Source organism: Lepidothrix coronata, unplaced genomic scaffold (assembly GCF_001604755.1).
Source record: "Lepidothrix coronata isolate B3197 unplaced genomic scaffold, Lepidothrix_coronata-1.0 Scaffold104, whole genome shotgun sequence".
Classification (NCBI taxonomy): domain Eukaryota; kingdom Metazoa; phylum Chordata; class Aves; order Passeriformes; family Pipridae; genus Lepidothrix; species Lepidothrix coronata.
In genome coordinates this window covers 1,308,144-1,452,322 of record NW_016690284.1, presented here as the reverse complement: position 1 = coordinate 1,452,322, position 144,179 = coordinate 1,308,144, and the positions used below count along the sequence as shown (strand labels likewise).

The 144,179-nt window shown below is 40.8% G+C and overlaps 2 protein-coding genes across 6 annotated transcripts in view; one reads left to right on the top strand and one right to left on the bottom strand.

Moving 5' to 3' along the window:
- Positions 1–29,196: 29,196 nt before the first annotated feature.
- On the top strand, positions 29,197–88,881 carry LOC108501591 (leukemia inhibitory factor receptor-like). Of its 5 annotated transcripts, XM_017823646.1 has the most exons (22): positions 29,272–29,296; positions 29,783–30,038; positions 37,636–37,742; positions 50,663–50,817; positions 51,524–51,644; positions 53,992–54,143; positions 55,877–56,040; positions 56,832–57,006; positions 57,279–57,548; positions 59,628–59,757; positions 61,602–61,765; positions 63,009–63,154; positions 65,722–65,887; positions 66,041–66,111; positions 66,555–66,768; positions 74,866–75,045; positions 76,645–76,746; positions 78,319–78,486; positions 79,136–79,297; positions 80,211–80,304; positions 80,839–80,917; positions 81,575–88,881. In XM_017823646.1, the coding sequence occupies exons 4-22, from the start codon at positions 50,736–50,738 to the stop codon at positions 82,211–82,213; spliced, it is 3,279 nt and encodes a 1,092-aa protein (XP_017679135.1). In that variant the 5' UTR covers positions 29,272–29,296; positions 29,783–30,038; positions 37,636–37,742; positions 50,663–50,735; the 3' UTR covers positions 82,214–88,881. The 5 variants fall into 5 exon arrangements, with proteins under 5 accessions (XP_017679137.1, XP_017679135.1, XP_017679134.1 ...); XM_017823648.1 differs by lacking the exon at positions 29,783–30,038 and having other exon boundaries at positions 29,197–29,296; XM_017823645.1 differs by lacking the exons at positions 29,272–29,296; positions 29,783–30,038 and adding an exon at positions 29,587–29,714.
- Positions 88,882–94,327: 5,446 nt separating this feature from the next.
- The window catches only part of EGFLAM (EGF like, fibronectin type III and laminin G domains), a 73,224-nt gene continuing 23,372 nt past the window's right edge, over positions 94,328–144,179 (bottom strand). Inside the window, exons 5-23 of the mRNA XM_017823687.1 lie at positions 143,171–143,288; positions 142,782–142,917; positions 136,139–136,305; positions 127,463–127,578; positions 126,882–127,218; positions 124,305–124,405; positions 122,989–123,089; positions 121,773–121,917; positions 119,744–119,933; positions 115,950–116,075; positions 114,973–115,216; positions 110,606–110,717; positions 108,937–109,053; positions 105,284–105,464; positions 100,725–100,803; positions 99,737–99,880; positions 97,056–97,139; positions 95,902–96,005; positions 94,328–95,365 (exon numbers count right to left, since the gene is read on the bottom strand). Coding sequence (XP_017679176.1) covers positions 95,211–95,365; positions 95,902–96,005; positions 97,056–97,139; positions 99,737–99,880; positions 100,725–100,803; positions 105,284–105,464; positions 108,937–109,053; positions 110,606–110,717; positions 114,973–115,216; positions 115,950–116,075; positions 119,744–119,933; positions 121,773–121,917; positions 122,989–123,089; positions 124,305–124,405; positions 126,882–127,218; positions 127,463–127,578; positions 136,139–136,305; positions 142,782–142,917; positions 143,171–143,288 — 2,757 coding nt within the window. The 3' untranslated portion in view covers positions 94,328–95,210. The remainder of the gene's footprint in view (positions 95,366–95,901; positions 96,006–97,055; positions 97,140–99,736; positions 99,881–100,724; positions 100,804–105,283; positions 105,465–108,936; positions 109,054–110,605; positions 110,718–114,972; positions 115,217–115,949; positions 116,076–119,743; positions 119,934–121,772; positions 121,918–122,988; positions 123,090–124,304; positions 124,406–126,881; positions 127,219–127,462; positions 127,579–136,138; positions 136,306–142,781; positions 142,918–143,170; positions 143,289–144,179) is intronic.

Genomic DNA, 144,179 nt, shown 5'->3' with positions numbered 1-144,179 from the left:
GCTGTAAGACTCGGGTTTCTCAAAAACACTTGTCTTCACAAAAGGGGTGAAACCATTAAACTTGAGGGATGCCCAAGTAGTCTTCATTCCCATTCACACTGGTGGGGGTATGGAGATCCTATCCTCTGCCTCAGTGTTCCCTGGATTCATTACTTAAAAACCCTAGATCTGAAGGTAAACTTTGACCTACATGAGATTGCTCCAACAAATGATGGTTTGTTGCCAGCTTTTTAATTTCCTTTCCCCCTTGCAAGGGTGTTGTGATGCATAATTTGAGTTTGAAAATTACTCTGTCAGGAAAGTACTCTGACAAGCAATATGTTGTGCACTGCAGAGTTTGGGTTTAGGCCAAAGAGACAGAAAAGAAGCAGGAAGAAGGCCATATTATATTTGCTCCTCTGTATTTCTGAATCCATGCAGAATGCAGCTGGATGGGCTCAGAAATCTCCATATGTTGGAGAACCTGGGAATAGGGTTCACTGGTGCTTGTGAAACTGTATTGTAAATTTTTCTCATGCCATTGACTCTTGTAGGTCCAACACATTTAGTGCCTGCAAACAACAGCGAAGTTGAAGCTGAATAACGCAAATTTAAGAGATGCCTCTAGGTATCAAGAGTGGCTAAGACCTAGCACCCTCACCTGTATAGATATATGTGGCTGAAATGAGTGGATTAATTTCCAAAGCATAGGAAATGGTAGTTAGTTCACTACGAATCACTGTTACCGTACAGCGGAGGAAATACGAACGTTTGTGTAAGGAGAATACACAGCAAACACAGTGTCCACAGCAAACAGCCCCTGACTCACTCTATGGTTATTAGCTAACTTCTTTAACCTAAAATTTCCTCTTAGTAAAGGGAGAACGTTGGAAGTTTGGAGTTTGTACATTCTTGCATCGTTTATCAGGACTTATAAGGAGGTGTGCTTAAATTCCCTATGGAGCATGGACATCCAAGGACTGGCTGCTTTTTGATGCTAATTCAAACACTTGGTTCTGCTTTGACTTTGTCCCTAGCCAGTCCCACTAACTGACCGTGAGGAGAGAGCTGCTGCTAGCAGTTGAACCTTCTGCTTTTGCTAGCAGGCATGAAGTTGGAGGGCTTGGGCAAAAGAGGGAAGCCTGATTTGTTGCCTTTTTTCTCAGCTTTGAAGAACCCGTGCTACGATTTGTAGCACATATGGTTCCTTTATAAAGAAAAATCTTCTTTGGCAGCAAATCAGAGGGGAAAGGGCTTATACATGGGGACTAACACATACAGACATGTATGTTATCTCAGAATTAAATTGTGTGTGTGTGTGTATGGATGTGCATGTGTGTGACTATGTACACATAGAAAAGCAAGAGTGTGACATGCCTACACCAGGAAAAGCTGAGAGGAATTCATAGCTATCTATAATACANCACAGCTGAGCTAGTCACTCCACACTTCCTTACTGTCAGTGGTGAGAAATAAGCACTTAGCAGAGCACAATTCATCTTATCGTCTGAAATAAATCACCTTTTTAAAAGGCTGTTTCTCTCCATTATCTGTAAATAAGCATAGGGCAACATCTTCAGCTGCAGAGTTCTATGTTGCAGAGGTGTAACATGAAGTGAGATTAATCCCACCTTTCCTGTCTGAGCTCTCCAGAGTATTCCACATGCAGTTTACCGTATTATATGTTGCTTACAGTGCTCTTTGTGTGACCCGACTGCTCACTTGGCAAAGCTAATGAGTAAACCTGATCTGAATCCAGCTGAGAATTATAACAGATTTTTCCAGACATTTTTTCCAGTATTTATTATAGTGGCTTGTGCTTTCTTAAATACAGTCTTCAGTCTAAGAAAACTTCAGGTTATGGAGGGTTCTTTTTAAATTGTTTGTTTATTGAATTAGATTATAATGTGATTACACAAACAGTACTGTTGGGACAATAAAGAGGACTCTGCACCATGCCATGGGACAAGAGGCAGGAATCTCTTAAGCCATTAGTTCTGCTAAAATTTGTGTTAAGAGAGAAAGCGTGAAGGACTGGTTTGGCAGATAGTTGTTACAAGGTGAATGAATTTACCTCATCTGTAAAATGGCCAGAGTGGATACCTGACTCCTGCATACACAGCTGGATAGAATGTTAGAGGGCACTCACTAGGAGGAATTAAATAAACTGTGTATTGTAAATGTTCACACTTCAGTAGCATCTACATTAATCCTAGTTTTGCACGACATAATGGTTGCCCATGGCAGCGTGGGCTTGGAACTAGATGGCCTTTTAAGGTCTTTTCCAATCTAAAGCATTCTGTGGTTCTGTGATTCTATAAGGTGATCTCTGAGACGCTTAGGACAGTTCAGGTTCAAATTATGCAGAGAAAATGTCAGATGACACCAGCCTGGTTATACATGCTTTGTTTATTCATACATAGAGATAATGATATAAGTGAAACACAGGGATTTCCTAAGGTGTACCCAGATTCACTGTACCTAGCTTCAGATGCTGGGATGTTCAAGTCAAAAGTGTAACTGTTTTAGCTCACTGCGGAGTTAGTGGAGAAAGAGAAAGGGCACTTGCAGAGACTGACTCAGATTTGGATTTAAATTGCTCTCCATAGATACCTCTCTCCCCTGATGATAGAAGGATCTGAAAATAATTAAGCACCTCATGTAGGTGCTCCGGTTAAAAGGATGAACATAAGTGCTACTTCCGTTAGCATCTTATCAGTCACTGTATGGCATTCATAGGGTCCACAGCAAGTCCATAATCAGATCTGCATTTAGTATGTCAAAGGAAGAGCATATTTTTCCCTGGTTACTCAAGCACAAGTTGTCAGTTGCTGTGTTTGCTGATAATCTCAAAATCTCGTGCCTGAGAGTGCTGACAGAGGCATACGTGGTGCAGATCTTGGACTGTACTAGAGAGAACAGTACTTACAAACAGTTCATTAACTCCACTTGCATTAGGTACTTACACAGCGGATGTTTACTGGCTGTCTTGGCTGGAGTTGTAATAGCAAGTGGTTGCTAAGAGGCAGGAATGGATTAATCCTAAACAGAGAGGAAGGCGAGAGAATCAGCTTTTGAAAGGACAAGAAGGATGACCTCCAGAAACCACGGGCCTGTCAGTCGCACTTCAGAACCTGGTAAAGTTATGGAGAAGATTATTCTAGGAGGTATTGAAAAGCACCTGAAGGACAACACAGTCACCAGTCACAGCCAGCACAGCTTCATGAGACGAAAGTCTTGCTTTTGGAGAGCACTACTGTCTGCAGTGCTGGAGAGTAAACCACTGAATCAGAGACTGGAAGGCACTTTAACCATCCCTTCCACTACTGAAATTAACTAAGAGGGAATTCTAGAAACTCTACCTCTCTCACCCAATTTGTGACGGAAAGTAGGATTTCAATGACACCATAGAGTGCTCTTTGCTATTGCTGAAAATAAAAAGCCCTGTGCAAGAGCTGGTAGAACCACTAAGGTGATTAAGGGATTAGAGCATCTCCCCTATTAGGACAGGATGATAGAGCTGGGGCTGTTCAGCATGGAGAAAGGAAGGGTCAGGGAGGGATGTATATTCCCATCAATGTGTATAAATACCTGAAGGGAGGCTGTAAAGAAGGCGGAGCCAGGCTCTTTCCAGGGGTACCTAGTGACAGGACGAGAGGCAATGGGCACAAACTGAAACATAGGAGTCTCCTGCTCAACATCAGGAATTATTTCACTGCTTTACTGTGAGGTTGGCTGAGCACAGGAACAGGTGCCCCAGAGAGGTGGTGGAGTTTTTAGCCTTGGAGACACTAACAGTCTGCATGGTCCATGTAATTCTACATGGTCAAACTGGTGACCTGCTTGAGCAGAGGAGTTGGACCACATGACCAGGTCATTTCCAACCTCAGCCATTCTGAGATTCCATATATGTTGGCCTGGAGAGCAGCTGTCGGTCTGTGGTTGTCAAAGCTCAGGGAAAGGAAGCTGCCCCTGCATATATGAGAGGATGTTACTGGGGAAGATATCACCTCCATCTTATCTTTGGGTGTCACTGTCCTTGCAAGCAGTTGCAGAATTAACACAGAATGGCAGCAGTAATATTTGCAGGAGGATTTTGGGTCTGTGGACCAAGCTGAGCCATATGCTTCCTACGCCAAAAGCATAGCCGAGAAAAATCGTTTCATTGTTCTTGATACTTGTTTGCACACCAGGGAATCGGCTTACTTTGGCTTCTTTCCATCTCTGGGACCCAGCTGCCAGCAACCTGGTTTGGATCTAGCTGACCTACTGTTTATTTTTTTATTTTAAATATCATAGACCCAGCAGATTAAAAAAAAGGAAAGGAGAATGCTAATTTCACTACAAGGATGAATGAGGGTTAAGTAAATTTTCTTTTGTATGTGGTGTGTTCATACCATGTGTGTTTGATAAACATCTGGCCTATATCCCCTTACAAAGTCATAAAGAGAAATCCCGTGCATGTAAGTGCCTCCTCTTTCTCAGAAGTGGCAGCCTGTGACCCAGGACACATAGCAGTAAGAAGTCCTGCTGGCTTTTGCAAGGAACATTAGATCCTTTCCATAGCCTTTCCCTTGCAAATTCATCAGACAAATAATGAGCCATAATTCTGCTTACGTGATAGGAAAGAATAGCTTTCATGAAACTTTCAATTAAATTGATGTTCTATTTGTTTAGACTTGACAGGGAAATTACCTAGGGATAAATCACTTTGGGGTTCCTGTTATGAGGGTGTAAGAGTTTTCTTACTGAGCAGAAGCAGAGTAAATGTGGTGGAACATCTCAGATGTCTAACTCTGCAAGTGGTGGACCCAAATGATCCTGGCACAGCATACTTCTGCTTTCACAGTCAGTTGCTCTCAGAAGTTACAGTTTTCATTCTCCTCAATCATAACTACATCCTTTGCTATAATAGGATCTTTTCAGCATGATACACATGTGGCTTCCCAAATTGTATTCAAAGACCTTCCCAAGAGTTGTGGTAGGGTTCCCTAATATGGAACATGTGTTTGAAGAGTGGGCAGAAAATGAAAAACTTATGTGGTCCAGAGTCCTCTGTTTTCATACCTTATCCTGTTTATACATATACATATATATATATATATATATATATATATATATATATAAAGTGTGCCAAATCTGGTCTCTCTGTATGAACTGACCACTATATAGTTACTACGATTTTTATAGGATAAATACTTCCTGTTGATATTTTAAAGAATACAAAGACAGGCTTAAAATAATGTACCAGCCCAACAAGTTCTTTAAATAGCACAGGAAATATTATGAACTCTGAGTCCGCCAGCAACAGCACAGGAAAAGGAGAGACAGAGATCAGATAAGACTTTGGTAACAGGAATGGTAGTGGGATAATTTATTCCTCCAGACCTTATCACATGCTTGACTCTGATACAGGTAGACTATCACTAATAAAGAAGGTATTCTACCATGATGTGTTAGACTCTCTTAATTATGGAGCTGTTTCTGTGGCAACAGATAGAAACCATGTTTACCTTGGTTTTGATGGCTTGTATATTTTTAATGGTATGCTTCCAGAGAAATAAGGAGAAAATGAACAGTGACTTGTAGAAAAGAGCAAAGTGGGAAAATTGTTTGTCCTGCTGTCTTGCTTGAACACACTAACTGCTGGACAGAAAACCTCTTGCTATCAGCTGCCATGCTGGGGTACAGTTCTACAGCTAGAATAGTATTCCACATTGGAGCGTCAGGGTGGGGGGAAGGAAGGGATGGAGGAAGGGGTGGGGGTGAAGGAGGTGGTGGAGAGGTGAGAAGGGAGGGGGAACCTTAGTCTTATTGTTGGTACTTTGCTGCTATTAGCAGTTACTGCAGAGTTCGTCTCTCTCTCCTTTGTCTGCTGATTTATGTGGGTATGCTGCACAGAATTAGTTGATAATCTCATTATAGTTAATCCTGTTTACTACTACAAAGGAGACTGGCAGAGCTCTCTTGTTTTCTTATTTCTCTTTTCCTTTAGTTATTTCAGAGATACTCTCTAGAAAGCATGGACTTTCAGAGTGAATGCTTATCCAGTTTACTGGCCTTAACTCCAGACTCATCAAATTCAGTAAATTCTGCCCTATCCCTTTCGGTAAATATTTTCTTTGAGTTGAATATCATATAAATATTCACTATAGCTCTTCTTATGTTCAGTTCACATAATTGCACTATTCTGAAGCAATTCAAGATTCTCAAATGATATTTTGGGTTTGCATTATCTTTTATGCCTTTAAAAAGTGATCTCACAAGGTTTCTTTATGGGCACTGAAGTAAAGAAGACTAAAAGCTGAAATTGCCTACACATATTTCAGTACTTGAATACTAAGGTGCTTAATAAGGTAAATTCATTTAGTTCAGGATATTTCTAAAGTGTAGGAAATGACAACTATATTTTTGGTGACTAGAAGCTCTTAATGAGGTTACTAAAAGCATGACATACAAGCATTAGAAGCATGGACACAGTAAACATAAATCTAAACAGCCATGGTAAAGCAAGATCAGAACCATAACTACATCTACCTATTTACCTTTTTAAGTGCTAAATGTAGTCAACAATTGACTTGAAGATTTGCACAGATGGGCTTCATATTTTTTTTTTACCTATTTAGTGCTAGTGAAAATTCCTAAGGAAAATGAAGACTTTATCCTCATTTCTATAGCCTAGACAGTGAATAAACCCAATTCCTGAGTTTGTTTTATTCAGATAATCCTATTCTGAAGTGATGACTTTTAAAAGTACTTCAGTTTTCACTATTTAGCATAATAGGTTTTGAAGGTAAAGAAGGCTCACAAAATTTCATAATGATTACATTTATAAAGTTTCAAAGCTGTATTACAGTTAGTTATACTGTAATTCCTCATCATTAGTTGTCATAGAATTTCTGTGCTAAATGGGGCAAGAGTTGTAGGAGAAAGTAATGTCACATTTTGATTCAGCTTGGAAAAAGCAGATAAGCTTTCTGGGAATGAAACAAGAATAGTTCCACTCAAAAATCTTACCTTAAAAATGTTGGACAAAGAAATATGTAATAAGACTATTTGCAGTTTAAATACTACATGTGTCTTAGTTAGTTATATATTGTACATGAGAAAACAATTTCAGCATAATTACACACAAACTGCAGTTCCAGTAGCTTTCAGCATCCGGTATCTCAAGACTGCCTACCCAGAACTGCCACACAAGGCAATAAGCATTGCTCATCATTATTTTTCACTCAGCAACAACAATGTTGAGTCTTTGATCAGGATCCACTAAACAGATAATCTCCACCAGGAGAGTTCTCAGTCAAAACAGGAATGATCATAGAATTGTGACAATGCAGAATCTCACTGGCAGGGAGGAGGAAAAAAATCTCAACACAGCCTCTGAAGTCTCAGCACTTAAATTTATGAGAACAATGAACCCTATATATTGGGGTCTGGATTTCAGTACCATGATACCAATAGGAGCTTTCGAGTCAGTTGCTATGTAACTGTCTAGCTGCTTAAAATCGCTGTACTTGACTTCCTGCCTTTAAAATTTCTGAAATTTCTACCATTAGGCCTCTCCATTGGGCTTCACTCAGAAGTCAGACAACAAGAGGAGGTCCCTGTAAATGGAAGAACTGGTTTTACATCCCTGGTCCAAATCATTTAAAGAAGAAAGAATTTAAATGGAGTCCTGCCTTCCCCCAGCTGAGCTCTCCAGTCACAGCCCTCTGAAGTAGATATTTTAGACTGCTCAAGTTTTTCTTCTCATAAAATGCTGAAATATCTGTTTGGAGGAGGGACAGGAATCATAGAACTTCAAAATTTTGTCCTTAACATCAAGAGACAGAAGTAGTTCTCTCTTTCTTGCCCAAAGAGTATTTCAAAATTTTGTATGGAGAGGGTAACTTCTACAGGAGAAATGGAGTACAATTGCCCCATTTGACATAGGAAAAATCTCCTCTCATATTTGAAACAGAAGAGATCCCTGGTCACAGTCTGAGTGCTTTAATTAACAGGCTATTAAGTTACTAATGGAGACTTTTATTTTTTCATGACAACAGCTGATCTGGACACAAATGGATCCAGATGTGATGCTGATTTACAGAAATTGGAGGTACAGACACACAGACTCCCCCATCATGTAATAGGGAACACATCCCACTAAATGGTGCCAGTGTGGGGAAGAGGGAGGCTGTGACCAATGCTGTCAATACTCTTACTCCAAGCTCCAAGTTCCAAGCTCCAATACTCCTGACCCTCTGTCAAGTACTGGACCTCCAGTTCTTGGTTTGTCACATGCAAAAGATGTTGGTTGTTTAACCAAAGCCTGTTATTCTGTTTGGTTGAGGAAGGAATTACACATTTACAATGATGAGCATTGTAGTAGTATTCATCATCAGTGATATTCTCAAAAATTTACAGCTGTGGAAGCATGTAAAACAGAGCCAAGACCTAATTTCCATGCTAGTGTCTTGCTCTTTTTCTCTACTTGCCTGTTGCCCTATAGAAATGATTCTTAAACTACAGAGGCCAGATTTGCAATCAAGTATATCCTGTGGTTCTATTACAGTATAATAATTTCCAATAAGAATCCATTAGAAATGCACCTATTAAAATGGCATAGGAAGCATCCCGAGTACTTACCCGTTTCAGAATTTTCCTCAGTTTCACTTTTTTCTCTCCTTTAAACTCTGAAAGCTTTTATATAGCAGAATGTGAGTAAAGTATGTTTTCTGTGTACTTCAGGATGTTGGCATGTCAGGTAAAGTGTTTTTGAGACAGCTGCTCTTCCTTCTGCTGCCCTCTTGCTAATACCAGCCTGTATACCCCATCTCTGTTTGCTTTTACCTGTAGCAGTCTTGCCAAACTCTTCACAGTTGGGCAGTTCAGGATTTGAGCCAAGGAAACACTTGAATATCCTCTGCAGTTCAAGCCTGGGAGACAAACAAATGGAGAAGCTCTTCATGTGCAACTTTGGGGTGTAACTTGGTTCAGGCTACTGAGTGCTCTGTAGCAGAACTTTGTAAAGTCTTCTATATTGCAGAGAACCATTATCAGTTTTGAGATAATGACTCAACAGAGCATTTCAGAATAAAGCTATCGTTTAACTCTATTCTTAAATCCATCTGTGTTCAACAGAGAAGCTAAATAGCCACTGTAGTTAAAATTTGCTTATATAATTTGCTGAATCAGTCCTTTACAAGCAGCCTGATTTGACTTCACATTGCTTCACTTCCTACTCCATTGTAGCTATGATCCTGGCATCTCAATAGCAGGAAAATATGGCTGTACTCTAGTAATACAAACAAGGAAATTTGAGATGAAAACATTCTTAGGAGAAATTCTAAGTCACGGTTTCCTTTTATAAGTTAAATTAGACCTACAGTGGCAATATTACCATGCAGATATGCATAGTCAGACAGATATACAGAAAGATACCCAGAGAAAGGGCATTCATGCTCTTTTTGCTTAACAGGCCACATAGGGATTTTTTTGCTTTACAGGAATTCCCACAGACTTCTAGACGTGACATTGTTGAGAGCATGCTGTCTCTTGCCTAAACAATTTCAATTGATTTTACTAAGAAAAAGGAATATTGGAGTTACATCTGCTGTAAAAGACAATGTGCCTCTTTCTTATTCTGACATAATAAGTGCTGACAGAAAAGAGCATGAAAATGTATCTTCTGTGAGATGTCTCAAGGTCTCTGACAGATGCATTCAGTACTGTGTTTGGGCTGTAATTTTCAAGGAGAACAAGGACATAGGTGCTCAAATTCTCTGTGAATTATGGCCTTTGTTCTTTAGGTACCTTTGAAGCTTAGATTTACTGTTCCATTCTGAGCTGCAAGAAATATCCTCTGCTGCACAGTAATCCTAACCAGGCATACAAGGAACATTGTTCCCAGGGTAGGAGTGCTCCAAACTCTGGTGCATCAAATATGGAATGACATGCATGGGATTTCTTGTTAATGAAGTTTATGAAATCCATGCTTGTTTACTCAAATAAGACAATCGACAGTTTAATTGAAATAAACTTCATGGTGAGTGGTGCCATGGCCATGAAAAGAGAGACATCATTCGGAGGTGGTCCTTAAAGGATCTACCAAATGGAGGGAAAGATGTCCACGACTTCTTAGGAAGGAATGTCACTGTTTTTCCTAGCAATAAGGGTCAAAAAAAGGAATAAAGTCAAGGAGAATGAGATTATGCCTCTCCATATCTGAACTGATATATTATCAATTCACTAATACAATATTCTCAACTTTTATAGCTTTGAAGGAAAAACCAAGAAAACTAACTGTATTTCAAACCAGTGGAGCATCCAGAACATTAGGAATGTAAAAATGTGTTCCCATCAAAGAAATACCTAACAACTTGTAAGATTAATTCTGCACTGATTGTGGTAATAGTCTTCAAGATTATTGCAAAGTGTGGTGCCAAATTATGGTGGATGGCCCCAGTATGAAAGTAGCAAAGGAAGATGTGGAAGACAGTGAGAGGATCTAATGTTAATTGTGTAACAATTAACAATAACATAAGATTAATTGGTTTTGTTACAGTTGACTGGTATAGAAATGTTCTTAATAAAAATGTTCTCAAGCATATCCATTTATCTACCAAGCTGTTGCTAGTAATCAAATTGTGCATTTGGTTTCAAGAGGCAAGCCAAAGATCGGAAGCATAAGAGTTGATCAGAGAGTGATACCATAAAAGTGACAAGAAAAATCAGTAGACAAGTTACAGATATAACACAGCATCCTGGAGGTATCTGTAAGACAAACTGGAGTAGATAGGAATCAAAAATGGTCTTCAGGAGATATGACGGTAGACTGAATCAAAGGAGGTAACTTAGGAGAATTCTAAGTGTAAGGGCAAAGGAGCATTGAAAGATCTCATAGGAAAATAACTGGAGACAGGCATGCAACAATGAGAATACAACTCCCAGGCTGGTCCAAAAGGAGTAAGAGGAAAATTCATATAATATGGGAGTATTTTATGAGAGCTACAACACATGGAGACAAGAAGATCAACTGTAAGTATGATAGCAAGAATGCAGTTAGGGACAGAGGGAGGAAGGGAGGTCTTTAATGACTTTCTTACTATAGAGATGTTACAGATAGCTGAGCTGTTTGAGGAAGATAAACATAAGAGATTTAAAAGGGAGTTTGAACTGTCAGCAAGAACAAAGATCAAAATTTGGGGAATTTTAGAACTGCATTACTGAAACTAGAGAGATGATGGAAAAGACTGTGTGGGATAGTGGGATAGGATAGCTTAAAGACTATGCAAACTGACTTTTTTAGACTGCAAATAGTTTTTATCCAGCATTTTTTAATAAGTTTTGAAATAAATAATAATAAGTATCACAAAACTTCCTGCTCATTATGTTTTATAAGTTCCCATTTTTGACATTGTATATACCCATCCCTTACACAGAAGATAGAACAGCTGGGTAGCAATGTGGTTTCTGGAAAACAGGAATGGGAGCACACAGAAAGACTGACTTTGTTATGTTTTCTTAAGATGTCCTGGGTGTCACAGCACAGCTATAAAATTTTCTGGAGAAGGGAAAATTGGGTGATCTTCACCAGTTCCCTCTGATGCTACTAGTAATTTTAGTGCTTGTAGAAGAAAGAAAATAACATACAAATGATAATTGGACACTTAAGGAAGTAAAAAGAAAAATGAGACTTAAGATAAATCAAGATAAATCCAACTATTGTCTTTAATCTGAAAAGAGTATTTTAGACAAGCTTCTCTGCAGCTGATAACTGTAGATACCAAAACATTGGTAGCTGAAGTACCTCAGAGCACTGACAATCAGAATTTCAGTGAGAACACTGATATTAAAACCAGTCTGAAGAGGTAAATGTATTAGGAACATGTGTTTCTTCTTTAAAATCAGAAGACCAGAGTTCAGGATATACCAGACAATTTTTAATGTATTTTGTTTTACACAGAAGTGACACTTGGTCATTTACCAAAAGGACAAACAAACTAAATAACTTCAAAAATAAAATACTGTTCAGGGATGTGCGGGTAAGATTTAATTATGAATGATAGGGGGGGTCAATAAAAAACATGAATAGCAAATTAGTCTCCATAGCTTCTGTGGTCAAAGTGTGTGGTTAGAATGACACAAGACAGTCCAAGAAGCATCTGGGTAAAGTCCTTCCACTGCTGTTTGAGGCTGGTCAATCAAAAGGAAGCAAAGTGGAAACACTAAGTTGAAACTATGTTCTTAATACACATGACCAGCTACACGAAAAACATGAACAAACAGAAGGAGTTTGGGGCAAATTAAGAAGTCATGAGTCATTATGTTTTCTAAAGCCATGAAGCGGATAAGGAAGCAAGTATGTGAGAATGAAGTGGACCACCAGCAGAGCCTCGCGCCTTGCAGGCGTACCCACATGCAATAAGAGACAGGCGTGTAACAGACGAGTACATTGCGATTATGGTCTGCCAAATGGTGAGCAAACCAAACTGTAAGCCATATCACCATTTACATCATTCCTGAGTTTACTCATCTAGGTCTCAAAATAAACAAAAGAGGAGCCTTATCTTTTAAGCGGTTCTACTTCAGCTTAAACAGAAGTTTGAACATATTCCATGAGTCCAAAGAGATGTGGGGAATGTCCGGCTGCCGCTAATGCCGGTGCCTCTGAGGCAAAAGTGAGCTGGGCTGTAGGTGCTTATCATCCACACTGTACTGCTGGGCTGGCCACACACACGGTATTGAAAGTAACAACAAAAACTGAGATGTATCTCACTGCTCATTTGTAAAACGCTGCAGAACCTGCGTGAGGAGCTCATCTGCCCGGAATTATCAAGCAGCCTGTGGGTTTCAAGACAGATTTAACCGCCATTATGAAGGAAAAAATCTTTCCCACTTATTTTCTGGAGACTCTATCTTTTTGCCTAAGCACTTGAGAATACACATACTGCTGCCCTGAAATACACAGCAGAGAATAATAATGATCCTGGTTCCTGCATTTAAAACATTATCCCTGGAGCCAAATGATACCTCAGTAGCAATATGAACTATTACAAAAGAAGTTACATTGAAGTTTTCCTAATACAATCATGCCACATTCCTGAAATTGGGACAAATGGGAATTTTTTTCATTGAAGAGCATGAGTAAGTTTTGGATGCTCATGCTTAAGGATGCTTCCCAATGTATCTAAAGCAGGAATGTATAAACTGTCCTTGTCCACTCCAACACAGCTAATCACTATGGATTACCAAACCCTTTATTCTGTATTATTTCATGGAACCACTGAAGAAAGTGTCACCTTGGAAATCTAGAGAAGGGTATTTCCCTCCTCTAAATGATTTTATAAAAGAATTATTTTTAACTTAGCTTTCTGCTAAGTTCTATCTACAATTGAAAACATAAGCAAAAGATACACTAATGCCTTCTGGAAAGAGTTGGAGGCACAGAGGGAAGAGAAATTATTTTACAAATATCTTTCAGATTTCAAGACAGAATGCATCTAATGTGACTATAAAAGCTGAAATGAAGTTAAATCCCTATTTTAAGAATACAAAACCAACTTGGGCTGAGTCACCAGGGACAAAAAAGTAACCACAAAGTTTGCGCACAGTCTATACAGTGAGCTTGACATGATTTCCAAAACCTTTAATTTCTGTTGGTTAGGGCAACTAAGCACATCCTTTAAACAAAATGCTGTGTTTTTGCAAAGTTTATGCTTTGCAAAAATGAAAAAGTCACTGAAGACATTAACTCTTCAGTGCTGTACAAATGTGGGAAGGATGTTTACTGCTGAAAAGCTTGCACACAGATCACCTTGGAAATAAGTGTCTGAACTATGGACCTGGGCTGCAAAGTACCCTTTGAAGAGAAGGAATATTTCACAGAACAGTTGCTTTTATAGTTTAGAGCTTCTATTTTGGTTGTATTTCAAGATACAAAATGATGGAGTAGATATTATTTCATTTATTTAATAAAAATTAGTTGCCTCATTTTTACCAGACAACCCTGAGCCCTAGTGGGAGCCATGGCCACAGACTGTTATCATCAATGAATCACTAAAATTTCTCTTTGTGCAACTTTTGTCACCTACTGCGAACACATCACACTTACTATGCAGGTACTTATCCAAATTAATATATCTATATTAGTGAAGAAAGATTTCTGGCCTCGGAGTCCAAGCAGTTTATCTAAAGCTTACTGGATTCAAAGGGAGCTTTTCCATGATGAAGATTTGAACAAAGTCTTTGGAATTAACATGAAATCCTGAAGAGAATTGTTGCTGTTCTTAAAGACATATTTTATTGGTGTCAGTCTGGTGTCAATGCCTTCTGTGGAAGCAGACTGATGAGAAAGCCATCATTACATAAAATATTTTCTGAGTTACTCTGCATAAAAAGAAGAAAACAAAAAATCTACTATAATAGCCTTCTAAAAAGAATAAATTACACTTAAGTGGGTTTTGCTTTACGTGTGATGATATGAACTTGTTTGTCAGAATGATAGCAATGAAAATGAATAAAAAGTGTAATAAAAAATCTGGTGCCTGTAAACATCAGTGGAAATTCTCATCAGATTCTCACCTAATTGCCTGAGCCATCAGTGTGTTATCCCTTCTCTTTACAAGGGGAATGAAAACCTTTTCCAGATATTGCAGGGAAGCCTGTATAAATTTTTCTGCACAACTCAACAAGACAGTGCGAACTGAAAGTTATATTTCAGCATTTTTTAGTTGGGATTATTCAGAGTATACATTATATTTCCAGTGCCATAGTTACTTCAAAGTGTAAGTACAGCTCTCTCTTGTGCAGACTGAAAAGAAAATAGTGATGTAAAATGTTCTACACATTTGGCAGGGAACTGTATATACATGAGGCAGGTAATTCCTGAAACATTGTGCATGACACAAGCAATAGATGTCTTTTTTTTTTTTACCCCTTCTGTGAAAGCCAAGTCACTCTGTAGAAAGATTTCAGGTCTTATCAAGCAGGAAAAAGACAGCAGTAATTGAAGCACTTTCATAGACTAATGGAAACCTGGTTTCTGGTCATGCTTAGAGGGCTATTTATGTGGAACAGTAACTGAATTCAGTGCATGCACAGTCCTTGGAGCAGGGGTTAGTATTCAGATCTCCCCTGCTCTTGATTAGTACTCAACTTAAAACATTTAAAATGTCATTCTCATAATCTCCCTTTTTTTTAGTAGGGATCTGGAGAAATCCGTGTTTTTCTTGTTTTGTGTTGGCTATCTTTAGGTATCTTTTGCAATGAGAACACTGACCTAAGGCAGTTCCTTGCACTCAGTGCTCAGAGAATTAGTTATGAAAGCCAAATGTTCAAGGGTGAGGCAATGTGTGACTTTGAAGTGCCTAAGAAAGAAGCAGATATTGGAAGCTGGACTTTCCAAAATCTCGTTCAAAGTCTGTTCTAGCCTCAGTTCTGTTTATCTGTCAGTAGGCACGGGAAAATAGCTCACGGCATCTGGAACAGAGTAATTTCCTGCGAGCTAATATTCAAAACTGTAAACCTACATTCATACAATGTTACTACATGATGACTCTCTTACTTACAAAGTACTGTCTGTTAAGGATAAGACTGACAGAAAATTATACAGATGCTGTTTAGAGTGCAGGAGGAAATACGCTGAAATAAGTCATTATTTGGCCATTATCTATGTAATGCAGAGGCCAACAATGTTGAAAACAGATTATTTCTCCCTGTGTATATAGAGGAAGAAAAGGTTACTCGAGGTTTTCTATGCATTTGGCTCAAAGATGCTGCAATATGAGAACATGAGATTTGTTAGGGAAATCCTATGTGACTCCTCTACAGCATCTAACCAAGTAAACAAGAAGTGAGCTGGAACTTTCTGTACAAGGACTTTTACTGGAATCATTTGGAAGCTTTTGAATATACTCAGGCTTCCTCAGAAGCTTCCCTCTTGTATTAGATGTACCGCTGTAGGCATCATCAAACAAATGAACTTTGAGCAACTTGAGATTTTGGACTTCAGAAAAGGTTTTTCATCCCCTCATGAGTTCAAGATCATGTTTGCATTGTAATTTCTTTGTGAGTTGATAGATTTTGCAAAATGTGCTCTACACTTCTATTTTTAAGAGTAAAGAAATATCATAAACATCATTTAATAAATCTTTGATCATAAAAAATCTTGCTGATACTCTTCATGTATGATATGAGTGTCTTTAAAAGGCTTCTTTTTGCTTATCTCCACATGTGGCTTTTCAGGCACTCAAACTAACATCTGTTTGTGTTACTAAATCTAAAATGACTCAAACCTTCCTATCGTATTCTAAGCCTTCATCTATGAAGATCACCAGTGCATTTCTATACTTGACTCCAATGAAAAGCACATGGGCTCACTGAATGCTGAATGCTCAAGTCTGTCACAATAAAGTTATGTTTCTCAGGATAAGTCAGCGGTAATATGTTCTTAAAAATTCACAAGCAGAAGACATAAAGAAAAGGATTACTGCTGAAAAAATAAAAAAGGTGACCAAAGCACATCAGCTCATTCTTATAAATGATTTTTAGCCTGCATTTTGCACTGAAATTTCCAGAAGTTCATCAAGATCTGCACAGTTTCTGTAACAGAATAGGGACATTAAATTATGTTTTTAGAGTAATTAAAAATACACGTTCCTTGTTCCCATATGAGAGGGATTGTATGCAGAACTTGGTGACAGGTGCGTTTGGGTGGTTTTGCTCCTCTTTTGTTCTCTCTCTGTTTCTTCTCACTTAGTTTTCTCATGCAACCATTTCCACATTACGATCCTCAGAGGGAGGATCTTAACCCAGAACTACTGGTTTTTGCCTGCAGAAACAAATATCAGCAGCGGGTACCCACCACCTTTAAAATTTATCTCCTTGTCTTTACAGTGATTATGCCTGTTTGGCTATGCTCAGTGACAAAAACATGCCAGAATTTGGTAACCACTGGGTTTGTAAATCTCTGGCCATTGTCCTCAGAGTAATCTTCCACCTTTACACTTAACCACTAGAGCCCCATGCTTTCCACTAGTTTCTAATACAGAAACCACCTGTGAAAATTATTTCTCATGGCATATATGCTGACACTTCTAAATCGTTTAAGTGAAGCAGGGTAAACCCCAAACCACTTCAAATCTTCATACTTATACAAGACTTTTCTGTAGATGAAGACTGGACACTGTATTTAAGTTTTCAGGTTGGTTGCCTGCTCTTTAGGCTATGGTAGTAACCATTCCGGAAAAAAGTGAAACGTAACTTTGGACATTGAGCACCTTTTTAGTATTCAGTAGTTATACTTTGTAACCAAATGTTTCTATCTCGTATTGGCCTTTTTAGCCACCAGCGCGCTGGTAACAAACGCGGGTAGAGCCTTCCCCAAATCTTCCTTCACGAAGCCTAGCCATGAGTTATATTTTATATCTAGGATATTCCTGCAATGCACATATTCTATCATTGTGAGTAGTTTTTTATGAACCTTACAAGTAATACTTCCTCTTGTGTCCCCCATTTCATTTGAGCAACTAACAAAATGCAGGCTGTTGTAGATGATTCATATTCAGAGAAGAATGCAGTGACAGTCAGACCTTTTGTGATGTATTCTAGTTTACTTGCAACAAACCTAGTAAGCCTGGATCCCTGAGCACATCAGCCTCTAAGAGCTGGATTCTCTTCCACTGCTTGTAAGTGCCTGTTTTCAGCCAGAACGCACAGGATCTCTCATCTCACTTTCTATTGCTCATGACAAGTGCTTCTGCAGTGACATCTGCTATTTCCATGCTACTTTCTCTTCCTGCTTATTAATTTGTTTTTTGGCTACACAGACCTTCATAAATATGTATCAGAAGGATCCTCCTGACAAGAGTTTGGTGTATAGAAAACATATCTTGGTTTAAACTACTTTCTGCTGGTTTTTTTCACAAAATACCATAAGATTCACATATTCCCTGGACAAATTTGGGTTTCAGTTCTGATATTCTGAAGCAGTGGGAAAATGGTTAAATGTCTTAAGGATACTGGAATACCCCAAAACAGTCCTGTGACTTCACTTGGAAACAAAGAAGACAGTCTTTTACATGTCTTTTGCAAACCTGAGAGATCAATGCCAAAAGATGTGCTTTGTAGTAATTCCAAGCTCCTGTCATCAAAATCATGTCAAGAGGATCACACTCCAGAGAGCATCAGGGAGGTAGAGACTGCTGATGCCTAAGGCAGCTCTACTTGCTTTCTTTTCCCTAGGTGTGGATCTGCACAACTTCTCTTGCTTTTCAGAAGCCATCAGGACCTCAGATTTTGCTGGATAAATAGTCATATAAAAATAGTGTAATGGAGGTCCTTTTCTGCTCATGGGATGCCACAGATTCTTCCTTATCTAAATAATTTTGGATTATTTTAGATGCTATAGATTCACTCTTCATACCTGATTAGGCCTAAATAGATTTTGAAGATCACAAAAAACATAGACTGGAAAAGTAAAAATCTGTGGATTATACTCCCTTGATAGAGTATTTGTTGACTCTCTGAGTTTTGTAAAACCAAACTGAATAAGTTTATAACAATAAATCAAAAGAATACAGAAAATGTACCAGCCTGGAACAAATGAAAAACTAATTTTTATTAAAAAAGTGACATGCAATTTGGATATTGATTGCACATAGATTAGTCAGCAATTAATACTAATTTATGAAGATTATTCAGGAGCTGCCCAATGTTTTGCCTAAAAAAAGAAGTTTTCATGCACAAAATCATTCCTCAAGAAAAACCAAAATGTATCAGTTTTGAAAGTTGTAAAGATTATTCAGTGTTGCATTAATTTCAAAAGCAAAACTGCAAAATCACAAATTGTGTTAATTACATTTGTTTGCAAGAGCAAGTATTAACACCCATCCTTTAAACATCATTAATTCGCTTTTAGGAATAAAATTATGGGGAAAGAATGAGTCATAGCGGTAAAGTATCAATCTTTCTAATGATAATGTCACTACAGTCATCCTCTCTGCTCCATTTCTTTTTCAGAAAGAGCTTTGTGAGGGCACAGGTCTTATGGTAGAGAGTTCAACTCTTTTCTCTCTAGAACTGACAGTAGAGGTTTGCACAGGCTTGATCTCCTCCTGCACACACCAAAGAGAAGGGATTCGTGCTCACTTTGCCAAGCCAGATTTGATATTAAACATTCATGCTAATAAATATGGAGCTGGCTTATGTCCTTTAATAAAACTTAACAGTTACATAGCTTTATCTTTTCAAACTGCTGGAAGCTGCAAACGACTAGCTAAACACAAAGATAACCCTTCCTTTCTAATCTTTAGAGTCCCATGCTTCCCATTTGTTTCCAGTACAGAGATTTCCTGTGAAAGTTATTTCTCGGTACAGTGCTGCAATTAAAAGAGAAAATTTAAGCCATCTCTAGGAGGTTGTTTAGTGGGTTGGTTCTGCAGCTTGTGGTTTATCTTGAAAGGTTAGAGTAGCATCACATTTGACCAGTGAATGCTGCAGTATGCAATGAGGGCTAGTTCTCTGGAAATTTCTGTGATACTTGGAGCCACAGACTGTAGCCCTCCATGAGAAAGTGCTGGAGTAATGTTTAACAAGTTTCAGAATAATAAACAAAAGAGCAAAGGAGAGGAGAAGGGAGAACAAAAAAAAAAAAAAAAAAAAAAAAAAAAAAAAAAAAAAAAAAAAAAAAACTAACCAGAATAAGGAGATAGAGAGTCAAAAGCATTTGCAGAGCTGTAGCAAGACATTTTTTAATGTTTGAGGTCAGACTTTTCCCCAGATTTTCTCTTCTAAAACTGAAATGCTTGTTTCTGGGTTGGTCTGAGACTGTGCTGAGTAGCTGCCATTGGAAGCAGACCTTATTTTTGTACTACTTCTTACCAGCTGTGGGAACCCATCCCACAGGTGAACCGGTACAAATTCTCCCCGAAGCCTTTGGTACACTCCCTCTTTCTGAAGTCAGAGCCAGCTTCACTACCAGGACAGACTTCACATCCAAATATAATAATAACAGCAGCTTGCAGTCTCTCTGGCAACCACTTCTTGCCAAAAAAAGCAATGATTTATGCAACCACTGTCATCTGTGGAGCACATAAGGTTATCTTCTAATACCAGAATCTCGCTCTGGAGCTGTGTGCATGGGAGCTGTGAGATGCTTGCTCTGGTATCGCTGCAGGACAGTGCTGCTCTGTACTCCCAGCTCAAAACAGTATAACCAGCACTTAATTCCCGAGAGTCACTTTTTCTCACTGCTGCAAAGCTTTGTTTGGCACATACCAATGGCTGTAACTCCTGCCTCCTCTGAATGTGGAAAGCAAGGGACAAGTTTTTGCCACTTGGACCCCAGAGAAAAGCTTGTTACTGGCACAGCTTATGGTAAACTGTAGAAGCGGGAACTTCAGCAAGTCTTTCTGCCCAGGCTTTCTCTCCGGCGGGTGGGAGGAGTCAGGCTATTCTCAAGTAGCTCAACACAAAGAGTTGTGTTCCCGTGAAGTCCGGGAAAGCGGTAGGATTGCACAAGACAGTTGTCAAGGTTGCTGCTTATAATACGGGACAGGGTGAATCATAGTGTGACTGTCATGGGTAAATACAAATTTCTTCCCAACTTCCTCAGAAAGCCTCACTGTTGTGTGTGAAAAATGCATGGCTTCTGCACCTGAATACAACCAAAAAAAGCATGCCCTGGAGCAGGGACCAGAAGTTTGCTCCTCCTGCTCTCTACCCCGGCACTACTCTCCGCACACTCCTGCTCCAGCCTTTTCTGCCTCCACAATATCCCCACAAGGTCATGCTTAAAATCAGAGTGGACAGCGCCCTCTGGCCTAAGGAGGTGGCCAGAGCACCCTGCGGGCAACGAAAACAGCCTTTGGAGCATCCTTGCCCATTGAACCCCATCTCTTCCACTTCCCAGACAATCCTTTAAAGCCTGTATGTACATATATGATGGCATTTGTTGTTTCTCTCGTGAGTCTACAGAAAAAGAAATTTCCCTGGTGTTTAAATCCAAGAGAGGGTTTCAGGGCCACAGATGCCAGCTGGGGAGCCCTGAGTAGTACTGTTGAGTAGGTAATGCAAGATGGAACACAAAAGATCAATGTTAAGGCCATCAGGTTCAAAGTCAGGAGAGGCTCTATCTTAAAGTGCCTTCACGCAGTGTCTATATTCTTCATCTTACAGATTGAGACTTTCAGTCTTCTTTGGCATCATTTTGCCTAATTACAGGCAAGAGAGGGAAGACTTGCATGTGAGGCCAGGGATCTGGAACAAGGCATGGTGGAATTGCTGCGCATTAAAAAATGTGAGGCAACAAAACCTCAGCTTACAGAGCTGTGTAGGAAAGCAAAAACTGAGAAAACAAATGAAACAACAGGAATTTCCTTTTGGCTCAGCAGGTTGCTTCCTGTGAACCTTTTCCCCTGTTCACTAGATGCCTATATGGATTTGTTATATATTTTAGGTTCAGCAAAGAGTGTGTCAGGGCCTTGACTTTAAAGTTCACAATTTTCCTGTAAGTGAAGAACTAGCAGCCTGCCCAAGTATGAGGAACATCAAAATGCTGAGTGCTGCAGTGCTCATAATTTATGCGTGTTCTGCTCCAGTCTGAATTCCATAGAAGCACCAGGTATAAAACAGGGAAAAGGCACAGGCTGAAGAGGCCTTCAGCACTTGGAGATTGCAACAGCTAGCATGCCAAATCCAAACACCCTTACTGGGGCTTCACTGAAGTACCTCTAAAATTGCAATTAGGAGCCTAATAAAAGCTTCTTGCAAGAATGTTCTCCTGAAAGCCAGATATTCCTCCCAGGGAAGATAGTTTCCTTGTTCCAGTGGATATCCAAATGACATGGTTATAGAGTTTTGGGGAGTCTGAGTGTTCCTCTCATGCTAAAATGTGGGCTCACAAAGAGCAGAGTCCAGATGATCTTTGGAATTAGGGACACAGCTCAGCTCCCACAACTGTCACTGTGTTGCTTCAGACAACGCACAGAAGGCGAATTCCCTCTTTTCCCTCAGGTTTCTACTGTCAGTTCATCCTGGCTATTGCAAGTGTGTTTGAGTCCCCAACTATGCCTGAAATACTCCAGTACAGTGGCTAAGGCACATAGCTGAAGGTTGAACTCACCACATCTACCAGATTAAGGACAGCCTAGAGCCCAGGACTGTGGTTTGACATACAGTAGGAGTGCTCCCCCTTGGATGTCTAGTCCAGCCCTATAGCCCTTTAAACTTTGCCCTTAGCTGTTTATTCCTGTTTATTCCTACCTCCTACCAGCCTTCCAGTGGCTCAATATTTGTATTCAGTGTAACTCACAGTAGGGAAACTATTCAGTTAAAAAATACCTTGAGGGGAGGTTAATTTAAAAAAAGAAAACAACCACCAAACCAAAAAGGAATTGTTTCCTCGATCTGCCTTACTGTGTGGATGTATGCAAGATTTATATTAACACAGTACAGGATCCTCTAGAATCACAGAGTAAGAGACTTGATGGAGGCTGAAGTTCATACTCATGAAAAGTACCTGCCAAACCTCATCTAGGCTAATACATGCACTAATTCAGCTTGTGCCTCATGCACTCACAAAATCTGTCTCAAGAATGTGCTGTGCAGCCTCCCAGGTGTGCAGGGAGCACAGAATAGAGACAAGTGTGAATGTGAATCCGTTTCAGCTCAGTGCTGACAAATGAGGTTCTGTGACACCAGGATGATTGTTCTCTGCATCTCCTGTGACCCCATACGTGTTCTAAAAAGTGTTTTACAGAAAATTGTTTTCTGCTCGAAGAAACTTAAATTTACAGCCCCGATGGTAAAACAAATCATGCCCTCTGTGGGCAGCTCCTTTGGCTTTACCAGGCTTGTGCAAAGGCAAATTAAGATTGCCAACAGTCTTCAAACTACTGAAAGCAAAAGTGCTTGTTACACCAGAAGGGAGGATGTAAGGATACTATGTTGTTGGTAGACACATTTTTGTATAAAAACAAAAGCCAAACAGAGGACAAAAATAGGTGCACCTTGATGGAAACTCCTGGAGTGGATACAGAATTTGCTGCAATATTTAACCTCATGCAAACAATCACCTGCTTTTATGAAAACGTCTTTCAACCTGACTTCCAAATATGCTAGAATTATCTGCTTTACTGGACTTAGCATTTCTGTTTGTGTATAAAGAGAGATCTTTTATCAGCCTACAAGAGAACTGTGGTTAACCAAGGTAAACGAAAAACACCCAAAAACAATATTTCTACAGTCAGGCCCAGAAAGGACAAAGTTGCTTCTAATAGCTGGATTTGCCCATCATATACTCCAAGGCCACACCTTGATGTATTTTATTTGCATATTGTTTAATACTATAGCATCCCAATCTCTGAAGCAGTGTGTTAAGCAGTATTGAAATTCACATATGTAAAATGAGATGGAAAGACTGACAGGAGGAATGCTATGAACCATGTAAATACAGAACTTCGTATGCTCCTGAAAAGCATTTGTTATATGTCCACCTCCTCTCTTATCTGAGCTGTCATTGTCTTGCTGCTTCTATGCTGATGCACAGAAATTTGCTTCCAAGCAATGAGTGGGCTAACAGCTCTGCCCAGGGATAGTATGGGAGAAGTAATTTCATTCCTTGGATACAGTTCAGTGGGGAGAGAGGGTATTGCTGCCTGGAAACTTTGTGCAGTGAGAACTCTGAAAATTCTAGCCACTTATTCAGGATTCACTGAAACTGACAGCTCAGCTTGAGTTACATGAATTCTGGTTGAATGGCTCCTGCTGATGTGGAGATCAGCTCTGGAGTGCATGTGAAGTTCATAACAGCTTAGGGTACTTAAGATTCATCCAACATTCATCAGACATGTTCAGGCCTTGGACGGATGCACAGAAAATCTGAAGCAACAACTTACTAAGCCCTGTAATACAGGGGACATTTCTTGGTGAGATCTCTTAGAAATAGATAAAGCACGGCAATATCTAGCTGATAAATTAGTGATCAGAGAAGTGTAACTGACGGGAATGGCACTGCATTGGAAAGAGCCAACACAGCAGTGGCAAGAGCTGTGAAATAAGGAGCATAGTTGAAAGTTGCATAGAATAGGGCAGTACGTTTGAATGTGATACACTGATGCTGGGGAGCCAATGGAGGGCCTTGCAATATTATAAGCATATGAATGCTCAAGATGTTCGCAGTATCTTTTATTTTCAGATTTCCATGCTTTTGTGGCTATTACAAAAACAAATGAGTTTCTGACTCTTGGAAATTCTCTTTTTTGTGATGCAATTTGGCTCTTCCACTATGGTACAAAATAAGCCTCTTCAGCTTCATATCCATGAGTCAGACTTAGTTCTAGGACTGATTCCACTAACTCTTCCACAATCAGCAGGTTTGTTACCATTTGTTGGTGTTTCTTCAGAAATGTGTATTTAGCTTCATTTCTTTCCAAGAACTATTCTGTATCTTATTTCACTGTCTCAAAGACTGACCTCTCATGGTACTGTATAAGACTTAGCAATGTGATGTATCCATCACATGATGATTAAGCATGTGCTGCCCTTTACACTGCCAGTTTAATCACCTGTGGGATGGCACAAGTGCCTAGGTTGAAAAATGGGCCTGCAGCTGTTAATCAGTTTACAACATGCAGATTGTTTTAGCAGAGGATCTTTAGCAGCAAGTCCCATTTCAGGCATTAGTTCACTGTAGCTACTGTAGACATTTGTAACTGAGATATTAAGACTCATCTGAATGAAATACAAATGAAAATCCCTGCTTGTGGTAGCATCAGAAGTCACACTAGAGCAAGGGTGGAAAGAAGGAGCATTAATGGACATGATGGTCATGAACGATTGCAGTCAAATCAAGGAATGGTGAGGAGTGTGCTGTTTACATCAAGATCATAAGACAAGACCAAAAGTTCAGTTCCCTTGCTCTAAATAACCATAGCATAGGCAACTTGTCACCCCTCCAAAACCATGTCTGATAATATGGCCTCAGATAACATCTTCCCAAGACGAAGACAAACAGTAGCCATAAAGATGTGAAAATAAGCAAAAAAAGGCAACAGAGAGAAATTTTTCCAAAGGTTCTGTAAGGCAAGGAAAGGTAAGAACCAAAATCATTACATAACAACTACTTGTTTCAGGAAGATATAAAAGGCCTGTTCAAAAGAATTGTTTGTTGTTGCCAGTCAAGACAGACCCAACGCACTTTATGAAGACTTAAGAGTTGGTACCCCTTGTCCTCTGTTTTACAGACAAATGACCCTGGTCAGACACAAATATCTTAACACTTGGCAATGTGTGGCAATGCAATCCATCTCCTATCATCTCTGTTCTGCCTGGGAGAAGCTTTACCTTCACTGTTGACCATAAGAGTCTTATTAGTGGTAGTGAATCCAGTATTTCAATATCATGCATTTCCCAGGCATCTGAGGTACGTTTTTTCCCAGTGGAAGGATTGCAAGTGCCTTAAATTTAATTGGTTTTGGCAAGTAGTGTTTTTCTTTCCATTTCTTTTTAAATTCATGGCACTATCAAAGTTAGTTCAGGTCAGTAGATCAAAGTCCTTCATCGCTTCTCCCTGCAAATGCAAAAACCACAATAGACAGCACGGTTTTCCTTCAGATGAGGGAGACCAGGCAAGTTTTTGAAGCCCTTTAGCAATATATTGCCAACCTGTCCCTGAGTTCACCAGCATAGGTCCCTAATGATGAAGAAAATTCTCTGTATTTGAAAAATATTAATTACCAAGAGTTTATTTGTCTGGAGTCAGCAACCTCATCTCAAAGAAAAGCTCTGCACCAACTTGACAACACAGGGATGCTTCCACTGAGACTTTTTAGGAAAGAACAGTTGTTTTGCGAGTACCAAAATACTTGCACTATCCACAGTACTCAAGGTTATTCGTGGCATGAACGGAGGTTACTCCTGCGTTTATCACAGCCCATGTGAGTTTTGTTATTGGCTTTCCTGAATACATTCAGTCAGAACAAAATTTGCTTTGTTGTTTCTATTATATAATCCTTTTTTTTTCTAAGAAAACAGGAATAGATAGTCCATAAAATCAACCATTGGCAGACCTTTGCTGGCACTACTACATATTCACAATCTCTGTTTTTTGTAAATGCTGGTAGAAGTACTACCTTTCACACTTCTGGTTAAACTGTATGGTTTGTAAAATGCGTGCACAACTTCTCAGCAAAGGAAGTTCTTTAATATTCTTTATTGCCTGGAGGAAAGTGGGTGCCAAATACAACTGCGAAATGGGAAACAATGCACAAAGGAAAAGTTCCAGAACATCAACACATCCGTTCCTTTTCCCTGCCATAAATAACCAACACACCCTTAAATACAAGACTAAATGGCTCCAGGAAACTCTCATTAATGAAAACGTCCTAGCTGGGCTTCTCACTTTCATTTGGAATTTACATGCCTCAAGAAGTTTTTTTCTGACCTAGACAGCAGATCTGTTGTTCTCTAAGTAATACTAAGCCCTGAGACAGACTAAGATAAACTCAAGCTAGCCTACTCTCCATAGAGATTAAAACCTTCCTCTTTCACTGTCCAAAATATTAATGCTGAAAGGCACAGCCCTGCTGTTGTTGACATCAACAACAAGATCCTACACTGAGTATATAAAGACACATTACAGACCTTCAGTGCATTACAGACCTTCAGTTTTCTGGAAAACTGAGATAAGGCAGGAAGCAAAATAAATGGCCTGCATATATGTCCTATGTGCAGATAAATTTCATAATAAAGTAGAGCAGCTATGATATTTTATGGGGAAGGTGCCATGATTAGATTGGATGCATGGATAGCATACTTCCTGCAGATCAGAAGTAGTGGTGTAACTAGGCCATTCTTTTGCCTAGTCTAGGGGATATTTATATTAAAATTAGCATATTTCACTGTATAAAAAAGAAATAACTGATACCAACCACTTGTAGTCTTCTCACCTTGAAACTTGTGCTATATAGTCTTGTTTTAAACAGTATCAGATCTAAAAAGTTTCTTAACTTTCAACTGAGTCATTAAAAATTGAGTCATCAATACAATATCAAAATCTTAAAATAACTTCATGAACTACCCCTACCTCTGATTTCTCCTGGCAGCTTCTTCTAATTTCACAATCACGTTTTCCTGCTTAAAAAAAAATGCAAACACCCCCAATTCCTGTATGGGATGTCTGTAAATCACAGGGAAGCTAGTTTACTATTTAAAAAGAAAAAAACAGTAAAAATGCTTGAGTTTGTGATCTAGAAAATTTTCCAAATCTTCCACAACTACTGATGGCACCATATACATGATGGTACCATATATAGGGCTTTCTAACAAGTACAATGTCTGTGAGGTTTTACTAAAGTTGAAATAACAGGAGCTGTAAAAAAGAAAGGTGATACAATTTCATGTAATGTTTTCAATGCCTTTGAAAAAAAGTCCTTGTATCATCTGTGGGTCTGTAATCCACGGCACATGTGCATTCTGCATCTCCTGAGCCTTGGACACAGACTCTAGGGAAGGTAACAGGCTTCAGTTAGTGAGATCTGGAAATGGAGAAAGGCAGAGGCAGTCCTCTCTTGGACAAGGGTGTACAATGCAATGTCCACCTTCTCCCCAAGCTTCATGGTGCCATGAGTATTCCCAGTTTCATTGTGATCTGGCTGCTGTTGCATGGAAATAGGGTAGGAGGCCTTCTAGGTTTGAATGGGAACTAAATAGAAAGATTTTCTTAGGTAACTGGCATATCAAACCTCTTTGTGCCTGGAGTGAAGTCTAGACAACAGAATTAGCCATCCAGCAGACCTTTTCAGGGGTGAGAGATTTGGCATTGTGAAAGGCTGACTGATGTGCTGAAAAGGCAACTGCTTAAACTTACTAAATAGAAGATGCGTAATAGGATCTTCTCTTAAAGTCCGTCCATCAGTGGAGTTAAGAGTGTTTCAATGTGCATCAAGAGAAGACACCACGTTGTGCTCGGGATTCACAGCCTAGGGCTTTTCTTCAAATCATGTTTAAAAAAATCCAAGAATGGTATGTGGATAAGGAGACTCAATCCTTCTTGAGGTGATGCAGGCCAACCCATAGACAAGTCTCAGCGTTCAAGGTCTGAAGTCAAGAGTGTCCTTGAGCCAGAACAGATCTGAAGTCACATATCTTGATGTATGACCCAACCACAAGGTTCATAAGATGCAATTCTGTTTGCACAAGCAAAAACACTGGAAAGAGGAGGAAACGGGGGCAGATTTCTTCTCTACAAAATAAACTGTATTCACTTAGACCAGCCAAGCTATATGCAGGACAGCAGGACAATGTGGATTTGGGGACCTGAAATCATCTACTTATCCAAGATGGAACACAAGTCTGGCCCAGGATTTTCATACAATGCAGTTCCCTGTAATACGGGTTCTGAGACAATCAATCTACAGCAACTTGGAAGCCACAGCAGGAAAACCTAGGCAGAAAAATGCAAGGAAAATCCAGCAGTTACTTTTTCTCCCCATTCTCCTGTGGTTGACTCGGGCACAAGAGAGGAGCCACAAGCTTGCCAACTCTACTGATTTTATGGGTCTCGTGGCATATTTTTTTTTAATTGCTAGACTCTTGAGACTGTGGGATTGTGAAGATTTCAAGTTTAATTTAAAAGAGAGGCTGGCATGCAACTGTTGTGGCTTCCATGAAATGCTGGAGGTCAAGCCCCAGACCTCAAAAACTAGAGTCAAATACAAAAATAAAATGAGTCAAGAAGGGCCTGGGTCTGGAGGGCTAGGCCCACTGCGTCAAACCCTGGAGAGCTGGCAGCGCGGGAGGCATTCAAGACACTTTTCTAAGAATAATATCTGACCGTGTCACAGAGAGAACCTGAAAGGCTCAGATCATATCCGTGACTTCACCTTCCCCCGCAGGGCGCTCGCCACAGCCCGCCGGGGACCCAGCCACGCCACCGAGTGTCCTCAGCAGCTCAGTCCCCACCACACCCCGGCGACTCGACTAACGGGGCCCTGCAGCCCTGGGCAGCTCCGACCCGGCAGCACCGGGGCTGCAGCAACGACAGGGCCCGGCCGGGCCAGGCGGCGGGAGCCGGCGGTGCCCGGGGCAGGGCCGGGGGCGGCGGCGGGCGGTGCACAGCGCAGGCTCCGCCCGCGGGCAGCCCGCCAGCCCCGCTCCTCTATCCCTCACTCACTCCCTCCCTCCTTCCCTCCCTCCCTCCCTCCGCGGCTGCATCCCTCCTTCCTGTCGGTGCTGCGCACTGCTGCCCGCCGGAGCTGGGCCGCCGGGAACGCGCACAGCCCCCGCACCCCGCGGAATGCGGCCGCCACAGGGCACGGCGAGGCGGCGGCGGGTGAGCGCCAGGACCCGCTTGCACCTGGGAGGGGGCGGCCCGAGGGGCGCAGTGATGGATGTTCCCTCCATCCCTCCCTCCCTCTGCCCGCCCCGGGGAGGTGCCGGCCGGGAGGGGCGGAGGGGGGTGTCTGGCGGCGGGGATTTTCGGAGACCCTAAGCTCGCCTCGCTGGTGTCCTGCGGCTCGGGACTCGGTCGGGGCTGGGGACAGGTGGGGGCGGGGGCGGGGGCGGGGGCGCGGCGCGGTCGGAGCCGGTGCGGGCGCGGAGCGGGGCAGAGCCTCCCCCGAGGGCGCCGGGAGAGACCGGCGGCTCCTCTCCGCCGCTGCCCGGAGCCTGCGACTTAAATAGAGGCTGTGTTTTGTCAACAGCTCATTCTGCTGGCCGGCAGGTTGGCTGGTTCAAGGACTGAGCGGCGGGTAAATACTATTTATGCCTCTTTCTGTGATTTTATTTTATTCTATTTTATTTTATTTTGAATAAGCAGCACCCTTTTGAAAAATGGGACCTTGGGAGGACAATCCAGAGTCCCTTCTGCGTTTGGGGAGCATCCAGACATGCTGGGCGCCTCGCTGCGCACTGGCTGTGCAAGGACTCCGACGCAGTGGAGACACAGCTTGCTGTGTCTGTTTTGAGTGATTGAATTTCTGATGTGTGCAGAGATCGTGTTTGAAAACGGATCTCTCAAAGCCTCTGAGGTAGTTCTGAAAAGAACGTTATTCCCTTGTTAAAATTCAACGTGTGTAAGTATATTTGGATGAGGCATATTGTACTCGCATGCTGTGTTTTGCTTTGGTAGGAATTGGTTATATGCATGGTTTGTTTTTTAATTGTAGTCAGTGGTGACTGTCTGGGAAGTTTGCTATCAGTGGGAGTAAAGCTCTGGATAGATAATATAATCATCTAGTACTGGGGAAACTTGGACCATGAGCTGTTGTTTAGGAGTTGTCACTTTGATTCTTTTCCACAGACTTTCACACTTAAAATCACCATTGAAAAAATAGTCAAATATTCATATTCAATAATCAATCCATGCCCTGGCAAATTCCCTTCAGAGAAGCATGGGCATGGGGTAGATTTCTGCTGTCTTTGAAACCCAGCTTGACCTAAGTAGGGCACTGTGACTTGCCTTTGACACCTCACCTGGCAGTCCCTTCTGCCTTTTCTCCTTAATGTAGAAGAATTCTTCAAATTCTTCTCAAACCCTTAATTCAACCCCACAGCATGAATCCAGAGTGTTAATCAGACTTAGGAGGTTTAGTAGCTGTGGGAAAGATTAAAGTCTATGTCATGCCGTGTTCCCTCTCAAATCAGCATGTGGCAATGCCAGCTGAGACAGTATGTTGCTTGATGTAGATCCATCAGTGTCCACATGCTTTATATGTAAAGCTTTGCACATCCTGTAGGGAAGAATGCATGAATGCCTTGATCTGCAAAAAGTCTGTGCTTGTACTTAGCTTGTCAACCACTGTATGCTGTATGCTTTTGGTGATAAAGATAAGCTTTGATTTTTGTTGAACTCTGTACATAAAGCTAAGCATAGACATGGAAGTCATTTGGATTTGACCACAATGTGAATCAAGATCAAAACAAAAATCATTTATTTGATGAGGGGAAGGATTTGGATGTGGAAGAGGCAGAAGCAAATGCCATAAGTTGACTCACAGAATGAGTAGCGCCATATCTGCAGTTGGTTGGTATTTCTTGGCATGAGTTGCCTGTCATTACCTGGAGACAGGACTGCAGATTACTCCTGAGAGGTCTAAGGAATGACAGTCTACTGTCAGTAGACTGCAGGTCTATGATCTAAGCTGGAAAATGTTGCAGAAATGGAAGGCTTAAAAATCCCTGAGTTGGAGCTGATTTGGAGTATAACTTTTAGGGAGTCACCTTATTTTGTTTATTTTCTGTTTACCAAGTCTTTGCATCCTTTCATCTTATTGCTGTTTCACCTATTCAAACTTTAATCAGTATTATTAACTGATAACAGTTTCCATTGTGCACTCTCCAAACACACGGCTTTAGTCACCTAGAGCAACCCATGGCAAGCACTATCTATGAGTAAGATTGTGCAAAATCCCTTTACAGGTGTGCTGTGGAAAGGGAGAGACTTAACCTTTAGGTGAGGGCATTCTCAGAGAGTTGCCAAAGGCAAATAAGGAATACATGGGAACAGCAATTTGGGTGGAGATGCTCTTCTGAAAGAGAGGAAGACATTTTTGCAGGTGGCAAAGCTGTTGCTGGTATTTTAGCAGGTATTCATAAGGCTTTAATTTTCAAGTGCTTGTTGAGTTACAGTCTATGGCTATAAGGTCACATCTATTTCAACATCATGCAGCTCAGGGCTTTAGTAAATGTTCAAAAAATATTTGAATTTATTAACATCCGTAGGTAATGCTAGAACAGTTTCTCAATCTATTAGAAACAGCTCTCTTAGAGTATGAATGTTGGATTTTTTAATCCAGTGCGTGACTGACAGCAAATTTTGTGCCTTATGAAGATATATTTAAACTTCATGCGTTGGTAAGAATTCCACCTGGCAGTCTTAAGCAGTCTAGATGTGTGTAAATACTAGCTCTGTCTTGCAGAGTGCAGTGCATCACAAGGCTGATGAAGATGGATTGCGTTTTTCTGCAAATGACTTAGTTGATGATGTGACCAGGTGAATGAGGTTCTTTTCCAGTTAAGCTGTGTGCTAGTGCTCAAAGAAATGCAGAGAAAATTCGGCAGTCAGTATCAGTGTTGATACATTAGTTGGATGAAAGCAAAAATGATCTGATATAGTTTTAATTGATAGTAAGTATTACCTTGCAATGTTTTTATTTGAGCTGTTGAAAGACAGGTTTTGGACAGCGGAAGGGAAATCTGAAAAAAGAAACCAGAAAACTTCTTGGAATTAGTTTTGTTTCATTTTCAATAGTTCATACTGATCTAGGATGCAGTACTAATTGAAACACTGGGATCTTAGATTCAGACGTGTTGAAATACAGAGAGGATTCAAGTGAAGGCATGTTAGCAGTAGAAGAAAAGGTCTGCTGAAGGAGATTTAAAGATACTTGAATAGGTGGGAGGATTGAGAATGCAAACAGAATACTGATGGCTCTTTGAGAGGGGATGCTGTTCCTCTGAGTTAGACGTTGATTCATTTGCAGGAAGACATGGAGAATGGGTATGAAAGGCAATTTTACTCTGTTTACCATAACTAGCTAGAATTAGTTGAAATTATTCATGTTTTGGTGTCTCTACCCCTGAGATTTACTTATGACTACTTTTTGACTGCCAGGCATCAAATTTCTGTCTAAAAATAAGAAAAATAAATTGCTTCTAGGTAGGACTTAAGAGGTGGTTGTGCTCTGTACTCCCAAGCTGTTGGATGCAATTTATTCCATTACCAATTAAATGTAAAAGACCAAAATAATCCTTGGAAGCAGGACCTAGAGTCCATAGTCCCTGGCTTCCAGTGAGTGCCCTCTCACAAGGACACGGAGTCCTGCTCTGAGACAGTGGTTACTTAAGCCTCAGAGAGAAATGCCATTGACAGAAAGGCTAGAGAAGTCTTCATCCTGACTTATCTGTCACTTTGAGTAGTCTCTGGAGGTGGTCAGAGGTGTTTGCCATGCCCCAGGGAGTGCTACAGTGTCTCAGCTGCCTTAGGAAAGGGAACACTCCTGCTGGTTTCTTTTTCCATGACTTAATGCAAAAAACTTCTCATTTTTCTGTGGAACCTGATTCTGTAGTTCTGTGCACTTTTTATCAGCAGATACAGGCAAGGAGTAATTTCTTTGTGAATCTTGAGTGTCTAAGCATCAGGCAGGTGGTGTGGCCCTGTCAAACGTGAGACTGCATCTGTGCATGCTGATGCCTACAAAATTTATCATCACCTCTCCTTTTATTTTCTTTTCCCCCTCTCCAATACTTAGCTGCAGTTAAGTGGGATTTTTGAACATTTCTTTTGGTTGAAGTGTGGGGTTTATAGGTGCTTAAATGTCACCAGGGCTCATCTTCCAGAGTCTTATAGATTTCTTCCAGAATTATTAGCATGGCAATGATGAGGGCCATATAAGTTCCTAGATGAACAGATCTCTTTTCTTACCTACCCTTTGAGGGCTTTAGGGGCAGCTAGGATACAGAAAATGCAGAGGTTCCCTGTGTTCTTTGCTTTCCTTCCTTACTGACTTATTGTTTTAGAATGAATGATGTCTGGAGGTTCTTATTGCTCGCTGAGAAAAATATCTGGGGACTGTTTTTCATATGTACCATCAGTTTTTTGCTGATCATTGCTATCCTTCTTTCTCTGGAAAATTTGCAGTGCCTATATTTACAGACTGCGGGAGCCTTCCTGTGCTGTGTCTGTAAGGTCCTTGCACTCCTGCAAGCATCAGAAATTCTCAGCAGGGGGTTTTGCCACTTTGCTGCTGTCTGCCTTTCCCTGCTGCTGTCTCTTGGAATCACTCCTAGTAGCAGGTTTCACTGCAAGCAGAAAGTGCTTGAACTAAAAATAACTCCTAAGCCATTGGTATGAATGTTGGTCAGGGTGTAAGGTTTTGAAGGGCATATGTCTGCCCTCCTTTCCGTGCACTGTCTGGAGCTGGCACTGGAGTGGGGTCAACTGTTGCTACAACAGAACCAGCTTTCCCTTATCCCACAGGCAGAGAACTGCTGAGTTGTCAGCTGTTGAGTCCAAATTATGCCTTTTACCTCAGGGAGCACAAGTTATAAAAGCACGTGTCATGGAAACAAGGACAGCAGTGTAGCAATTCCCTGCTCCTTCTGCCTCACTTCCTACCCTGCGAAAAATCAGACTCTCAGCACAGCCCACAGCAGAGGATGGACTACCTCTGTTGTCAGCTTGCTGTTGGTACCAGCTCCCCGCTCTCTTGGGCTATATGTTGTCAGGGAGCAGAGTCTCCTTTCTCTCCTGTAAACCCAGCAATTCAGGGGCAGTTTCCTGCAAAACCAAAAGCGCAGCCTTTCAGCCAGCCTCAGTCTCCTGGTGTTAATCCTTAAATAGATAAAGTAGCACTTTCTTGAGGTTGATTTTTATGCTGCAGCATCTTTCTTGCCAGTAGGCTGCTTGTGGTGATACAGTAACATTGGTTGGAATATTATTGTGAGGGTTTTTTTATTTTTTTTCTTTCGTGTTTGTTTGTTCATTTGGTTTGGTTTGGGCTGGGTTTTTCTGGGGGGAGGGCAGGGGACAAGGGAAATGATTCCATATTGATGAATAACGTTATACCAGTGTTCTCTGCCGGTATTGCTTACTGCGTTTTGATCATCAATCAAGAGTACTTTCTTTTGGAACATACACATTTTCCAGAATTAGACGTATATATTTTTGCTTGCTTTATACCTCCAGTTGCACTGATAACAGCTTTGTAATATTGACTAAACTGTGATAGTTTCATCTCAAGGTTGCCTGGTAGTTTGTAGTGCCTAATCATGGAATTTAAATAAAGCAATGTATTTAGGTGATAAACACTGTCTGAAAAGTATGCTGGAATGCTTCTTATGCTTGCATAATTTTGTCATTATTGCACAAGTTGCTTAAAGGTACAATAAAAGTACAAGTAACAGGGATGATTGAAGGTGGTTTACACTGTCAGTCTGGCTCAGAAATTGTCCCTGTTTTACTTCTGGGCCACAGCCAGCCATTTAAGCTAGTTTTGCTCACTGAATAAATTTGTTACTTCCCTCCAAGAGGAAATACAAGCTCAGTTGACTAGATAGCGTAGTTAAGGATAGTTAAGGATTTATTCTGGACGGCGTGGATATGGCCTATGGCAAGCTTGGCTAGGGTGGTGAGCAGAGCAAGCCAGCTCTATTCAAGCTGGCTTTATGCCCTTGAATGCCCCCCACATTGAGCCCTTGGGCATGACACACATTTCAGCCTAAAGCTTTAAAAACTTTTTTCTTTTCACTTCAAGGGCTTTGAACCCAGAAGCGCAGAAAAAGCTCTTTTGGAGCCAGATGGTGACCCAGGCCACTTGCTGCAAAGATGTCCAGTCCAGATTTGAACATGGTGGTCTCAAATAGGGTGAAGGTGAGCCCATCTACAGCATTTAGGCTGTGGGTGAAGACACCTCCACACTGCTGTCCATCAGGGTGGTCTGAGCATCTTTAATATTCATGTTTACTGTAACTTTATAAGCTGCATTTCAAATTACTTGCATAATTGAGAGTTGCATCCCACATGCCTTGGAGAACCCAGATGAGAGGGAAATTTGGACAAGGGGAACAAGAGCCATGACTCTGCTCAGCATGTGGCTGGTCTGGGTAGGCAGTTTCCTTTTGGGGTTGTTTGGTGGTATCTGCCTTAGCCTGGCAACCCTTTTCCCTTCCAAACAGGACTTAGCGTGGTCATCCAGAAGCTCTTGTGCCAAGACAGCAGTGCTGCTCATCCTGTTATGTAACTGTTTGGATGGCAGATCATGGTTTTGCACTTCTTGAACTGAGTGATCTAATGGCCTCTCTTAACTGTAAAATCAGTGAGGACAGAGCTTAAAAATATCTTTCTTAAATAATTGGTTTTAATATTACTGCCGGGCAAAAAGGCTTCTTAAATCAAATAAATTTCAGAAGAAAATTATAGTGGTCAGTATTATAGGTGGAGCTTCTGCAGATTCTGAAGCCCGAAGATGAATGTAAGTTATAAGTGTTCCAATTGCAGCTAATTTTTACAATAATTCATGTTTTGGATCAAGTTCAGCACTTGCGGCAAAAGATATGTTTGACCTTTGAGGTTTTACAGCTAGTCTGGAGCTAAAACCAAGGAGATAAGCTTTCAAAGTTTAATTCTAGGCAGAAAAAAAGAGAGGAGGAGAGAGAGAAAAAACAAAACAAAAATGAGATTTATATTGTAGACGTCAGTGTTGTCTTGAGTTGTGTACAACAAGAACTGAAGTACTGTGTGTGTGAGGTGACTGTAAATGTCGAACAAACTCTTTTACTCCTCATAGGGTTTCTTCTGGTTGTGAGGATAATAATATCTGTTCCCTGGAGTCTACCTGTTCCTCTTCCTTTTCCCCTTCTTCCCCCTGCTCCAAATGCTTCCAAAGGTCATGGCTCTGGGAAATCTTTTAGTGCACAGGTCTCAAGGCACGTAACTCATAATTCATCTGCTAGAACAGCATTGTCACAATTCCCAATATAGAACAGCCTTCTGCTCCAAGTTAAATGTGACTGACCTGTCTCTTTTTTCAAGATGATGGGAAATTTTTGGAAGAAAGTATTTTTGACCACATGTTGCCACATATTTCAAATGAATCAGAATCAGTCTGGGTGTAAATCCAGCAAGGTGTCATGTGACCCTTATTTTAAATCTTACTTCAAAGTCTGTAGTTTGCCCTTGTATATTTTATTTCTTCACCATTAAGATGCATATTTATGTGAGATCTCTCCATGATTTCTGCTATTCTAGTCTGACATTGGTGTAATATGAACTAAAGGCTTTAATATAGGAAGCCCTATATTTGTAGTGAGCCCATATTTAGACGGTTTTTTAAGAATGCATCCAGTCTTATTTTTTGTTAATCAGTTCCCCCCTCCCTTGGAGAGTTTTGCCAATGGTTAATTAGTTTTACTTTTTGCAATGTTCACTTTTCAGTGGAGGTCTACTACGTGGCATTTTCTCTGGTGTCTTATGTGGTGGGTTAAGTTTAAATCCTTTCTCTGTGCACGTAGTTGAGAGCTGTGACCAAGCAACCTCACTGAACTAAATAGTTGCATTGTTTTAGCCTTTGCAACAACAAATGATCTCTTAGACCCAAACTGCTCAAAGTAATCATTTGATCCTTTTTATAAATCAACTTTGTACTGGATGAAACTACTTCCACTGCTAATGAATGACTAGTTTTTCTCTTGTGCTGTTGGATCAAGTGCTTTTGTAAGGTAACCTGATCCATACAGAATAAGTTGTGAGGACTTTTATTTTTGCTTGAGCTATGATAACTGATAGTTTGAAAATTGAATGTCTTCCGGTTGCTTCCTCATATTTCAACTAATGAGTGGTGCAGCTGGTGTTAATATGTGAAGAACATGTCCTTGAAAACATTAGATTCTTGTCTGTTATCCTTTTGCCCTGCTGTATGCATGCTTGCTAATCAGTAGGTAACTCTGGGTTGGAATTTGGGCAGTGATTGCTGCAGACAAAAATGGGAGCAAACACTCAGCATCACAATAGCTGCCCATAGAATTAGGTCACTAACAGGCAAAATAATGTTAATTTTTCTCTCCACACACTCAAACACTGAAGGTATATTTGTAATTCCACATCTTTTCTGAGTGATCCTCTAGTGATCCTCATTCTTAGCAAGATATTATATATGAGTCTTTTAATTTCAGGTACCTCATGTGACTGTCCAGTTCAGCATTCAGTTCTCCCAAACTGAAGACTAAGGACTGAGCCTGTCACAGGCTCCTGCAGTTGGGCTCCTGCCAATAGTACAAATGTAAGTTTATGCATGCCTTTATTCATAAGCTAGAATTAGTCATCGGCTTATGTGTTTGCAAATTCAAGAGCAATATGTGTGTATATGTGGTTACTGAGGCTTCTTATCTTGCATAAATCTGCAGTAAGTCAGTCAGGGGCAGCACTCCATGGCTTTGAAATACCCTCTCATCAGAGGGCACAGATGATCTNTGGCATTTAGCTGCTTGTTTCATGGGGCTTAAGAATTAAGATGAGTAAGGTGCTGCAATATAAACCCAGCTATCTGATGAACTGACACTTTAATAACGGTTTAGCAGGTATTGGTAATAATTGCCCTGAGTCTATCTCTTCTTTTGAAATAATGTGCATTAATTTTTTACCATTTTTAATGATAGTCGGTTGGTTTGGTTTGGGGTTTTTTTAATTCTCTTATTTGGAAAAAAAAGGATACTTGTTACTTGCATTCCTAGTACTTACATGTATCTCTGATCTTTTTAAGCCCTTCTCCTGTGGCTTGCAAATATTTCCTGCATATATATTGTTTTAAAGTCAAATACTTATGTCCTTGAGGCATATGCATTTTTACCTAAATATGTTTTGCATATATGATCCTTGTACAGATTTAGTGAGTAGCACTTCAGTATGGAAAGTTGCAGAAATGGGAAAGCATAGAACTCTCCAAAGTTATGTTAGGTGGTGTTATTCTTATAATACTGTGTGAGTTCTAATGACTTGCTTCATGGTGAGATTGGCACAAGCTTTTGTAGAAGAGGTTTTCATAAAAGAAAGAAAAAGTAAGATGTTGGTGTTTCATACCATGAAATTTACATTAAAGGTTTTACAGGTCTCTGGATTTAGACAGGTAAACTTGTAAGAATGTGCTTGACCTTGTGCCTCATGTATCATGTATCTGGATGGGCCTGTTTTAGATGCATGAAGAGCAGAATTTTTCCTAAGGAAATTCTGTTCCTACTGGAATAGAAGCTAAAAATAAACTGAAGCAGAACATGTCATTCATGTACTTACACCAAAAGGTTAGTTCTCCAGTTGATGCTCTCTTCAGGTTCCCCTTGCACCCATGTTCTCTCCCCCATGTCTGGGCACCTCAATCTGCAGCCACCAGAGAGACCATTGAGAATTGCTGCACGTCTCTCATTCCCACAGTTGAACTTGCTCAGCACTTTGGAAACAATAGCTGTTTCATTGCTGAGTTGTGAAACAAAAAAGTTAAACTTATCGGCAACAATGCATGTGATGAACAGCCTTCCATCACAAAAATGTGATGAACAGCCTTCCACAGGAAGAGATTTTTCCATTCTGCTGTGTAGGTATACAGAATTTATTGGTGTCAGAAGCTAATAAGTAAGGATTCCTTCTTCTTTTGTATGTTATCTGCCAGCTCAATGCTGAGAGAAGTAAACTGTAAGATTTACTAATAATAGCAGGAAGGAAGAACCCTGTTAAGCAAAGATAGAAAACTTGGACTGACTTGTTTGTGTAAAATGCAAGGTTGTTTTTTCCTCTCCTCAGCCTTTTTTTATAGTCAACCTTCAGAAGCTAAAAAAAAAGAACTTCAGGAGGTGAATGTCACTTTCAAGGGAGGATTGAGGGAGAAGGAGCAGATGCAAGTTACAGATGCTATAGTGATGGTCATGTGAAAGCGATGTGAGATGTGACCCTGAAAATTTCTGTTTTGTTTTCTCATTCAAAGTGTGAATCACCTCAGGAGAGACTTGTGGAACTGAATCACTCTATGTTCTATTAGTAGCAGTCTCAATTTTGTATGAGCTGCTTTCAGTTTTAAATGGGGTGCAGCAGACACTGCTGTCTAAGCACTTGCTGGTGGATTATACACAGGTACTCGATTTACTGCTCTTCCTAAGCTCTAAAAGAGACAGCAAAACATTGCTTTATTTTACAGCAATAAAAATTATGGGTCCTAACCATCTTGCATATTATTTTAAAATGTTCATATCTTCATTGCTTTGTTTCTTTCACTGAGCATTATTTTAATGATTCAGAGTTTGATCTAGCAGAGTACTTTTATAATAGTCCATTCTGAGACCCTCCATGAAACACCTGAAGAGCTTTGAGGAAAATAAAGAAACTTCCTAATATAAGAAAACTCCACCAGCACACAAAACGTAGACTTTTCATTTAGATTATTCTGAATATACTTAGGAAGTTTTTTGCATCTCTTTTTTAGTGGAACTGAGAGATCTCAGTCTATGTTTGAATCCTATTTGAAATAATTTAGCAGAAATTGAAAAGAAAATTTCAACTTTGTTTTCTTTTTATGCAATGCTCTTCCTAAACTGAATGATCAGTCTAATTTATTTGACATGGAAACTCAGGTGTTAATTTAATTGTAAAACAACTACATCTTGTGCCTTTGGCATTACAGTAAATTATTTATTTCGATTAGGGCAATACAGTTAAGGAAGTGCTGCATGTTTATAGAGGGGATAACATCAAGGAGCACACTAAAACTGAGATGAAATTCCGTGTTTTTTAGCAGCATCTGAGTGTATTAGAGGGGTAGAAAGGATAAAATGAATGAATCAGTTTATATTGAGATACTGGGTTGCTAGCTGTGCTGCTACAAGATACACAAGTGCACCATAAATCCTTTGCAGGGATCTGGGGACCTCTGTGAGAGGAGCAGAGTGGACAAGGAGGAGTAGTATTAGCTTCAGACAGCTGAATTAGGTGTGCCTGCATGACTTTTGGGTCCATAGCTCCAGTGAAGGCTGTGAACAGCTAGAGGATGAGGGGGTACTGGTACCACGAGCAACTGTGCATTCTGAGTACTTAAGATTAATTTCTACACTTTGATGCCTTAAAAGGAGGATATGCATGTATATGCATAAGAGAAAAACTCGAGGGGAGTAAGGTACAACTAAAACAGCTTGTAAAAGAAATAAAGAAGTTCAACTTCTATCTAATTACACATGGACAGGCTTGTTCTGATAATGTCACATTATACTGTAGACCTTCCTTCTTTGTCTTTGGGAGGGGAATAGCAGCATTCAGGGCCACTTGGGAGTGGAGCAGAGAGTAAAGCATTTGCCCACCCCAGTGGAAGGGTAGTCTACACATAATAACATTTCTGCAGTATGTCGTCATGTGATATGTCACATACTTACTAACAGTGGAAATACAGCAGGGCATGAGAGCTTTTAAAGTCTCAACAAAGATTACTACAATGGGAATTTATCAGAAAATATAGATCTATAGTTTCAGGAATTGCCCATTTCCTTGATTAGTAAAAGAAATCAATTTATTTCTCGTAAGTGACTCTCATTCCTTGCATTCACTCTAAAAGGATATCACATAACTATTGCTCCTTTTTCTCAATATATTATTTAGTGTGAAAGCCGCATTTCAGCATTCAGTCTGTTTATATGCTGTTTGTACATGTGGAGCCAGACTTTCTTTGGATTTGGTTCATTGTACCTTAAAAATAATTTGAATACCACAGGTTTCATTGTAAACAATGAAGGATTGCAACCCTTGGGTCATTGCCAGTTGTTTAAAAAAAATCACACTTGGAATTACTTCAATAACTATCAGTGTTCTCTTATAAAACTAATTAGGCTTTTCCTGTGATGGAAAGAAGATTAAAGGTCATATAGTCCAAAATAAGTTTTTGGACATTGCCAGATTAAGGAAAATAAATTCTTTCATTAATTAGGTCAATGTATGTAATGTTTTATTAGTTCATAAGGATGTATAAGCTGAAAAGAACTGGCAGGGACAGAGTTATGCAGATAACATGACTGATAAGGAGCAGCAATTTTATTCTGCAGTCCTCTTTGTAAAATCTGAGTGATATGGTCTGACCCTTGAACCTCACATGGAGTAAAGCGTGGTTGACATTGTGGGCAAATGACATTTTCCTCTGAAGACTTGCTGTCTTGAGAACTACCTAGAGGCTAACAGTATACCCCCTCCCAAAACTGAAATGTGCTTTGGAATAATTGGTTTTGAGTTTTGCTTCAGCTCTGTGTCAGTAAAATGCAGTAAGCACTGGAGAAGTGGGAAACATTCTCTGTGGGTTTTCTTTGGATTCTTGGTTTATATACTGCAAAAAAATGTGGATGCATTTGTTTCTATGCTCTGCACCTGTATTAAGTACTAAAAAGGCAGAGTGGGTAACCATCGCAGTCATGATAAGAGGCATTTTTTATGTATGCAAAGTCAGACTTGTGTGCCTTTGCTCACTGTGCTTATTCCACGCTGTGTTGCAGAGCACAAGAATTCAAGGAAATGTGTCGACCATGAGGTCACCAAATTCAAGCATATCAGGAAATATGTGTAGCTGTATCAGATTTACACAAATACATCCTTCACCTCCAAGCAATATTAGTTTGTCAGTTGTAGTAAGTATCAAGAAAATTTTTTGAATGGGTTAAAACACGAGTGTGTAAATGACTCTGAGCCGTTTCCTTATTCTGCACAGCACAATAGCCTAGGAGATCAAAAGTTTTCTTTTGGCCAGCAGTGTCCCCTAACCTTCACCCTTTGCTTTGTTCTTTGTTGAGATGATTAGGTGGTTTCCATCTGCACCTCAATGGGAGAAGAATCTGTGCTTGTTAATTTGAGCTGACTTCCTAAGGAAGTTGGACTTATCTGATCATGCGTTTTCTGTCCCTTTTACCCCTGCAATAACCTTTGGACACGCTGCTTAGGTTCAGTTCATTCAGGATGAGGAGATGAGGTCTCAGCATACCGTGTCCTAACAAGCTTGGTGAAACCCTGCAGCTGGATGGAGAAACCGTGCTGAGGAAATGGCTGCAGAGTGAAGTCAGCCTTTACTGAACTGAAATCCAGACCTCTCTAGCGTGCCTTCTCTGATCTCTAATAAGCCTTAGGGGTAATCTATAATAACATTGGCCTAATATGTAATAACAATAAATCATGAACAGGCTTGCAGATATCCCAAAACATATTTAGTCTATTTTTGGTAGTATTCGGGTTCACTGTGTTTCTCAGAAGAGTTTGTTTTTTTGTTGTTACCATCTGGAGAGCAGTGCTTGTGTTCTTAGTAGTGATGGATATGCATGTATTTAACTACGTGCTTGATGGCTAATTGATATGGCAAGGACTTCCAGACTTGGGAGTTAGACACACAGTTTTCCTTTGAAAGTGCCTTTGTTCTTCTGAAAATCTCACACTAGGAGATCACGCAACATCTGACTTGGAGACCACTCTTCATGGGATATGCTGAACAGTGCGTGAAACAGTTACTCTGGTAGGACTAAGGGTTTCTAAATTAACATATGGTTTAATTGGAGACAGGCGTAATTCAGTGAGACCACAAGGCAAAGTGTGAAAAATGTACCTTTTACTTGAAAAAGAAAAACATGTCATCTGCTAAGTTACCTTTTAGTTATGGTAAAAATAAACCTTCAGTTCCTAGAGTGTCTCTTTGCTTGTTCTGCCCTTTCAGTCCCCTAGTCTGCCTGACTGCTCCACCTCTTGAGTATCACTGGTTTTTTCTCTCCAGATCATCTGTTCCAGCAGGGATATTCTTCCTAGTGGTCTCAGTCTTGTTTTTGTTTGGTGGGATTTTTGGTTTATGGGAGTAACCTGAAGGAGTCTTTCATTGTACTTTCCAAATCCTTCACAAAATTTTATCCATGGCTGTGATTAAACTATGTGGTATCTGCTTCTGCTGCATATTTTCCTTTCTTTGAAAAGGCAGGTCCTAAGGTCTCAGTTTCTGTGTGTGTGTTGATGTTGTGCTGTCCAGCTGGTGCTAAATGCTTTCAGAGAATCATCCTTGAGTTGTGGCACTTATTCATGGATTTGTTGTCTCATCTTCTAGCCAGGTGAGGGTACTTCTCATGCTTATTGCTACCTGGAAGCAGCCAGCAGCTCTCCCAGTCTGCAGCTTGCTTATTTGTATTTCCAGTGTCTAACTGTCCTGGGATCAGGGAAAAAAAGGAAGAACTGAAATTACTGGAAAGCAAGGACAGCTGAAAGTTGGCCTTAGAACCTGAGAAAGTTGAAACACTTACTGCATCTGGGGTGCACCTTTACTCTTATTGGTAAAATTTCTTGCCAAAAGGCTTGCCTCTGTAGATGGTGCTTGTGACCAGGAAAATGCATTGTTGAAGTGTTGATCCTTACACTGTGTGTTGTGTCGCGACTTCTCACTTCACCTTGCGGAGCAGAGGCAGGCTGAGGTGGCTGCAAGATAACTGCAGTGACTTCCCAGTATCTCAGAGGTGATGCTGCTGTTTGGCAGCCAGAGGAAGCAGTGAGGAGGGAATTTTTCTCCTTGTGCTTGATGGGAAAAAAACCCCGGCAAAACAAATGTCTCATAGGACTGAAAATTTGGCCTTGTGTACTCCTGCACATTTACTGAATAATATATTAACACCCTGTCTTTGTTTCCTTTCTTCCGTTGCAGATTAGGGGAGAGCATGCAGATAGGCAACTTGAATTATTTTATCAGCTTTTAGATAGAGAAATAGCAGATTCTTACATTAATTCCTCAGAACTGGGGAAAGCCAGATTCCCAAATGGGATTCAGTTTTCATTTATAAACGAGTTTTAGTGATTCATGTCCTGTGAATCTTTTATAAAGCGGAATGGTGCCATGTTATAAAACAGAGAGGGAAAGCCTGCATTTAGATTACTGAAGATTTTTGTCTCAACTTCGGAAATTTTTTAAAGGATGTGGAAGAATGTACTCTGTTGAAAAACAGCCAAGCTCCCTCAAATAAATCTTATTAATTCTACTTTCATTTTTTTTATTACTCAGATAGCTTTAAAGTCAAAGAATGAAGGCTGTGGGATCAGCAAAGCTGTTCTAAAGGAAACCAGTTCATCTTCTGTTTCTGTGTCCATTGCCTTTACTGTCAGCTGTATTGGCAGTTTGCTTGGTTTCCCAGAAATGTGTATTTCTGGCATGGTTTTTCAGATAGGGGAATTTTTTTTTGGAAGCTTTCTGTTGGCAAAAGTAGGATGTGTAATTTGATATATGCATTTTTATCTGCATGTAAGTGTGTTTTATTTCACTTTGAATGTTGAATTAGTATCTTTGGGCAGACACAAGTAAAATGAGCTTTCTCCACCTGCTAAACAGAGTAATTTTTCTTCTAGCAATAAGGTTTGATCTAGGCATAGACTTAGCACCTGCATTTCTGCTAGATTATTTGGGATTATGGCTCCTCAATATTGCCAAAAATGCAGCCTCTCATCAATCTCTGCAACATTTTGGTGGTGTGCTATGTAATTTTCCTTGAGACCTTTTAATGTTCCACTTGGTGGCAAATTATTGTGATGATACCTTTAATTATGGAGAAAAAAAAATTGCAACTTGAGAAAATTTATGGACAAGCAGATCTCTCCTATTATGTTTAATACATATATTTTTACTGATTTTGACTACTATTCTCCACTTACAGGTTCCCTAAACCTTTTGTATAAGGTGACTTTTTAATAATTTCTTTTCTAGTGTCTCCTTGTGGAGCGCAAACAGTTCTGTGAAAACTGCGACAACTAATCCTCAATTCGTAGACATTTTTAAAAAACAGATCTGGAGGCTTGTGACTGTCGGATCAGACTGCAGGCAGAAAAAAAGGCCAGAAAGTTTATTGATTTTTTTTTTTTTTTAGCTCTTTTGTTTGTTTGTTTTCAGAGTGGTTTCCAAGCACTTGACAATGAAATACACTCAGAGACCAGAAAACTCAATAGTAGAACAAAGCTTTGGAGAACTTTTGTGCTTAGAGAACTAATCTGTTGCAACTGACTAAAAAAACACTTTTTTTTCCCCTTTGAGGAGAATTGAGCATTTGGTCAGCTATGCTTTTAAAAAGGAAGATACTCAGAATCAGTTAAGCCAAGAAATATATAATAAGAAGCGCAGTCAGTAGGAGACATACCAGTTATTTCTGGTTTTCCCTTTAAGAGGTTAAGTCTAAAGGCGCTGGTAATGGCTTAAATGCTCCCCTTTTCTCAGGAGGTCACAGAATCTTTAACCTTCTTTACAGCTGACAAGATTTTGAAGCAAAGCTGTCTACAGATATTTTCCTAGGCACGCATTATTGTCTTGGAGTACTGTTTCCTCTCTTATCTATCTGATCACCAGTAGATGGACTCTCTGCATCAAAACATCTTTAAAAGTAATTTAAAAGTCCATGGTGGGTATTGAGCTGTTTTAAATATCAGCCATCAACTGTTGGCTTCAATGAATAGGAGTGTGAATCTAATTGTTCCTTTGCTACCTTACCTGCATAAAAGGGAATTTAAAATTTCTTCTTTCCGACCTCAGGCACAAGGGTAGTTCCATAAAGCTCTGTGCAGAAGTCATGACATCCCCATGTACTATGGCTTCCAACAGTTATTATGGAATCCTGTTTTTAGTAGATTCTCTCAAGTATGAGCAGTTATATACTGAAGCCTGTCAAACCTTTGCTGTCAGTATGGCATGAATTTGCATGTGAATACTTTTTGCAGACACACGTGGTGTTGTTCCTTAGCATAGGTTTATGGGAGGCTCTTTCCTTATTTGAAAATTTCAAAAGTGAAAGACCATTTCAGGCAAGGCCATTGAGATGAATTTGCTGTGCAAATACACTCACGCTAAGTCAGGACGTTTGCAGTCCATTTGAGGATGAGATTGGAGTCTGAAGTACTTTATTTTTTATTCATTCATTCATGGTTAGGCTACGAACGAAGATTTGGGAAGGCTCTATCCACATTTGTTACAGGCACGCTGGTGGCTTATGAGGCCAATACGAGACAGACATGTCCGATTGCAAAAGGCACAGCAGAAAGACTCCTTAGATGGTGTATTCTGCAAGACACGGTTCTTTCTGCGCTGCCTTTTCTCCTCGAGAGTGATCCTGCGTGCGTTCTCAAAGGAGACAGCTGCGTTATAGATGGTGTGTCTCCAGGCCTCCTGATTTGAGGCCAGAGTAGACCAGTTATGGTGATCAATATGGCCAAGGCTGAGATGTTGTTTCAGGGAGTCCTTGTATCTTTTCTTCGGGGCTCCTCTCATGCGGCAGCCAGTGCCAAGTTCACCATAAAGCAGGATCTTAGGGAGGCGGTGGTCCTTCATCCTTGAGACATGTCCTGCCCAGCGCAGCTGTGTTCTCATCAACATGGCCTCTATACTTGTGACTGCTAGTCTGAAGTACTAAATAAACAGCTATGTGGCAGCTTTATACAGTATCCGGGGCTGGATCACACACTGAAATCAAGTCAACAAGGTCTGAATGTTGGGAGAAAGCAAACATGGCATGAACTGTGTAAACACATACTACGCATAGGTTTGCCATAGAAAAGTTCCTTCATTGTGCTTGATAATGCTCAGGCCTCGGGGCAGAGATATTTCAAGGCTGTGGATACAGCAGCTTTGGTTCACAGGGGAATATTTGTTCCAGGAATGATCAGAAATATAGAAACTGAGACTGGGAAATGGTAAAAAAAAAAAAAAAAAAAAAATTGGAGTTTTTAAGGGAGATGTTAGAGATCTGATATCAGTCTGTAAGATATTTCTGCAAGGCAGAGGTTAAACTGTTCTTTGCTGGAGATAAGACAAAGTAATGTGCTTAAAATGGAGCAAGAGATAGTTGTGGAGCACATTTGGAATACTGATGATAGTGCCAGTAAAGTGACACGAATATGTTGCCCAAGAAAATTAGATTGTTATGGGATGTGCTGTTGCTGGTATTATTTAAGATGAACAACTGTTAAAGGTGGTTTAGTTGCAATTTAGTCTGGTGGAGACAATTGGCTAACCTCCTTGGTACCATTTTTTAAAAATAAAGACTTGCAGTGTAAAGACGTTTGTGCTTAGTAGTAACGGGGCCTCTGGTGGTCTAGTGGTTAGGGTGCAGGACTCTCACCGCTGCGACCCGGGTTCGATTCCCAGCCCCCTGGGCAGATGGAGCTCGTTAGCCCTGTGAGGATCCATCTAAGAGAAGGTCACTCTAAACAAACCTACATCCTGAGACCCTCACTGCCACTGTCCAAGCTTGCTTGGCCCCGGCAGATGAACCTCAGGATTAAAGGGTGGGCTCAGTTCAGCGCACGCTGTGTCTCACCTAAAAAATCCACTGCGCAGGCTCGAAGGGTTAATGACCTTTCCCAAATCTTCGCTCGCGAAGACTGGCCATTATTTATTGGTAGTAACTGCTCCTGTTGAGCTCCAGCCAGCCATGGTCAAGATTTTGCCTTCCTCTGACAATGTTGAGCTCTCTTGTCCTAAATAACATCCTAAGAGTACATCTGCCTAGAGGATAATATACTTCTCATATCTTTTAGGCTAAGGAAAAACCTCCATGCCTTGTTTGATTTAGACTTGAACTGATGGAAGGCAGCTTTCATCCAAAGAAAGTGAACTTCCTATTTTTAATGTAACTCAATTATTTTGTAACTTTATAATTAAAACAAGCCTATAAATGGGGATCTTTTTTCCTGACTAATGGCATTTAATTATGTGACACGAGACTTTTATTTGCTGACTTTTCAACAAGTTATAAAATGTTTGTAAGACAACAAGAGCCAGGGAGTCTACACTTCTTACGAAAGACTGTGGTTTACAAGACACTCATCATGCCCTGCATAAGAGTACATAGGTTCCCTTCTGTGCCTGACTCTGAAACAGAAATTAAAACTATGCTTGAGTTAGGAGAACTTGGTATGACTCAGATATCTTGTAATGCACTGCTGTGAGGTACTCTTAAAACTTCTGCAGTAGGAGGACCACTCCATTTATTGAAGGAGGTGCAAAAAACCAGAAGATTTTCTTAAAACACACAGACACGTAGTTGCTGAATGAACGGGTTTTGCATAAACCTACAAGGTTAATGTGTTTAGAGGGTTGAGATTAATGCTACAGGCTTGGGATTTAGTTAGCATCACAGAGCAGTTTTTTCTCCTTCAAGTAGCATACGTGCTTTCCTTTTTTTATCCTTTCCTTGACTGCCAGAAGGCCAGCTGATAGAGGATTGTCAGGTGATTGTGATATAGAACTTTAAATTTTAATTTTAGACTTTTCTGGAAACCAGAAATGGTCTTTGAAGAAGTCCTCAGAAACATAAAATTTACATTTATATCACAAATAGAAATTAGTCCTTTTATTCATGTAACTCCCAGGTCTGTCTGAGAGGTCTTAAAATTTTTTATGAAGTTAGAGCTTTATGAGCAAGGTTCAAACCTGGAGGTAACATCCCATTTTCTCATTAATAACATGGACAAATACATGAAGACCCTGAGATACACCAAAATATGATAGGGGACTTCAAGCAAAGAGATTATTATATTTTATGTGCTGGTGGATTCTTGATTCATCTTTGCCTGGACATAGATTTGTCAACCTCTGCTCTTGTTTTGGCTTTTAACAAGTTTCACAGCATGGATATTACAGATTACAAATATATAAAAGAAGAACTGAGTGCGTCTAGGGGAAGTATAGCTTACATTAGTGTGTTTTTAGTCAGGTTTTCAGGTGGTTTGAGGACATGGTGAAATTAAAATAATTTTAAAGTGTTTTTCTTCCCTCCAGACATAACAGTGGTCTTTACCATGTCTCATCTCTTGTGTGCCTGGGACTTGCCTTCGGCCTGGTTATTGCAGACCAAGAGAAAGAAGGGAAGTGGCCCCTTGTGAGCAGCTCTGGATTGTTTGGCATAGTTCTGATATGTTTCTCCTCTCACAGTGCCAATTGGTGAGGGACAGAAGAACATTTCAGGCATCCCCAGCTGTCCCCTGCAGGAGGATTCCTTTAAAAAAATTAATAAAAAATACATGGTTTTACTGCAGGGATGAGGAAGCATACTCCTGGTAGCACAGGGGACTTCAGTGAATAGAGCTTTCTTTCAAAATTTCATAGGCTTTTAGGCAAAGTCTGTTATTTTGACAATGATATACATCTAGCTTTGGAAGAGATTTCAGAGACAACATCAGGACCCTTGGAGCCTGGACAAAATGGGAACAAAACTGCTCTCCAGGACAGGCAGGCTTGGCCATGTTCTAACATGAAAATGGCCCAGCTCCTGCTGTTGGTTGCTGAGAGAAGGCCTCTTGTTACATGGGAGTTATGGTCTCTGAAAGGGTTCTCAAGTCTTCAGAGATTTCAGGTAGCAGGTAAATGATGCACCAGGAATTGACTAAGCTTTAGGATAAGCTTTCCTGCAGTTTTTCTTTTTGAGAACATAAACTGGTGGTTGTTGATGTGTGGGTGGAACTAAAAGTGTTACCTGGGTCCCACTGAAGAGTTGAACTTCTCTTTATAAAACATGAAACCCCTTTATCTTCAAAGAGCACATTAAATATAATATTCTAGATAATTTTTACCTTGAGGTGTCAGTTATAGTAACAAGTATCTCTTGATAGACAAATGGCTCATTTTTTTTTTCCATTATTTTTCCTCCAGGTGTTATTATTTAACACTGGATTGAACCAGTGATCCTGGGTGATCAGATCTGGTTCTGCAATGTCTCGGGCATCCCATAGGTTTGAATAGTAGCAATATGAAAAATGAGAAGAGGAAAGAAGAAAACAGATGGTCTATCCTGTCCCCTTAAATGCATAAATGAAGCAGGGGATGTTTCCATTCATGGTGTACAAGATCCTTTGTGAATGTGACATTTCATCTAAGTTGAAGAGGCTTGTTCCAGGGGATGCCATGTCTGTTCTGTTCTGATATCATATGGTCCTGAATGATGCCTGTGGACCATTGAGTTTTACGTGTCTATGATTCTTGAGGTTGTGTTTGAAATGTCTTACTGAAAATGTACGCATCAAGGAGTTGTTGGGATAGAGAAAAGGTTTGCATGACAGACAAAGGAAAAGGAGTTGCTACGCCTGGGAACAGTACTGAAGAAAAAAAGTAGATGGAACAAAATGTGGCATTTGTGGAGTACCAGCTCTACAATTTATATGGAGTTTTTTTATTATTTTTGTGTTTAATTTTAGAACTGACCAGCTTGTTGGAAGATGATGTTTATTCCTGCTTAAAGCTGCTGTTCTGAAAATAAACAGTAGAAGAATGTGGAAGAATTCAAGCCTCCGCTGCCTTTTAGCACTAGCTATTTTATGCCTAAGAAGCTCAGTACATAGCCAAGAGATAGGTGAGTTCATGGCAGTATAATTCACTAATTACTTTTTTTTTGGAGCTTCTGTACTGACGCCTTGTAATTACATTGCTTTCCTACTAAATGTATATTCAGAAACTGTCACCTCTGTGGCCCCACACCATGGGGAAATAATGCCAGGCCTGGTCTCTTCTTTCTAGCACCCATCAGCATCTTGTAAACCAGTGCAAAACTGGGTGTTAAATTCTCCATAACACAACTGATAGTCTGCATATGCAGTTGATGTAAATGCCTGCATTGAAACCTTCTTGCTGTGTATGCCGGCTGTCTTTAATAATTTCACACGTTATCATTAACTGCCCTTCTGTCATTAATTGCCTTCCATGTGTAACAGTGGAGAAGAGCAAAAAAACTAATTAAATTTATCATCAAAGATTGAGGTTTTGCCATTGGCCCAAAGCCTGCTTATTAGACTAGGCAAGGAATGGATATTGTGGAAGGAGACAGCTGCCTGTGTTATGCACAGGAGTACAAGCCCAGATCTTAGGTAATTCTAGAAAGCTGAGAGTCTGTGGCTTTCTAATCAGACACACAAATCGTTCAACAGTTTTCAAATACTGGCCAGACAGGCATGCAATAAAACTGTAAAAAGAAAGGTTACAGATGTGAACAATAGCAGTAGTTTTACAGTTGCTCACTTTTGACCTGCAGTTTTGAGACTGTATTTCTTCTATGATTTCAGGTTCTCTAGGGCACCCCCAGAATTTGAAATGTGTAACGCACAATTTACACAAAATGATCTGTACTTGGGATGTGTCTCCTAGAAGAAAACATGGACAAACTGACTTTTGCTATGCTGCCAAGTAAGTCCCACATATACCTGGTTGAAAAATAGCAAATTGTGATGAAAGTACAGTTTTTCCTTAGTCACTGCCCATGGAATTTGTGATGCTGTTTTTTCCCAGCATCTCCCCATCACTTTTCTTTGGGTGGTGCTCCCTCCAGGCCCTCTTAACTCAGGCAATGGCAGGGTTTCTGGCAAAGTTATTCCACGCTAACAATTTGCCTGCCAAAATCTGCTTGCTCTTTTCAAAGGACTGGAAGATGCTCTTATTTACTCAGACTTCTCTGTGTGTCTGCCTGTCCCTTGCTTAGAGTTTTCATGAGGGATATCTTCAAAACAGGTTCAGTCCAAAAGGAAATGAGAGTTGGAAGCAGCAAATCCTGATGTTATGGGCCAAAGCGGTAGAATATATGACATAAGTGTTGAGATTCACCTGTGGAAAAACAAGAAAAATCTCTTGGTGGCTGCCTTACAATCTTTATAAATTTTAAACTGTCTGAAGAGCATTGCATTAGAGGAAATGTACAAATTATTTCATAATTAAAATGGCTTTTGTGAAGTGAATGAGAGTGGAGAATTTTGAGAAAAGTTAAAAAACACCTTAAATCTTCTGTGTTTTTTTCACTAATGAGAACTACATGTTCAAATCCCCATGCAGTGGGTCTGCCAAATACTTATGTGCTAGGGATGAGTTCAAATCCATTCTGCATCTTGATCCTGCCCCTAGTCCAGATATTTATACAGTCTTTTTTCCTGTAAATTCTGCAGGCAGCCCAGACTTTTCCTTGGGGTCCTGGGGCTTGGCTGCACTTAGTCCACCTACATGCTTGATTCTCTGCGTCTCATTATTCCTGCTGCATTGCCAGCTATCATTTCTATTTAAAAAAAAATAATCCATATATGTGACATTGTGGCCAGAGTTCAGGAGTGCAGAGTTCAGGAGGTACTGCCCTCTAAACAGGAACAATCATGTAGCTGCTGCTGTTTCTCCTTAGCAAAGCAGAACAGGCTGGGGGCCCTGAAGCAAAGAGGATGAGAGCTGAGCTTAGTGCAAACATCCCTGAGGGAAAGAGGTTTTGTTTTTCAGTTGCCCAAACATCCTCTAATAATATCTCAGTACAGAAGAGGAATAGTCTTTCTGAGCACTCAAGTCTCAGCTGGCCTTCGCTAGCCCAGAGTCTTCCGTGAATCTTACAGAGTTCAGCCCAGGCTCTTGACTCCAGCTGATGGGAGTTCTGGGGTCCCATTCCAGTTCATAAGTGAGTAACAGTCTCTCAGCAGGAAGTCTGGCGTTGTTCTCTCTGCTTTCCTTCCTCCCATCATTGCCCCAAGAGGAAGGTCTGGATTTTTCCAAACTTTCTGCCTTTCTAGTTGCATATCAGTGATAATGAGCAAAGGGACTTGACCCATCCATATTATTGTTTCCTCTATATATCTGCATCCCCAAGACAAAAGCCAGATCACATCGTGCTGAGCACTGCACAAACATTAAGCACAAGTTGTATTTTCACCTGGGATCTTAGCAGTCCTCTCCCTTGCCGTCTGCTCTTTCCTCATGAGCTGAGCAGCAGAAGGGAGCTAAAAAATTTGTTCTAAGATGCAGACACAGGTGGTAAATCTGCTCCCATATGCCATTACTTTGAGAAGAAATGAAGGGAGAGGAAGTCAGGAAATATAAATGGTGGGGGAGATACTGTTAGGTTTGGGCTTTTGTTGGTTTTATTGGGGGGTTCTTTGTTTATAATATTTTTTAATATTTTTATTTTATTTTGCTTATTTTTAAATATTGATTCATGATGACTGTAGGTTTCAAAAATGTATCTTTTGCTGGCCTCAAGTTGTGCCAGAGGAGATTTAGATTAGATATTAGGAAATTTTTTTCACAGAAAGGTTTGTAAAACATTGGAACAGACTATCCAGGGAAGTAAGGGAAGTCACGAGCCCTAGAAGTGTTCAAAAAACATGTGGATATAGCTTAGTGGACATGGTTTAGTGGTGCTGGTGCTAGGTTGACAGTTGCATTTGTGTTGAATAATCTTAAAGGTCTTTTCCAAACTTAACAATTCTGTGATTTTCAATAAAAGATCGGGTTTTCACTTTGAACTGTTCTCTTAACAACTGGTAGTTGCATTATGCAGCTAGTGCACAGCCTATGGCTACAATGAAAGTGACTTGAAAGATGAGGAAATGCCTGTTAATCTGATACTAACCAAAGCCCGTGCAAGTCTCACTCCTTCACAAACTTGATATGGAGCTCTCTGTTTATTAGAGGGAATTTGTGTTTTATTAGTGTCCAAGAATAGGACTTAACTTGCCTTAGCTGCATATCAGCTGAAATAACTGCTTAATCCTCTCTGTCTTTTCAGTGACCTCCCCACTCCGGTGTGTTTTAAAACTAAGGAGAAAAGGGTTGAGATTCCAGTCCCACACAGCTCCAGCACAGTGACAATAACTACAAACAGCATCTCTGGAACTGCTTTGGCTACCAAAGAATTTAAAATTCACAAGAAAGATATCTGTAAGTATCAGGTTTTATGTGTGTATACAAAGCCTGTACACTGTGTTTAACAATTCTCCAGATGTGTATATGCTTGCAGTTTTCTTTGACAGTATTCCTGTAGGTAAAATGTTGATATGCTGAGTCCATATGAAGTTACTGTGCATCATAGGTTTTTTTTCTTTAATCCTTCAGAGGAAAGAAAACTCCTCTTACCCATAGCTCATAGTAGAGAAATCAAGGGCAGAATGTGACAAGGAAAGCAAAATACAACACTGTTACATCCCCAACTTTTTGCCCTTTTTTATCTTAGTTATGAGTTAGGAAGGATTTGTAAACAAATTCCTAATCTACATACTGAGGTACCTGCATGGGTTTTAAAGTGCTTTTGGTCAGACTTGGCTTGGGAAAGGCAGAATAAACTTCCTAGTGGCTCTTCTTCCGTTTTGGATGCTACAGAATGAAGTGGCTTACTCCTGCAATTTCAGAATACTTCAAGGGAAATTATATCATATGTCACTCCTGACAGGATCATATTGTCCTAATATATGCCCAACTTACCCATTCTGTTCAGCTGTATATGAAACTGAGAAAATACCTTTATTCTTGGGAGATAGACTGCTTCATGTTGGAGTCATAAATAAGTCAGACTTTTTCCCACTTCTTTCCATACAAAGGAGGAAGTTGTAAACTGAAGATGGCACTGCCACCATCTTCCATGCTTGCTCTAGGCTTCAATTTTGGTTTGATTCCTTAGTCCTTTAGTGTAGTCAAATTCTAATGTCAGTAATATTCCTTATCCATGCTTCTGTTTACAGTTGAGAGCAGCTCAAGAACTTTAACAAAATGCAACTCACAAATATTTGGGCAACACACTGGGTTCTCCAGGATATTGCTGACTCCAGGCAGGATGAGTCTCTCAGGTTCATCACAGGTTATCGTAGGCAGTGCTGAACTGTGCTGAACACTTTGCAGCTCTCAGATCCATGTTCAGGACTGAATTGGATGTATCACACATTTTAAAAATATGTTTTGTCTTGCAGCAGGCCAAATGAACTGCCATAACCCTTGTGTTACCATAATTCTTCCCTGCTTCTCAGTCTCTTTCTTCATCACCACCCATTTGTAGAAGAGGTCTTCTGTTTAATCTCCCTGCCCTGTCCACATCATGATGTCATGCCTTTAGTATTTCTTCTAGCTTAAAATCACTTTCCCCATGATCTTCTTCAGACCCTCATGTGAGCTTCTTCCGTCCTCTGCTTCTGCTCTCCTTTCTCCCTCCTGTCATTTCTGTTGCAAATCCCCAGTTCCTTACTGGTATCCAAAACTTACTTCTTCTGGGGATGGTTTTCCATCATCTTCCCTAGAAGTGTTCTTATGCATGCTTCAAAGACTGTCACCATGTTTCCTTTGCCTCTGCAGTATTGAATGAAGGTTGTAAAAGACAGGATACCTTTCTTCCTTAATATGCATTTTGAAGAGTCATATTCATGACCAGTTACTCGCATATCTGCGTGCTGAGATATCCAAAGAAAATGCTACCTAGTGATTCATCAGCACCTGAGCTTTCCTGAGAACTTTCATGCTCAAGTAATGACAGAGCCTATCTCATTCTAATTACAGCGATTGAGTTACATGTTTATATGGCTACTAGCCAGTTCAGAGCAGAGAGATGTGGCTGTTGAACACCTGTTGGGCTGGTGTTGCTGATTAATGACTTGAGTATGGGTTTTTTTCTCCCTCTCTTTTTCAAGTGTTTATTCCTGTCGCTCCACGCGTTCTTAGTTTAACGCCTGACTTTTCAACTTCCACATTAAATCTGAAGTGGAGTGATAATGGATCGGTCTTCCCAGATGGACTGGATGCTGTTTGGCAGATTCAGATACTCCGAAAAGAAACAGTGGAAAAAGTCACACAAGTAAGTCCTTTTCTTCCCTTATGAAAAATACATATGCAATTTTTGCCCTTGGTAATATTCTGAGGTCTTTTGAAGAAAGCTGAGAATGATGAAGATTGTAGAGCTTTGTAGAACCTTCTAGTCATGCTTCTAGTATGTAATTTCTTTTTAAGTTTCAAAGTTATGAGAAGACTGGCTACTATACTGTCAGTATTGAGTCACACCATTTTATTTTTTTTAATCTAGTACAGGGATTTTTTAATTAGAACTTGCTTGTAAATTTGGCAGATATTTTACACCATTGTCTCTACTTCTCCAACAGTATGTCAAGTCTTGGTCTCTGAATGCTCAGCTTGCTTTTTTCTTTTTTTTGTAACCACAGTTCTTCCAAGCCAATTTGTAGCTCTGTTCTAAGCATTTCAGTAATGGAGAAAAGACAAAATGTGCAGCCTGGGACATTTTAGAAAATTTGGAACATTTCACTGTCTGGGAGTGGCCCAGGATACTGGGATGCAGTATATACCTATTTAAATGCTTGGTGAGCTTCCTGCTCTCTCTCAATTGTCTGCCCTCTGGTATTTCTTGCAGACAGTCTACCTGGCTGGTGGGCTTTTTAGTAAGTTAGGCTTTTGTCCAAGTAAATTCACTGTGCAACTGAAAGTTAGGTGGGACACTCCAATAATCTCTCAGGATATTATGCTTTAATTCATTTAATTTGCCATTCTGTTGACACCTGGGAGATTATAAGTCATTATGAGCAGGTGTTTATAAGCTCTATTGTTGTTATTTTTTTGCGTGTGAAAACTCTGCAGGTTACTTACCACTCAAAACTGACTCACGAAGACATCATTCTTTCTTGGAACTGGACATCAGATATTCCTTTGGAGTGCGCATCACACTATGTGAAGATTCGCTGTTATATTAATGTAACACAATTTGTTGGCCTCAAGGAGTGGAGCGACTGGAGCCCAGTAGAAGTGATCCTTGGTATGTTTGTTCCCTTGCCACCACAGGCACTTTGATTTCTTTGTAAGAAGTGAGCCAAAATCAGAGAAAAGGCATTAGGCATTAATGGGCTGCTGGCTTTGAGGATGTTATGATTGGAGAAATAATGCAATCACTAGTTAATGAAACCTAGTAAACATTTATTTGTATGCATTGGAGTGCTCCTCAGTCACATTTTAGCTGATCAGCACCATATTTATAGCAAATTGTTCATGTGGGATTTTTGTTTGTTTGTTTTCTTCCTTCTCTACTAGGAAAAGATACTGATCCCAGTGAGAGTGGAGTGTTTCCTTTGGATACTGTGGTGGCAGTAGGTTCAGATGTGACATTTTGTTGTATCCATGAAGAAGGTCAGAACATAACAAATATGAGTTATGGATCAAAGCCCTACCCAATGATACAGCTGAGCAGTCGGAGCCATGCAATCAGAGTACTAAATGCCAGTGCCTCGGATTCCAGTGGAACAAACGTCGTGTGCAGACTCAACAATGGAATGATGGAGGGAACTGTCCTGTTTGTAGGATGTAGGTATCATTATGTTTACTAACCTCGGGAAAATCAAAATCATTTTGAGACTCTTAGAGTTCTGCTAGGAAACAAATACTACTGTAGCTTTCCTCCCCCCCCCTCCCCGGCCTTTGGTTTTGAGCATGAATTGGGATTGTACTTGTTTCACTGCGGAAACCCCAGCTCATGGAGAAGACACCAAGTTTGGGAGGATGAGAAGGTACCCATATAAGCCCTCTTCTTTTAGAACCTGGCCCAGTGCTTCTTTCATTGATCTCTTGTTCTAAGGTACTTTTTCATGATCTGGAATACTCAGTAGTTTATTGCCATATGAATATTCGTCCCCGGTCTGTATCACTGTAGGTTTACATCTGTTCTGGTTTAGTCCATGGCAAGGTGAGAGTAAGAGCAAGAATTGTAAATGCAAACATTTGTTTACCAATCAGTCAAATGAAGACAATAAAACACTTAGACTTGCAACAAAACATGCTCATCCAGGGCAGTAGCTCCTTGGGAGCTAATTACAGCAGAGGAAACCAGCCGACAATTCCTTTTTCCTGGACACTCTTCTAAAACACCCTTTCAGTATTTTTTTTAAAGGTACTGAATCACTGTGCATTTTATCTTCTCTACCGGGATCAGAAATCAGTTCCAGAAACAGATACCTGTTAAAACAAATGACTGAAAGTACCTCGTGGTTTTTTTCTCATAATTGGTCATTTTAGAGCTTTGTGTGTTTTCCCCACATGGATTTTGAGAGTTCTAATCTTCTGATAGCTGTTCATTATAATCCCATTCCCCATTACAAATGCCTGCCTTGAAACTTAGAATCCTTGGGGTTGAGGAAAGGGATAGGAGTAACTGGGCTCATTTTGAAAGTGTGCTCCCATCTCCAAGCTGTGCTCTCATTGACTTTGTCTATTAAGTTTTTGGTAGCAAATGCAAAACAGAATTCAACCTTTGATGTTTTCTCAGTGATATGTCATTTTTACATTAATTGCACTGTATTTACTTTTGTGGGAGAATCATCCAGGTAATTAAGTCAGTGATTCAAGAAAGAATGCCCTGACAATCCCATAGTTTTCTCCTATGCAGTGGTTTTCAAAGAGATGGGATTCCAAGTCTTGTTTCTTGTCAATATTTCTTCTAGTGGTGTCTACAGGGAGAGGACTTGTGCTGGTCCTCTTGCTGATGAGAGACATTTGTGGAAGAAAAGGTAGAGGAAGGAAACATAATGCCTTGGTTAAGCCTAGGTCTGTGTTCCTTTTTTGCCCGCTGCTCATAATCGGAACTAAACCTGCCACTGTTGCCTCTTGTGTTAGTGCGCCTTCTCTAGGGCAGCTATGTGGATATTATTGTGCTACCTTTGGCACACCTTTCCAGTCTCATACATCTCAAGTGTATGAGACCTGAAACAAGTGCTCTACTTACTCTCAAGTTAGCATGGTTGCCCTCTCTGTTGGGAACACTGCCCATCTTTTCCAGGAAGGCACTCAACACTGCCCTAGTAGGTCAGCAAAAAACAAGATTTAAAAGAAAAAGATTAGCACTTCCAAAGCCATGGGAAAGGGGATGAGCCATTCAGGCCTTGCTTTAACTCAGATTCAGTGTGGAATTCCTGCCAAAGGGACCATCTCCTTGACGTGACTTGTTTGGAGAATTCAAAACAGTGTTGGGGCTGGCATGTTAGAAAATGTGACGCACAGCCGACAGCTTTCCTGCATTGCTCAGCGGCTAAACTGATGCTAAGAATTTCAGAAAAGTCTTGGCAGAGTTTCAGTGAAACACTTCCAGGTCAGAGCCTGGAGCTTGTGAACATGTTTGCATGTGATTTACCAGGTTACCCACCCACTTAGAATCCTCGAGTCAAGTGTTAGTCAGATGGGGCTGATAATAATTATCCCTCTGTTTTATTGTGACTTTTTAAAGGCATATTTTTGCATGGTTGGAGTGTAACTGTTGCCATGTATTTGTGAAGCACGCAATCCAGACCCAGAAAAACCAAATGGTGATGTTTTCAGGAAGCCAGCGACCCAAATGTCACACTAGAATGGCAGAACATCAGCTAACTCTTCTGGTTTCCTTTCATGCTACAGATGCTCCTGATATTCCCCAAAACCTGAGCTGTGAAACACCCAATTTCCAGATAATAAAATGCTCCTGGAAACCAGGCAGACCCAGTGGACTGTATGGAAAACGAAGAACAATGTACAGTTTATTTGAAAGGTAAAATTAATCAGCACTAAAAGGAGTAAAAGGGTACGACTGGAATACTTCCATTGCTGCCTGTGACTTACTGCTCCATGCCTATTTAAATGTGATAGTTTTCATTGTTTAGAGCCTAAAATACTTTCCAGGAGTTTCTGGAAGTTGTAACTAAACTTGGAAACCCCTTATCTAGCCCTGCAAAATTCCAGTAGAAATTAAGGATGACTTTTCCCAGAGGTTTATGCCATTATGAACTCACAAGTAAATAAAGGGCATAGAGTATGAGGCTGCTGCCAACATACAGATAAGACCAATATGAAAATATAGGTAGATAATAAGTCAATCACTAATTTTTAATTTATTTTTTTTTTAATATGAACAAATATTTTTTTTAATATGACAATATTATCAGATTGTCTGTCAGACGTTTACTGAACTTCTGCTAGGCAAGATGGCAAGAAGCCCACTGAGAAAGAATTATAAAACAGGTCACGGTGCATTTCTTATGCCACTAGGAAAAACAGCAATGAGCCTACAGCCATTCTCCTCTCAGCATTAAGGATTAGATAGTGTCGAGCAGGCAAAGTATACATGTTAACTGTATAATGTTGAAAGGGAAGAAAGCACTGATGTCATCCATGGAAAGTAGTTGAGTGATGTCCCACCACATTGGCTAACGGAGTAGGCTATGTAAAGCCTTAAAAGTGAGGAATCATTGGTTGGAATAGCACTTGCAGTTGGGATTCCTTGGTAGTTGTGATTAGAAGTTAGTGAGGAGTTAACAAAATTCACATGGCGAGGAGGCTCCCATGTAATGCCAAAGGAGCAGTCAGGAAAAAGAGCCAGGAGAGGCCTGAGTCACACAAACTGATGAGAAATGGAGTCTTGTGGTGGCTTTGAAGCAAGTCAGAGGCCATGAGGATTGAGTTACTGCCACAGATATCACCCAGGGTGCTAATGCTAAAGAAGTCATTGGGTAGGGTGCAAAGAGGTGGACAAAAGAGTAGGTATTCGAAGGAAAGGAGCTCCAGTCACTCGCTGCTGATATTCAGCTTATAAACAAGGATGTTGTCCAGTCTTGTTATGTTCAGCCCAAAGCTGTGAGACTGATGTGATGCATTTCTGAGTAAATATTCTCATTCTTGTTCTCAGCCCACACTGAACTATTGAAATAGAGAGTATGATGTGGAGAGAGCTCAGAGCTAAGCTAGAACACAATAAAAATGCCTGAAGGAAGAAGTTAATTAAATTTGTGCTACTGAATGAGAGGCTTACAGAGATTGTAATTAAAGCAAATATACATACATATATACAGATACACACTCTAGATTTTACCCCCAGAGATGTACCACTGGTGTTGGCTGTTACCAGACTACCTCTCCTGCTGTTGATTAAAAAATAACTGGGAATAACGGATGTATTCCAGGTAACAAACTTTAGTTCAGATTTGACAGGGCTTTTGGAGGGACAATATGTGTAGCATCTTACTAGTTCAGAAAGCAATTAAAAGAATTCTTTAAATGTAAATGTATGCTGATCTGAACAAAGATACTTTAAGTCAGAATCTTAGTCGTAACTTGTGAGGTGGTTTTACAGGACCTACCTGTTTTCAAGGCTTTTGAGAAGTGAGTGAATGGAAATGTTATGCTAGTAGAAGAGGAGAGTTTCACGTGAGAACAGGGCAAGTCATGACTTTAACCTGCGTTGTGGTGTTAGATATGCCTCTGCAATCAAATCATTCTGTAAGCTGTGTGAACTGAACCCATCATTCTGTACCATGTTTTCAGTCTGGAGTTCTAACTGTTGCTAGAAATTAACTTATTCAAAAATTAACCTTTTCCCTCTCCTTTTTTACTTTTTAGAATGTCTGGTAAAAATGTTTCATGCGAAGTCAATGAAATGAACAGACAACATGTCTGTGGCTTTCCAGTACTGCCTGATCAAAAAACCTATGATTTCATATTAGGTGTCTCCAATCCTATTGGGCAAGCAGAATCATCTCTTTTGGTTGATATAACTCAAAGAGGTAATAGTAATGACGTAAAAAGGCAAAAAGATGTGTTTACTACATGCTAACCATTTGTTTGTTTGGTGTTTGAAGAACTCTGACATGGTATACTTTTCATTATTTTGCTTTATTGTCACCAGCTTTTTGCTGTATTTAATAATTTGGACTTGAAAATAACTCAGGACATGTTTTGAGGCAGTGATGTGTACAGGGAGATGACAGTTCTCAATAGAAATGCTACCAGATTGTACACACTGCTAGTGTTGATATAAATGCTACTGGTGACCTAAAAATTAGCTAGCTGCTGTTTATTGGGAATCATAGAATGGCTGGGGTTGGAAGGGACCTTAAAAATCATTTAGTTCCAACACACCACACACACTCCTCACACCCCACTTCCTGCCATATCCCACCTATTAGATTAGGTTGCCCAGAGCCCCATCCAACCTGGCCGTGAACACTTCCAGGGATGGGGCCTTCACAGCTTCTCTGGGCAAGTTTATGTATTGCTTCATATTTTATTACACATCAGTAATTTAAATTTAGGTGTAACTCTATGAACTGTGGATGACCTTGTATTTCAGTCTCTGTTTATAGGGCAAAATACCATACAGTTTTGCAGCATCAGGGTTTGGAGCATGAAAAAATAGCACAAACAGATAAAAGGTAATATCGGGACTATCACACGCTGTTGGTAATAGCCATAATCATCTGCTGTCATAGTTTGGAGAAAGAAATAACTTCTTTCATTAGACTTTCAGTTTAAACAAGGAAAGGGAGATGACCACCTTTTTAGCACTGTCTTCCTCACCCTTTTCCTTCTGTCTCCTCAACCACAGCTGAGATTTCAGACATTCCTATTGGTTACAGTATTCTGCCATCCCCCCAAAAAATGAATTTAAACATGAAGATGGTACATTTTTTTTAATCCAGGTCCCAGATCAACTATCTTAAGATTAGAATTCTCAGAGTACTTTTTTGATAAGGTTAGTAAGAGGGAAAATATTTATCTGTGTCTCCAAGTTTTTATCTCATGTCTGGTACACTAAGTCTTAAGTAAATCTATTTCGATGTTTGATAGCTGACAAGAGTGTCAGGAATGAGACTGCTCGCAGGTGCCTTTCAGCACCAGTTTTCCCAGTTGCTGATTGGATCACTTATCCTTCTGATTCTCTTTGATCTTTTAAAATCAGATTTTTCTGAACTGAAATGAATATGGTTTTTTGACTTAGAACTGAAGGTTTTTTCTTTATTTTTTTAGTTCATCCAAAAACCCCAGAGAAGTTGACTGTTTCTGAAAACAACTCTACAAGCATTCATCTGCATTGGTTTATAAATGGCAGCTTTGCTGAGATCAGGCTTCTGTGTCAAATTGAAATTACCAGTGGTCACTCTGAGCAAAAACTAGTAAGTGTTGCTTTTAAGGGATTATTTTTTGGCACAGATGTCAGTCTTTTTCACTGAACTAATCACATTTCAAATTCTTTTCTCATGCTAAGAGCTTAATTCTGATAATCTTATTAAATGATTAATGTAGTAATGAGTAGAGGTTCATTTACTAAAATCAGAAAACTTCCTGTTTGTCTCTGTTGTTGCCTGGTTTCTCTCTCTTTTTCTTTCTTTCTTTTTTTTTTTTGTTTTTTTTTTTAGGGTTTTTTTTGTTTGTTTTTTTGTTTTGTTTTAAACCATTAGAGCAAAGTCAAATTACACACCATGTTATTTGGTACTTGGAGACTGTGCATAGTGCTTTATGCTAATTCTTTAGGTAACAGTCCTTGTGCTTTGTCCTTCTAGGTGCAAACTTAACATTATCTATTAATACACAGCTGTTCCAGGATGCACTGCTGCCTTGAAGACTTCCATGGTGGTTGTTTCAGATCTTGTAGTCTGCAGCTGAATTTCTCTTTTCTTTTCTTTCCCCTCGGAGAATAGTTCATTTGTTTGCTGTCAGCAGTTGACATGCATGTGGCCATAACAGGCAGCTGCTAAACCTGCTTGTATGTTGGTGATGTAGAGACAGGATAGGGAAGGATTTTCCCACTGGGTGTATCAGTAGGTAATCTCCCAGTGAGGAGAGAAGGTGGTATTTGTGGGCTGGGTTCAGATTTTCAGCCATTCAGGCTCCCAGCTGCTGCCCAGCTTGGTGCTCTGTGTCACTGACTGGAGCTGCATATTTACTCTGCTGACTGTCAGAGGAGCTTAGGATACTAATTTAGACACCAGCATCAGACACTGACTGTAGGTGGTGGGAATATATCCTCTTCTTAACTGCTTAACTTAGTGTGGTGTGACCTGTGTTACTGGGGAAGCCTAATGACAGCTGCATGTTCAGTTGGCTTGAGATTTACCCCCAATTTCTTTGTGCATTCAGATCTCTCAGCATTTTGGGTAGGCACATGCTGAATTGTCAGGTCTTGCTGCACCGAGTCTAAATTTGTAATTTTAGCACATTAACCTCAGAGGCTGTTTTTTACAGTGCTTGTTTGATTTTTAGCAGTAGTCTATTACCCTCTGCATTTAGTTGCTAGTTGGGCACAGCGGTTGGGCACAGCCTTGAATAACTTAGGTCAAGCCACAGAAATTATACAGCTAAGACTGAAGATAATCATTATGTACATGCCTCTAAAATAATAGGGTAGTAGTTAATGCATGCTCTGTAAGAGTATTTTTAAAATACTTTCAAAGCTCTTAATGAGTGTGTAAGCCTTAAGCTTTTATATTTTCTCTGTAATGACATCTGTTAACTAATACCAGAGATAAAGTACTGCAAAGGAACTCATAAGTATTTTTGGAATACGAAGCTCAAAGCCTGGGGCACACACTCATTTGTGAACTCTGCTAGCAAAGCAATCATCTGGGGCAGTGGGAGATAGTCAGGTCTTACACTTCCACAGAAGTTTGATTCCCGGCACCTGTATCAGAGCCCACAGCTACAGATATTTTGTAATGCAGCAAAGAGCTCCCTAGAAGCTTTTAGAGCTTGTTACATTGTCGCTGGTTGCTTAATAAAATAACTCCAGGAGTTCTCCCTAACAAACAAAAGTAGCTGTGAAATTGTTATGGAGTTTTACATAGCATTTTGAGGATGTTTTCAGAAGCTTTTCCATCTGTATGAGAGATTGTTGGCTTTTCCAGTATTTTTGAAGTTGTCATTTGGCTTTAGAAGTGCACAATTTGTTGCATCTTAAAGTCACTTGGAATCCAGTTTTTGGCAGCTGTGGTGCACATGTGTTATAATTAGATTCAGTAAAAAATATTCCCAGGCTTAGGATTTCCTTAAGTAATCATGCAACTGAAATGCTTCCTAGACTCACATCATTTTAAGAATAATAGGAGAGACTAGTCCTCTCATAAGAGCTGTGAACTGAGGTCACCTAGGTTAGATTTGGATACTATCTTTTGAAGGAAAAATGGAGGAAGCAAACTATGATAAACATCTTGCTCTAACAAGCTGTCTTTAGTGTACTTCTGTGCATGTCTCTTAGGAAAAAAGCCTCTTTGCTGACAGTCTGGTGTGCATGTGCTCAGGGGAAGTGCAGGTTCTGAATACCAGAGGTGAAATCCTGGCCTGCCTCATGTGAGCAGTTTTGCTGCCTATAGGAGAGCAGGGGACTGGATGGGATAGATGGGAAGCAACAGCCTGCTACTGTGTGCAGAACTCCTCCTGTTGAAGGCTCATCAGTGTTCCCTCTCCTTTTCATGCTTTACAACTCAAAAGGTGCTACCTACTGTCATATTTCGATTTCTGTGCTATATATGACTTTATTTGGGTGGACCTCTGAAAATTTTTCCTTTGTTTAGGGTGACTGCATAGGAAATATTTTTCTTTTTCATTATTTTCTTCATAGGGCTTGACTACAGCTTTCACACTGTGAGCATTCTTGGGGGAAAAAATCACCTTTTTAGATGCTGACTTGCAGCATAATCTAGGAGGAAAAAAATATATCATGTCAATTTCTGTAAATTTTTAACAGCACAATGTCTCCATGCCTGGTGGGAAATCCTCAGCTTACACAGCTCATCTGAATGCATTGCACCCATATACCAAATACCAGTTTAGGGTGCGCTGTTCAGCTGCTGACCATTTCTGGAGGTGGAGTGACTGGAGCCGGGTAGAGGAGTACACAACATCAGAAGCCCGTAAGTTTATCTGACTCTTTGATGAGAAAATGTTGGACTTGTGAGGCCATATATTTTAAAATTAGTCGTCTAAAAACCTAACTTTTCAAAAGATGGTAAATTGTCCACTGTGCAACTTGGGAAAATAAACTACCATTCTTATGTTTTTCTAAGCTCCTGCAAGAGGACCAGACATCTGGAGAGAGAGAAGTTCTTCTGGAGAAAGTCTAAAAATCTTCTGGAAGGTAGATAGTACACTTGAACTTTTAAATATTATGTATATTATTTAAAATATTATGTAATGTAACTGTATAAAAAAATATTTTCTTACACATTTATAAATTAGTGAACTGTATAGTCAGTAAACCAGACTGCTGTTCTTAGCTTTTTTTTTTTGGAACCATCCATTGAGACAAATATTTTTCCCCAAATGAAAATATTATTGAAATTTTATAATTTAAACATTGCATTGAGAAGCATTTCACAGAAAGAATTAAACTTTTTATGCATCCCAGTTGAAAAGTAAAAACTTGAAAACTTATGTGCTAATTCTTACTTGCATAACTTTTTTGGCTCATACTCTTATACAGACATCAGACTAGATCAGGAACATTAAATTCATATTTTCCTGTGTCTTCTTTTGTATATTGCATTTTGGTTTTAATGGTTTTTCTTTGTCTGTTCATAGCCCTTACCCCTTTCTGAAGCCAATGGGAGAATAACGTCTCACGAAGTGTCCTGCTACCTGCTAGAGACACCACTGGAGCATAAAGTAGTCACTGAACCCACAAACAGCACAGAGATAAAACTTGGAAAAAATGACTGTGTAATTAGCGTTGTAGCCAAAAACCAAGCAGGCTCGTCTCCTCCTTCAAGGATAACAAGCATGGAACTTCCAAGTGGTGAGTGCTCCCAGCCATGAGTTAAACACCTTCAAATCCAGAACAAGTTTGTTGATTGAAAAATAATGATTTGTTTGTTTGTGTTTATTTCTCCACCCAAATCTACTGGGTAGGGGAAAAAAAATGTTTCTTTGCTTTCAGTGTATTGTCTTGCCAATGAATCGTCATCATGGCTAGGCTTCGCAAACAAAGATTTAGGAAGGCTCTATCCACCAACTAATCGTACTCTCTACATAAAGGAAGGGTGATAGTGTGCACTCTTTGCAGCTATTTGCACTTTCTGGAGACCTCCCAGGAACAAGATGAATGAGGCTTCAAAGCATTGGTGTGGATATTTAGGGAGCTGAGTTTACTTCTGTGTGTTCTTTTTGAGACACTGAGAAGTGTTACATGCTAAAGAGAATCAGAATAAAGTTTTGGGGGTGTTGTGTGCCTTTTTGAGGCAAGAATTGTCAGTTCAATGCCTGTGAGCTCTGCAGGAGAATATTAATTGGGCTGGTTGGTAAAGTGTTGGCATCCTCGTGCTAGGCAGACAGTGTTTGAAAAGGAGGTAGGGCTTTAGCTTCCCAATTAAAGCACTGCTGCTCTTGCTGAGGGCTTTTGTAAAGGGAAATAGCTGAGCCAGATAATGATTTTCTGCTCTCTGAACCTGGGGAGAAGATAATATTGCACAAGGTTGTTGAGAGTTGGTGTTTCCCTGGCTGCCAGGAAGAGTTTAATCTCCCAAAGCCCAAACCTCTAGCTCCAGATCTGGCTGATACTCTGCAGGGGGGACAGATTTACACAGCAAGGCCTCTCTCTGCTTGTTTGCCAGGAGCATGCATGGATCTGCTTCTCCTTGCCCACCTCGTCATCATGGCTAGGCTTCATGAACGAAGATTTAGAAAGGCTCTATCCACATTTGATACAGCCACGCTGGTGGCTTATGAGGCCAATACGAGATAGACATATCCAAAAGTTACAGCAGAAAGACTCCTTAGGTAGTGTATTCAGCAAGACACGATTCTTTCTGCATTGTCTTTTCTCCTCAAGAGTGATCCTGCGTGCGTTCTCAAAGGAAACAGCAGCGTTGTAGATGATGTGTCTCCAGGCCTCCCGATTTGATGCCAGAGTAGACCAGTTATGATGATCAATGTGGCCAAGGCTGAGATGTTGTTTCAGGGAGTCCTTGTATCTCCTCTTTGGGGCTCCTCTCATGCGGCAGCCAGTGGCAAATTCACCATAAAGCAGGATCTTAGGGAGGCGGTGGTCCTTCATCCTTGAGACGTGTCCTGCCCAGCGCAGCTGTGTTCTCAGTAACATGGCCTCTATACTTGTGACTGCTGCTTGTTCTAGAACAGACGTGTTGGTCACATAATCTGACCAGTGGATGTTTAGGATTGTTTAGGAGGCAGCGTTGATGGAAGCGTTCTAGGAGTTGCAGGTGGTGGCGGTAGACGACCCATGCTTCGGAACCGTATAAGAGAGTAGACAGCACTATGGCTCTGTAAACACTGATCTTGGTACTTTTCTTCAGGTGTTTATTATGCCGTACTCTTTTATGGAGTTTTCCAGAAGCACTATATGCCTTTGCTAACCTGTTGTCAATCTCCCCATCAATCTTACCATCTGAGGAGATGAGGCTACCTAGGTAAACTGCTGGACTGATTTGAGCTCTGATTGACCAATGGTGATATGGGGATGATGGAAGGCTTCCTGAGGTGCAGGTTGATAGAGAACTTGCGTCTTCTTTAAGCTGACTTCCAGCCCAAAGAGCTCAGCAGCATCTGCAAAGCAGGATGTTAAACGCTGCAGAGCTGCTTCTGTGTGGGCAACAAAGGCGGCGTCATCAGCATAAAGCAGCTCCCGGACAAGGTGGTTTAAGGTCTTAGTGTGGGCCTTCAGTCACCTTACATTGAATAGGTTTCCATCAGTACAGTATCGAATGTAGATACCGTCCTGATCATCGAGGTCTGCCGTGACCCTTTGGAGCATCATGCTGAAAAAGATTGTGAAAAGGGTTCGAGCAAGAACGCAGCCTTGTTTCACACCATTCTTTATTAGAAAGGGCTCAGAAAGTGCACTGCCATATCTGACTTGGCCGTACTGATCCTCATGGAGTGAGATGATCATTTTAAGGAATTTAGGAGGACAACCTAATCGTTCCAAAATCTGCCTTAGACCTTTTCTGCTCACAGTATCGAAAGCCTTGGTGAGGTCAACAAAGGTTACATAGAGACCTTTGTTCTGTTCCCTACACTTCTCTTGCAGTTGTCTGAGGACAAATACCATGTCTGTGGTACTCCTGTTGACTCTGAAACCGCACTGACTTTCAGGAAGAATTCCTTCTGCAATAGCGGGTATTAGTCTGTTCAAGAGTATTCTTGCCAGGATTTTGCCAGCAATGGAGAGCAGAGCAATACCACGGTAATTTGAGCAATCAGATTTAATTCCTTTCTTCTTATACAAAGTAAAAATGACTGTATCTCGAAGGTCTGATGGTAGCTCGCCTAGTTCCCAGCAGCGCACCACAAACTCATGAAATTTAGCATGGAGTGCAAGGCACGTATGTTTCCAGACTTCGGGTGGAATTCCAGCAACCCCAGCTGCCTTGCCAGTTTTCACCTGCTGTATGGCCTTGAGGGTTTCTCCTAAAGTGGGGGCGGTATCCAATTTGTATTTTACCAGTTGTTGTGTGATGGACTGAATTGCTGAGTCTTGGACTACACGGTTGGTACTGAAGAGTCTGAAAGTGTTCAGACCATCGATTCAGAATGGGGGTTTTATCTGTTAGAAGCATTTGACTATCAGCACTGAGTAGAGGGCTTTGGACTTGGTATGTAGACCCGTATGCTGTTTTCAGGGCCTCATAGAATCCTTTGCGATCTCCCGAATCTGCGCATAATTGAGTTTTTTCAGCTAGGTCAATCCACCACTTGTTCTGGATGTCACGGAGTTTCTGCTGGAGCTTGCTGCATGCAAGACAAAAGGCTCCTTTTCTTACATGACAGGATGGCAGTGCAAGATGTGCTTGGTGGGTGGTTCTCTTCTTCCTCAACAAATCTTGGATTTCTTGATTGTTTTCATCAAACCAGTCCTTGTTCTTCTTGAGGGAGAACCCTAAGGATTCTTCAGAGGATTGCAGGATGCTGGTTTTAATATGGTGCCAAATTGTTTCAGGAGAGGAATCTGCAGAATCTGTGGAATGGTTTTCGAGCCTAGTTTGAAGGTTTGCCTGGAATCTGTCTCTTACTGTGGCTGATTGGAGATTGTTAACTTGGAGTCTTCTCCTTGGGATGCTGCCCCTTTTAGGTTTGAATTTGAGATTGAAATTGAGTTTACAGCACACGAGCCGATGGTCTGTTTGGCATTCTGCGCTGGGCATCACGCGGGTATGGTGGACATAGCGGACATCTCTCCGTCGCACCAAGACATAATCATTGAGGTGCCAATGCTTAGATTGGGGGTGCATCCAGGTTGTCTTCAGACTGTCTTTCTGCTGAAAGATAGTATTAGTGATGGTGAGCTGTTGCTCCGTACAGAATTCTAGCAGAAGTCGACCATTATCGTTGCAGTTTCCAACACCATGCTTGCCTAATACTCCTTTCCAGGCTTCAAAATTCTTACCTATTCCGGCATTGAAATCACCAAGGATGATGATCTTATCATCTGCAGGCACTTTTTGGGTAAGGCAGTGCAGGTCAGTGTAGAATTTATCTTTTTCAGCAGGGTCAGCTTGGAGAGTTCGGGCATATATACTAAAGATGACAACGTGTTGTTTGTTGTTTAGTGGAAGGTGTAGGGAGATAATGCGGTCAGAGTGACCTGTTGGCAGATTTTCGAGTTTAGGAACAATGGAGTTTTTGATCATGAAGCCGACTCCTGAGAGATGTTTTTCGGTTCTGGGCTTACCTGACCAAAAGAGTGTGTAACTGGCACCATGTTCTCTGAGGCTGCCTTCCTCATGAAGGCGAACTTCACTGAGAGCAGCAATGTCGATATTGAGACGAGCCAGCTCATGGGCAATTAGGGCAGACCAATGCTCAGGACGTCCGCTATCCACAGAATCGAACATGGTTCTGATGTTCCAACATGCTAGAGTTAATTTAGGTACACCTTTGGAGGCAGGTGCGTGCCTTTGTCTTTTGATCTTTGTGTGACTGTGTTGGAAGAAGATGCCCATTGGCCTGCGGTTGACCAACCGGGTGAAGGTGGAGATGAGCTTTGTTTAGGCCACCTTTTCTAGGCCCCTCTCCGAGTGGAGCAAGCACTGCTGTCTTTGAAAAGGCTGCTTGGTCGTTCAGGGTGCTGCCCCAAGAGACTGTCATCTCCGGTCAGTGTCAAATGACTGATATCCTGAACCGCCTGCATGCAGCGTTGGGTCTGCGGCTTCCAGTGCACCTTTCACCTGCCGTTTCAACCCTCACCCATCACTACAGGGCTTTGTGAATGTGGGTAAAGCCTTTGAGCCTGCGCAGTGGATTTTTTAGGTGAGATGCAGTATGTGCAGAACTGAACCCACCCTTTAATCCTAAGGTTCATCTGCCAGGGCCAAGCAAGCTTGGACAGTGGCAGCGAGATCCTCAGGATGTAGGTTTGATTAGAGTGACCTTCTCTTAGATGGATGGCCTTACAGGGCTAAGTGAGCTCCATCTGCCCAGGTTTGGAATTAGAGTTGTCCTTCTCCTAGGATGACTGCCAGAAGGCTAACAAGCTCATCCTGCCCAAGGATGTATTGTATCTGACCCTGCGGTTTTGACCTGTTTGGCATGGGCGATCCTACCGAAGGCATGTACCATCGCCAGCATAGCTCGCAACCACATAGGGGTACACAGGCTACATTCCTATTAGAACAGTTTGGGCAAGTCTTTCATTTCCTACTTTCCTATCACCTATCTATAAACAATCTGAAGGAGATACCCAGGAACAACCCTTTGTCCTGTGCACCATTCCAGGATGTAACAGAGCAAAGCAAATATATCCAGAACATGTCGAACCTGGGCAGTAGCCACAGGTGAACCAAAAACAAACAGACAAACAAACAAAGCAACTGTTCTGGCCCCAGTACCCATCCAAGGCAGGGGTGCCTTTCAAGGCCCCATCCTGGCCAGGACCCCCAGTATTCCAAAAGAACCCACTATCCACGCTGACCTTATCCTTCACCCACTGTGTTACCATATATCTTCAGGCGTACTGCTCACCTGCAACATTTCATACGGGATTGTCCCGCTCTCCCTCCTGCCAGTTGGAGGACCCCCTCGGCCTGCTCAACACCCTACCCTAATCCTTCCCCCCACCCCCGTCCCCCCTTCCACCCCAAACCTGGAACGGTGAACCTCTGTGTGCTCCGAAGCTCCCCTTTCCTCTTTCATGGGGGTGCAGTACCCACCAGCAAGGCTTCCTTTCTCTCTCCTTTCTCCTGCCGCGGCCGTGCCTGGGGGCTGAACCATGCGCGCGGTGCAGGAAGGTCCCAGCAGCCTGGGGTCCCACTCGCGTGGCACGGGAAGGTCCCAGCAGCCCGTTGCCCACCTAGAGAACAGGTATAACAGCTGCTGTCTTGCAACTGAGTTTCTGATAAAACAAGCCCATCTCTCACAGGAAGAAAAGGGGTTTGGGTGAGATTCAGAGTGAGATGAAGAAACAATTTTTTTTTCTATGTGAAGGAAAACCTTTGTACATAATGTTTCTTGAGCTTCTCCGAGAAACAAGTCACAGAATCACAGAATGGGTCAGGTTGGAAGGGACCACAATGGGTCAGTGGGTCCAACCTCCCTGCTCAATCAGGGTCATCCCAGAGCACATGGCACAGGATTCTGTCCTGATGGTTCTTGAATATCACTGGTGAGGGAGGGAGACTTCACAGCCTCTCTGGGCAGCCTGTTCAAGTGCACGATCACCTGCACAGTAAAGAAGGTCTTCATCATATTGAGATAGAACTTCCTGTGCTCCAGTTTCTACCCATTGCCTCTTGTCCTATTGCTTGGCACCACTAGGCAAAGCCTGGCTCCATCCTATTGGCACCCTCTCTTCAGATATTGATAGACATTGATGAGGTCCCCTCTCAGTCTTCTATTCTTGAGTCTGAACAGGCCCAACTCCCTCAGTTTTTCCTTCATAAGAGAGATGCTCCATTTCCTTAATCATCTTTGTTGTCCCCCACTGTACCCGCTCCAGAACCTCCACATCTTTCTTCTCCTGAGGAGCCCAAAACTGGACATGGCACCAACACCAGTACCTTAGAGTATGTTCTTAGTCTACTTGTTGGAGGGAAAAGGAATTATATGGGACAGTTGATTGAAAGTGCTTGTAGGGCTCTTCTTCAGCAGGCAAAGAACAAAACCCTGGGAATCGGAGAGGTCTAGTAAAAGGTTTGTGCTGTGGGATAGTTGATGGCAGCTAGAGGTTTGCATTCATTTATAGCTTTCACTCAAATATCTGAGGTCCCCTTTGGTGTTACCCAACTTGTACTCATTAAAGATTTGCTCCCAAGTTGGTATAGGAATTATCTGAGTCACTGACTGGAGTCATGAAAGATGACTCATACACTGAACTGGATGACATTTTTGCCCAAACATCTTTTCTGTCTGCTTCCTGTGTACAGTCTGTAAGTGCTTTTAATGTCCATAAGAGAGCAGTGGCTCTGAAGCTGGAGATCTGCTGAGGTTGTCTGAAAACTGAAAACACAAACAAAGGATATTCTGCCTTAATTAATTTGTCACTGTCTCTGCAAAGTGCTCTGAAGAGAGTCGGGGCATATAATCTGGTTGTTCCAGGCTCTCCTACCACAGTAGTACTCTAGTCTAGTAGTTGGTTTCTCCTAGTCTACTTTGCAGCTATAAATGCATCAAAATGAGCAGTACTGCCCATGGTGAATTTCTAGTCATCCAGCTCAGGAAATGAAATTGAATGTCGTGTATTTAAGCATTTTTCAGAGCATGTGGTCACAGTCAGTAAAACCTCTTTTCTGTAAATAGGAAAATTAAAACCAGCTAATTAGAAATATTGTCTTTTCCAGCATCATAGAAGTGTAGTTTCACTGGATACATAGTAGTTTTTTTGGAAAAAATATGGAGCCACTTGTGGAGTTGACTTGGTTTTTTAATCGTATGTCTTTTTCTTGCCATGAGCAAGCTAGAAAAGGATTGTACACTTAGCTGTATGTTAAGATTATTTAAAAATAGACGTTCTTCAACATTCACAGCATGTCTGTGAGAGCAAAGTTTTCATAGCACTGATTCCTAAAAGCTGTCCTTGCCCCTCAGCCTTCCATAGTTTATAGCTTTAATAAAATGAAATAATAGACTCAATAGAGAGCGTAAATGAGAACACTGAAAAAGGAAAACTAAAACCCTGAGATTGTTTTTGCAGATCTGTCATGGGGCCACTGCTTTTGTGGTGGCCTTTGGAAAGCATCCCTTAGCTCTGCAGGGTCCCAGCTGATGGACAGCCATGGAGGTAAGCTGCAGGAATCAGAAGCTGTTCCCAGATCTGATCACTTCAAGGGAAGCTAAACCTTTGGTAATCAGAAACAAGAAAAATAGACAAAAGGCAAAGCTTGTTTGCTTTTGTTTTGTTTTGTCTGTTTGTTTGTTTAATTTACCCTTGGTAGACTGAAGCCTCCATAAAGATTGCCAGGGATGTGATTATTGCTGTTGATTCTTGGTGAAAAATGGTTGTCTGTGGTTGAGCGAGTGACAGCAAGACACTCTGAAAGAAACACAAAGCAAACCATTTGATGAAATGACAGCAGGAATTTATAGCTGGAGGCTCTTGCCAAATTGGTGTCAATTCATATTTGAATCTGACATCTGCTATAAATCCTTACCTTGAAAAAGTGGTTTTTAAGCCAGTCCTGAGTTGCTGCATTTCTTGTCACCATACTTAAGGCTGGCTGAGGGATTTGCTGCAGGCTACGTCTGGTTTTGAGCACTCCAGAAAGCACAGCTGAGTGCAACACAGTTGCACAGTTGTTGGATTTCACAGTTCATGCACACTTCTCATTCTTAGAAATGACTGCCGTTTATAAAGCCATTGTGCTGTGTCTGGAAGGCTTTCTTCATCTTGGCCTATAGACATGTGTTTGCCCTCTGATTGATTTTTGCGTCACCTTTGTTGCAGACAATATCATAACAGGACAGGCCATGGCAATGGGGAATGGAATTAATGTTTCTTGGGATTCTTACCCCAACATGACCTGTGGCTACGTAGTAAAATGGTGTCGTTCATCTGGGTCTGAACCCTGTAGTGTGGACTGGCAGAAATTTCCTTCAAACACAACAAATGCAGTGATAAAATCTGGTAAGTCAAAAATAATTTTTTACTGGTCTTTCTGGAGAGCCTGAGGAGCGAGTGGAGTGAGAGCAGCACCAATGCTATAGGTTGAAGATTGTTTCATTGCTGCATACTTGTGTAAATAAATGAAATCCTTCTTGGTACTGTGTTTATTTTAATTTTTTACACAGTCTTGCCAAATCCAAATACCAGTCTTGAGTTAACTTTTATCATCCTATGTTTATTAACTGTTTTGAAATTACCTCTTCTAGCTATACCCAACAATTTCCTAACTCAGCCTAATGCATAATGTTTAATCTAGGGTTTGGGGTTTTATTTGGATTCCAAACATAAACAGTGCTGCTCAGGATGGGGGAAGACTAATCCGTTGTTTTTAAATGAGGCAGATTTTTTTAAGTGTGACCTCCATGTGTTGGCTTGCTGTCAACAATTGAAATTTCCTGGAACAGGGCACATTCCAGGTCTCTAGATGCTGGTGGGCAGATCAGGGAAATGAAACTCAGCTGTGGTGCGACTAGGAGGAGCAGAAGAGGAAAGAGAGGACCCATGAAAGATATAGGATTTTTTTCTCTGCTGTCTCAAATGGTGTATATTTGCTTTTTAGAAGAGTTTAGTGTAAAAGTCTCCATTCAGGAAAACAACTTGGAGCTGTGTACATAGGAAAGTTGAGGGGGAGTGAGACCCAGGAGGGTGGGGGCAATATGCTTTTCTGTCTGTAATTACAACACTGTGTCCATGTTGTTTTGTTTCGTGCTAGCTAGAGCTTGCTTTTTTCAAGCAGACAATACCATGTCTGTCCAACGATGCACTGCCCTACTCCTGAGCTTTTCCCTGGAATGGTTCTTGCAGCACATTGTGGGAGTTATCAAGCTGCTAGGGCTGGGCTCAAGTGGGCAAATCCACCTCTGTGCTTAATCCAGTCAGGAGAATCTCTCAGACTGGACCTGGATGCTTTACCCACTTTACTTCTGTATAGTTTCACACTGGCATCTTGTTTAGAAAAAATCTTGAAAGTAGTGTACAGCCCTGACTTGAAAAAAGCCCAGAAAGTGGTGAATTATTTACATGTTGTAGCATCAAACACCTATGTCTTCATCAAACACATGTGAAGCGTAATTTTTAAGACTGTTTGTTTTTTAAAGTCAGTTCAGGACTGAAGTTCATTGCTAGGGTGCTTCAGTATCACTTTTGAGCGTTATTTCCATATCTTTCATACTGTTGCTCCAATAAGACTGGTTATTTCAAATTGTATTTGTATTTCTGAGGAGGAGGCAGGATCTACATGGTTGCTGTGGGAGGAAAGGAAGGGGATTATTTCTGGTAACTTCAGTTTGTGTTTACCTATGGAAAGAGCAATTTATGCAATTTGAGTAGCTTGTTTTGAATCCTCTTTGTTTAGTACTAAATTTTCTCTGGGAGCCAGATTAGGTTACTGCTTCTAAACCACATCTGATGGCATGGCTTTTGTAGGAATTACAAGTAAAGATGGTATTTATGCCATTACACTTTGTAATTTTTTAATACATATTTATTTAATAGTCATGTGAAACTTAAAAGCATCATTCTTCAGAAGTGAAATATTCTTACAGCAAATTTCTTTTGCAGCTCTGTTTAAACCTGGCGTGAGATACAACTTTTCAGTGTATGGCTGCAAATCCACTGGATATCAGTTGTTGAAAAACATAACTGGCTATATGAAAGAGCTGCGTAAGTGCACTTTATCATTCAGGATCTCTACAGAGTGAATTTAGACTATTTTTAGCTCAGTGTTGGCAGAAGAAGATTAAGACCAGAATCACCATGCAGTACTACTGACTTGTGTTTGTTCTCTGTGTATAACTGTAATATATTTCTCCAGCCAGTTCCAAGCATGCAATAACCCCATGTTCTCCAGCTTGTGTGGTGGCACAGAGGTTCACTCTGAAGACAGTGGTCTTCTCAATTGGAGGCACAGGCATAATTTGAAACACATGGCTGACATCACTTCTGCAGGAGAGGAGGCAACTTCTTTGATTCATCAAGTCAAAGTAAACTTTTGAGCACATTTGGTACAGCTCAGCAAATATAAAAAGTGTCCATAACATTTCTGTTTGAAAACGCTTCTTAGACCAAAACTAGAACTCAGAGCACAAGCCACTTTGGGAATTGTGCTTGTATTCTGTCTCATACCAATCCTGTCTGGGTAACTGGGGTTTGACCCAGGACTGAACTTTGCTGGCCTGGAGATACATTAGTGTCTGAATGCTTTCTGTTCCCAGGTGTCTGAACATGACTTTACCCTTTAAGACCACAGCTGTATTGTATTGTATTGTAACTACAACACCCATTTTGCTTTGAAGTTCAATGTGTGATCTGCTAGAATAGTTTGCCTGGAAAACTGAATTGCTGACATAATCTGAGCCCTTGGAAAGGCAGTTGTTTATTTCATTGCTAAGGTTGAAGGTGAGGTTAAGGCAATATTACCAGAAATTCAACTTTCAATCATTTGTATATCTGTAAAAATTCAGAACAGTTTCCCAGAAGAGTTTTCCATATGTGTTCTGACCAGATCAGGAGTTTTCAAGGTATAAAGAGTTTGGGGGACTAAAAATGCATTGAACATGCGGAAGAAGCTTATTAGGAACTGAGAATGTATTCACGTTGCACGAGAGCACAGATTCGTTGTAAAACTTCAGATTTGCTTTTGGACAGATAACCAAGAGAAAAATGGATGCATTCTTAAGCATGATTTTAGCATTGGTAGATCAAAGCCAAATGTCAGGCTAAGTCCTGGTGCATGTGACCTTTCAGTAGGCTTCAGTTATTGGAATAAGGACTTGCAAAGACTGCTAAGAGTAGCTCTTTTAAGCTAAGATAGATTTCCGTGATAGGAATGTGGAGTTTGTTTAATTTTAGGAAAAGCTATGAAGTTAAAGCCTTTAAAAGCTAAGTAATTTGTATCCTCTGAATGTTTATAGAATCTTTCAGGGCTTGTTGCAGGAAGAAGGGTATTTACATGTATGAGTCTGTAAGAAGGCTGACTGAAGAGAAATTTTTATTTCAGCATCTGTTAGTAGATAATACTGGAGTAAATAATAACAATGAGACCAAGGTAGTTGTACTTCTGTAGCATTACCTACTAAGTCTTTTCACGTGTTCTTAACAGCGAGGGAAAAAGTGTCGAGGAAAAGGTTGGAAATGCAAACCCTTAAATAAAACTGATTAAACACTTACATGGTTTCAGCATTTAATGTTAAGGTGATTTCTTACTAGTTTCTTTCTTCATAATTCTCCCTACAGCTCCAAAAAGTGCACCAAATTTTACTGTCGAAGAAACTTCTTCAGATTCTATATTGGTAAGATGGGAAGATATTCCTATTGAAGAATGCCGAGGGTTTTTAAAAGGATATCTTCTTTCCTTTGCAAAAGGTGAAAAAGATGCTTTAAAGCCTAGACTTTCAGAATCAGGTAAATGGATTGTATAGATTACAACTTCCTTGCTTATTCTGTCTTCCTTTTTTTCTTTTTTTTTCCTTTTTTTAAAAAAAATAATTTCACTTTAATAAAAAAGATGCTTTAATAATAATTCACTTGCATTACTCATTGGCATAACTGGCCCCTGATATGTGACAAAGGCATTTAAAATAACCAACTCCTTGTGTGGTTAGCACAGTTGTTTTTTAATATAAAGCAAAAGTTGGAGAAAACCCGGGCTCAGTCAGGCCATAAGGTTGTGCAGTGACTAAGCAGCAATGTGTCACACTGTCCTGTGCACAGAGTAGATGAGACAGGGGGAGGTTACATGGCTGTATTTAATAGGGTATATTCTTTCAGTGCCCATTTTGTACAGAACTGAAGCCTGACTCACACTGACATAAGAGGACAAGCAGGAGTGTAAGGAAATGAGGTCACTCTACAGTGGCAACACCACACTCCTGTGCTGTTTGGTGTCATATAAGCAACCAGCATTGATAGGATTCCTTATTTCAGTTTTCCTTTACACAGACTGTTCTTCAGGTTTCATATGCTGGCTTCAAGAAAGTTTTGCTAAAGCTCAGGCTGTCTTTGTGAATCCTCTTACACAGTTATGCTTTTCTGACTGCTTCCAAAAAAACAGGGAATCCAGAACTTAAAGTTAACAACATCACTAACTTAACACAGAAGTCTATGAAAATACTTGATCTTCAAGGGAAAACAAGTTATCAGCTGGAGCTACAAGCCTACACTGCTGGTGGGTTGAGCCCTCCAAACAGCCTCTATGTGGTGACAAAGGAGGACTGTAAGTTGATTATCCCTGTTCATTAATAGTCTTAATTACAGGAGCTGTACAATGTGTATAAAGCTGAGCTTATTTTGTTGGATTTTTTTCTGGTCTCCCTAGGTAGTTTGGGCCTATAGTCTGATTTTTCCTTTATTTAGTTGGTTATTTATAAATACAAAAATTGATGCAGTTCAGGGTGAGGGAAAGATCCTTTCTTATTGCAGCTACTTTTGTAGTTCATGGTAACGTATGCAAGAAAAATAACTTCTAAGCTACTACTAAATATAGTGGAGTCTGAGCTTAGTCTTCTCAAGCAGCTAGTTGTTTTGTCAGGTTTCCCATGATGAATATCTGCTAATAGATGGTGGGAAGAAAGACATTGTGGAAATATTTATCAGTTTCAGAATTGTAAACAGATGCCTCTCTGCTTTGAATTCGGTTTTATTGATCCCCTGACAGAAACAAACACAAAAAGGCAATTAGAAAAAAAAGAGATTGACTTTGGGGAATGAGAGGGAAAAAAAGTATTTCTAATAAAAGACACTGTGGTGCAACTGAAATACATGAAAAATCAAATTTGGGACACTTAATATCAATGGAGGAAGGCAGTGGGAATGTGTTGGAGCTAAAACCTGATAACAGAATCACAGTGGGATTGGTCTTCTGCAGCACATGAAGCCTTTTGCGATTAAGCAATCGGATAGAAGTATCTGCTGATTCCTGTAGTTGTCACTGAATCAGCTCTGTTTATTGGGTGGACTTTTGCCCTTCCAGCCCAGAGGAAGGGTAATGGTATAGGTCACACTTTGCAGGCCGCTGTTACATGAGTTTGATGAAATGGTCTTTAATCACCGTGGATGTTGCAAAAGGCCTAAAACTTGCTGATAACTTTGGATATATATTTACTGTCCTTCCCTTTTTTATCCCCCAGCTGTAGGATTAATCATTGCAATTCTCATCCCCGTGGCAGTGGTGGTGCTTCTTGGAGTGGTGGCCAGCATCTTCTGCTACCGAAAGAGGGAATGGTGAGTGCCTGCATTCAGTTCTCATCTTTTCCTAGAAGTGTTGGTTTCAGTGCTAGGGTATTCCACCATTGTAGTCATTCTTTGTTGTCTCTAAGTACCCAAAGATGTCAGTGGGCTTTGTTCAAAGTTGGATGGGAAAAACACCTTGTAAAAGGAGACACGTTAGAGAGAGGTCAGAGTGAGGAATGCAAAAAGGTTTTTCAGGAGCCTGCCTCCCAGTGAGCACTGTTTATAAATGGTTCCCAGATGGAAATAAACTGGCAACATACTGTAATTTGTGCCATCCACAAACACTCAGGTAAACATCCCATCTTTGACTTTTAGTAAATGTGACATATCAAGTTCCGTACTTAAAAAAAAAAAGAAAGTTGCTGTTTTTTCCATTATGCTCAGGGAAAGTTCAATGCACTAAATCTTTGCACCAGATGTCTTCAGTATTCTGAATTAAAGAGAAACGTCCTGACTCCTTTTGTGTATTTGCAATCTGTTTCAAGCCTTGCTAACTTATAGAAGTTTATTCTTTCATCTTTAAAGGATTAAAGAAACATTTTATCCAGAGATCCCGAATCCTGAGAACAGTAAGGCACTGCAGTTTCAGAGGAACATCTGCGAGGTAACTCTGATTTTAAATCTAGTATTTTAAACTTTTGAAAGATATTGCAAGTAAAAGAATTCTTTTGCAAACCTTGACTCATCTGTTCCAATTGCAGAAAAAACCCTGTGGCAGGGGGAAACAAGCCAGTTTACTGAGTAACTTTGGTCAGGTTGTTGTTAGTGTAGTTATTTGTAATGTTTGCACTAGGAAAGGACTGCTGCATTTCTCTTTTCCTGAACTAATGAGAAGTGTCAGTACGTGATAATGATGTGGGAGTAACACACCAGTCTTCGTGACAGTGTTAGCAGAAGTAGAAAGTATGGGGATGTGTACATGCCATATCCTAACCTTCTGGTAATTACAGTAGATGGAAGTGGGCATTTAAACAGCCTTCTGGAATGGGTTATACAAAGCCGAGATTTGGGGAAAGAGTTCTCAAACACTTACTGCAAGATCTCAAGTCTCTTCAGTTTGTGTAAAATACTTTTAACATTAACAGGAATATGTGAAGAGCCAAAAAATCATAACCAGTTTTTGTGGTTATAGTGTATTAATGGCTGTGGGATGAGTACAATCCACAAGTGACATACTGGTGTAATTTGGGCGAGTTGTTGCTTTCATGTTTTCCAGATTTTTTAGCTAAGTCTTTCCCCCTTCTCCTTTTTCTCACTTCAGGGGAATAAGACACTTAAAACACTGGAAATGAACCCATGCACCCCCAATAGTGTTGAAGTGGTGGAAACACAGTCTGCAGCTCCCAAGATTGAAGACACGGAGATGATGTCCCCAGCAGCAGACACCACCGTGCCTGAAGATGGCTCTGACTCAGAAATGGAGAACCATGTTGTTGTGTCCTACTGCCCCCCTATCATTGAGGAGGAGATCTCAAATCCCCCTACTGATGAACCTGGGGGGTCATCTCAGGTGGTTTACATTGACATCCAATCCATGTATCAGCCTCAGATTAAATCAGAGGAGGAGCCAGAAATAGACGTAGTGACTACAGCAGGCTATAAGCCACAAATGCAGCTGTCCGTCAATGCTATGAATACAGAGAGTCGCTCACCTGTGGAGGAAGAATTGGATAAAACTGCAGGTTACAGACCTCAAGCAAACACAAATGCCTGGAACATGGACACTCCGGACTCTCCTGGATCAGTTGAAAGCAACAATGAAAATGCATCCTTTGGGAGCCCATGCTCCATTAATTCCCGACAGTTTCTTCTTCCCCCAAGGGATGATGAAGACTCTCCTAAACCGATTAACATAGGGTGGTCCTTCACACATTTTTTTCAGAACAAACCAAATGATTAACACTGAGTCCTTGTTGCTCCTGAACCAGCCTTCTAAATAAGCTTTTATTCCCAATGTTGTAAAGAAAGCAAGAAGAAAAGTGCAAAAAGGATGAATTATTCTTGGAGACAGTCAGCAGAAGTTCTAGTGAGCTGAACGTTACCATGTTTGAGTTAGTGAAAGTGTTAATATTCCATTGTAATAGAGGCCGAAAGGCAAAAATTATAGCAATTTAATTATTACTCTAGTAAAATATATTGGATATACGGGGTACTGAGTTTAGAGCCCCTATAATCATAGTCAAAGAACTCTGCCTGCCTTCACATAGTGCTCCAAGATTAACATAGTCTCATGCAACTTATAACTTGGAAAGATTGCTTTGCTTTGTTGTAGTTGTTCTCAACCATGCAGACTCAAATGATGCAGCCCCAACAGGTTTCCTTACTGAAAGTTTCATTTATCACAAATGTCAGCCTAATACACAGAAACAATGTAGTTGGAAACCGTTGAGATCTTTTGCCTAGTTATAAACTAAGAGCAAATGAGAGTGCTATTTTTTCCTTCTCTCATATGGAGAGTTATTGTCACTGTTTAACACTTCTGAAGCAATGGCCATTCAAACCTGTTGCTTTTTAACTAGACACTAGTTTCTGTACCTGCTGTACAATGTTTATTCAATGTTTGACTCAGGGGTACAAACTTGGGGGGAAAAAGTGTAACACTGATTGAAACCTCAATAAGAACTGCATAAAGTTTAAAATTTCCTTTTTTTTTTTTTAACTTAGAATGCTCTATATTTTTTCTATCCTTTGGTTAAGGAGTTAATCTTTCCTAAGGTATTGCACTAATGCATTTTGTATTTAATAGCTTCTGCTCCAGACCTCCTGCTTCAAAGTGGTACAGTACTCCGTTCACCCTTAGTGTCCAGCAGTCTTTGCACTATGCGGTAATTTAAGCCATGAGGAAATCTCTGATGCTCACATTAGCTGTCCAAGCAGTTTGGCATGCAAAATTAGAGGTAGTAGTACTAGCTCCTTGAGAAGAAATTGCTCTTTGGATGGTCTTTACTGTATTAGCTTTGTATTACCTGCTGCCTGGCTGATCTCAAGTGTCTACCCCACAGGACCTTCTATACAAATCCTACCTGGGACTACAAAGTAGGATTTCTCTAGTGGCAGGGAGAAACCCAAGGAGGTTTTAATGTGGCTATTTCTACCTCTCCTTTACCAGATATGCGATGCAAAGAAAGCTTAAATTATGTACATTTTTGTGCTTAAAGGAGTGTTCAGAACAATCATCTTTTAACATGCTTGTTTTCACTTATGCATCTCTAGACAGTTGTAACTGTAATATTTCACTGTGTAAACTTCAGACTGTGGCATACATGGATTTCACTAGCATACAGGAGAAACTTTCTAACTTACCTGTTTGTTACTGTAAAACACAGTGGTGAGGTGTCAGATGTTAAACAGCTTGATCAAAAAGGGTCTCCATAAAGCCCTAACCATTTTTTTTTTTTAGACCTCCATTTCATTAGTTACTTTGTGGGTAATTGCAGCAATGGATGGTGCAGTTTCAGCTGTTGGCATGTCTCTGCCTTCTCTGTAGAATGAAAATACAAAAGTATTTCAAAACTGACAAAAACGCACAACACTAAATAGTATCCAAATCATCATCAGTAACAACTGCTCGTGTGTGCCTTCTGGAAGACTGAACTGTGAAGAAGTGAAAAATAGTTCAGTCTGCAGATCTGGCAGGGGTGGCAAAGTGTCTCTGAAAAGACGTAAAGCACAGATAGGATTCGGCTTTTGAGGTTGAGTCTTGGAGTATTAAGGCTGTGAATGAAAAGACAGGCAGTGAAAAGAGTGATGTCCATTTGTCATCAGACATCAGCACAAGAGAAAGTTTCATGGCCTCTTATTCAGAACACTAAACTAATACATGAAAGGAGGCAGTTCTACCCATTGTGCTTAATAGTTGACAAGTGGCTAAATCCTGATAGTAACAAACCTTTTTCACAATACCTCCTTATTAGAGCATTTCTTTTCGATAGATTTGGCCTAATGTGTTTATCTCCTAAGAGGAATTTTAGCTTGTGCTGCCATATGCTTTTAATTGAAAGCAGAAGATGTCATGGACAGTGTATGAGTAGTGGTTTGCATTTTTTCATAGAGCAATTTCTCAATGCAGAGGAGCAATCAGTATTTTATGGTGATCCAAATGAAAAAACCCTCTGTAACAGAACAGCTGATCATGAAGAATAACTGTGCTTTTCATATGCCTGTGTATTGCGAGAAACAAAATCAAACTGAAGTTTGAGAGTACTAGCAATTTTTAATTGAGCAGACTGGAAGTCATGGCAGCTGCAGAGGACACACTGAGCTCACAGGCAGCAGCCTAAGACCATTTGCAGTGCTCCCATGGTGAATCACTTACACACAAGCATCACATACTCAGGTTTCTCCATGTGCTGCTCTTCCTATTCTGTAAAGGCAACAACATTTTAAATTGGTCCATTTCTAAGTGACTAGGTAGGGGAAAGCTCCACAAATACATGGTTTGCCTTGATGCTCTGTCATCTAATTATTCATCTCTTTTTTTTTTTTTTAACTCTGACCATACCTTCTGTTTGACTGATGTTCTTACTTCCAGGATGCAGGGCAGAAGAGTCCTGTTGACAGCAACAGCTTCAGTAAGAGAAGAGTAGGGCAAATGCAGGAGAGACACAGGCTTGTGCAGTATCTGTAGCATCATTATTGCTTAATAGTTATGAACCAGCAAGCAGTTGTCATTCTAGCACTTGGAAGCTCAGCCGCTTCACGTCTGTGGTTTCCTTTGAGCCTATTCAGTGCTGCCAATGTCTATCTTAGATTTTCAGCAGTGAATCCAAATGCTAGATGGGTAGTGAGAGGTTGAGTGCTAATGTTGTGATCATGTGAAGACACCTCTAGGTGCATGGAGCAGTAAGGAGGAATGACAAGGACTTTCAGGGAATGGACTTGCTTTCTGAGCCCAAGTGCCATGTTAAACTAGTAAAACATCTTTAGGAATGTCTTTGTACCAAATTCACTTTCAAAGCATGGTGCTCTTTAGCCTCTAAGTGCTTTGATAACAATTGTAAGCTTCAGAGGGGATCAGACTTCTTGTACTAGTGCCTTTGGGCTTCCTGGTGAGCCTCTTCAGACAATTTTTTTCTGAAAAATACCTTAGGAAGCTTGAAGTACTGCATTTCCTTACCATCACTTTCTGAAAGATCTTGTTCCTTTATAGATCATCTATTTTGTTTTAGTTCTTTTGGTTTTTTGTTTCTCTTTCTAGAAGAATAGAAAGTGCAGCTTTTAAAAAATTTAAAAAAGGAAAAAAAAAACCAAAAATCACAAACAAACCAACCAACAAACAAACAAAAAAAAACCCACAAAAAAACAACAGCAGACTTCCAGAAGGGATATGACTAGAAGGGATTATGTCCAAAACACTATTATGCCTAACGCCGTGCATCAATCCTCAAGTTGGATCAGTATTCAGAGATGTAGGGTATTAATGCCAAGCAGTTGCTTTCTGAAGAAAATCATCAGTTCTGCTGCTTTTTATTTTTGAGCCATGCCTGTCATATGTGACAATTTGGGGTTTGTAATGGGGTTTTTGTACTGTTCACTGTATGCATGGAACATCAGTCACATTTGATGTAGTGTTGTGCACTCTCCTATTTGACACATTCATTATTTGTGTTGTTCTGACATGCAGTGAGATCTGGGATCGCAGGTTTTTGTGTTAAATTTTGGGATGGTAGATCTGCATGTGATATACCTCACAGAATTACTAGTTAATATATCAACAAAATAGTAAGCTAATATTACAGGCAGGCAGTGAATTACCTCCCCTGCTATGCAGTGGCTGTATAGGCAGACTTCGAACCTGAAAACTGATGTTTGCTGTGGTAAGCTGTCTTTATTATCCCTAGCTGCTGCTTTCATGGGTGAACCATTTCCAAAGGGAACCAGTGACCGTGTTGTCTGTCATGGCACAATTGGCAAATGCGCCGTGTTTCTTCGTCTTGGATTGATGTGGGGGACCAGAACTTTCCTTGGCTAAGAACACGGCAGCAGCACACTCCTGCTGACCTCAAGTTTTAGGCTGCTCTGAAAAGGCATATTCAAGCTGCCTTTTTGTTGTTGTTGTTGTTGTTGTTGACAGGTTCAGCAGGGTAAAGCTTAGGGCTGTGGTGTTTCCTGTGATTGTGTCCTCCAGGACACTTAGTTGAACATGAATAGTAGCAAAAATGAAGGCAGTTGGATGCATTGGAGAGAGAAGGCACTTAGACATCACTCTGAAAAGGCAATGAGAAATTGTTTGCTCTGTTTTTAAATAAATACTGCTTTGCAAATAGAATACTTGTATCCCTACAAGTAGATAGAAATATAGTAAAAGAATTTTGAATAAATAAGGAAAATGTAACATTCAGAGAATCAGGTTGCTGCCGAGGCTCTGTGTACCATGAATCTATGGAGAGCTTCCCATGTAAGTAGCATCTTCAGTTCCACCACAGACTTTGATGAAGATTTCAGTGCAAAAGACATTAATATTTGTAACACTATGTCCTAACCCCTTATGGACACATGTGCCTGCATCGTTATGTACCTAGGTGCATATGGCAGAGGAATTTGGCTTGCAATTGCCAGAGTGATTTTTTTTTGGAGCCCTCTGCATGAATATATGCCTTCTGAGATGCAGTTTCACCTAGAGGAAGCAGCTGCCTTCTGCACTCCTCCCAACACACTACACAGTGCTCGTGATGCTGTGCATTAAGTGGTGCCCTCTGTGGCTGATGCTCAGAGATACTGTTGGCACTTCACAATATTTGTTTTTTGCTTTTTCATTCCGTTTTCCTTAGCAAGCCCGGAAACACAATCCAAGAGCCCAAATGCTAGACAAGGATTCAGAAATGCTGGAGTGTTTAAAAACTAATTTCATTATGTTTAGAACTGTCTTAAATTATTAAATATCTCCTTAGAAGCTGGAAAAGTTTATTCCATAAAGATTTTCTTTCCCCTCCCCCATTTATATAACTTTGGATTTTCCCCAGTGTTTCTAAGATAGCCAGTGTTTGTTTCCTCTCTGCATGTTATGCAAACAAACCTCAAATGGTATTGGCAGGGTTTCTGTAACTTTACAAGTTGTCCCAGGGTGCATGACAATGCTTTTCCCCTACAAAAATTCTATTAATTCCTTCTGCTTTTACAATAATAAAAATATCTCAGAGAACTTCTGCATTTTGGAGGGCAGGGATTCAGCGTCCCTGTGCAGGTGAGCTGTTCTGGCAGAGTGTTTCATGAGAGGACAGGAATAATCCCTCTCTCTTCTTGAGACAGCACTGCCCAGGTGACTTTTTGCAGCAGAACAGATGAAATCCTTATTTTTTAATGTGATATTTAACAAAATCTCTAGGTAGGTTTTTGGACAGTCCCAAATCTGCACTTTGACTGTTACTACAGGAGTGGAGGTGTATGCACAACTTCCACAAGAACCTTCAATACCTTTGCAACTCATTTGGTCTCATGTTGTGCAAAATGTAGCGAGTAAAACTTACCCAGGGACGAAGCAAAAAATTAAATGCTTTCATTTTCATTATTTGGATTAAGAAGAACTTAAAAAATAAATAGCTCAAGCAGGGCAAGGTAAAATAGAAACTGGCAAGGTCACACTCTTTAATAGTAATAAAAAAAAAAAAGAATTCTTGAACATCACTTTGTCAGTGTTTCCTTAATGTGATTCAAGAGTGGCTTAGGATGAACAACAATTTTATGTTTCATAGGATGTCATAAAAGTTTGTGAAGCAGGGGATAGCAAAAAGAGAAGACAACTGAATCAACTCTTATCTGAAATCCTACTTGAAGGTAACAGTAATTTGAACTTTGAGACTGTTGTGGTGCATAAAACAGCAGAACTGGTGGAATCATACAGGTCACCCGAAAAAAACACACAACATTGTATTATAATGCTGTAACATTAAAAATACATACTGTGAACAGGTTCATTTTTTTTTAACTGTTTTTATACCATATTTTTTACAGCATAAATAATTTGTTTAGAGATGTTTTTATGTTCTGTTTTTACAAAGATTTTAATGGACTTTTGTTTAATACTAGTGAAGATATTATTTGCCAATTTGAAATAGTCATCTGTAGAAATTAATTCTGAGAATATTTTGTCAGCTTGATGTACTGATTTAGTCTTCATAACACACTAAATGTAATCAGTTATTCAACGTCTTTTTGTTGCTGAATGATATTGAAGTTTTCCAGCTTCCAAGTCCGCTATTGAAAAAGTACTTTTACAATTTTAGGAAAATCATCACAAGGCACTTTAATGAAGGTGTAGCATGCCAAGTAAAATACTGATTCAACAAAGTGTATCAATTTGAAAATTTATCAGCTAAGCAGTTAAACAAATGCATGCTTGAAAAAGGAAGCATGGGATCATGTTGGGGATATAATATTTCAGTGTGGCAGTTGACATTTAAGACTAACCTAACATTAAGATACAACTTTGCATATGTTTTAAACCTAGTTTGCTTGCTTGTTGTAATTCCTGTTGTATTGCTTGGGTGTCTAAAAGTACGCATGTATTTAACAATTTTTGCCATACAATTACCATGAAATTTAATAAATATATTTTCTTACACTCTTAAATGTATTCATATTCCTTGCTTTCATGGTTGTTTTTTAGGTAAGAGTTAAATTCTGCTCATGCTCCAGTACAAACAGAGTTATTCTAATTTTTTGCCAGAGTAAATAACCACAGGATCTGGCAAGCACAGCCTTGGCTTCCTGATAGGCAGAGTGGGTAGTAACACAGATACTCCCCAAGCAGCTTCTCCTGGGCACAACATGCTGTAGCATGTGCATACAAGGTTCACTGAAGCCCTCCTGCTCTATGATGCAGTGATAAGAAGAAGGCCAGTTCACTTACCTGTGTCCTCCTGAGCTTATGGCTCTAACCCAGCTGACATCTGAGATGTGATTTCCCTGTACACTCGGGCTATCCGTTTGCAGAGAGAAGCCACCGGAGGCTCTCCGTGGTGGACAGGTCTGCACAGGGACATCCCTACTCCAAGTGTAGCAGCAGGATGAATGGGCCTAGGCTGTGCACTGTAGGGTTGGTTTGGGTGGCACAGGACACTTTCTAAGTGTGTTTTAGTGGAATGGAGATGATCAGCTTCTGTTGTGGTTACAACATGGGCTTTACGTTTGAGGCCATTTATGTCTTGGCACGTGGTGTCCTAGTGACAGCCAAGGAATTTTGTGGCTCATCTAGCCACTAACTAGGGAGTGACACCTGGGCTTAGCAGCATGTGCACAGAGAGGTGCTGTATTACTGCACATCGTATGAAGCCACCATTGTGCCACTGTGCTTCTCCATCTGCTTGGAGGCAGTCTCAAGTCTGAGTCAATTCCTTGCCTTGCAATAGCAGAGTGGTGCAGCCTGTGGGTGTGACAGAAGCTAGGGAGGATGTGGCAGCTCCACTGAGCTCTGGGAGGTGGGTTAAGGGCGCTATGTCTTTTAGCAGAACTGAAAACTAGTGCTCTGAAAAAACTGAAAGTCATAGAGCTGTGGAAACAAGGAAAGGCTTCAGTTGTTCCAAAGATGAAACCCACAGCTGGCCTCCCAAGCCCTGATACTGCTTTGGTCAGTGCAGGCACAGCAGGCTGGAGTTCCAGACCGATCTCACTCCATCTTCTGGTTCTCAGAGCTAAAAGAACCCTGTTGGGTTTGATATTTAACACAGGTCACAGCTGGGAATCCCATCAATCGGCATGGATATACTCATGCGACAGCTGCACCAGAGAACCATGAAAGCAGGAGGCTTCTTCCCAGGGACCATGAACTGTCCCATTTTTCACCATTGTGATGAGGATGGGAAGATGGAGTCAAATCATCTGTGTTCCCTGTCCCTGTGTCACCCTGTTCCAGCACACATCCTTATCTTCTGCTTGACTCTCACTGTGCTGTCCATGCTGGTTGCTCCTAATGTGGCACTTGCTGTAGCATCAGAGTACAGCATTCCCCTGGATTTGCAACCACAAAAAGTTTCTCTCAACACATAAATAAAGCTTACAGAGTCCCTGTGCGTGGATCATTTGTTAGTTATAAAAAAATCTGTTTTGGTAAGAACAATCAGTTAAAATGAAAACTGCCTAAACGTGATGATAAATTGGTGATTTCATTTTTGAATTCTGCTTTGCCAATGCCAACTTTAAAAGCTGTAGAGAGGGAAAAAAAATGGAAGCAAAAGAAATGGTAAAGAAAATGTTAAATATTGCTCCTTCAATGTTTCCAAAAGACAGAAAAAATTTAGGAAAATTCCACTATGTCCACAAAAAGTGATGGCATATGCAGTCACTACTGCCACTAGAAACTATTTAAAGGTCTGCAAAACAAAAAATAAGTTAGAAAGCTGTTGTTTTGTGACCCTGAACATGGGGTGTCTGTCCTGTGCAGCTCCATTTCTTCCTCACTTCTCCACCTATCTCAGTAACATAAGGTACTGGAAAACATGCCCTGTGGGGACAGTGTTGAAAGGACCAGCACTGTTGTTTTCCTAGAAAGGAAGACTGAGGGAAGCTTTAAAAAGAAATAGCAGGAGGAGAGGAACAATATTGTCTTTGTCCTGTGCACAATGAACAAAGAAAAATGCTCTGACAGTGAATGGATATTCAAGAGAAATCAGGGCAGTCGGTCAAAGCACTGCCAGGCAGTCCCCATTGCAGGGGGTTTGGCAAGAGGGCACTTTCAGATGAGCCGAGTCCTGTCCATAGGGACAGAAAGCCAGGACCTTGCAGGGCTGCAGTGACCACATTAATCTGGTGCCAGCGCCAGGCTGTTATCCATGTGTGAAATGCCCAAGTGCAGAGTCAGGGACACTTCAACACCTGACACACAGTGCCCACAGTGACTCAAACAAATGAAAAAATGGACTGGGAGAGAGGGATGCACTTGCTGGAGCAGGCAGTGCCCCAACTGACTCAGACATCAGAGTAAGGTGTTGCTTTGGAGAAGGGAAAACCCCCCCCACACCACTCAAGAAATAAAATGCTGGTAAAAAGATACATCTGTCTGACAGGATGTGGCTGCTGCTCTCCATGAGTAAATCACAACTGTACTTTATCCAGTCCTCTAAAGTGAGGAGATCTTCCCCTTGAGAGTTGTGCTGCCATGGAGGGAGCTGAATGTGCAGAGCTGGAACAGTGTATTTCCCACTGGGCTTATTTGCTGTATGAACAGAATGAAAACATTCTCTAAAAAGCAAAGTCTGGCTGACAAAATAGTAACAGGCACAAAATTTTAACAGGCACCTACTGCAGGCCAATGCTCCACCAGGGAATGGGCAGCTTCCCAACACTGGCAGCCCCCTCCTTCTCTTCCTCCTCCTCCTCCTTCTCCTCTTTGCTTCTTTGCTCCCAGGGGCCAGGCTGGGAGGACTGGGATGGAAACAAGCTCCTGGCCCCTCATCTTTGATCACCCAGAACACACCAGTGCAGCACGGATTTGCCTACCATAGAGATCACTGCTAAATCTCATCTGGCTTTAGTTTCCCTTGACTTCTCTTTTTGTTTATTTTTTTTTTCTTTTTTCCTTATTTTCCTTTAGGATGACCAGATTAAACCTAACTGCTAATTCCCAAGTAGTTCCCATGGAGATGGAGGAGTGATGGAGAGCAGCAAGACACTCTTTGCCCTGGGCAGCGCAAGGGGCAGCCAGGGGGCAGCTATGCCCAGCAGCCAGTGCCCAGCACAAAGCCTGACTTGGTCCACCAAGGCTGGCATGGTGGCAGGTGTTGAGCCCTAGTAAATGGAAGGTTGCATATTTTGGGATTAGTGTGAAAAACTAGGAAGAAATCCAAGAACTGGAGTTTAAGGAAGGGGATTAAATTGTAAAGAGAGACACAAGCACCTGTGACTGCTGCCTTCACTGCTGGTTTGCACAGGTACCTGTGGCAAAAGAGACATGCTCTGTCAATGGGCAGGAGCTCATCCTGTTCAGCACCAGAATCATGCCTAGCATCTGAGTCAGCCCAAGCAATAAATAATGTGACTAATAAACATTCTTGGAGACAGCAAGCAGCACATTCAGGCCAGTTCCTGAGAAAATGACTAATCACTCTGCCATGCACTGTCCACCTTTCTTTCCCCTTCCCTGCCCCAGCCAGCATCAGAGGGAGGGTGGTTGAGGGCGGAGGGGCGAGCCCCTACTTGTGGTCAGATGTTCCTGAATTTCTGGCACCTACCTCCTGCTCGTCCCCTGGAGTGGAAACCGCAGCCTCTCGCCCAGCCCCAAACTTCACCAGGGAGAGTGGAGACGTGGATGAGGGATGTTTCTCTGATTATCTTTAAAAGGATGCAGAAAGGACTTTTTTTTTTTCTTAAATGATTCAAACCACTTAGCATCTTTGCTATCCTACTCTCCCCTCTGCGCCTGGCCAGCACCACACAGCTGTGCTGCTCGTGCTCAGCCTGCACCACTGTAGGGTGATGTGTCGCCAGCTCTGAATTCTCGCGCGGTGATATGCATAGTTGGAAACAGGCATTTGGGGAGCTGCCGTTTGCTGCTCTTCTTTTTCCACAACAACAACAGAGGTATTTCCTACCCGCTCCCCTCCCTACCCTCCATCTCAAAGAACAGCTTTTGTTTTGGAGAAGTACCGCCTTGTACTAAAACACCCCTGTATTCTGCAGTAAATTATCTTAAAATAGAGACCTCTCCCACCAGATGTTTGTCTTGGAACTGATCTCCAAACCCTGCGACAAAAATGAAAGAGTGGGAAAGGCAAGGCACATAAGACAGAGCAGAGAGTGATGCTGTTTGTGGACTGTTGTAGTCCCCCATCACTGGTAGCACAAGAGGTCCCCAGGATTAGGGGTAGAGCCAGTCAAATCTCACTACTCTGTGCCAGCTCAGGACAGGTCATTAGCATCCGGGAAACCCCTTGAGCTCTTTAAATGTGAGTTTTCCCTCTCAGAGAGCCGGCAGCTGAGATACAACCCAAGCGCAGGCTGTGTCTGTCCACCGCCACAGCGCTGCAGTGAGCAACCAGAAAGACCTTCAGCCTCCAGAGGTTTCAGCTTTCACCCTTTTTCAAACTCTGAACAATTCTCCTTTACATCCCAAGGCATCAAATTCCATTTGCTTTCATTTTAAAGACACACCTTGATCTTGTATACTTTATCCTGCTTTTTCCTGACCATGCACAGGTTTCTCCCTCCCCAAGCCAAACAAAACTTTACTTCTCCTGGCAGGAGAACCATGAATGTCTTTGCTTCTCCTGGCAGGAAAACCATGAGTGTTTCCAGCTCCTCTGCAAGCTGCCCATGTCTTCTACAGACCTTTTTTTAACAAAGTGCCATTTGACCAGGGGGCAGAGCACAGGTACACATTATATGCTGGCACCACCATGTATTTTTGTCTTACTTTCTGTTTCTGAAGAAGTGCCTGCACTTGTTTTTACCACTCCTACCATTTCTACAAGGAGCACAAGATCTTTCACCTAAGCGATCTGAGTATCCCTTTCATCATGCAGGGCAGAGCTGGGGTCTCCTTAGTAGGATTTTGCATGTGCCATTATCCAGGTCAGCTATAGTTAGGATGAGTCTAGGGAATATCTTTGAGCACCCAGGGACCTAGGGGCACTCTGAGACCAGTAAAAACGCAGCAGAAACTTCCACTACTTCCACCTCATCAGGTCCTTTTAGCTCACAGGTATTCAGATGAGCTTGAGCCACTGAGGAGGTTTGTGCTTGTCCCACTGCGGGCATGGGGCAAGCTCTGGTGGGTCTCTCTTCTTCCCCCCGCCACCCCCAAAAATGGCTCACTCATCCACTTTGAACAAAGAATTAAGGAAGAAAAATCTCCAAACTATGAAATTCTGGACCATTGTCTAATTGTGTCTCAACAGCATTCTGTTTGCCTGATTAAATTACAGTTTGGTAATCAAGCTTCATAAGTGTTGTTCCAGCGCCTAGAAAACATATTACTTTAAGAGGACTGTGACCCACCAAGGTCTCTTGCAATCCTTTTTCTCATTTCTCTGGGGGAAAAAAAAAAAGTGATTTATAATACCACAGAAGCAGGTATTTGCTCTTTTTTCCTAATCTTTTAATCTGTTTAAGACAGGAAAGTTTCATAATGTACAATTTCAAACTGTCAAAATTTACAGAACAAAAAGAGTCAGATGTAAAACTGGTCATAATTCACAAATATCCCCATTAAAACTGTATAATACAGACATTAAGCCACAGGTCACTTTTCTATTTTTAGGAAAGTGTGCAAAGAGCTAACTGTATAGTACACATAAATGTTAAAAGTGATGCCATGTAAGCAGGTCTGCTGCTGCTATAAAAAATAGACAAGTATAAAATTACTTCTACAAAATTGGTTGGTTTTGTTGCTTGTAATAAAAAAGTAGACTTGTAAGAACTTTCCTCCTCAACAAACAACAATATTTTGAAACCAGTGATTTTAGTTGTTATCCTGTTACACAGGATGAAACATAATTTAGCTAAATCAGAGAGTCGTAAGATCTGCTTGTTCCAGGATCAACATGTGATTGCTGAAATACACTGCCTGATGGTGTATTTGTTGAACAGCACAGTCACTGTACCACTGCAGGGTGGGATGATTACAGGTGCTTTCTCTGATACTACAAAAGATAACCTAAGAACCACAACACAGTCACTGAGCTACTCACAACATCACACTTTGCCATTTGCACTGATGCACAACCGTAAGCATTCACTAAACACTGTAAGGGTAGAGGGCATGGTTCATACACAAAAAATACTTGGTTTCATTTGGTCAGGAAAGGAGAGCGAATGAGAGGGGAAAATGTTCTCTTTTTTGGGGTTTCCCTTTGGCTTTGTCACCTCCCCAGATGGCGAACGTGGTCCAGCTGTAGAGGACTGTGTCACACTCGGCCACACACACAAGCACACAATGGGTCCTCAGCACCGGGATTCCTCTCTTGTCACTTAGTCCCACATGTGTTGATGTTCTTCCCATTGGAGGCGTCCTCCACCAGTGAGATGTGGTAATCAGTTGACAGCGTGAGGTGGGAGATGCAGCCCACCAGCCCCCGCAGGTATTGACGGTTCGTGTGCAGTGCAATTTCCTTCATGCCACCTGGGGGAAAGGCAGACATCAGAAACTCTTCATCAGCATAGGTTTCTGCTTCTGTTTGGCAGACTGCACACCCAGCAACACCATTAGCTTGCCTAGAGCACCTCAGAAGGGAATTTTGATTTACAGGTTCCTCAGTGTTGTTTTGAATACAGATTTTAAGTACTTGAAAATACAGAGGGGATAAACTGGAGGTAATGAACTGGGATGATAATTATTTATTGCAGAAACTGTAGCATCAGTAATAGCTGAAGAAGCCTGTGCCCAGATTCCTACTAAATTTGGTGTGGGGTTTGCAGCTGCCACTCACTGTTTCTCTGTGTACCTGCCAAGGGTATCACAGTGCACCCCACAGTGCATCCCCCCCACCCCATCCCAGTCAAAGAGGCCTCCTCACACTAACCAGGCTGTGGACCACTAGAGGCTGCCACGTGATGCCTCCACCTTGAGCTGGGCAGAGTTGGGACACTCTGCCTTGCAGCCAACCTTGCAAACACAGAAATTATTCTGGGTCCCAAATGTGAACAATGAGCACTCACCTACATAGAGATCCCCATTGATATTTAACTGCCTCATCTTCCCGGGGGATTTACCAGTCCTGGCACCATAATCATCCACGGTTACTTTGCCAGACTGTCCATCCCTGAAATGAAAAGCAAACCACTCTCATGTGTCCAGCCTACTACCAGGCAGAAGGAAGAGCAGCAATATCTTCCAGTGGCCAGGAGACCAAGGAAATTCAGTGCTCGGCAGGGTTCATGGAAGAGGCTTGGGACCGCTGCCAGGAAGCCCCACAGACAGTGTGTTACGGCAGACCAAACTCTTCAGGGCGATTTTTTTTTAATAAGGACTAAGATATCAAAGACCTGCAAAGGGTGTGGGACACATCTGCAGATAAGAAAGAGCTGGGAAAGAAGTAAATTGCACAGCTAGAGCAGAGAGCAGGATGGACAGCTTCTGACCTGTTGTTAAAAACCAAATCTAATATTAAAAATAAACAGCAGAAGCTTCAACAGAAGGGAAAAACCAGGCAAACTGAGATAAAACATACTAAGAGGCAGTTTTGCTTCTTACTAGTGCCTTTTGGCCACTTCCATTCTAAGTATGGTCAAAACCAGCACTGACATAAAAGCCACTTGGTATTCTCACTGAATTTGGTGACAAGTTGTGCTAATGTCAGACTGTGATTTCCAGGGAACCAGCATCTCATGAAGAGAGGCATGTGTGCTTTCTGTGCTGGGCACAGTTACCTCCCATTAGGTAATGAGTTATAAATATCAGTTATATATACACTGCAAGATGTCTATACCTCCTCCAAATAGTCCATGCTCCAGTGCTTGTGCCAGCCCATAAAATGCTCACTAGGGAATTTCAAAATGCAGACATTAAAGAAAAATACTTTTAATCCAAATGGTATGGGTTTAAGAGAATGTCTGTCACAGCCCCAGAATAGCCCTGCATGACTTTGGCAGCCTGCCTTGAGCTGTGCCGTGTTGGCACTGCCACCTCCAATATAATAATCTTTGTGTACATCATCCTGAAACAGCGAAGTTGCTAACAGTTCCACTCCTAAGCCGTGTCTGATTGTGGAGCCACAGTGATTCACACCCAACCAGCATCCAGACACACCAGCCAGCATCTTTAATGGCAGGGTGGCTCCAAAACACCTCCCAGATGAAGCATGTCTGCTTACCGAACAGCTTTGACCCTGTGCCACCGCCCATCGCTGAAAGAGCCGTTCACCATGATGGAAGCAATCCCGCTGCCCAAATTGTAGCTACAATTAAAAAAAAAAAATCATTAAAATGTTGCTGCCTCCCTCACAAGGACCAGTTGCCTGCCAAGTTGCTCAGGCATCCTTACTCCCTTACAGCTCAGGTTCTGGGGCAACCATTGGAGTCCTTTGGAATAGTCCCAACAGCAGTGCTCTTATTTTACAAAGTCAGGCTCACAGAGGAGCAGTCAATATTCCCTCCTCCCCAGGTCAGAGTGGGTAGCATCACCACCATACCATGGGAACAAGAAGGGAGCCTCTGCAAGGCAATTCCACTCTGAAACAGGGGATTATGAAGGTCAAACCTTCATAATGGGAGAAACAGTGGGAAGTTGCAAACAAGGTTAATAAATACATCATTACAAAAGCAAATTGGCACAGAATCTATAACAAATTGACAACTCATCTGAATTATAGACAAGGTTAAGACCTTTTAGAATGGATGAAGCCTAATAAATAAATGCAGAGATAATCATGAAGTTTCCTGCTTCTGCTGCCACCCTAATTATTTATTTGTGTCTGATTCTACTAAAATTATTCAGCAGACATAGCATCCCCATCATGTTTACACTTCAGGCATCTTAATTTCTAGGTTCCAGAAGTTTGGGCCACCCTTAATAAAGGGGAAGTAGATGATACAACACAGCGAGCTATTGGGTGCTCAGCTGCCTAATCCAGCAGGATGAACTAGCCAGAGTCAGCTGCTGCCAGACTTCAGCCCATACCAAGCAAAAGAGATTAAAATCAACATTGCCTCTTCAAAAAGGCTGAACATGAAGTTAATTCATGGCCAGGATAAGGTACTTGAGAAGAGCACATAAAGTCATGAGCTACCCAGAGCAAAATGGTTGCCCTGAATTTGTTTCTGCCCCAGGGGTTTAAGTGAGTCTCAAGCAAAAATCTCCTTTTAACACAGGATACAGATACCAGTCCAAGTCAGAAGCTACAGAAGAATTTAGGTGTTTAGGATTGTATCAAGGTGTTTGTAAAAATGAGATTCATATCCCTTATGAAAGGGGATCCCTTACAACAGTGATATAACTTTCCACAGAAGCAGGAAGCAACAGAAAGGATTTACAGCAGCAGGTACGTTGTACAGGGAGTAATGCCATAGAAAATGGGAAAGAAAAGATAGGTTTTGGATTTCAAACTGGACCAGAACACAAATGTCTAAACTTGGGCTACAGAAAAATGCTTCCAACCAATTCGCAGCCCTGATATTCTACTGACCTCACCTTTCAAAAGGCCAAAAACTAGCATAAAGATCAACCTTTCTGAATGACCATTTTTTTTCTGCATTTATCCTTTCACCATCTTCTTTGTTGCCCTCCTTCAGTATGCAGTGACTGCTTATGAGAGTTTTACTTCTGGAAATTAATTTTTCATGTTCCTAAATGTAAAAGGTACAGTAAAATTTCAGTAAAATTCAGGTGTTTTCTCCTAAAACCTTTGTGTATCTTCATGTCTGAGGAAGAGCAACAACCTTAATAGAAAAGGCACTGTGTCTGGAAAAATGACAGAATACAGTAGCCGCTTACTACCATGCATATCAGGCAGACAGGCTCTTCCAAAGACATTTAAACAGTGTGCAATTTCTGCAGAGTCACTGCCTTGCTTATACAACAGTGAGGAAACTAAGCATTTTTACAAAGTTAACCACTGAAAATCTCATTTTAAAAAAGCTTAAAAGAAATTAATTTAAGTAGAAATGTGCAACTTATCTATGTATCCATGGTAACAAATGACAGCCAAGTAAAGTAAAAGATGGCTTCAAATTAGCTTAAATAACAAAATCTTTGCCATTTAATCAACAGTGTCTCACAACAATCCATAATAAAGACTACATTAGTAGTTTGCTGTTTCAGTACTTGTCTTGCACAACCTAAAAAGGAATCAGAGGAAAGACAGGGCTTTCAAAAGACAGGAGGCCCAAAAAAGCATCACGCAAAAAGTTGCAGAGTCTGCCTGAGTGCCTGTAAGGGAGAAAGAGGTTCTGGAGCAAGAACCCACCATTTCCCAATAGTCCCCAACTTCAGCATTTTGACAGCAGCATTATTTCTTAAATGACCAATTCTGTGCATGGTGGCACCAACAAGGCCTGGTGATAGCTGTGTGTGTGTCACAGGGTAGAATATCTGGGGGCTTGAGATGGCAGAAGCCCTGCTCCCATGTGCACTCTGGCAAAGAATGAGCCCACAGTGAGCACTGGCATCAGCAGTTTGTCCTTGACCCCTGATCCCTCTGCCAACACTACTCTGCTCTGCTTAATTAAGATGGTGAGTGCTTCAAGAAGCATGATCCCCTCGTAAGGTAACTTTTAGATAATAACAACAAAAAATTATGTTTTAAAAATTGGGAGAGAATATAAATGATGCAAAGCTTGCAGCATGTTACCTGTTCAACTCACATCCTTTTCTAGACAGCAAATGGGACCCAACACTGAACAAAATCTTGAGGTTCTGAGTGTATCACACTATGCCAAAGGACAAGTGCACTGGATGTGTTGTGACAACTCCTTCAAGCCCTGAGTGTACTGTGTGCTACACAAATATGGGAGAGGAATTTTACCTGAATATTCAAATATGGGAGAGGAATTTTACCTGAATATTAAAGCTCCTTCCTGAAGGCCTAGAGAGATGAAATCACTGTTAGCTCGCATGGGACTGTTTCCCCTCCACATCAAAAGTCCTTCCTTCATGGTAGTTTTAAATCTCATGAACACGTTCGTTCTTGTTCCTGATACCCTGTTTAATGTGGAAGAAAATACAGTAAAATAGTGAACTAGGACAGTCTTCTTTCAAAAAAAATCATAAAAGATCATGCAGCATTTCTTCTTTGCTGGTCTTGTGGGTTGCTGTCTTGCAACACACCTACATCCTGATGTGTGAAGGATTCTGGTTCACATCCTCATTTCCAGCACTTCAGTGAAAGGGAATTGAATTTGTCCCTCCAGAATCCCAAACACAATAGATACTAGGTTATTCCACACAAATAAGAGAAAATCCTTTTCTCCTCAAGCCTGGTGTGAAATTCCAATAAGCAAATTTTGAGAATTAGCCAGAAGACAGTGGAAGAAGCATAAGAAGACCAAATCAGGAAGTCCCAGTAGGTGAGAGCTACTGAGTTGCAGGTTAGGACATTGGTGAAGCCTCCTTTAGTCAGTGGCTGAAATATAGGCAGATGGATGAATTTGTTGAAACAAGCCACAGTGTGCTGGGGATCTTCTAGAGTACACAGCAGCCAAAAAAAAATAATTTTGAGGATGTAAATGTTAGGCTAAAGGAGGAGTTAAAGTCCTCAATCTCTTTAAAGATACAGGTTCTGTATGTCTGTTTTTGCTCTAAGGAAGCATGCACCAGTCCATGTCAGATGTATGCATGCCATTTCTCTACAGGCTGCAAGATGCTCAGATAACTGAGCTGTAAGGATATGCATTTAAAATGTATTTTTTCCCTGAAATATAGAAATATGGGAAATATGGGAAATACAGCTTAAAACACCTAAATATACAACAGCCTCCCACATGAGGGTCCTAGCATTATAACAGTTAACAAAACAGAATATTTCTGTTCACAGCAGATACATTACCTTTTCAGGATATCTGGATTATCATATGTGAGGTAACTGCGACCAATAAATTGTGGGATTTCAATTGCTTCTGTAATGGCTGAGAAGTAAGTAAAAAAATGAAGATGAGTGTCAGCTGATATGGAAACAAAAGGAAAAAATAGAGACAAGACTTTTACTGATTTACTGCTTCATTGGCAGGCACCTGCAAGTGAAACAGAATGGAGCTGAACACAGTCAGCTTTGCAAAAAGGCACTACCAGTTCATACCTAAATGTAAGGGCAGTAGTTAAGGCAATATAAACTGCTGACAGTCCCTCCACCTACAGTCTTCATGTCTTGGGCCTAATATATTGCTCCACTGCAAATGTTAGCACAGAAGAACATGAAGTATTGGGAAAAGATTGCAAATTTTATCTTTATCTCTGTTTCCACATTATTTGATTCTCTATGTGATTTAACCTTCCCTCTTGCCACAGCTTATGCATTAACCGTCCTTGTTCATAGTCTAAGAAACTCCTCCCCATTTCCCAACAGAGCACCATATGCAGAGCACATTTGGGACCTCTCACCCTGTAAAAGAAGGCCAAGAGGCAGCACAGCCTGTGAGCTTCCCATGTTCTCCTTTAGTATAACTGACTTTGCACAGAGTGGCTGCTGTCAGTTCAGAGCTCACCTTTGGGGTGCAGTGTGGGGTGAGGCAACCTCCTGGGAGGATTTATAGGGGGTCCCTGGTCACTTTAGGTCTATTGAAAGTAACTGAGACCATGCTAAAGGCTGCATGGCAGAGGCTGTGAAGCCCCTGGTTGTGTGCATTTGACACTGCAGTGCTGCCTTGGAGGGTATTTTGCGTGTCCCCCACAGAGCATCTTCTATGTCTCTAGAGACAGCCCCAGGTACCCTCATGTTGTATGGCTGCTGAAACAGCAGCACACATTGCAGTCAGACCTGGAGCTGGTGCACTGCTGCCCATGGAGAAGACTTGGTAAAATAACTCAGCCGTGTGTGATATAAATCATTGAACATCCTTGATACAGAGCCCTTCAGTAGGCTGTGGAAACTGGCCTGAACAGATTTTCTGTTGAGTGAACATCCTACATTTTGTTGCTGATGTTCCATAACTGACTGCTCCATTAATATAAGCCAGTTGTATAAATTACTTAAAATAGATGCCTTCATCCTATTTTCTTCCTTAGGGCTAATCCCTTCAACTCACAGCTAATCCCATCTATATAAATTTCAAGCTTTCCAGGGCAAGGATGCTTGCTTTTTTTACACAACAGTGGCTGGCTGGGCTTTCAGAGTTCAGTGTAACATAGATACGCAACAACTGGTGTAGTCTGGCAGCCAGTAACAGCAATACGAAATTTAGTTCTAGGTGCCAAGACTGAGAATTTTAGACAGTGACAAATGACTGTTTTCATCCATAGTGAAATCAGGAAAGTTGCCTAATGTGTCTAAAGAAACCATCACAGACCATGGCCAGTCTGCAGCCTGCCAACGTCATTGGAAGATTGCAAAAGATGTGTTACACTGACCAGACATTCCTTGCCAGGTCTGACACTTTCTGCACTGGAGAGTCTCTGACCATGTCGAACAGCAGCACAGCATGAAAGGAGCCCTTGTTCCTTCATCACATCCTGCACTAGAGCCCCGCTGCTCTCGCCTTCAGCAGGGGAAGGTGCCTGTGCCATGCAGCAGCCTTTGCCCAAGCACTCTGATTTCCTCTTTAGAACTTGATATGCATTTATCTCTGCTTGCTCTTCTGTATGCTCTTCACTTGCTGCACTGAATTTGGTTGTGGAAGACCAAACAAATTTTAGCAGTACCCTTGATGCATGCGGGATCTTTGCAGCTGGGGGGGAACTGGGGCAGTAAGGAGATCTAGGATGAAACACCTCCACTCTTTGCTCATTATGATTCACCAGAGAAGCACCAAAGCTCCTCGTGACAAGGAGGAATGACTTCTGAACTGCAGGGCAGCCTGAAGTAGCACCTACCTCCACAAAACACTCAGCCAGCTGCCTGGCCCCTCTGCTCTGTGAATACAGGGACAGCTCTACAGCCACTGCTCTGAGCTTGGCAGGTGCTTTGGATGCAGTTTGAAATATCAACAGCGTGAAGTTTAAGGAAGTACTACATAACCTTAGAAAATATTTTGGCTTATTGACAGAAACTTGCAAGGCTTAATGGAAACCCAGCACCCAGACAGACACACAGTGACAGAGCAGTTTTCACATAATTTGCAGTACTTACTGTTTAGGCAGTAACTTCCACACTCTGCAATGAGTCAGCACAAAACAAAACAAGAACATTCTGGTTTTATTATTCTAAAGCATAAAAATCTCCCTTAGTCTAGTTTCATGCCCACATTTCTGCAAATGTGTAATCCCCCACTTATCATTTTCGTAAGTGACTACAATCACCCATGAAGGTAGCACTCTTTTGTTATTGTTTTGCCCCAAGTATTTATGTTTGCCCACTCAAAACATTCAAAGGTGCAGACAGTTAGGACCAGCACCAAACCCTTCTGCTAGTCCTAGCTTTCAAATCCCAGTGACTTACAAAGATTTACCCAGCTATCAGCTCTAACCAGGAAATTATGAACATTTAACCAGCTCTAAACAGCACTTTGCTGTTCTACTCCATCTTGTAATTAAGTACAAAAATACCTTTAACACTCACCACAACTTGAACAATACAAAACCTAACAATGCCAGCAGAAACTCTATTGAATCCTCCATTACAATATGAATCAATATCTCATTTACCTCACACCAGCATTATTTGAGTTTTTAAGTGGTGTGTATAATTTTGAAGAATGATGTGTAGTCCCTCACAAGCACAAGGTTTTTAAGAGTGTGGAGTTACAGCAGCTCACCAGAAAGAAGCATGGAGATAGCACCTTCATGTCACATAGCTTCTGAGTGCACTAACCAAAACCCTGTTCTGAAACAGAAGTGGATACAGATGTGCATCCTGCCTTTGCCACATCTGAACCCCACCAAAGAGACACAGATAAGGATTATTTTGAGAAACCTGTTTCAGGTTGTCCTCATCAAGGCTGTCATGGACTGAGTTTCAGGAGGGACTTCCATGCTCTCTGCACATCCATTAGCAAAACCTTGGATTTTCGGTGGCAGCTGAAGCTGCACAAGTGCAGGGAGGGTGAGCTGCACCGGAACAGGAGCTACAGGTAGCCAGGACAGAAGGCAGGTGACTTGTGTTTTTGGACACTTTAAAATGAATCAAGGTTGGATTCACATAGGAAGCAGCACCCAGCATCCAGCTGTCATAGGCACAAGGTGCTTCAGTCTGTCTCTGAAAGCCTAGACGCTCATTCAGCTGACAACAGAAACCAGTAGCACTGCTTGCACCACGAGCTTGGCACACTGCTCCCAGGGCTCAGCACAGATCAGGAGCCCAGGAGTGGTGAGGAGCTCTGGCACCAGCAAATGGACAAGAGTTCATCAAACAGACAGGGAGTCAGAGACACTGAAACTGCAAATCATTCCCTTGCCTTTACTGCCTTTGGAGATGTCGGTACAGCTGCAGATACTCCTGACTTGGAGTCGGGAGTTTAGCACCCTGTACATACCTAGAAAGCCAAAATTCTAATTCTCCCTCCTCCCCACAAAGTAGACAGGGTAAATGACGTTGGTTTGGCTATTAGTTAGACCACAACAATGTAAGCAAAGGGGTTGCTTGCATTGTATCTTAATAAAATGCTTTTGTTTTAAGATGTTGTCTGTTATGAAGAAAAGGCCAATCTATTCATCACAGTTTAACCAGAACCACTACTTTTAACTTTGAAGTCTATGCCTGTGAGAAATGAAGCAGTGGGGCAGTGAGACCTTTCGAACTGAGTTTACTGTTACATTACAAAACCGTCCCTTAGGAGTTTTTCAAGACCAAGCCTGACAGAAGGGAAACATCTCCATCTAGTGGAATAACCCAAGGCACATTTTTCAAAACACTTTTCATGCGATCTTAACACTTTTCTGAATCTAGGGTTTGAACTATTACAGTGGCTCTGAGGAAAGACGAGTAACATGCACGTAGGTGAGTCTTCCTTCTTGGTTGTCTCTTTTGCCATACCAAGGTAGTGTCTGTGCAGATGATGAAATTACTATTAGAGTAGTCAGTGTCTAAAACAGTACTAGACCTTTTTTTGTATGAGAACAGTGTTTGCTGTCAGACCCACGGATAAAATTACAAGGGTTATTGATGCTTGTGCTTCAGGATGTAACACAATTGCTGGCTGGAGGACACTGTCAGGAATTCCCCCTTTGTATATCACTGCATAACTAGGGGGTTTATGCAGTTGGCCACCACAAGCAACCAGATACCAGGTTACTATCTATGGATCACAGCTCTGTGCTGGGATAACAGTTACCATATTCCTAAACAACAAAACAAATTCTTCCCTGGGCACATGGAAAGTGCACAGATGCAAAGGGAGCTCTGGCCTCCAGGCTTTCTATTTCAAGGGATGTTTAAAACAGCAGTTGTAGGTGGTAAATCTTTCTTATTTTTGCAGTCAGCTCCAGATTTCTGGGTTGAAATGCAGCCATCATTACCTTTTTGGCAGTGTTGCCCATCGAAGCCCAGGGGACAGTCACATTCATAGCTGTCCTTCTTGGGAACGCAGGTGCCTCCATTTGCACATGGTGAGATCACACAGGGGTGGGCAGCATTTGCTAGGTTGATGCCAAAAGTGAAATCCTGTTTCACATCAATTGTTCGGTCATTCAAGACAATCTATGTGTTAAAAAAAAAGGAAAAGGTAGGAAAACACATTGTAAAAATTCCAAAATTTACAGTATTGTACTGCTGGTTAGAAGACTTCTCTAGAAGATGTCAGAGAAATGTAACTCTCAAAACTTGGCCCAAATGCTATTTCTTGTAATGTGTGTTTTCCAGTTGTAGAGGTCCAGCTCATCCTGTTGCTCACCTTGACCCACTGAAGATTAATTTCTCATGTGTAGTGTGACACAGCCTTGGGCAACCCCCTTATGGGGTGAAGCTGTGTGGGATTTACCACGCTTGTGTCTGAATACTGGTAGAGTGCTTTGTAGCCAAGCCATGAGCTAGGATGGTAAAATTAGATGAGCACTGCTGAGGAAAAGCATTTCTGAGATCAGGAAACCTCTCAGGAGATGAATGTTGACAACAGAAATACTAAGCGGAATAGCTTGTTTTTTGCATTTTCTATTGCTTTCTAGTATCTCATCTTGCCTGGAAGAAGCTTGAGTTAAGATGAATGAAAAATATAAATAATGACTTCACAAAACTGGTTTTATGTAAATGGAAGAGAACTGCTAAATGGTGGGATTTTCCTAATGTGTCAGAAATATATGTTCTCCAAATTAAACCAACATTTGTATAATCTCAGCTGATATCTAGGCAAGAGAGATTACATGTGAGTACGGCGTCTGGTCTCAGCTACATCAGAAACAGTCCATCTTCACAAACAATAGATTTTTAAGGCCAAAAATTAAAAAGGTAATAGTCACTCTGTCTCCTGGTAACTCAGACAATGCACTCTAGGGGATCCTAGTGGGAGAAGGGTTTGCATCAAGCATATATGCTCTATTTGAAACAGCCACGCACAACTCTAACAGCAGAAAAACATCCAGTCCCATCATATAGATGAACCAGGGAAGACTTCACTCCCTTTTCAGCTTCTTTCTAAGTTTTGGCTACGTTGTTCCAGAGGTTAAAAAGCCCACACTCATAAAAACATGTCTTTTATTTCTGAGTTTAAACTTAGCTTCAGATTCCAGTCTTTGATTCTCATCGAGTCTTTTTCTGCATAATTCCAGCATCTTGTATCCAAAGAAACCACGTAGGAACTAGCAGACCACAATAAAGCCAGTTCTCAACCTTATCTTAGTAAACTAAATAGATTGTGATGGTAGGTCTTTCTACACTCAGCATATTTTCCAGTACTTGGTGATGTTTGTAGCTCTATTTCTATGCAGTTCTCAAAAATCCTACTATGTATAAACACAGCACAAAACTAAATGTCCCCAGTACCCAAAAGGCAGGCAATACTCTTCCCTGACATCCCATCAGGTCTCTGAGAATACAAATCCAAGACTGACAGAGTTCAAGAAGCTTTTGGATGATACTCTCAGGTACGTGGTGTGACTCCTGGGGATGATGCTGTGCAGGGCCAGGGCTGGACTTGATGATCCTTGTGGGTCCCTTCCAACTCAGCACATCCTGTGTTTCTGTGACATCCACCTTACTGAGTACATCATAGAAATAAGGGTTCACACTCAGAATTTCCCAAACCTTGTCACTGTCTTTACTCCAGGGCACAACTCCTCACCTGGTAAGTGTGACCTGTATTATCTGTTCCTAGGCTTCCTCTCTTGCACTCCGAAATGCACTGTATTTAGTCAAGTCTGCCTTCCCACTGTTGCTTGTGTGACTGACCTGTTCCTACCGGTATTACACATTCCCCCAGTTTCCCCAAACTTCATGTTTTCTGCTAGACAGCTGACACAGACAGTGAAAAATTTCAGGCCAAGGGATAACATAATTTCCACTGAACTGCAATTACTTTTCTGTCCTTGAGCAATCGTTAACATAATTCAGTACAGAGTTTTTCAAATTTTTAAATAAAAAACTATTATTAAAATTTTTTTTATTTGCTATTTGTTTGCATTAACCTGACACAAGAACTCGATGCTTTAAATGAGGATTCAGGGCCAACCTTCTAACTGTATCCAAATTATTTTAAGTATGCTTAGGACGAAAAAAATTAGTTCAGTTTGAACTTTCTTTTGATTATTTACTAGGACTGACTATGAATTTATATTTTCTAGAAAAGAACTGCACCCATGCACAGCTGACCTCATGGGAACATTATCCCTAATGTCTGCCAACAATGGAAAAGATGTCCTCCTTTCATGTGTCCCATATAAAATCGTATGAGGGGAAGGCAGTGAGGTGTGCATCTGCAGTGCAGTGTAAGAATACACGAAGGGGACTGGAATCCATTTTAATTTTTGAAACCCAGGAAGAACAAGAAGGCCAAGTGCAAGGTCCTGCAACAGGGTCAGGGTAACCCCAAGCACAAATACATGCTGGTATTAAGAGCAGCCCTGCAGAGAAGGACTTCGAGGTGCTGGTGAATGAAAAGCTGGACATGAGCTGGCAATGTGTACTTAGAGCCTGGAAAGCCAAACATGTCCTGGGCTGCATCCAGAGCAGCATGGCCAGCAGGTTGAGGGAGGGGATTCTGCCCCTCTACTATGCCCCTGTGAGATCCCACCTGGAGCTCCACATCCAGCTCCGGGGTCCCCAACATAAGAAGGACATGGAGCCCCTGGAGGGAGCCCAGAGAAGGCCGTGAATATGATCAGGGGGCTGGAGAACCTCTGCTATGAGGAAAGACTGAAAGGCACAGGATTGTTCGGCCTGGAGAAAAGAAGGCTCTGAGGAGATCTTATAGTATCTTCTGGTACTTAAAGGGGAGCCACAGGAAAGCTGGAAAGGATCATGGACAAGGAGTGACAGAACAAGGGGAATGGCTTCAAACTAAGAGAGAGTAGGTTTAGATTGGGTACTAGGAAGAAATTCATCACTGTGAGTGTGGTGAGGCACTGGCACAGGTTGCCCAGAGAAGTTGTGGATGTCCCATCCCTGGAAGTGCTCCAGGCCAGGCTGGATGGGGATCTGAGCAACATGGTCTAGTGGAAGGTGTCTCTGCTCATGACCAAGCTAGGGGGTTTGGAATGGATGATCTTTAAGGTCTTTTCTAGGATTCTAGGATTCTTTTTCACTCACAAGTATATTGGTTATGTCAGACATTTAACTGTCTTAGTGTGCATACACAAGTATTTGAGCATTTCTTCCATTTCTTTATTTATATATAATGGAAGTCTGAGAAACCGAGCTACAAACATCACCAACTTTGAGAATGCTAATATTCACATAGCTTTGTATGTCCTTCTGAATTCAATCCCATATGGCTTCTGCTCATTTATTAGTACAGTATGGAAATAAAGAGAGAGACTGGTAGTAGTAATAATTACTGGCTATTAAAGTTTAATGACTTTTCGCTGTGAAATAATTCTTTAAGCACTTTGTGGTGGGCTCCTGAGGTGAAATCCTAGATTATTTTGAACATTGCCAGTTGCATAAGGGCAAGTTTCCACATACAGTGTGCATTAGATGGGATGGAAATAAATGCCCCCAGTGTGTTTGTCTGGGCACATACCTTTTGGATGCTCCCGCTGAAGGGTTTGAGGATCCCAGAGTTCTTCTTCACATCATCATAACTAGGGACTCCACCAATAAATATTTCAGAGCTGCATTTAATCTGTGTAAAAGCCCCCTGCAAAAAACATAGAATAACATTTTATTAGAGTAGCTGGAACCATGCTTGTATCTTCAGATTAGCTTACATTAATTGTTATAGCCCTACATTAAATGCTATAAAGCTTACTTCAGTGCTTCCTTACTTCTGTTAATCGCATTTTTTAGTACAATTCTCTCAAGAAAGTCATTGTAGGACACTCTCTACTTGACTGTGCTTTATCCTGATCAGAAGTAGCTGGAAAATCTCATGTATTTCAAAATGGCAATACTGAAAGAAGAAAGAAAGGCGATTGACTCGTGTTTCCCACTGCACATCTAGCTTTATTTGCAAAGCCTTTAGGTACACTGGTGCAAATCTAGAACCCAAATAAGGTTCATAAAGCTAAAACTGGAGCAAAGTTCATCCAACAGAGACTAATTTAATGTTTCCAATGTCTGAAAAGATAACCTACAGCAAGTTATGGGGCTAAATGAAAGAAACATTGAGTTTGCATTAGGTACCAGAAGCAGTTGCTCAGGATACCTGATGGGAATAATCAGGGTCCTGGAGTGAACTAGAAGATATTTAACAGCTAACGACAGGATAACTGCATGATTCCAGCCCTGTAGAAGTTTCTGTGCTTTCTTTGTTGGCAGCTCCCAGCCAACCTCCTCCTGCAGCTGCACTGAAGCACTTAAGAGAAAAAAAAATGAGAGTCTTCATCTTAACCCACGTATCTAAAGAAGTCTTGACTGCTCCAATTGAATGTTTCTCACTCAGTTTGTTTCTTGACAGACAACTGGATGTTCAATTTATTTAAATTGAACAAGAATAGTCTAAGCTTCCCAGTTTGCTGAAAAAGCTCCTGATTATTCTGCTAACAGGATCTGAAGTCTGGTTTTCTGTCCACACTGTCCACTAGGAAAGAATAAAGGACACTTTCTAAGCAGTTCTAACCTCAGGTTCTTGAGATAAAAAAAATACCTCTGTGCTTGCATTTGAGTGCTTAGAGTGAATATCCCACTTGGTACAAGCACAATTTCACTTTATTACGAACTTGACTCACTATAATCTCTCGGTGAGTGAAGAACAAAATGCAAGTCATCAACTGTTTGAATATTTCAGCTCTTACTCTGCCCTACAAATTACTTTTGCAAGAAGACAAGAAACAATTGTCTTTTGGCCTACCTTTCCAGGACAATATTCAGAGAGAGCTAAAGAACAGGACTTCGGGCACACACTTTTCAGCATAATTCTTCTCCAGATGAAAAATTTCCTACAGCACACATTATTCAGCAGACTTAGCCACAAGTAAGTACCAAGAAAAGAACCTCCAGAATAAGTATGAACCAGACACAAAAATGTGAGTCCAGTTACATGTCAAGAACAGGTAGGGATTTCAGCTGCTTCCCTGTCATCTGAGGAAAGACTTTGCTCACAGATTTCCAGCTTTGGGCTTAAGATGTTTCCCTAATGTGTATACTTTTTTAAGCTTATAAGAGCTTCGAGAGCAGACTGTATAGTTCACTATGCAATGACTTTTACAGTCTAACAGCTCCATTCAAGACAAGTCATATCATATGCTCACCTCTGCCATCCCTTCCACTGGCTTTTGCTTGTCCACTTGTAGGATACCATTCTTCGCTGTGCGAGACACTCGCAACTCATGCCACTGACCCAGACTGACAGGTTCTTCACTCCTGTTTTAAGGGGAAGAAAACTTTCAAGTATGTAACACTTTGCCTTCCTGATATTTTGTGATGTTAAAAAGTCAAGTCCTCTGGGAGGATTTCCTAAATAAAAAAATAACCATAAGCCACTGTGATTCTTTCCTTATAAGGGCATAACAATTTTCTGAGCCACATCAGCAAAGACCATGTTCCTACAGCAAATAACAAGCACTCTAGCCTGTGTTTTAGCTACCTCTAAGCTAGTTTTTCTGTTCAGTCACTTATAATGAGTAAAGACAAATTTTTGTCTCAGCTGTACATCCTCATTTCACTAAAAGCTTCCCACTAAATGATTGGCCTAGTCCTACATCCTTCATCCTCTTTTAAAACACAACTACTTTGTGTTGGCTTATCATCTCAGTTTATGCATCCTATTACAGTGACATCTATACACACACATGTGCAGCCCGGATGCTGTACATTAACAGGAAGTAACTAAAATACAAGCCTAATGTGATGAGATCTTGGCTAGAAACAATAATCCCCAGCTGTGCAAAGTATTCACCAGTCTCAAAGGAGGCATTTTTAAACTGTTCAACTACTAGTTCAACACTGATATGAATAGCAGCCTGTATGAAGGGCAAAACCACATTTCACTTTACAAGTTTAACAGATCTTTGTACCTTGTTTTCAAATGTCATTTCAGTACACTGGTTAAAACATTTTATGTCTAAATGAGATCTTGCAGGATTCCTCCAGGAGCAATGAAAACCTGTGTTTGATTCACTGGTCAAGCTGGAAAAACCAGAAATCCTGCTATCTAGGACTCTTGGAGACTTTCTAGCGTCCAGTTAAAAAACATAGAATTTTTGGGGATGAAATAATGGTTTGTATTTTCAGGCTATTTACATTTAAAAAAGAAAAAACATTATATATTTCAAAATGAAAGAAATGAAAAAAAATGTGATTTTAAATAGTGAGTCAATAGTGATTCAAATCCTGATTCAAAAAGGTATATAATTTTGAAAATGTGACAATAACAATTTCTTTTTTTTTCTTAACAATCGACTTGAGTTTTGAAATCTTTCTGTTGTATCTATTTTGATTCTCCCAATTTTCTCAAAGCCTGTTTTTATTTATTTGGACGATGCTGACAATACTACTTGACACTTCTGAATGACACTTGGTTCAGAAAAGCTCCATAAGAAAATATCATCAAGCAATGCCAGTCACTTCATCTTCTTTTTCTTCTTCTTCTTCTTCTTCTTCTAATTTTCTCCCTCTTTTTCTACTTTTCTCCTTCTTCTTTTCTCCTTCTCCTTCTTCTTATTCTTAGGTAGCACCATTTAGGGTTTAACTACCTCGGGTAAATCAATCAGAATTTAATCACTCTGATGAAGTCAATGTATACATATAAAGGTTTGGCCACCTAGTAAGTGGTATTACAAACATTATCTTTTCTGATTAGATCATCATAATGCTAACTCACCTGCTCTGCTAGATTTAATTAGAATTAGGAATGACTGAGCCTTGCAGAGTCTTCACTTCAGAGCTGCAAGCTATTTCTTGGAATCACGGGCTTTTTGAAACAAAATTTTCTTCAGGCATTTGAACACTCCTGGCTCTTCACATGCTGTGAGGTTACTTTTCCCCATGTAAACTGAACCTTAAAAAATACACCAAATCATGAATATCCTGGTCCTGTGCATGCCTGGCCAAGGGAAATCCCAGGGGACAACAATTTCTCTTCTGAGATATCTCAACAAATAGTTCAGTTGCTGCAACCCTTCAGAATCCCTTCTCCATGTCAAGCCCCTTGTACACACTGTGTACTTCCATCCTGGAACACACCATGAAAAACACAAGCTTCACCAGCATCAGGTTTCCTACTGCTGTTGCTGACATACATAAATAAGCTTGCCTCATTCTAATTAAAAAGACATCACAGTTGTGTTCTGAATATATTATATCTAAGAGCCTGATGGTTCTAAGGAAGAGGTAGTCAGGTTGCCCAGAGCTATAGTCCCAGAGCTAAAGACAAATGGTAGGCATGAAGCAGTATGATGAAGATCAGGGCAGAATTTTAAGCGGATGTTGATCAAACCAGCATGAAAAACAGGGAATCTATTTATCTTATGTAATCACTGACAGAGCTGACAACAGGGTGTGAGTTACACATGTTATCTAGAAAAAGGAGGTGAACAGGACAACCTGACAAGTCTCAATGAAGTCGGGTTGTCTCATGAGTCTCCATTACTCAGCTATCTCACCACACTCTTTTCACCCAGTACATGTAGTTCAGGTGCTAGCTGGCATCCAGCTTGCTCTTCACCTTTCAAACAGAAAGGGGCAGTGTCCACTCCCAGGCATGTGGCTGTGGCTTTTGCCACATTTTAAAAGCCTACATCTCAGTAAAACTTTAGTCTAAAGTGTTCTGAAGTGCTACAATATTCTTGGAGAAAAAAAAATTACTTCAATGTGTTATGGTTGTTAGTAACAGGAATTAGATGACCGTAATCAGTAAAGATTGAAGGCTTTTGTAAGAAGGGCTATTCTGGGTTGGAGCAAAGGTCTACAAAATTAGCTATTTCTGCCACTTTTCAGCAAGAGAATAGAACAGGGCAAGTATGGAGTGATTCTTCCCTTGATATATCATCCTGGCTTCTGGCAACTTGTCATTTAGCAATTTCCTGAGTCAGAGGCTGCATCCGTACAATTGTGTTTGATCTCTCTCAATGGAGCTTTCTTCAAATCTGTCTAATTTTTTTTTTAACCTATTTATAGTTCTGGCATCTGTAACATGCTGTGACAATTAGTTTCCACAACTTATTTATGTGCTGTCTGAAAAGAAAAAAACAACAAAAATCCTTCTGATTCTTACATAGAAAAAAATACAGAATAATCGTTCAACTCCATGTCATACACAATTTAAAAAGCTTTATCATACTTCCACCAAACTCTTTTTCCAGGTTGAAAGATCCTGCTGTATTTGTAGAAGCTGTTTCATCCCCTCTCCTAGATATCAACACTACACCTCTTTTTTAATTTTGCTATTTTTTTCTGAAACGAACTGACCAAAATAGCAGCAAGTTTTCAAGACAGGGTGCATTGTGGGTTTTAGCAGAGGCATTGTTCCTTATTCCATTCCTAATAATTCTCTGCATTGTACTCACATTTCTGTACTTGCCTCTGAGCAGTTAGCTGTTGCTTTCACAGAACTATCCATGACAACTCCAGGATCTGTCTGACAACACTAACTGTTTTTCCACAGCTGTACATTGTTAGGCTTGTGCATTATTTTGCATTTGCTCCCTTGAAATTTCATCTCTTATTTTGTCATCTGAATAGGTTTGTTTTCTTGAGTACTCATTCAGTGTAAAATCAGTACATTTCTCCTAATTGCAGTATAGTCAAAATTCCTGATGTCCATCCACAGGAGTCATTGGTATGCAAGACTTGCAGGCAGTGTACACATTTTGTATAAGCTTTATATAGATTATTTCAAATATCAAGTCAGACTGGTCAAACTGGCAGACTCCCGGACCATACCCAACATACTGAGTGCCTCTGTTCAGCCCATCTCCTTTTCAGAAAGCCTAGAAACAGCTGCCTGGAAACTGGGCACTCAGTTACGCAGAGAGGGAGAGCAGCCCGTTTTGAGGCACTTCGTTGTTCCTGTCCTAGACATTAATTTTGGAATGCAATGAATCATTCTCAAAATGTCTGTCTTTATCTGGAAACCTGGGGAACTAATTTAAACCACATCTCTTAGACAGCTTACTTTATATAAATTGGAACCTAGCCTCGGGTTCCCAAAAACCAGCACTATGAGGAAGTGGAGAGACCTGGAGATATACCTTCTTGTGTCACCTTCACCCTGGTGCTTACTGCCTGGAACTCAAAATCAGGGTGGAGGACGCTCACAAAAGTGCCAATATTATGAAATCCTGCGGTAGAAAACATATGGATAAAATCCCCCAATTAGCTATGGCACAATGTCATGGAGGCAAGAAGGGAATTTGTGCAATACCATACGGACACAAAAGTAGCATCTACAGTAAGGTGGTGGCACTGATAATAAAGCTTTGAAACATAAACCACTATAGGAAGAAAATCCTCTCCCCCTGAATACAGTTTTAGCATTTCTCTGCTAGGCACAGAAGTAGGCACCAGAGAGCAGTGGGCTCACACGCCTCATCATAGCCTGTTACTCTTTCCAGCCCACTCCTCTCCCAGATTAGCACCATTGCACTGTTGGAAAGGAAACATAAGCAACACCATTTACCTGATAACAGCTGTTCCTGAGCCACAGTCGAACCTGAATTCCACATAACCAGCCACCATGTTAATGGAGAGGAAGTCCTTGCTGTCTGTGTCGTAGCTGTACAAAAGGACACCAGTCTCTAAATCTGGACGAAATGTCAGCTCAAACTCCATGAAGGAAAGGTAATTCTGTGGTTCCAAGGGCCAGGGTGTGCTAGCAAATGATCTTAAGGACTCGTTGAACTGAGGTATGGCCAAGGTGAGTGCTGGAAATCCAGAAATCACAAGCAGGTCACTTGAGGCTCAAATGTAAAAGACTGACACTTACCAACCAGTATCAATTCCCTTTGCTAAGGAAAAGCTAACATTTAGCAAAACAACCTCAAAATTTTGTCATTGAAATTAAAAAAATTTTTTATCTTAGCCAACACCGCTTAATTCCCTCCTTTTCCAGGGACATATTAGTACTATGAAACATCACATTTCTTTTCTTTAGTGATTCACCATAAGGTTTTTCAAAGTAGGAAGCACACAATGGGTGATGGCATGAAAAGTTCTACAGCATAGAAAATAATGCTACATGTATTTTGCTATTTGTATCTCTCTGATTTTAGCAGGAAATTGCTATTGTGTCCTTTACATTTCAGAATATACAACTGACACCGGTTTTAGGAGAAAAGTGGGTATTTTTTTAGAATTAATGGTCAGCTGTGGAGTGGTACATTATTTTAGCTTTTGAAAAGTAAGTTTGAGATGCCTAATTACCGTTAGTTTAAATAAGCAAAGAGGTTTGAGAATCACTGATTATGTAGGAGCTGGAGGTAGCTCCAAAGTGGTGAGGGAAGGGTTTCAGTATGTGACTGTAAAAAGATGAAGTAATAAGTGCTCTCTTCTGTCCGTGTAACAGCACAAGACCTCCTCAGATGTCTCTATGTGGAAAACACATTGAACACTAAATAACACATAGAAAGAAATAGAAGCATTCCAGCACCCACTCACCTTCTTCACAATGATGACCTTTAAATCCAAGAGGGCAAAGGCAAATGTAAGAATCTGCTTTGCTCGCAGTACAGGTACCACTGTTGATGCAGGCTGCCTCATCACAGATGCCACTGCTACACTCACCTAAACACAGAGTCAGAACACCAATTTATCAGAGAAGTTTGCCAGAGAAGATTTATTTAGCTGTTGAACATCACTACTGACTAATGAAATATGCTCTCCTGACAGAATTCTTTCCCATTTTGTCAAATGGTATACAGTTAAGACAAAGTAATTTGATTTTTAGTATTTTTTCTCTTAATACTAGACCAGCAAGAGACCTTACAAATAGCAAGAAGTAGCCGTTACTACAAACCATAGCAAATATAGTTTTCAATCATTCCCTGCATTACTTATCTTCTGCTTTCTTCCTATTTCCTCATTAAAAAAAATTCTCTAGATTGTTTACAAGCACTGTGACTTGTTTAATTTCAATTATCTTAAGTGCTTCTTTGTTCACTGTGAATCCATGTCATGCTGAGCATGGAAGGTGTTAATCATCACCAACTAATCTTATTAGCCAAAATTAGGTTGGCAACCCTCTTGTCTGAACTAAAAAGGATCCACATCATCAGCATATGTGCTTTTTAAGAAGCATTTCTACTATGCTGGCACATCAACTGAAATAACAAGGAGATTATTTCTTCTTGCTGGAATTAGGCTGAAATTGTTGTAGAACAAATAACTTACTAATTTTCTTCTTAAAATTGATATCTATAAGTCAGATTATACAACAGTTAAATGTACATTTGATTGAAGTTCTTGTTGATTTTGCTTGCTTTCTCCTTTATTTAAGTTTCCGATCAAATAATTCTCTCCTTGTCAGTAAATAACAAACTGATCATATACATTAAGAAAACTCAAGTAAGATTTTTGTGGTGTAAAAATGTAAGCACACATTCAGAGGGACAAACTAAGAATTTCACATTTATTTTGAGGCACATTGAAGTATCATCTCTGACATGACGAAAGTTTAATGAGGCAGCTCTGAAAATAGACACTGGGGAATAGTTTTTTTTTATCTGAGATGACTGAGAGAAGTCTTACAAAACTATTGCAGTATTTGGGGTTTTTTAAAATACAGTATTCTGATTGTAAGGATGGTCTCCAGACCAGGATTTTACACATCTTCAATAATGTGCTGGTGCTAGTAGAGCCCCGGCTTCACAGTTTGAATTCCCATCCCATAGCCAGAAAGAGAACCACAGACAAGTATGCAGATGTCAGTGGCTGATGTGCTGGTTCATCCTGATCACTCTGCTGTTGGCAGTGGAAAACAACCTTTTCTCACTGACTCAGGACAGAGGCAGTAACAGCTCTCAGGTCACCTGGTATAACGCCCTGCCAGATTAGGCTTGTCTCATATTGCACATCTAAAAATCTCCCGCCAGCCCATTTTTCATTGTATGGAGGGAAAGTCTGTGTACAGCTGTCGTGACACAGGGCTCCAGGGCTAACTTGAGGAGCACAAACAAAATATACAAGTACCCCACAAGGGAAACAAATGTTCTTTCTCTGTGGAAGGGGACAATTATGTCTGCCCCATACCCAGCCATGGGAGAAGGGATGCTCACAGTGCTCATTGACCTATGTTTCTCCCTTCTAGTCTATATTGTAATGGCCATAAGTGAATCAAAGCGGGACAGCTATCTTGTCTCAGATCTCTCACATATTCATCAATTATAGTGACACTAACAGAAGTGATTAGGATTAGCTCTATTTTATAGACAATGAAACAGAGCCAAGACCTGTGTGTAAACAAGGATCTCAATGTATCAAGTGGAAGGCACAAACAGAAAACTAAGACAATGCTGATCTTTGCTGCACTTGCTGCACTCTTAATCAGTGCTGGCAGTATGGTCAAACAGCAAAGCTAAAGTTGTTGAGAAACAGAAAAGGACAAGGAAGATAACAGTAATGGGACAAGTCATGGAATCACTGGTGTGAGAAACAGCTTGAACTGGAGCAGTCTTGGTATTTAAGGACAGGCTGCTCTCCCATTATCTCAGTGACTTATCACCACAACCTTTGGGCCAGCACAGGTGACTACACCGAAGAGGGAAATCTCGAGTCTGATGGCTGCATATGTTTGGCTGCAATGGCAGATGAAGAAGGAGAGAAGCTGCAGCAGGAGTCCAGGGTCCTGCTGTGCCTGCTCTGAACCACAAGCCCTGCCTCCCCAGTCCAGTGGGACTTCTGCTACAGCCAGCAGAGGCGGCGCAGGGGCAGGATGGTCCCCTCTCCTCCCCACCCTCAATTCTGTGATCCATGTGCCACAACACCTCTGATTTATATACATTTTGCTAACAGAAAGAAAACCAAAAAACCAAAAACTGGCTAGCAAAAGTCATCCCTAAACCCTAGCAGAGTTTACTTGCAGGTTTTTTGTGTTTAACTTACATGACGTATTGTTTGCAAGTCTCTTCTGGTACAGTTTCATATGAATGTGTGCAGTCATGTAAGGACAGTAAGGCTTTATCACTCAGTTTCAAGTCACACATTGCAGAACACAGCATTTGTTTTTACTGATGTTGATTGTTAATGCAGTAGTATGTGGAGCATTCATGGATGGGAATGAAGCTAGCTGCAGCCCAAAAGCCCATAGAGATTAGGGCTCAGGGAACTTCAGCAGGGCTTTCATCTATCTAAAGTCCATAGATTCTCATTCTATCGTGAAATTACACTCTGCTTCCAAAGTCTTACTCTTTTCAGCAACTGTTTCTTGGGCCACTCTGTTATTCCCCTGTATAGCACAGAAGTTTGATCATGGTATCTAGAGAATACACAGCAATTGTTAAGAAGTTTCTTATTAGTCGCTTCCTTCTTGAGGTGCCAAATGCACAGCTAAGAAGAGAAGAAACATGACTTTGTGGTTGAAGCATGGCACAGAGAGTTCAGTGATATGGCATCTATTTCTTGCCTTCACCACTTGCTCTCTAACTTGGGTTTACTCTTAAACTGTTTAGACTGGGAGGTCATTAAAGCAAGGATTTTATTGTCCTGGGGTTTTTTTAACTTCCCATTACATGGATGAAATAGATTAGTAAGTAAAACAGGACTAACCAATCAGCTTCCCTAGTTCTCCATCTTTTAATCTGTGAAGGGGAGACAATGCTATAATACCACTTCACAAAGCTGCTGAAAGTATTTATTCCTAGCTATTTTCAAATCATACCGTGGCTCTGGAAAGTAAAACAATGGATGGCAGTCAGGAAAGCCTATTTGCTTCAGCAGTGATGGGGTTTAATGGGGAAAAGCCCTCTGTAACAGCCACAGTGCTGCTGTGGGTCTGAGATATCCATGTACCGCTTTGGACAAGCGCAATAGTATCCTTAGGCAAAACACATTTTTTCTGATCCATATAGTTTCAAATACAACCTCAGCATACACACTATTGATTTCTGATGACATGACCATGTCAGTCAGGAGCATGAAGAAGCATCCTGAGAGATGCTGGCAGAAATATTGGTGCAAACGTAACATCAGCAGCATGGAGATCACTGTTTGCTCATGAAATATAGTTTTACTATTTATTATGCACAATAACTGTGCCCACAAAAGATTTACTTATGCAGTGTGATTCTACTGTGCATTCTACTACAGACACACCACAAGCAATGTGCACAGAATAAAACCAGGCAAAAAACAGAGACTGCACCTTACATCTATCAAACCTGGACCATTGTTTCAACAGGCTAAAAAGTAACCCCTGGTTAATCACTGATTAAAGAACCCCATACCATTACACTTACCGACATCAGCACCACTGAGAGCTTTCCCTAATGGCCAGGGTCTCATATCAATTATCTTTCCATTGATGCTGAGTGACTGGACGCAGCCCTGAAACCCACGGTTGGTGCCTGTGGCCCTGACCAGCCAGTACACGCTGGGAGCACCGCCAACGTAGAAAGGAGTCTGGAACGTAATTTTACTGTATTGGCCCTGCAGGGAAAACAGAGCACAACACTCTGTATAACAGACGTAACATAGGATATTAAGCCACAGTCATTACAATAAATTTTTTTCTTCCACAAAGAATTGTGTCAGGGAATAAGCGGATTGCTTACTGGTAATTCCTCTCCATTAGTCATTCCTCAAATCAGTCTACCATTTTAAATAAACTTTTTTGCACCTGCATCCATCAGACTACTACAAGCACAATAACAAAAATCACTATGTTTTGAGGAGAGATTGTGATATGACTTTTGCTGCAATTTTTTTCCTTTACTTTTGCCAAAATTATTTGTCTTCTAAACATTAAACCCTGAGGGACAGAGACCAATGTGATATTGCCTTTTGGACAGAAACCAGCAAGTGTTTACCATTGAATAATAATGAAATGACAAAAAACAAGAGTAAAAAAAAAAAACAAGAAAAGGCAAAAACCAATAAAATTACCACTTGAGAAGGGTTCTGCTCACTTTGCCAGTGCTAAATTTAGTGCCCACCTTTTTTGAGGGGCATTAACAAGCCTACAGAAATGTACACATACAAGTTTACTAGCACTGCTACAGTGCACAGGAAAGAACAAAAAATATCAAAAAGCAACTGAACCTTTTTGGACCATTGAATCAAACTCTATGCCATTGTAGGCAACAGAGTCACAGTTCCTTCCACAAATTGATCAAGATACGTCTTTTGCCTCCTCCCCAGCGGTTGCTTCAAAACTTCACTGACCTTTAGAAGAAAATACTTAATATTCCCAGTTATTCAGGGTCAGTTTTAACCAATGTGTGCTTGAGACAGCACTGACCCTTAGTTTAAAAGCTTTCTGGATTTTTCATCCCTGCCCTGCTCCCATAGTGTTTTAAACAATAAATTATATCACCATAGTCTATGTTTATTTGGCTAAATAAAATAAAGTTATTGAGTCTGCAGGTATTCACTTGCACAGTTCACTGCAGAAACTGTACACGTCTCCTGATTCACATGTGCCCTTTGTGTAGCATTGGCAACAGAGAGCAATACGACAGACATTGAAATTATTTTCTCTGTCATTTCCAGTTGATGAGAACTCAATGCAGTGCAATTCTTTTTCCCTTCAGTGCTTGCACATGAAAGTGTACAGTAATAAGATGACTGAAGTTGCTTTTTTTCAGGGTTAGGAATGACATGCTAATAGTGGCCATCAAAGGAAAGGCATCTGAAACAATCTGAAACTACCTTTTCTTCCAGTGCCTAATTTCACTTCTGTTTTCTGGCCATAGATGAGCAATATTTTACCCTGTAAGCCTTGTATGAACTTACTGGTGTTAACATAAGTCAGGGCAGAATGTCTATTTCCATTACTCTGTTTAAATCTGTCTCCAGGATATGCATCTAATTACACTTCTGTATACAAACCTTGTGTGGCTATATACATATTATACATAAATATATATACTTGCATGCCCATATTGATCTAATTTTTATGTCTGAAGAAGCAGAGCAGCTCTCTGAGGCTAAAAAAGAAAGCAAGCAGGGACAGCAGCTGAACAATCTAGTAAACTTCTAACAGCAGCCTCTATCTGAGACTAGCAAAGAGTAGCAGAAGGGTGGCAGAGCAAGCATGGAAGACAACAGGAAAACTGTAGTGGGATTTGGGGATATTTATCTTTGTGATTTCTAGACTACATATTTGGAAGAGTAATCTGTACACTGGTACTAGTTCACTAAATGTCCCAACACTGATGAATAAAAATGCACTTTCTAAATCTAATCAGACTTCTGGTAGCAAGAAAAAAGTTGTCATCATAACTTTGAGATGGTCCAAGGTTGAGCTGCAGGGGTAGGATTACCAACCTGAGATTTTCCTGTCACAGGAGCATTGTTGTCCATCCTGAGCCAGCCATTCACCCCATCTCTGAACAACGTGACACTGTGCCAGTTCCCCAGCTTGATTTTGTTTTCACTCGTTATGACTCCAACTCCAGTGCCACAGTTGAACCTGGGAGCAGGAGACAGAGAGGGCAAGGTGACAATCTCGCAATAATCAAATAACCAAAAGTCATTTTTAGACTCCAAATATTCCTTTTGCACTTGGGAACCTCTCTGTTCCACACTGCATATAAGTACAGGAAAATCAGACAGCAGGTCTAGTATATCTGTTCTAAGTTTTAAACTTCATCATCTGTCTTCCTACCGTGGAGAAGATTTTGCATTCTCTGACCATACCGACTGCATTGCAAAGTTTGCCAACAGCTGAAACTGTTTCAAGATGGAGAGTATTACAATCTGAGTTCCTGCTATCACAGTAATTTCTCCTGGGAATTTTTCTAGCTACCTTGTGAAAGGCAGTGCTACATTAATAACTCAGCTACTGTATTTGAAACTCAGTACTCATTGACAAGAAGACCTCCAGGAGAGTCTCTGTGGAGCTGATTGCGCACAAAATGTGCCACTTTGCCCGTCTGCCACACAGTGCAAGTGAACAAAAACACTACCTAAGGTACATCACCCACTTTGTTATTCCCCACTTTCAAAGCACTCATTTTCCTAAGTAAGGAGATCCTGGAGATACTCTTTCACATGCTTCATATCCACTGCAAGAAACCCCCTCCTTCATTTAAAAAACCTGCAACTGTCATCTAAATAAGAGATACAAGGTGAAGTTCCTGGCCCCTTTCTGGATTTTCATACGTTATCTGCAAATCTTTTGCTGCAAAACAAAAACATTGACTATGCATCCCTCGATATACCATCGCCTCAGCAAATATAGCAGCTCACTGGGACTTTTGATAACATAGCAATGAGGCCCAGACTAATGTCTTGAAGAAAACTGATCATTTTGCCTTTACACTGAGGTCTGAATATAACAGTTCAACAGGGTACAAGTTCACACACTAAAGAAGGATGAGAGAAAAAAGTATTAAAGAATTTTTAAATTAAATTACATTGTCCATTTTGTGCACTGCATGGAGCAGAAGGCAAAGACACTGCAGATATTCATCACATATAGCAGGCCCAGGAGGCAGAAATGGCTCTTTCTCTTTACATCAAATTAGGATGGAAGTTTTACCTGAACTGGAGGCTACGCCGGATGATTGCCAGTGACATAAAATCACCCCGACCATGTTCATTTTCTCCACAGTATAGCAGCAAACCATCTTCTGATTCAGCCTGTAATCATTGTATCAACATGAAAAATCAAAGTCTAAGCCTCAGCATAACAGATAAAAGCAAGCAGCAGTGGGGAACTTTTCTCTAGAAAGGGTCAGCATTTTTCAGATCGAGTTTTTAACTTGCAGAATCAGAAATTGGTTGATCAATTTTGAACCCCGAATCTAGAAAATCACTGCCTTAAGTGGTTTAAGACCATCTACTTACAGTATGATACTATAGACCTGAAAAAAAAGCCTGAAAGTACCAAAGACTGTAATACATGTTCCATGTGAGACTTCTGAGCACAAAGTCTAGTAAGAATGTCCTAGCAAGCCTGTTAAGTGTAGCCACATTAAACTTACTGAACATGAATACATACACCCTACTTTACATGTTCTGTGAGCCTGACAGTCTTCAAGATGAACAACCCATGCCGGCAGCACTTCTCCATATGTGCATAACAGCTGACACAGCGGCTTTTTGCAGCCATCCTGCATTTTAAAGTGACAAACTGCCAGCAGAGTGTTACATCACCACATAAGGCAACAGACTGCTGCTGCTCTAGTGACAGTCTCACACCCAGGCTGTGAAGCTGGTGAGTCTGCCTTTTTGTGGGAGTAGGGATGCATCCAAGAGTTCGGCCACTCTCCCTACAGGCAGCCTCACCAGTTCTGTCCCTAAACAGAATTAACCCAAGCCAGACCTGTATTTTAAGTAGTAACGTATCCTGAATATATTAGCTGTCTCAAACTTCACAGGTGGAAAATAATGTGCACTTAAATCCTGGAGGACGGAAGAGGAGCTCTGAATACAGGATACGGTGTTTTGCTCAGTATGACAGGATCATAGTTTCTTTTAAGCAAAGATACTACATGCCACTTCCAAACTCCAGTTCACAAAAATTCCGTGTGTACTTCAGCCTGTAGCTCTTTCACGTGGCTATAACCTTGCCAACGTACATTGCCGCTAGTCCACAACACCAGTATTATTAGTCCCAGGGATTCTCTCATGCTGTGCCTACCAATAACGGATGCAAACATTTTAGCTGCTTACAAACTTCATTGACATTCACTGAAGGTTAAGACAGATCTTTACACATGAAGGTTATGTACAGGTTCACCACAATTACATTACAAGCTATACTGAAGCTGTTATTTTGCTATTGTCCACTGCACTAGAATAAGTAAATAAAATTTAAAACTCCTATGTGAGCTTGGAATTGCTCAAACTTACCCTGAACTCAAGGGTAATTTGAAATGTCTGGTAGGATTTTTTCAGTGGTTCAAAGGTGATATATGAGTAGCCAGAGAACTGAGGATACTGGATGCTGATGTCTGAAAAGCAAAGAGAGAAGCCTGTTATTTAGCAGCTTTTTCCCATATAAAAATCGATATAAGCATTTAGTACTAGATAACAACAGGTGGAAATGAAAGGAAGAGTTCCTCCAGAGGCCATTATTCAGCAGCAGTCAACAATCAGTTAACCTCTTGCCTTGTCCTCCCACCACTTTTCACAACTAATTCCTTTATTCCCAAGGACCTGGTGAACTTGGAAAGAAGCAGGATACTGAGGGCCAAATACTGTTCAACAGTTTAATCACAGGCTTCAGAAAAAATTTCTCCAGATTTTCATCCTTGTTACAGAAGACAGAACCCATCAATTTTGTATTTATCTTCTTTTAAGAATTCATTTAACAAAGAGAGAACAAAGTAATTTTCTGTTTGGCAGGATTACGAAAACATATGCCGGAAGTATGGCTCGATTCAAGGCTGCATTAGTCACTGCTGCTCCATAGCTGCTGCATTGAGCATCTGGAGAATCACTGGATGTCTCATAACAGCCCAGCAGCTTCCAGCACTTCCCTCAAGTTAGCTCAGGGCAGAGGCTGAAGAGAGTGATGTGAAGAAGAGGGTCCCCGTAGGCACCTCTCCATCCCTGGTTGCAACAGTGGCTCTTCTCATTGGTCTTGTCCACTGGCATTATCAATGCTCACTCTTCATTGTCTTATGTTATTCCCTGATCCTGAGAGACAATGAAAATAAGACATGTCTTACTGCTCCCTTTGCAGTTAATTTCCCTAAGAAGCACTGAGGACAGACACAGTTTCAGGCCTGAATTCTTATTTTTGCAGTGGACTTTAGTCTAATGAGGAGTCCTATTTCTCTTAGCTATTTGAATACTGAGTGTGTTTTTCTTGCATACTTGCATTTGGATACAGTTCTCTCAGCTTTTTTGTTTGCAAGGCATACATTTTAGGCTGAGGTAAGAGGACCAGTGCTATAAAACTGAATGCAACATCAGCAGAGAGCAAGCCCTGATCACAAGCAGAACTGACTGGACCAGAGTGCCATGCAGCTGTTGATTGTGAAGAGAAGTCTGTTTCCATTCAGACTAATATACTATTTAACAATACTGGCTGCTGAAGAAAAATTCAGCACAAAGGAATATTGGCCCATGGTGCTACTCTTACTAAGGAATAACACACTCCGCAGTGAAAAATGGTGGGTTTGGACTGATGTTAAAAAACCTGCTCTGCAAGTTGTATACAGCTATGTCAGTTCAAATAAATCCTCAACTCTTCATATTTGATCAAGGCCTAAAATCACATCTGCAGCTGTTTCATGTCACTGAGTCACAACAGATTGTTTTCAGAATGAGACCTCTTTGCTCCAGCACTCCAGTTTGAAGAAGATAAAACACTCTCAGTGTCTGTAACCCTGATGCATGACACTGTGCATCACGAAGGTCTAACATCACCCTGTTGAAGATACATGTGTTCCTGGTACTCTGCTGTGTGGCAGGGTCTTGGCAGGTCAGACGAGCATGCAGAGGGATGGACGGATCAGCTCTTTTTTGGCAGAAGGGATAGCACCACTATAACCAAGAGGACACTATCTTTGTGTGAGTTCTTTCATTCATCTGACCCCTTGGTTGCCAAATCAGAAGAAAAATTACTCTGAGGGGAAAAGTGTAACCTGCTTATGGCATGGTGAGGGAGCTGGACTGGCTTACCAGGTGATCTGCTCAGCATTAACTCAGCTAAAGGATGAGTTTAGGTTTCCAAAGGGAGAGATCAAGAAGACAACAAGGGAAAAAGAAGCAGGACGGCCTCCTTCAGCTCAGCAAGCTCTTGTCCTGGCTCAGATGCCTTAAAAGAAGGCAAAAGGATGGGTGACAAGTCCTGACGGGGACAAATATACCCAGACTGCAGGTCATGCTTTCTGAACTGGGAAGAGGGTTTTATTCCTCTCTTTCCCCTGTCTGCCTGACATGAGTGCTGGGGTTACCACTCCAGCACTTCTGCCCTGCAGACAATGGGGAAAGCCTCCTCTGGTGGTATTTTTACAACGGGAGCTTTGACTCACATCCCTCCTGCAGGACCAGCATCATCCAACAGACCACACTGGAAATGGGAGTGGTTCAGGGCTCCAGCTGGTGACAAAAGGCAAACATGAAAGGAGGGTTGAATATTTCTGCTGGAAGCTGTGGATACCACAATGGACCCTGTCACACCCAGGTGACTACCAACATATGTGGCTTCATCACCCCCTCACTCTTAGGGGGAAAGAGGATTAACCTCCCCTCTGTACCTTCACACAGGTTCTGCATTCAACTTTATTAAAGAATAACTTTTTCACTCCTAACCAAGGAAAAAGAACAAAAGGGGATGATGTCTGAAACGGGATGTGGAAGTTGCTGCTATCCTTAGGGATCCATTAAGCCCAGCTGGCTGCTTCCAAAGTGCGCTTTGGTTGGTTCCTTACTTCAGACAAAGAGGAGCCTGCAGCAGCAGGCACACAGACACCTCACCTTCCGCACAGGTCTCTCCTCCTTTTCCCAAGTTGCAGTGGCAGCGGGAGCCGCCCCGGTCGTAGTCATTGATGCAGAAACTGTCCACGGAGCACACGGCCTCGTCGCAGGACAGGTCGAAGAGCCGCGAGGCAGAGGACATGCTGCCCCTCCTCACTGCCCAAGCTGTGGTTGCTCTCGCTGTGGTGGAAGGTCGTGTGGTGGTGGGAGTGGAAGTAGTGGGTTCAAAAGTGGTTGTAAGGACCCGGGACAGGAGTCTGGAACTAGACCCTGGTGCAACCTTAGTTTTGACCAGGAATTTTCTGTTGCCTCCTTTAATAGCAGGAAGCGGTCTGAGCTGAAAGGAAATAAAGAAACACCAATTCAGTAAAACCTAAAATGCTATAGGGAAATGAAATAAATACCTTTCAAGATACAGATCTGAGGAAATGAACTCACCCTCAACAAAGAAAATGAAGCAACCACATCACTATATCTGAGCACATAATATCAGATATTAAATTACCTGACAGGACCGGACACTTTAAAATGTTAATACTATAAAGAAAACAGAAATGCCAAAATGAAATCTTGAAATTTACCTCTTCGATATAAATGTCATAGTCTGAATCATCAACATCAAATCCATCACCATCACCAGTCACTGTGTCTGTGATGTACCGATGCCCATAGCTTCCACTTCCTAACTCTTCAGAGCCTAAAAAGACATAACTGGCACATTCAGTTCATATATTTTTTTCTCTTTACATACAGCAATTCCGACCTTACCACCCTCCAATTCACAACGCTTAAATCTGAAGTAACGTCACTGTTCATCCTGTACAGACAATGCAAATGTCAGCCTGAAGATGGGAGATGCTGTCCAAGTGACGTCCACACAACTTAAAACAAAGACAAGGCCTCCATTAAGTCACTTTTTAGGTGATTAAACAAACAAAGCAGGCAAAGCTCAGTTCTCCCTCTGCAAACTGACTTTTATTCATCATTCTCCCAGGACAAAATTTCTGAGCTTTTTCAGCATGGACAACATTTTAGTGACTAAATAGTTTTTAGGTCAAGCTTTTGCCTTTTATAAATACACAGTTCTGCATCTGCCCTACCAGCAACCAAATAAACTGTAACAGCAAAAGAGACGCACAAAGGTAGGGCATGCTCTGCTTAGGATGTAATCCACCTCCACTGACCCCAAAGCTCCTGAAATTAGCATCCTAAGTGTATTGTTAGGCTATTTTTTAAAACGGAATTTAACACCCTGAAAAATGAAACATGCAAAAACATCTTAACTCAGAGGGTAGTTGGGCATGGGAACAGGCTCCCCAGGGAAGTGATCACAGCACCAAGCCTGACAGAGTCCAGGTAGCGTTTGGACAACACTTTCAGGCACATCATGCATTTATTGGGATTGTCCTGTGCAGAGCCAAGAGTTGAACTTAATTATCCTTGTTGGTCCCTCACAACACAAGATATTCTATGATTCTACGACCATGTGTTTTTCATGTACATAATCTGCTTCTGTCTCTCCCTGGAGCTCTGAACTCTGCAACAAAGGACTCTGGGCTGGGAATGGACAATTTTAACAGTAAGGGGATCCTCACAGAAAATATCTGTATTTTCTGCACTTTACAGAGCAAATTCTACTTAAACACTGATTTGCACATTTTAGCTATTAAAATTTACCAGAAGTCATGAAGAAATATACTAAAAGCAACCACATCACTACAGTTACTTATCATTTCAGCAAGGTTAAAAACAGACATTTTCTAACCATTAAAACAACAGACTTATATATCTGCCTTTTCCATAAAGTATTTTCTCATCACTTAAAAACAGCATAGGTAACCCTCGCTTTACAAAGGCTCTGTAAGGAGCTGACTACAGCTGCTTGTTTATTTTAGCAGTCAGAAGATGTCCATATTTTCTGGTAGCTAGTCCTTTATACTGCAAGGTGCAGAGATGCAAAGTCTTGCTAGGCACTGCCTGTCTGCGGAAAGGAGGCTCAGAAAATGCCACTTGATGGTAGTGAGAAGTACTCCACTACCAGTACTAAACAACCCTAAGGAGCCAGAGAAAGCTCCCGAGGCTCAGCAAACTTTCAGAAGAAGCAATGTGCACCCAGTGCTATTGGGCTGCTTGAGTCAGTCTGACTGGGGTCAGCCATCTCTCGCCCCAGTGGACAATAAAGCAAAAGTATTTCACTGACCTGATAGGGGCGGGAGTGCACTTATCTAAATTGTTTTGTACTCTTTTCTCCTTTGCTGTGACTGCAACCCAGAAATCCCAGCAGACAGTTATGAAATCAAGTGTATGTGCACCAGATACGAACATGTGCCCTGCCTGGCTCACTGGTCACACTCCATATGCTCTGTGGGAGTTACTTATCAATGGGGTTTACATGTTACATCAGCATACAGAAAAATTGGAGGCAAATGAGTAGAGGTAATGAGGCATACACACTTGCAACCAAAACAGCATGCTAGACTGGGATAGAATATGGATAAGTCTTTTCACTCTAGCATGTAAAGCTAGTAATCTGTAAATAATACAGTTTGGTTGTACATTAAACATTCAGCACCAAGTTCTACCAAATAAGCTGAGCAGAGAACTCTTAGCTTTATGACTGGTAATGAGATGAGGTAAACTGGACGAGCTACATCCAGATTATTTCTGCTAGTGACTGTCAATGCACAGGCAAGGGATTACTGTTAGAGAATCAGACTGCTCATTTATGAACCGGTCCCAATCCTGCAACCACTGGAATGAATTCCAACGTACTGAAAACAACAGGTATTATCACAATGTGAACAAAAGCCCTTACTCCTCATATTTACTTCTACAGTCACTTAGGTTAATCACCTTCCAGGATAATTTTACTCCAGGCAGGAATGTAGGAAGACTAGAGTAGAGTAGAATAGAAAATTATTCTGTTGGAAGGGACCTATGATGATTGTCTAATCCAGGTGCATCTTCTACACATAACTGCATCAGAATCCCCTTCTTTGGAAACAGTGATTCTATAAGAATGCATTTCTACAAAGAAATTTCTCTGTGTAAAACTTCAAACATAAACATTACAAATATGATTTGCAGGTTAAGAGAAACCATATCAAAGAAGCAGAGCCCAGCATTAACTCAGCTCCCAGCAGATGCAGTAATTTTCAACTCATTAGGAGAGTGTTTCTTTTAAGTCAAGCCTGTGCTATTACTAATTGCCTTTGTATTATGTATCTGAAAGTATTTCAGAGCTAATTTAGTTCTTCTAATAAATGAAACTGTAATTTACCTAAGAGCAGTGAAAGCCAAAAGATAATTTGGAAAAAAAAAGGAAAAATCACAATCATTTGTCAGGGGAAACAATCCAATCTGTATTCAAACAAGCTGTGATATACAAACTCCATTTTCTAACTTAGAAGTCATAAGCTACAACAACATCTGTTATAGTCCAAATGCTGTCATATTTTCTCTCTTTTCAGTCAAACTATTGGCTTAGTGGGATGTAGGTTCAATAAGAGTGCCATATCTTCATGAATATTTTGTATGAATATATATATATTCTATATATGAATATCTTTATATTCATACACATACACACACTTGCTTAGAGGTATGGGCATGATTTTAACACCATGCCAGTTTTACGGAAGTGTAACTCTCCTGATCTGAGTTGAGTTATCACTAAAGTACATTAATAACTACCAGCATGCAATGAGACATGGTAACATAGGAGAGGCTGGCAGTTCCCCAAGCAGCAGGTGTGCTACTTTCATCTGGGAGATCAAAATGTTCCATGCTTTTCCAACAGAAGACCCTAGGAGACAAAATGTACCCACTATTTTAAACCAGACAATGACTCCTTTCACATTATTGAACTGGTACAACAATTGGAGCCTGGAGAGAGCAAAGAAGGTGACTTATTGTGTTTGGTGAAAAGACTGCTCTGAGGCCTCTCTTCAAAGACCTTCAGGATGTATGTTTAGCACCACCAGAAAAAATGTAACTTCAGAAGGTGTCCTAGTATCCACAGGTCTTTAGCACTGCCCCAAATCTCCAGTTTTACCCCTTCCTGGCTTTACCTATCTGAGTTTCAGCCAGCACACCCTCCATTGCTCTACCCATTGATCTGTGAGCAGTTTGGGTAACTCCTAATGCATCCAGGAGCAATGCAGTCATGGAATGCACTTGCTTCTGATTACGCCCTTACACAGGTGAGTACACACGCAAATGACGAGATGTAAGCCCACTGGCTTCTCAGTTGCATTCTTCTTCCTTACCCTTGGCTTTTGCTCCCTGGACATGGCATGACAGTCACATGTGATATGATGTGATAAAACTACAGGACAAACAAAATGAAAGAAATTAACAGGCCCTTTTGTAGAGAAACCCCCACATTACTGTGGTGCTTTAGTGGAGAGTTCATCTCATAATGGGTGGCAAATCAGGGACAATTAAGCAAAGTGGTACTCTGCAAATACCAAAACAAGACTGAAGAGATTATAAACATGCTATATTTAATTAAATATGTTAGAGTGTGGAAGGAGATGAAGTCTGAGTAAGACCCTCTACTAGGTCCTATAATCCTGTTCTATAATTAATTGAAAAACTCGTGGGGGTCATGAACCATAGCCTCTTTCCAAATAATCAGGGATTAAGTTATATTAAAGAAATCTTTCTCAAAACAAATAGAAAGCCACATAAACTTTTGTTTTGCTCATTAGGTTGCCACCAGCATGCTGATGAGACACAAGAGAGTGTAGGAGGCAGAGCAGGGGGCACTGCAACATGGGCAGGTTGAATGGAAATGTTAAGAGACTGACTGCCTTCATGCAGAACCCTTCACAAGTCTAAATCAAATACACATCAAGAGTAATTTAATGTGACTTTTGTGCTTCTCAGTGACTCACAGTGAAATGCTGCGTATCACTTAGCCTGTCCCTTGCTTTTTGTCCCTGTCCCTATAACTACCAACACCGCTTTTGCAAAGCCTTTGGAGATCATAGTTCTGTGGAAAACCTTCTCCATTTGCATTTTCTAAGACATATCACTATTATTTAAATCAAGGTTTGGGCAGAGACTGCCCTTTTCCTGTGCCTGAGCCACAGCTGACACATTCAAACTCCGTACAGAATATTTAAGCACCTGTGCCAATGCCTGGCTCAGAGTGAGCCTGGCGGTGACAGCCAGGACCAGAGGAAGGGATGTGCCCCAACTAAGCAGACACTTCTGTCACGTTTTCTGTGGAGACAAGCAGGAGGGTATTTTTAACAGAAGACACTTCCTTCGTTGGTCTGCCAAAGCCCAAGGCTGGTGACCTTCCAGGCACAGTGCAAACTCCATCTGTTTCCCGAGGAGGTGAAGGGTATTTAAGCAATGCAGGTGATGACACTTTGTTTGATTCTTAGGGAGAGTTTATTTGTTGTTTCTAAACTGAGCATGTGCAACTTTTAAATTTCCAGTGAATTGTCCTTGACACATTGAAAGACCTGACTTAACAAAACCCCAACAACCCTATAAGTGAAATACCCACAACCTACAACTGTAATTAAGAAAGGCAACAAAAAACTGATTTATTACATCATTTCTGTCTAGAAAAAAATTAATGAAACCAAATCACAAATAAATGAGAGCCCTTGGGGGAAACTTGCCCTCTCTTTCATCCCTGAAAATGGAGCAATAAACCAAGTATATATTTTTTACTAGGTAAGTGGGTAACTGCTTATAATCAAGGCCACATGTTCTATTTTCAGACCCTGGGAGGTCTGTCACATTAGGTGATACTGTCAGCATCCTTTAGAGGAGCAAATAAAGACAATGTTTTCCTACACAGAACTGAAACAAAGCAGTCAAGAGTACTGCAAAGCCACCTACCTTTTAAAAACAAAATGAGAGAATTATCTGTGAGAATGAGATAAGCTCCAGCAGAAAACATCCCCAAGTAGTGTGGCCTCATCTCTACCTCAGCCTTCCTAGAAGAGCTGCAAGTATGCAAGGCAATACAGACCCTGAAGTTCCACTGCATTTGAGGTAATGCTGGGAATTTATTATTCATTTGAAATAAGCATCAGAAAAGCACTAATTATTTCAAGTCAGGCACAAGCATCCAGCATATAAAAGCATAAAGCTACAAATTCTTGAAATCCAAACTCACTAACGTGCTTAGGTGCCAGCTGTATGTGAACTAAGTGTAATGTATGCCAGCTGTATGTGAACTAAGTGTATGAACTTCTGCCAGCTTCCTGAAATATTTCAGGTATTTCTCAAGAAAACACAGGCAGTCAGAAAAATAGCATCAAAAATCTATGGCATGTGGCATGTTTCACTGTTTAGATTGGAGGAGGAACTGTGGTAATAATGAAGACAGTAATTCTTAGGATATGCACCCTGAAGAATAAAGAAGCTTCAATTTCAGAGATGCCAACTGTCTGACACCTTTTCGGCAACAATAGGTGACTTAGAGGTATCTGCTGGCACTTTGAGACTGTCAAGCAACTGGTGCCACCTGAGATGCATTACCTGAGACATTCCCAGAGGATTATCAGGTGTCTGTGAGATGCCTGGGAGGCACATCCTGCAGTGACTGCTGAAAATCACAGAACCCAGAGGACCTCAAACACGCTGAACACTTATGCTTGAGCAACTGAAGTGACTAATTAACTGTCCAAAGGACTGGGCTTTTTGACTACTAGAAGTCGGAAAATGCCTTCAGATACATAATGTGAATTAGGAATAAGTTGGTTGCCCTTGAGTTTAGCATGCTTTTTTTTGTTTGTTTCAAGAAACTTGTCAGTGGTTTAAATCATTCTTCAGGGTTTTTTAGTGCTTTGGGGAAAATTAAATGTTCAGGCTGTGCACAGCTTTAATCAAGAGCATTTTTTCACAACAGAAGTTTAGCTTTTCTACTAATTCACAATGTACTTGTGTATCTGGTTAACAGTCTCCTACATAGACATCACAACTAAAGACAAGTGAGAGCTGCTGTCAGCTACACTATCATCTCGGCTACACTCCCCCGCCCCCAGAAAGCCACAGAATTTATTTCTAAAGGCATGCATCCTCCAATACTTTTGAACACCACTCCTTGCTCTGCAAAAAGCTAGTTATTGTGAGGACAGGTATCCACAAGGTGACACAGGCTTTCAAGCATAGTGGCTATGCACAGTTTTTAAGCCTATTTTCAAAATCCACCCTGTAAACCTAGAGTAGACTGGCAAAGGAACAACACTTGTATTTGCAAAGGGCCCAGAGTTTGCCAAAGTAGTCCCAAGTACAAGTGACCTGATGAAAGGCTGGAGCACATTACAGACACGACACAGCCCTGCGTTGAAGGAGCTCTGCCCCTCATGAGGGTCTCTGTCCAAGCCCTGACAGCCCCTTAGCGCAGGGAGACCAATCTCTCAGCCACTGCAGTACCCACATGCCTGCCTTGGACCACCACAGAATTTTTAAACCCATCCAGAGAGAAGTGAAACATGCATAATGCATGGACTTTTCAGATCTGATCCAGGCCCAGAGAACCAAGCTCATGTCCCCTGTGAACCTCTCCAGAAATCAGTGCTTATACACACTGGTTGTGAATTCGATTCCAACTTCTAATGATAGAAATCCAGGCCTCTGCAGAACATGCAGCTTCCAAAGGCAAAGTGCCTTCTCTGGACTACTGCAGTAATAAGCAGAGCATGAAGACGATTCCACTCTTATTAACAGAGCTAAACACTTTATCTTTTCTGACTGAAGGATGCAACCACCTACATCCAAAGATAAACAAAACACCAAGGAGCACACATGTGTGCCTAAGGCAGCAAGAGTTGATCCCGGAGGATCAAGGGAAGGAGGAACCCCAGAACACACTGCACCTTCAGAGTTTTCACAAATATTTACTTCAGGATTTAAACTTATGAGTTCAGCAGCCCTAGCAAACTACATGCCAACTGTTTAAGTGACTGAATTTATGACAGAGGAATAAAAAGAATGGAAACTACCTTATAAGAGTCAGTGAAAACAAGGATTCCAAGATAAGGAGGCAATTTAGAAATAAATCCTTAGAGGGTCACACTGGCGAATCACTAAACCTGTTGTCCACATTTCTGCAGCATGCAAAATCTTCTTGCAGAGCTCACAGTCCCACCTAAATATTCACTGCTCATTTTCTGCTAGTTAATTAAAGTTGATTTGCAAGTGAGGGGGGAGAAAAGAAAAAAAGTCAGTTTTTCTGCTCTTTTTTATAGTTCATTAATCTGCTCAAATTTTATTCAGGCATTTTCTTTTGTGGTATTCCATCCCCTATAAATGCCTTCAAAACTGGAACTTAAAAGTACTGATACACTTTTTTATATAAAAATTTGAAACATTAAGGATATAGCCCAGATAGTTCCCATAATTTGCCAGTTTTGGCTCCCTTTCCTCCATTGTTTCTCTTTGTGGCATTAGTTTTCTCTGTTTGAAAGATGTGATTTGCACGATTCCCAACACCCTCTGTGTTGGCTTGGTCAGGATCCTTGCATACAAGCTATGACTTTGGGTGTGATGAGGAGCAACAGCCCCTCAAAGTCAGTCCAGAGGCACACCAGCACTGGCAGAGAATTGTATACCAAGGAAGGCCAGCAGCAGCTGGACCCACACTTACTGCAATGTATATAGCCTACATTGCTATACAAACATAAATATAACAGTTCACAAGTTGGGATTTTGATATGTTTGAATGCGTTTTCATCTAAAACTTTTGCTATGCAGCTTCTGATCAGAAAGGGAGGTTTACTTCCTTATATAATTATATTCATGATTGTGCTTAATCATTTCAGAGCCTTCCTCCCTAGAAAACAGTCCAGGTTTTATTCAGTCTTTCTGAGTTGCTGAAATTATAAATGTAATATATAAGATTCAGTTTCAAAGAACAGAAAAAAAGGTGAACAATAGATTTGTCTCTCCCATTTCTCCCCATGATATTCACTTATCAGTTCTGCACGATACTAGCACAAAAGTCACTAAGTAGTGATCCAAAAATATCTGGCAATGACCTCCAGAGCAGAGAAATGGTATGAGAGCACTGCTGCCTGGCTCTTTTCAAATCTTTGTTCATAGCTTGACTTTCACAAGGTGCTGCAAGCTCCTCAGACAGGACCAAATGGTGTCAGAATGGGAGTGCCTGTGCTTGTAGAGCAACTTTTTCCATCAGCAGACCTCCACAAACTGCCCCAGATACAACTGATTTGCAGATATACTTTATTTTTATATAGCTTTAATTGAAAAATGCTGGTTCTACTCACTGAACGTTCGGATGATGTCACTCGGTGTACTGGCAGGGCTTGATCCATAGGAGTTTGCTGCTCGGACAGCAAACTGATACTTGGTATTTGGGAGAAGTCCCTTGAGAACCATGGACTCCATCTGGATCTGCTCTCTTATTACCGTCCAATTGCTGTCAAGGTCTGGCCTTGAGGATCAAACAAAGACCAGATCATAAATAATTAAAGCTCGCTGTACAAATTAACTGCCTTTAAACTTTCCTGGAAAATACACAAATAAATGAGATACAAGTCTACTAAGTCATCACTGAAACCCTTCACTCTTAAAGGACCCAGACTGTGCAATCAACCATTACTAAGCCGTGAAGCCTGTGATATCAAAACTGGGCAATCATACAAACTCAATATTCAGATTTTGCTTATAAAGCCAAGGAGGTTATTTAAAGGACTGATTGACAAATCCAGGTCTATTCATCTGTTTCATGGGTTTTGGGTTGATAGCTTTCAAGTGGAGGTCTATTACCTGCACCTGCTTTATACCACCCTGTGGCTATATAAAGTAATACTTTGCAATAGTGGGAAAGATCCTGATTTATTTCTAAGAGCTTGTGCCCTAACACCAGTAAGTCACTTCAAACAAGCATTAGCAAGATGAGAATCTAGTATTTGATCTCCCAAGTAATCAGGTTAATCCACACATGCAGGGAAATCTGGATCCAAAGTCTCCTCTTCAGGAAAAACAACAAAGAAACCATAAAAACAAACAAACAAAACCAAACAAAAAACAAAACAAAACAAACAAACAAACAAAACAACACTCCAATCAACCACAAAGATAACCCAAAACCCACAGAACAATCATGCAGAGAACATGACCTATACTTTGCAACAGCTTTCCTATGTCTGTCTTTGGACAATGCCGAGTTAACTCTTGATTCATACTGGAAGCCAGCTGCCAATAAATGCTTCTCTAAGTGCCATTATAATTCATATGAAACCAGTATAACCATTCACATGACAGTTTGGTATCAAAAGTTTTAGGTTCATACACAGAGGGACATCGGAAAGGGCTGGTCTACTTTTAGAGAGTATTCTGATGTTTTCACACCATTTCCACTCTCTCTAAAAGTGGCCTCTTCTTACGAAAGAGAAAACAGAATGAGAAGCTAAACAAATACAAACAAAACAAAAATGTAAGCATTCATGCTAGGCCACCCAAAATATTAAAATTAAAGTTTATGAAAGTAAAATAGGGACAGAAATTGCTTTCAGAGAAAATTATTTCAGTGTCCTTGTGATATTTATTACAGGAAATAAACTCCAAGTGCTCCCTGAATCTACCAGTGTTTACACAGGACTAGCTGCAAATGTCTCCAACAGTCTTTCAATGAAAATTATAGCACAAGGCAGGCATTTTGTATTTGTTTATTTTCAATTGGAAGGAAATGCCGAAGTCAACGTATGTTTTCTTTTACCAGTCAATACAAGATTTATTGATCACTGAAGTTCCATTGTTTTGTGCCAGCTTGCAAATGCAGTCACAAAGCAACAGCTCCCAGCTGCCTGGCTCCTGCAGTGGTACATAGGACACAAGTATTTCATTGTCTTACTAAAAATAAAAATAAAATCAGACAAATGCATAAGATGTAATGATGGCTAAACAGACTATCTTAAGTCACCCTCCACCACCATTTCCTGGTTGACAGTAGAGCATTTATTTTGGCTACTCTTCCATTGCTCCCCTCCTCTGAGCTTTTGATGCCTGGGCCAAAATGAAAATATATAGTGTTTTCCAAATGAAAACTGCTAACATTGCTTCCTTCCACACGCTTACTTAGTAGTGTTTTCAATTTTCCTGTACACATCCTTTTTTGGCTCCAATTCCCATCCAAAGAATTCCTGCTAGCTCAAGAGCTGCCTCACAGCCTCTCTGAAACAGACCTTGCTGATATCTGTGCCCAAATGGAAACACACACCTCTGATGAAGGGACCCAAAGGACACATTGCACTCTAAAAAGATTCAGGAGATAACACAAACACAGGCTAGCCTTCAAATATGCTGTCTCTCACAACATTTCTTTCTGTAGAAGTTTATAACAACGGAAATTCCTCCAAACATGTAAGAATCTGCAGCTACTTCTTTGCTACTTCTTTGCAGCTACATTCTTTGCTACTTCTCCAGAACATTCTCTGTGCAAACAAATTGGTACAAGATGAAAACATGGCAAACAGATGGGGAGAGGAACACAACAAACTCAGCTGGTGACTTATCCATGGCCAGCCAGCTCCTGGGTTCCCTAAGATGGGAACATTTTGTTGAAAACTGTCTCCATGGTTCTTCTTCTTTTGTGTGTGTGTCAAATTTAATTTTGTTGTTAACTTCTACACTAGAAGGGTTCATTTTGATATCGCTTTTCCCACCTTACTGCAGCACTACATTCCCCTGCATAGGGTCTCTCTGTCACACACCTTGCAGGGCAGCTCCAGAGGTTGTAACCGTGCATGGGGAAATCAGACAACTTCCACAGACAGTCTGTTCTTGAAGCTACAGCTGTGCACCTCCAATGCACAAGTGCCATGCAGAAAGAATCTTGCCAGTGACCAAGTCAGACTGTTTTTGAGATAATAAATATATGGCTAAAGTCAACAGGACAGAATGGGTATAAACCAAGGGCAGAATTCTCATGCCATACGTACCCAAAATATTTGCACTATTGCTTTATGTTGTAATGTGGAGACTGACTCGGCCTGAGAAAGGAAATCTTTCTGATGCAGAGAATGAAAATTTTCTACTCACTTGAACTTCCTTTTAAAATCACCTGGAAATGTTTTAGGAGTGAAGCACCTGCTAGCGATCCAATCTTTATAATGTTTTTGAATGTTCTTCTCTGCCGTGTTTATAATCATCTCAAGTGGCAAATTCATCTCTACAAACATTTTTAAAAAATATTCCTACAAATAATAAATACAATGACAAATACAATACATTCTCATTCACTACAAAAAAATTTCCTGTTGAATATAGCACACTATATGATATTTTCATTGACTATTATTATTTAACATTATTGACACTTTCTACAAAATATATCAGCCCAACTGCCAGGAAAGGAAAAATGGCCAATTCTTTAAACTCAGTCTCCTGTTAGATATTCCTCTGATCATGTCTAATGTTGTTAAGCACTTCCTCCCTGATTTCTACATCTTTCACTCCTCTTTCTTCATTAATTACCTTTTCAAGGATTTAACCCTCACAGGTAGTGAGATAAATGTTGAGATATGACTGTTTGATGAAACAATGAGGAAAAAAGTATTAAAGGTATTTTCCCTGGACAGTGGGAGGTGTCTCCCTGGTCAGATCTTTTGTTTCAGGTTCTTTGCAAACAAAAGCAAACAATGACTGCCTAGTTCAGTGCAATGTTAGGGACAGATAATTCAACAGGAAATGAATTCAGGGATAGATTTTTTTTTTGGTGGGGGGAGAGAGGGAAGGCTTCAAACTGATCAAGAAATGTGCACACAACATTATGCTGAATCTGCTCCACCCTAACATCTGAATACTGGCAAATCTCCCAGTTTTATCAGCAGAACCTGCCTAGTTCATTGCAGCAGAAGTTTCATATCACTATCAAGATACTGAAAAATTTGCCCTGAATGCCAAAATTAATATTGAAAGATTTTGATTTCGTCTACGTACCAACAAGATGAAAAGAAAGTGGACCTAATCATTTTAAGGGATACATTGCTAAAACATTTGTAGCTGCTATATGAACATAAAAATTTGGGTAAGTTAATCATCAAGTTTAAAAGATTTGGTAGGCATTCAACAGATTAAAAATTTGAGTATTTGGAGTATTTGAGTGAAAATATCCAAGGCATTTTGAGGATTAATTTTTTATAGTGTCTTTAGGAAAAACACCCAAATCCATAGGCTGAAGTCTACAGTATCACTTTAGACGCTTTCATAAAAATGCCATTTGTCTTAAAATATTTCTCATCATTAACCAAAAGAATATTTACAATGACCCTACAAACTTTTACAGACACTGTCAGCTGTTTTGGGTTTAACACGTTCTCTCACACATTTCTTATGAACGATGAGGTGAGAATCAAGTCCCTACAGTCTCCCTCTTGATTTTCACCATTTAGACAAGATGGGGGTGTGGTCTCCTTAGCATCCTCTTAGAAGTCAGCAGCAGAACAGAACTTTCACTAGCCCAGCTCCTCCTACATCTGAAACCACCTGTAGCCCTCCACTGCCTATAGGGAACCAAAGAGTCCTAATGGAAAACTATGCAAAGTGCCTAAATAAACCACAAAATTTAGACCCTGAGTGGATTCTGATATCTGAAAACAATTAATGCACTGAATTTTCATGAGGTTTTAACCCCTGCTATCACAGTTGAGAAACTGAAAAGAGTGTTTTCTCCCAACATGTGTTTTCTAGTCATAAAGTTAGTTCTGTAGAGGTGGAAATTATTTCAGCAATGTGATACTTTTTAGACATTTGTGCTGCACCCAAGAGAAATTAAACATTTGCATAAGAAAGTCATTAATTTCGCAAAAGCACAGCATAATGTTGTATTTCTTTGACATAAGAGGACTTAATTCTAAATTTGCTTGAACCAGTTTGTTTTAGTTTTACACTGGCTTAATTTAACAGCTTTAAGTCATGGTAATACATTTTATAGTAATTAAAACTATATGCAGCAAAAGACAATGAAACTTAAATGTTTACCTCTAACTGCTATTAGAGCTTATGGCTCATTGAACTTTCTCCAAATATATAATTAAGCTTCCAAGCCTAAGAGAGCATAATCCCAAAATTAACAAATGCACTTCCAGCTGAGCTTTAAACCTCAAAATAAACAGTGTAATCAAAACATTGTGCTGTTAGCAAATTCTTTCCCGAAGTCCAAAACCAACGAAACACTGAAATTTCAGTCACTCGCATCTTTAGACCTAAACAGTCTAAAGGCAACTTTACATTCCCTGGCTGAACAAAAACATTCAAGGGTGCATTTTCAATGTGTCAGATGGAGATGACGGTGCCCACTTCTTCTTCCATTAGCAGGCTCCTGGTGCTATGAAGGAGTGTACATAAACCTCCAGGCTCCACTTTCCAGTAAAAGCACAGAGCCTGTAGAAGTGCAGTCAATCAGAACTCAACAAAATCCCTCCCCCACCCACTGAGTAAATGAGAAAGAGAACAAAAGGCTCAGATAAAAATTGTGTTCAAAAAATAGATATTGGAGAAATTTCTTGGTGATTCTACAGCAGAAATTGCACGAGGGAGATAAGAATCTTCAGCCCTCATGTCCAGCATTGCAGTGCAATGAACACTGGATGGCTTCCCACTAAATAATGGGGCATTTTGATCCAAAAAGTACTTCAGTTCACAAGTAGGTTTTCAGCCTGGGAATTCTTTTTGTTATATCTATATCTTCTAGATTGCAAGCATACTTTGAGCACTTTGAAAATCAATAGTTCTTCCTGTCTATCTCAACAACAACAACAATTCTTTATCAAAAATTACTCTATTTTCCTGAAGAACAATATTTTGACCTTTACAGAACAGAGTAGTTAAAGAAGCAATCCCTCTTCTTATCCAGGAACCTCAACCAAAACCTGTCATCAAGTATTCACCCAAAGGATTAAACTTCCAAAGGCTGAATTTTGCATTCACTGTAAGAGTAAACATAAGGGCAAGCAAATGCAAATAAACAGCTTTGTATGAACATATGAGCTCACAAAAGCATATGGACAGTCAAGTACCAATACTTGTTTGTGCTTGCAGATACAATCACCTTCTCCTGACCCTTCCTATGCAGCTTATATAAGCAACTCGATTGGTAAATTGTCACAGTTCAGTTCTATTGCTGCAAATTTTAGAGAGTTCAATGTAAAAGAACACACACACACAAAAAAAAGCCCCATCCACAGCCCCCTTCCCCCCAAACCCTAAACAGAGAGACCAACATTTCATGTAAATTTGATTAGCATTAGCATAAAAAAGCAAGTCTACATCCTGCAAGCTGAAGACCCAAATGACTTTGTGTTCAAGAGGTGTCTGTACCTGGCACTGGGTGATATGGTTTAGTGGTTTATGGACTACAGTGGCAGTGCTGGGTTGACAATTGGACTAAATAATCCTGAAGGTCTCTTCCAACTGTGACAATTTTATGGTTCTATAACTTTTATCAGGTAAAACTGCCTAACACACTGAATTTTCAATGCTCGGATTATATCCTATCCAGAGGACATAATCCTCTAGCCCAGAGGACTGTTGGCCCAGGGGAACTACTCTGCCACACACTCTTTTCTCAGCATGGTTTGACAGTATTTGATGACAGGAGAAACTTAAAACTTCATTCACCAAAGCCATTATTGCAGGGAACAGATCAAATCAGACCTTATTTTTCTTCAATCAGAAAGAACAACTTACTGGTGATTTTATAACAAATTGGATTGTTTCTGGTTTTGTCTTTAAATTTTCAACACATATTGAGAGGAAAACAAAGTGTACTATACACAGTAAGTAAATAAGTTATGAAATGGATCTATATGCCGTTTAATAGTGCAGTTTAGGTTAAAACCAAAAACAAAAATCAAAAATCACTGCAATACACAAACACTGAAATTCAAGCTCCACTGGCAAACTTGCCTGATAAATTCCACCGTGTAGTACTGGATAGGAGAACTTCCTTCGCTCTCTCCAGGCTTCCAGGACAATGCAACTTCTGAATCAGAAACTACCACGATCTGGGGCTGGTAGGGTGGGGCCAGGGGCATGCACTTATCTAAGACAGAAGAAGTGCAAAGGAATAGCATTAGAGAAGAAACTGGGTTACTGTACACAATGACCTAACTCCCACAGACCCAGGAATCAAATTCATAGGCTTCTCCTCCCACCTGTTGCCCCTTTAAAACCCCACATTTTTGTAAAAATAATAGCAAAATATTACATTACTGCATACGACAGAGATTTAGGTATGAGTGTTAACAGACATGTGCCTTTCCAGTTTTGCAACATAGCCCTGTATGAGGCATTACCTTGGGATAAGGTTGTCACCTCTCTGGGCATGCTGGGTCGTCCTTTTCCTGCCCAGCCATATGCTCCAATGCTAACACGATGTGGAGTGCCTGGCTTCAGGTCACCAATGACAACATCCTGCCAGAGTCAAGAGGAGACAAGCACAGCGTGAAAGTTCTCCATTGTAACTGGGGATACTGCTGTGAGCTGAGCTTTGAGCATCTTACAGGTCATTTTCCATGTACTCTCCCAGGAAGATTGTCCCTAGCCCAGAACAGCTCAGAAACAACAAACACAAACAGTACCACGTGTTTCCTCTCAAGCTGCAGCTTTGCCCCAGGGGAATCCATAGGGATGACCCAGATCCATTTCTCAGCATAACTCATAAGGTTGTAGATCATTTGCATTTACTATCCAGTTTTTCCCTTGGTGAAGTCAAAGGGACATACTATTCTTTCCCTTGAGCCAATTGCTGGTGTTTGGTATCAGCCTGGTGCATTTTCTCTCTCTCTTTTTTTTTCTTTTTTTGGTTGTTTTTATTTTTGTTTTAAATTCATAGGCCATAAAAACTCCTGAGAATGAAGCAATCTGATGCAGTGTGAACTGATGATCTTTAATTTCTCATGGAGCAGAACCCTATCCCATTGCCTCTCACAATTTTACGAGCTCAGCTATCAGCCTTGACCTGAAGTGAGCATTTCCCTTATTTGTCCTTCTGCTATAAACACAGAAAGATTAACCCACAGACAGATACTGTAAGGGAAGCGATGCTCAACTCCACATGAAGACCTTGTGGTGATGAATACTGTTCAGAGGAGCCTGTTCAAATCTCACAGAAATTTAAAAAAATGTCACCAAAACATTACATTTCATCACTGGCTGCTGAATATACCACAGATGAGCCTCAGACACTAGATCTGATCTTTATTGGAACATGTGTACAGAAATTCAGTATTCTTTACCTGCAGCCTACCTCTAGTCTCTATTTTAATCTCAGACTTAGGAATTTTGACAGCATATACAAGTAAA

Excerpts from the sequence above, each read along its gene's own strand:
- LOC108501591 (XM_017823648.1), top strand. The coding sequence starts at position 50,736 with ATGTGGAAGAATTCAAGCCTCCGCTGCCTTTTAGCACTAGCTATTTTA. Across the intron at positions 65,888-66,040 it reads GTACACAACATCAGAAGCCC|CTCCTGCAAGAGGACCAGAC; the intron begins GTAAGTTTATCT and ends TGTTTTTCTAAG. Across the intron at positions 78,487-79,135 it reads GCCTAGACTTTCAGAATCAG|GGAATCCAGAACTTAAAGTT; the intron begins GTAAATGGATTG and ends CCAAAAAAACAG.